Source organism: Macaca fascicularis, chromosome 12, assembly GCF_037993035.2.
Source record: "Macaca fascicularis isolate 582-1 chromosome 12, T2T-MFA8v1.1".
Classification (NCBI taxonomy): Eukaryota; Metazoa; Chordata; class Mammalia; order Primates; family Cercopithecidae; genus Macaca; species Macaca fascicularis.
The window spans coordinates 122,661,624-122,786,162 of record NC_088386.1 but is presented as its reverse complement, the minus strand read 5'-3'; the positions used below and the strand labels follow the sequence as shown (position 1 = coordinate 122,786,162).

Here is a 124,539-nt window from a genome sequence, read left to right as displayed (position 1 = left end):
TCGCGCCCCTGCACTCCAGCCTAGGCGACAGAGTGAGACTCCGTCTCAAAAAAAAAAAAAAAAAAAAAAAAATCTTACTAACAATTTGCTGTTAGCTAGGGTAAAGATGCTCTTTTTCCAAGAAGGAATCCGAATATCCAAATACAGGTGGTTTAGTGTTGCTCTTTGTTTATTGGAAGTTGTAGCAGCTGTGTTTAGATAGTCTGCTAAAACAAAAACTGCCTAAACCAGAAGAGTTTATCTTTTGCCATTGTGTATTAAAACTCTTAATAGGAATGTTTATTTTGGAGTTTGAAATTTAAGTGAAAATGTGGCTCATGTATAGATGTGGGTTTACATATGACTTTCAAGTGACAAAGAAAATTCTTAGCAAATTGTATGTGTTCCTTAAGACTTGTAAGTTACCCGTTTCCTAGAAAAACAATATACTCCTCCAAAAGCTCAGCTGACAATGAGAAACTGCATTTCTGGAAATGAAAAGTCAAATGAATGCGGGGAAAAGTAAATTGCCTATAGAGGTATTTTCTCTATTTCCCTAGAGGGCGAAATGTGTAATTTCTCAAAAGGAAGAAGTCCTCATTTATCCTTCTGATCCACTATCATATGAATCCATTCAATTACTATTAATCCTATCTTCTGTTCTCCATCACTCTATACACCTTTCTATAATTGCATCATTTTCTTGTCCTTATAATACATCAAATGCAGAGGTGATTTTAAGGGAGCCACAAATCAAGAAGTCTCAATTCAAAAATTTCATTAAAATGTAGCAATATATAGGAACTAAGAATATTCTTAGGTAATTATGTTCTGTTTCAAATATCAGTGAAAATTGTCATAGACATTTAAGAGGTAAAAGACATTTAACAGGTAGAAAAAAATACCTACCTTTTTTAAAACGACCTTCTCTTTTGCCCTACGTGATTTGTTGAGCAGACTGGGTTTTTTAAACGTTTTTATTGAAATGAGCATGTTGTAACATGCTCATATCCCATTTAAATTGACAAACCACTTGGATAATAATTGTATATCTTAAATATTAACATATGAAGCAATCAGCAGCAGCATCCTTTCACTGAGCAAGGCTTAAAAATACCAAAGAATCAATGCCAGAATAAATTCTTTAACTTAAAATATATGTAATCACTACATTACCATGTAAAACAATGATTTCTAAATGCTGAAAAGTATGTATCTTAATGATGAGACAAGGCAACACTGTGCACATTGTGCATAATATGTGAGACATTGAATGGTATAAAATAAATTTTAACTTTTATCTAAGGCTTACAGGAAAAGCAGCAATACCTATGATTAAGCCACCGGACTTAAATGAGTGTTTCTAAGATGTGGTACTTGCACATAAGCAGAGGAGTGGTGGTAACAACCCTTGTACAGTTCATAAATCCTGGATTGGAACTGGCAGGAAGGTGGACAAGTGTCATTCTCAGATTTCAGAACCCAGCCTGAAAGTGAGACAACGTCAGGCAACAATACCATGCAACAAATACACAACTGGATCATCTTTTTAAAGGGAGAAGCTTGTTTAGGTTTCTAATTGCTTTTAATGAACCGAGTATTGATTACTGTCTTACCCAAAACTCTACCAAAATATGTGTAAAGCTGATCAAAGAATTTATAGCTTTCTTGTTATAGAAAGGCTTGCAAATTAAAATAATTCAGATCTCAATTTAAGAACTGTAAAAGTGAGAAACTGGTTCATGTACCATAATGATAATAATACCAATGATACTTAACAGTAGACTATGCAGACACGAACCATAAGAGATTTGTAGTGGCTATACTAATATCAGATGAAATAGACTTTAAGAAAGAAATATTTTTTTCTTTTTTTTTTTTTTTTTTTTTGAAGTGCAATGGCATAATCTCGGCTCACTTCAACCTCCACCTCCCGGGTTCAAGCAATTCTCCTGCCTCAGCTTCCCGAGTAGCTGGGATTACAGGTGCCCGCCACCACGCCTGGCTAATTTTTGTATTTTTTTTAGTAGAGATGGGGTTTCGCCATATTGGCCAGCCCAGTCTGAAACTCCTGACCTCATGTGATCCACCCTTCTTGGCCTTCCAAATGGGATTACAGGCCAGCGTGCCTGGCCAACAAGAGATATTTCTAGAGACAGAAATTCCATACTGATAAGAGGGTCAATACATTGGGAAGATATAACAGTTATAAATGTATATGCAGCCAGTAACAGAACCCTAAATTCATGAAGCAAAAATGATTGAATCGAATAGAGAAATATACAAACAACAGTAATTTTATATTTCAGTACCCTACTCCCAATAACATATAGAACAACCAGGCAGAAAATCACTAAGTATGTAGAAGCCTTGAACAGGACTCTCAACCTAACTGATATGTATAGAACACTGTACTTAATGACAGCAGAATTGATGTTCTTTTTAAAAAGTATACTGCGCCAGGCGCGGTGGCTCACGCCTGTAATCCCAGCACTTTGGGAGGCCGAGGTGGGCAGATCACAAGGTCAGGAGATGGAGCCCATCCTGGCTAACATGGTGAAACCCCCGTCTCTACTAAAAAATACAGAAAAATTAGTCGGGCATGTCTGTACTAAAAAATACAAAAAAATTAGCCGGGTGTGGTGGCAGGTGCCTGTAATCACAGCTACTCAGGAGGCTGAGGCAGGAGAATGGTGTGAACCTGGGAGGCAGAGCTTGCAGTGAGCCGAGATTGCGCCACTGCACTCCAGCCAGGGCAACAGACAGAGACTCCATCTAAAAAAAAAAAAAAAAAAAAAAAAAAAAGTATACTCTCCAGAATAGCCCTGTGGTCGGCCATAAATAAGTCTCAGTAAATTTAAAAGAATTGGGATCATACAAAGTATATTCTTTAGTTACAGTGGAATTAAATTAGGGATTAACAATAGAAAGAAATTTGGAAAATCCCCAAATATTTGGAAATTAGGTTACTCATGGGCCAAGGAAGAAGTACTAAAGGAAGTTAGAAAGTATTTTGAAATGAATGAAAGTGAAAACATATTGAAGTCATGCACTGCAGCTAAAACAGTGATCAAAAGGGTATTTAGTCCTTTAAACACCAAGAAAAAGAGTCTCAAATCTACACTTCCACCTTGAAAACTAGAAAGGCGGAATGTAAACCTTTAGCAAAGGGAGGAAATAATTATATTGCAAATCAATGAAGTAAGTAACAAAAATAGAGAAAATGAAAATCAAAAGTTTGTTTTTTGGAAAAAAACAGTAAAATTAATGAGCCAATATTAAACTGGCCAAAAAATTAAAAAGACCAAAATTAGGAATCAAAGCAGGTACGTCACTACCAACCCAAATTAAAAGGATTGTAAGAGACTGTAAATAACCTTGTGCCAATAAATTAGACAATGCAGATGAACTGGACAAATTCCTAGACAGACACAAATTGCCAAAACTGACTCAATAGAAAATCCAAAAAGACTTCATTTTATATGGTTGTCGTTAAAAAAAAAAAAAGTATTACAAACTAGGTGGCTTAAGACAACAGAAATTTATTACCTCACAGTTCTAGAGACATGAAGCTCAAGATCAAAGTGTTGGCAGGGCTGTGCTCCCTCTGAAACCTAGAGGAGAGAATTCTTGTCTCTTTCCCACTGCTGGTGTTTTCAGCAACCCTTGGCCTTTCTTGGTGCTCCTTGGCTTTGTAGCTGCAGCACTTCAGTCTCTGCCTCCATCTCCACATGTGCTGTTCCCTCAACGTGCCTGTCTCCTAGAGGCTGAAGTGCCCAGCCTACTCCAGTGTGACCTCATCTTTACGAATTACATCTGCAATGACCCTCTTTTGAAATAACATATTCTAAGGTACTGGGGGTTAGGACTTCAACACATCTTTTTGGATGACACAGTTCAAGCCATAACAGACATGTAACAAGTACAGAAAGGTAATACTTTCCACAAAGAAAATCTTCCCACAAAGAGAAGCCCAGGTCTAGATGGATTAACTGATGTCAATCCATCAAATATTTAAGGAAGAAATGATACCATCATACACAAACTGTTTCTGAAAATAGAACAGTTCTCCACTTATTCTGCAAGGATGTTATTACCCCGATACCAAATTCAGACAAAGATACTACAAGATCAGCATCCTTTGTGAACATACAAAAATTCCCAATAAAGTATTAGCAAACCAAATATGGCAATACGTATGAAGGATAGATCATATACCATGAATGCAAGTTTGACTTTACATCAAAAAAGGCCAGGTGCAGTGGCTTACATCCATAATCCCAGCACTTTGGGAGGCCAAGGTGGGAGAGTCCTTGAGCCCAGGAATTTGAGACCATCTTGGGTAAGATGGTGAGATTCTGTCTATACAAAAAATTAAATTAGCCAGGCACAGTGGCACACACCTATAGTCCCAGCTACTCAGGAGGCTGAGGTGGGGGATCACTTGAGCTCAGTAGTTCAAGGAGCAGCGAGCTGTGATTGTGCCACTGCAGTCCAGCCTGAGTAAGGAAGATCCCATCTCTTTAAAAATAAAAATTCATATCTGGACACTGTGGTATGCACCTGTAGGTTCAGCTACTTAGGATGCTGAAGCAGGAGAATCACATGAGCCCAAGAATTTGAGGCTCTAGTGGGCTATGATTGCATCTTTGAGTAGCCACTGCACTCCAGATTGGGCAAAATAGCAAGACCTTCTTAGCAAAAAATTAATATAAAACGCTATAGTAATAGGCTAGAGAACAAAAACCACATGATCATCTTAATCAGTTTGAGCTGCTATAACAAACATTCCATAAATTGAGTGACTTGTAAACAACAGAAATCTATGTCTCAGTTCTGGAGGCTGGAAAGTTGACAAACGAAGCATCATGGGCAGTTTGTGTCTGATGAGTGCCCGCTTCCTCATAGACAGCGCCCTCTTGCCCTCTCGCTGTGTCCTTACATGCTGGAAAGGAGAACTAGCTCTCTGGGGTCTCTTATAAGGGCACAGTCTCATTCATGAGAGTTTTGTCCTTATGACCTAATCCCCTTCCAAAGGCTCCACATCCTAATAACATCACCTTGGAGATTAGAATTTGAACATACAAATTTTGGGGCAACACAAACATTCAGACCACAGCATCATCTCCATAGATGTAGAAAAGCACTGTTCTAAATCCAACACGTATTTATGATAAAAGCTCTCCAGGATGTAGGCATGACAGGGTACTCCCTCAATCTAGTAATAATACAGGGCATCTATAAAAAAAAACTGCAGTCAATATCATACATAACGTAAAACACCAAAAGCTTTCCCCCTGAGATTAGAAACAAGACAAAAATGTCTGCTCTCACCACTTCTACTGAACATTGTACTGGAGGTTTCAGCTAGTGTAATAAAGGGAACGAAAGAAAAAGCATCAAATTGAATAGGAAAAAGTGAAACTCTTCATTCACAGATACCTGATCTTATATGTAGAAGATCTTAAGGAAAATACACACACACACACACAGATAAAAACTAAAATTAATAAGTTTAACAGTCTCAGGATACAAAATTTTTTTAAAAAACATATTTATGTATACTACAAATTTGCAGTCTGCAAATAAAACTGAGAAACCAATTTCATTCCAGGTAGCATCAAAAGAATAAAATACTTAGGAATATTCAAAACAAATGTAATAAAAGAAGTGTAAGGCTTGTACACTGAAAAATACTTAACAGGGCTGAGATAAATTGACATGTCACCTTCATGGAATGGAAGCCTCAATATTGTTAAAATGACACTCTTTCTTAAATTAACGTATAAATTCAATACACAATCCCTCTCAAAGTTTCAGCAGGCTATTTTGGGGTACAGACTTGATAAGCTGATCCCTATAATCTAGAATAAAAGACCTAGAATAGCCAAAACAATTTTGAAAAAGAATAAACTTGGAGGAATTATACTACTTAATTTCAAAGTGTATTATAAAGTTATAGTAATCATGACAGTGTGCTATTGGTGTAAGAATAGGCATAGAGATCAACAGAACAGAACTGAAATGACACCCTATGTGGTCAGTTGATTTTCAACAAAATTGCTAAAGCAATTTAATGGGGAAAGGATAGTCTTTTCAACAAAGAATGGCTGGCAGTGTTGGATGTCTTTTTGAAAAAAAACCTATGAACTTGTGCCCACACAATACCCAAAAATTAACTCCAAATGGATCATAGGCCTAAATGTAACAGCTAAAACTCTAGAATTTCTAGAAGAAATCACAAAAGAAAATCTGTGTCATCTTAGATTAGGCAAATACTTCTATGTATGATAGGAAAAGTGCAATCCACAAAAGAAAAAAAAATTGATAAATTGGACCTTCTCAAAGTTAAAAAGTATTTAAAAGACATTATTTAGAAAATGAAAATCACATTAGAGATTGGAAGAAAATATTTGCAAATATCTAATAGAGGATTTTCCTCTGGAATATTTAAAGTACTCTTACCAATCAAGTAGAAAACAATTCAGTTAAAAAGTGGGCAAAAGATTTGAATATATTCTTTACCAAAGAAGATATATGAGTTATAAACATGTGAAAATATTCTCAACATCATTAGTCATTAGGAAAATGCAAATTAAAGCCACAATGAGAAACCACTCCACATTCCCTTAAGTTACTGTAATAAAAAAGATGGAATTATGGCAAGAATGTGGAGAAACTGTGATACTCATACACTGCTGATGGGATTATAAAGTGGTGTGGCCACTTTGAAAAATAGTTATGCAGTTTTTTGGAAGGTTAAACATACATTTACTATACAACACAACAGTTTCACTCTTAGAAATCTACCCAAGAGAAATGAAACATATGTCCACAAAAGACTTGCATGCTAATTTTATGACAGCATTATTCATAATAGACAAAACTATAAACAATCCAAATGCTTAACAACTGTTAATGATTAAGCAACGAAAAACAAACTACTGATTCATCCTATAACACGGATGAGCCTCAAAAACATTATGTTAGTGGAGAGAAATCAAACCCAAAGTCTACATATAGTGTGATTCCATTTATATGAAATGTTAGGACAAGACAAATCTACAGAAACGGAAAACAGATCTTTGCTCCCAGGAGTGGGAGCAGGTTAGCTGTAAATGAGCATGAGAAAACTTTTTGGAATGATGGAAGTGTTCTAAAACTGGATGGTGATGATGGTTGCCTATAAATGTATTAACACTATAAATTTATTAAAAATCACAAACTATACACAAATAATGCATGAATTTTTTGCTATGTAAATTCCACCTTAACAAAGCTATTTAAAGAAGATAACCAGTCTGTACACGTATGGTCACTTAGGTCCAAGGCCTGGTAAAGACTGACCATGGAAGTTCTACCCAGGCCCTACCCATCCACATGCTATGCTCAAGAAATTATTCTTGTGATGAAGGATAACCATCACAAGTGGATCTCATACTCTAAGAGCTTCTAGCCTTGTAAAGAAACCAAGGGATCTACATTACTATCAATGAAACCAGATAGAAAGAGCTATCTGCTTTAAGTGAAGTTGAAATTAACTTGGGAGTTTATGGGATGAAGACATTGACTAGAGCTGGAGAGATGGCAGAATACTTTGTAGAATTGGCATTTCAATACTTAATGTTTAAATGGGTGGGATTGGACTTACTGAGTTAAATGGAAGAGCATTCCAGGCCAAATCAAAACAAAACAAAACAAAAAGGTGACGGGCAAACAATATTTTGAGGAATCATTATGGTAATGTATGTTTTACGTAGTATTTTAGCAGGGTATCATTTTGATCAATAGTAAGGAATAAGAGGGATAAGTATGCTATCATGTGCAATATTCTTGGTGCGTGAGCATTCCTATGTGGACATTGGACTACATGGAGTAGATAATTTATTTGGGATAATGGAAAGGTTATCTGTAGATTATGGATATGAAATATGGAGAATATTAAATCTTACTTTTAAAAACACCATTAGGCTGAGCGCAGTGGCTCATGCCTGTCATCTCAGCACTTTGGGAGGCCAAGGCAGGTGGATCATTTTGAGCTCAGGAGTTTGAGACCAGCCTGGAAAATATGGCAAAACCCAGTCTCTACAAAAAAAAAAAATACAAAAATTAACCTGGCATGGTAGTATACGCCTGTGGTCTCAGCTACTCGAGAGGCTGAGGTGGGGGAATTTCTTGAGCCCAGGAGGTTGAGGCCACAGTGAGCCATGATCACTCCACTGCACTCCATCCTGGGTAATAGTGGCACTTTCTCAGGAAATCATAATAAAAAAAATTAAAAATGCAATCTATTAACGTGTCTTAGAAATTCTTACAATGATCTTTTATTTGAGTCTTTATACAAAATTCGTGCTTTAGAACTCAAATGGTTTTTCATTGGTGTAAAAGAAGAATGTACAATTAAGAATCTATCAGGCCAGGCGCAGTGGCTCACGCCTGTAATCCCAGCACTTTGGGAGGCTGAGGCAGGCAGATCATGAGGTCAGGAGATTGAGATCATCCTGGCTAACACAGTGAAACCCCCATCTCTACTCAAAGTGCAAAAAATTAGCTGGGTGTGGTGGCACCCGCCTGGAGTCCCAACTACTTGGGAGGCTGAGGCAGAAGAATTGCTTGAACCCAGGAGGTGGAGGTTGCAGTGAGCCGAGATTGTGCCAGTGCACTCCAGCCTGGGCAACAGAGCGAGACTCTGTCTAAAAAAAAAAACTATCATGATTGTTCTATAGCCAGGAGAATCCTGTCAGTAATAAGTTGTTACCAAAACTACAAATAGGAGCAATGCATTTGCAAGTAGACATGCCAAGGTTAATTATCCTGACATATTTATGGCCATTATTATAATTGCATATCAATTTTCACTAATCAACTCTCAGTTAATCTAATGGAACTCAGAAGAGCTGAGATAACAATAAAATAATTGGTGTTACACTGCAAGTGTTTTAATACTTACAATGTTAATGCTTAAACTCCTGCCTCTAGATCAGCCATTCCCTGATTTCCAATCTCACCATAAATAGATAATTTTATTTCCTATTTTGGCATGTTAAACCAATAAAACCTCATTCTGTACTCATGCTTCATCTACATGTTTTCCTAAGAAATAGATAAATAAGCCAGATCTCCTTGATTTTGTTACAACTCATTATTATTTTAGATTTTAAAATTTTATCACTCCTCTAACATCCTGTAAGAGTTCACTGTTAACCAGCAGTGTGACCCCTACTAGCTAAAAAAGATAATCCATTTAGAGCTTTTATCAAAGTGCCTGGCACACAATAAACTCTCCGTGCCCAATAACTCTTATTTTAGCTAATAATATTAGTTACCATTTTTGAGTGTCTGCTGCATGTGAGGCACTTCGTCTCCATTTTACAAATGAGGAGACAGAGCATCAGAAAGTCTAAGTAATTTGCCAAAGCTCAGGTAGCTAGTGGGCAAAGGGATTAATGATTCCATTACAATACATTATTTCTACTTCTGAATATTAAATGTCTAGTACTGGGTGTCATTGAATGCATCATTGGTCCATATAAAAGCCAATTTTGTTTTTACTCATGCATGTTTGCATTAAGTTTCCATTGTTTTATTAATTATCTAAACTATCAAAATGAAAATAACCATTTGCTATCTATTTCAGAATTATTTTGAATGATGTGTTTCTTTCCAATTTTCTACGTTTTTCTATTTTAAGGAGTACTTATCTATTGAGTGTTTTAGATAAATCTTAATCTTAGTTTGACTCATTATGAGTATTTTCTAAAAATTAAATTTGGTTACAGCTGTCCAATTGTCACAGGATATGGTCCTGTGGTCACAGGGTAATAGTAGAATATTGTTTGAGAGTTCTTGTTTCCTTCAAATAATAAATCTTAAATAAGCAGTTTATTTTAATAAACATTCCTTTAAATTTTTTTTACATCTGCAACTGCCACTTCTGTTTTTTTAATCAACTAAAATTCTGATGCTTCCACGATTATAATGAAAACTTTCTCCACAGCTTCCAAATCACATTCTCTGTGTGCCATTGGAGACCTCATAGGAGACTTTCTAAACCACCCCTCCTAAATTCTGGCAAAATATTTCATGAATACTGTGTATATGTGCTTGATGAAAAACTAATGTAGATAATGAACTTTTAGAAAAGGAGAAGCTATGAATGTTCTGTTAGGAAATAAATGTCCAAAAAGGAACTTGCATCAAAACGTGGGAAATCAGTCTGTGATAATAACAGTAGCAGATGACTCTTAGGCATTTTGGCTTAGCTTTCCAGTCTGCTTGTAGTCTGAAAGTGATTTTAGGACCTCCTTTGTGCATATGTTTACACATCCATAACCTCATAAACACAGCTGTATCTCTGCCACTGCTTACTAATGATTAAAAAATCCCTTCAAAAAGGCCTTTACATCCACAATTAGGCATATCATGTATACAAGGAAGGATGAATTTCAGTTAAAGGTCAATCTGTTCAGCCCTGGATGGTGACCAGAGGGAGCGGGAGACAGAAGATCTTGAGTGAAGGGAGCCTGGGACAAAAGACACAGTTGAAAAATTTGCAGAAGTATTGCTAAGATTCTAGCCAAATTACTACCATAGGGCTTAGAAAATAGAAGCCATGGAGTGAAGCAAGGAGTAGGGGCAATTTTTGACATCCCGTACAATCACAGATAGCTCCACTTTACATAATTTAGATTTCTTCCTTTTCTGTTTTAATTTAACATGCCTGACTTAACTCAATCCTTTCTTTTCCAGGGAATTTGTTCTTTGAGAGCTAATTAAGTAAAGGCTGTCTCTTATCTGAGAATGTTAAATATATATAAGTGGAAAAGATTTTTTACAATTTCATTTATTTTTCTTGTTTTGAGGATGCGAATCTTTAAGTGGATGTCCAATCATACGAGTTTTAATGCTGCCGATTGTTTCTTCAAATTTACTTAGAAATAAATGCAGATGTATAGAAAAGTTGCAAAAATCGTACAGAGAATTCCTGTGTATTCTTCAAATGTCCTAAATGTTAACATTTGCTATATCATATTCTCTCTCATATACATGTATATATAGTGTATATAAAATGTTTATGTAGTTTATATGTATATAGTGTGTGTGTGTGTGTATATATATATATAGAGAGAGAGAGAGGAAAAAGTGTGTGTGTAGGTATATCAATTATAATTCTGTTAAGTATTACTGTGGTTTGTATGTGTTCCCCAAAGGTCATGTGTTGGAGCCTTAATCCCCAGTGCAACAGTGTTGGGAGGTGGGGCCTACTGGGCTGTGATTTAATCATGAGGGGCTGTCTGCTTTCATGAATAGATTAATGTTGTTATTGTGGGAATGGGTTTGTTATAGAATCAAGCTCAGCCCCATCTTGCCGTCTCTTGCCCGTGTGATGCCTTCCACGATTTATGATCCAGCACGAAGGCTCTCAGAAGATTTAGCCCCTTGATCTTGGACTTCCCAGCCTCCAGAACCTTGAGTCAAATAAATGTCAGTTCATTATAAATTACCCAAATACCTGTTGATCATAAATTACCTAGTATGTGGTATTCTGTTATAGCAGCATAAATTGGACTCAGATAGATACATCTATCCACATTTTTTTTCTGAATCCTTTTCATGCACATTGCAGATAAGATGCCCCTTTGCTGCAGCAGGCGTTTCGTTATGAAAACAAGGACTTCTTTTAAGAAACATATATTATTCATAAATTTCCAGGGTAAGTCTAGTGCACCATTTTACCCATTTTAAGTTGGCAGTATTCAAGTGCCATGGGACTCAGTTATGAGGAAATGCTGACAGCTACTCGACTATACATCCAAATATAAAGCAGAATACAAACTAGATTTTTAAGAAACAGAATGCAGATGGACTGTGTCTTAATCCCTTTGGACTTCTATAACAAAATGCATTAGACTAGGTGGTTTATAAACAACAGAAATTGATTGCTCATGGTACTGACAGATTTGGTACCTGGCGAGGGCTCTCTGCAGTATAGATGATGACTTCTTCCTGCATCCTCATGTAGCAGAAGGGCAAAAAGGGGCAAACATGCTCCCTCAGGGCTCTTTTATTTTGAGACGGAATCTCGCTGTCACCCAGGCTGGAGTGCAGTGGTGCAGTCTTCTTGGCTCACTGCAACCTCTGCCTCCTAGGTTCTAGCGATTCTCCTGCCTCAGCCTTCTGAGTAGCTGGGACAACAGGTGCACACCACCACGCCCAGCTAATTTTTATATTTTTAGTAGATACGGCATTTTGCCATGTTGACCAGGCTGATCTCCAACTCTTGACCTCAAGTGATCTACCCGCCCCAACCTCCCAAAATGCTGGAATTATAGATGTGAGCCACTGCGCCTGGCCCCTTAGGCCTCTTTAAAAGGGCACTAAACTCATTCACAAGTCTCCATCCTCATGTCTTAGTAACCTCCCTAAGGTCTCATCTCTTAAAAACAACACACTGGGGATTAAATTTCAACATATGAATTTTGGAGGGACACCACAAACATTGTCACTCTTTGAATTGAACTGCCAACATGACTCAAACATTTCTTTCTTTCTTTTTTTTTTGAGACAAAGTCTTACTCTGCCACCCAAGTTGGAGTGCAGTGGCACGATCTCAGCTCACTGCAACCTCAGTCCCCCAGGTTCAAGCGATTCTTGTGCCTCAGCCTCCTGAGTAGCTAGGATTATAGGCGCCCACCACCACACCCGGCTAATTTTTGTATTTTTAGTAGAGACAGGGTTTTACCATGTTGGCCAGGCTGGTCTCAAACTCCTGACCTCAGGTGATCCACCCGCCTTGGCCTCCCAAAGTGCTGGGATTACAGGCGTAACCCACCGTGCCCAGCCACATTTCTTTCTTAATGTATGCAAAAGAGCAGGCATCCCAACAAAATTAAATTCATTTGACTAAATAATAGCCCAGAGCTTTAAAATTAATTGCTTGAATGAATATAATATTCATCCAAAAGAAACAAGCTATTACAGAGTGGGACCAGAAGAGTCGGGGAGGTATATGTCTAACAGGCTATGGTAAAAATTGTTACATAAAGCTATAAAGCTATTTGCGGGCCTAACAGAAGTTTTTTTTTTTTCTTTTTTTTCCTAATGCCTTTGACTTACAATGAGAAAAAAAGCATAGAAAATTGGAAAGTTCACAGAATATGATTTTCAGCTCTACCACTAGCTATGTGGCCTTGAGTAGGTCATTCAGACCCCCTGAAACTTAGTTTTCTCAACTGTAAGATGACATAATAACATGAAAATTTTTTTAAGAAGGATCTCTTCCAGATTATTTTAAGATTCTAAGATCTAGAGTAAAAAGTAAATGGCATATTAGAAAAAAATCAAAGATGACAAAAATATTAAAATATTACTAGAAGTAAGAGTTGCTGAGCCAAAGAAAAGGTAAAATTTTGAGATACAGTAAGAATCACCATAATTTTTCATATTTAAAACATTCATATACATTTTGTTAAAAGTTTTATAGTATAGAAAATGAGAGAAATGAAATATAGGCCTTTGCTATATTTTGGAATGAAGAAACAGAACCAAGAAATAGTCAGTAGCTAAATACAACTCACAATTACTTAATAAATATATCTCATGTTATGATGTTTATAAGAGGTAATGACAGCTCTGAACAAATAAAACTCCTAAATTATAGAATAATAAATAATTATTAAAATAAAAAAACTAGAGCAAAACTTAAACACATTTCCAGCTGTTGAGAGCCAGTAAGTCATGGGGCGTGGGGGCAGGGGAGAAAAAAATACAACAAAGTCAATGACTGTGGACACTAACTCAAGCAAAAAACAAATTAGTTATTTTTAATTTAATATGACAAATATTAAAAGTTCATCCACTGCTAAACACACACACACACACACACACACACACACACATACACACACACACACAGAGTACCCGTCACTATTGCATTTAGAAGTAGCTTGAAATCAGATAAACCCAAGCTTCAGTCCTAGCTCTAGCCTAAGGACTGGATGGTATGACCAACTTCTGAAATGGGGCAATAGCTCTTCTCTTTGTGGCTTTTTGTTAGGATTAATTAAGGTGAATAAAGCATATAGATCAGTGACTGGAACACAGTAGGGGGCTCAAAAAATGTTAACTATAATATCAACCTTGTATCATTCACACTCAATTTTCTGCTTTGGGTGGAAAAAAGGAAGAGCCTGAGTGGCAGACATAGGAGAGGATGGGGGTACCAGAAGCCTGGAGGAACAGAGGGAAGGTCTGACTGATGCCAGGGATGCTGTTTGCTCACCTTCCTGGTCCAGTTACAGGCCCCTTTTCTTCATCATTATTCTTTGACACACCAGCTAACTTTCTGGCAACCCCTTTTTGATCGGTGTTAATGGCTTTTCTGATACTACTTTCAAAAGTAAAAATCAATTTTTAAATTTTTTTAGTGACAGGGTCTTGTTCTGTCTCTCAGGTTGGAGTGCAGTGATGCCAGCTCCTGGACTCAAGTAATCCTACCCCCTGAGTAGCTGGGACTACAGGTGCAAGCCACCATGGCCAGCTAATTATTTTTTCTTTTTTTTCTTTTTTGTCTTTTGTCTTTTTTTTTTTTTTTTGTGGAGATGGAGTCTCGCTGTGTTGCCCAAGCTGGTCTTGAACTCCTGGCCTCAAGAGATCCTCCCGCCTTGGCCTCCCAAAGTGTTGGGATTACAGGCATGAGCCACTGCACCTGGCCAGTAAAAGTTAATTTTTAAAAGAAAGTTACTTCTCTGTAGAATTCTTTGGAGTTTTTACCTGAGAAATATAAGACTGAGCAAGATGGAGTCTTAGGTAGGAGTTATAACTGGCTATCAGCCTAAACAATGTTGTCATGGAAAATAAATTCACTTACCTTTCCTTTTGTGGGTGAATAAAGCGGCTTAAAAGAAAAGTCAAAAAAAGGGTTTATGACTTCCTTTTTAAAGCACTTTTCTTAGGTCCTGTGGAAATACTGTTTGGTCAGTACAGAAAGAAATTCATTGTCACTAATTAAAATAAGGGCTATCATTTATTGAGTGTGTGCCATGTACTTTATTCATCAAACTACTTGTGTCCTTTTAATGAGTATATGAGGTAGGATTATTATCTCATTTTACAGAAACAAAGTAACTAGTTCAAATTCACAGTGCCAAAACGGGAGAGACTTGAAACCCAAACTTAAATTACCATGAATTCACCCACAGATTTTTAGCTGCCCTAGCTAAAAGAGAGACTTGAATTTCAGCCAAAAAAAAAAAAAAAAAAAAAAAAAAAAAGCAAACAAACAAACAAAAACAATATGTAGTTTTCACATTTAAACCTGAACTTAATATTTTACCAACAGGTTTTTATCTTGGATTTTCTTGAGACATGTTTTTAGTGCACATAATCAAGGGAGTGAAAGTAATGAGGGGAAAGGCTTATTTTGCAATGCCATGTCATATTTGATCTAGGAAAAAAGATAGCATGTTCACTTTTCAAGGTTCTACTGAGAAATAAAGTGAAATATTTTAAAGTATATTTTTTATGAAGTAGAAAAAACATAGAGAATGTTGACCATTGAATATTCTTGGGCTGTTAAGCACCTGGGATTGATTTCAGATGAAATTTTTTTGAGACTTTTTTAAAAAGAGCAGTTTTAGGTTCACAGCAAAATTAAACAGAAAGTACAGAGATTTCCCATACACCCCCTGCATAGCCTCCTACATTATGAGCCTTCCCATCAGAGGGTATATTTGTTACCATTGATGAACCTACATTGACACATCAGAATTACACAAGGATGAGTTTTTTAGAGTGGTTTTTAAAGTGGTTAAATTTTTGTAAACGACTGTAAACAGCTATGTTTTCTATAAAACAACAGCCTCTTAAGCAGTATCTTTCCTTTTGCTGTAGAAAATAAAATATGTACATCAATTAGACATGGAAATTGTGTAGTCTCCTAGAAAGACTTGAGTTAGATTGGACTTTCTTTTGATTAATGAGCATTCTTTAAATGAATTAGCCCAGATTCTGCCCAGGAGCATAGTATGTGGATCCCAGGGGAATGCACCAGAATAAGTCTGAATGTGGAATATCTGTCTTCATCATCAAATACTGTTCAAAAGCAATTGGTTTTGAAGTACCCTTAAGACAGGGGTCATAAACTCAAGTGCCTAGAGAATATAGGCAGGTGATATAAATGAGTCAAGTGGGCCAGATGGAAGAGAGCATCTGAAGCACCGTGGTGACAAATGGCGCCTGACATTTGGCCATGGTGTCAGGGAAATGATCTGGAGTCATGGGACTATGGAAAACTACCCATTGAAAGGGGCAGCTGTTTTTCAATTCTAGCTGACTGAGGTCTTGTAGAAATCAGGGCTCAGTACTCTCAGGTCATCTGTTTTTATTTGTTTGTTTGTTTGTTTTTTGAGATGGATTCTCACTCTTGTTGCCCAGGCTGGAGTGCGATGGTGCGATCCGGTCTCACTGCAAGCTCCACCTCCCGGGTTCAAGCAATTCTCCTGCCTCAGCCTCCTGAGTAGCTGGGATTACAGGTGCCCACCACCACGCCTGGCTAACTTTTGTATTTTCAGTAGAGATGGGGTTTCATCATGTTGGCCAGGCTGGTTTCAAACTCCTGACCTTCTGATCTGCCTGCTTCAGCCTCCCAAAGTGCTGGGATTACAGGCGTGAGCCATTGCACCTGGCCAGGTCATCTGATTTTTAAAGAGAAACTAGAATTTCAGATTTTGGTGTATCATCTTCTAATGTTTAATGTTGGCAAATAATTTAAAAAATACTTGACCGGGCGCGGTGGCTCATGCCTGTAATCCCAGCACTTTGGGAGGCCAAGGCAGGAGGATCATGAAGTCAGGAGATAGAGACCACCCTGGCTAACACGGTGAAACCCCGTCTCTACTAAAAATACAAAAAATTAGCAGGGCCTGGTGGCGGGCGCCTGTAGTCCCAGTTGCTCAGGAGGCTGAGGCAGGAGAATGGCGTGAACCCGGGAGGCGGAGCTTGCAGTGAGCAGAGACTGTGCTACTGCACTCCAGCCTGGGCAACAAAGCAAGACTCCATCTCAAAAAATAAATAAATAAATAAATACTGTTTGGACCACTTAAAAGACTATTCATGGACTAACCACATCTGGCCAGAAGTTTGCAACTCCTGATTCAAACAAGTAATAGGAGAAAGAATCCCCTCCAAATTATCATATCATTCTGAATCCTTATACCTCTAAACTAGCTTCTGTATAACCTTAACAATTAAGTTAGACTTTACCAATACAAACAGGAAAGACCTAGGGATCTATGTGAAACCATAAAGGGTATCTCTCAACATGTGAACTGTAAACCACTGACTGCGGAATTCACTGAAGAGCTTGTTAAAAAGGTGCATGCTGGATTTTTTATTTATTTGGTCTCATGTGGATCCTAGGAATTTAACTTTGTGTGAGCACCCCAATCCCCAAATGATTCACATATAAACATGAGTGGAGTTTCTCCCTTTGAGAATATACTGGTTACAATGTCATTTAACTGCCAGCCTTAACTGCTGTTGTCTTCCCTATTCTTCCATGCAGAGACAGCTCCATTTAAACAGGGCAAATTTGGGATCCTTTGGATCCCTGCTTGGTTGGGTGATTCGGAACTCATCTGTGCATTTGGGTTGTTCAATTACATAGTTTCAGGTTGATACTTCATGATGACAAATGTCTACCTCATTAGCTACCAGTTTATGGTTGCTCTTCATTTAGCTAATGCCTTAGTGGGTTATTTCCTCTTGGTTCCCTGCTGAGTATCAGTGTAATGTACCTGATCGGTGCCCAGTAATTTTTGATTGACTACTATAAGGCATTAATTAGAACACCATCAACTAGGCCTACCAGATCAACTGTCTGTGACTGAGCTGAACAATCATTTACTGTAACACTCTAGGCATTTTAGTTAAGCCAATAACTGGACCAATTTTTAGCTCTCAGAAAAGTTATTTGCTGACATTGACCAATGAACTCATCCCCAAAGAATTAGTATAACTTCTGACTTTGCCTGCTCTTAAACACAAGGAATAAACATATTACTAGTAGTATATAGCTCATTATGCACTCCTACATGGGACAAAAATAGTATAATGAAGGTGGTATAGATGATGTCACACCACTTCAGACACTGGAAGCATTAGCCGTAGAAAATGCCAATAGACTGGTGTGTTCAAGAACTATGCATTTTCGTATGTTTAAGGAAAACCACCATTTAAATGTAAATTGTTATTTTACTTCAGTGAGAAATGAACTAAACTGCAAGTTGTCCCTCAGAAAAAGGTATTAGACGTGTGTGTGTGTGTGTGTGTGTGTGTGTGTGTGTGTGTGTGTGTGTGGTTTTTTTGAGATGGAGTCTTGTGCTGTCACCCAGGCTGGTGCAGTAGTGCGATTTTGGCCCACTGCAACCTTCGCCTCCTGGACTCAAACGATTCTCCTGCCTCAGCCTCCCAAGTACTGGAATTACAGGTGCCTGCCACCACGCCCAGCTAATTTTTGTATTTTTAGTAGAGATAGGGTTTTACCATGTTGGTCAGACTGGTCTCAAACACCTAACCTCAAATGATCCACCCACCTCAGCCTTCCAAAGTGCTGGGATAGTAGGCGTGAGCCACTGTGCCTGGCCTAGACCTGTGTTTTATATTTTCTTTGTATAACCTGTAAACAACAGAGTCTTGGATATGGGGCAGTTTAAGAGATTATTCATTTCTTAACTTTGACCATAAGTAGGCTGTTTCTTAAACCATTCCAGGGATCCTTAGACAGAAGAAATTTATGACCTTCAAAGTAACCTTCTCCAGAAAATAAACTGATAATTTATTGCATAGCTTATTGGTTTTTTTTTCACCATTCCCATACCATTCTTGTTAATGCAACCAGGTTTGCAGTTCAGAATATTCAGATATGCTCTTGGTTTCTGGACACGGTGATGAGTCTTGAATTCCCCCTAGCAGAGGTGAAGTAACATTAAATTTGTCACTGCCTAGCCTAAGTCAGCACGATGCCACTGTATAATATCCTTAGAAATACTAAGTTAAGAAGTTCATGGGGAAAGAAGGTGAAAAGAACATCAGCTCCTGACATCAAACTGGTGCTACATGTGATGACCTTAGTCACAGGCTTTGTAGCCTGCAAGTCAACCTAATGTTGAACCCAGCTTCTAGCTGAAGGCAGCGTCACCTACACACTAATAGACATGCTATCAGCATCATGTCACAAACTAGAGACAGAGCAGGGGGCAATTCATAAGAAAACCTAAAGTTATAAATAGATTCTGTTATGTTCTACTCTTCCACCCCACCTTTACTTTAATGTCTAAAGAATCCATGAATATGTTGTAACAGAGAGAGAAAATTTAACCTTTAGTAGCAAGTCCTAAAAATCGTACTTTGAAGAACTGGAAAATTTCATCTTCCATTTGTTGAGGAACTGGAATTTTAAAACTTTAGTTTAGCTAGAAACAAATATAGTGGCCACTCTTCAAATAACATTTTTTTTTTTTCTCCAAAGTACACACTTACCAGAAATAGCTTAAGATAGAATTAATGGACTGGAATAGAGATGGCAAGTTCTAATCTTTACTTTTGCCTCCTCTTATGTGAGTTAAGTTCAGTCTTTAGAAATCAATCAACTTTGATATGCTTCAATTAATACAATATAAAACTGTCTAAAATACTTTTATATTACCTAGAGGAATTAAGAAGTAAAATATTCAATGTATTTTTACAGTTTGGATGAAATATATAATAACTTTATTATCTTACATGCTAATCTTTATTTTAGAAAAGAGAATCTGCAAACTACATAAAAAGTGGGATTCCAGAAGGAAGATTCTAGGAAAGTATTCATGACAAAATATTATAAGAGAAAAATAATATCAGCTGTACTTATTACAGAAATTAACTTGTCATGTCATTAGTGGTAAGAAATTAAGATGACCAATGCTCTCAAAGTTACCAACAATTAGAGTTCAAGAATAAGGAGCATGGAAAGAAAAAAATTACTTAGATTAGCTTTTGGTAAAGAAAGGAAAATAAATTCAGGCCATTTATAGTTGGAAAGTGATCAGAAGTGTGCACTTTAAAAGAATGGTGTTGGAAGGAGCATCCACCATGGGATAGAAACAGTCTGAAAATTCTTGCTGAGTGGCCAGATTGCAGGCAGCTCCATCTCCAAACACTGAGCAGCTTCTGTAGCTGGTCATACAGGCAACCCAGTAGGTCAAGGTGCCCATATTTCGCCACTTGCTGGGCGCCTCCATGGCCCTGGGCTCCTCTTCCGTGCTGTAATCTAGTGTGTGCAGCACCTGTCTTGGCCACCTGCATCACCAATGTGGACTTGCAGGGTTAAGGAACTGACGTAAACATGCTGACTTCTGGCTAAAGATTTTTCTGTGAGTAATTAACTTATTGGGGAAGGAGATGGGGAGAGTGGTTAGATGTCTCACTAGCCTACCAGTTGCTCAGGATTAAAATCCCAGTCATCTTTGACTTTTCTCTTGCCATTGTCCCAAATATCCAATTTGTTTCAACAGCCCATTGCTTCCTCCTCTGATTTTTTTCTGCACCTGCTTTCTCCTCTTTATTTCCACCACCACAAGACTAACTGAGCCCCTCATGCTCTCCATCTCCTTTGGTCTATTGAAACAGACTCCTAACTAACCTACCTTTGCTCAAGATTTCCATTTTACTCTATACGTCAGTTCTGCTTATGTTACTTCTGTTGATCATACCAAAGGCTCCTCATTACTGACAAACTAAGTCAAAACTTTTGATCTGTATTCAAAGTCATTCATGTGGGCCCTCAAAGTTATTTAATCCCATTCTATTCTTTAATTGAATACCAAGTGCCTGCTATATCCCAAGTGTGGTACTAGATGCTCTGAATGCTTCTCAAGGGAAGAGGACACTTTCCTTTCCCTCTAAAAGCTCAAACTCTCTTCTTGGAATGACTTTTGTGATGGTTACAGGATGCTGAATGCTTCAAATGCGTGATCCCTCTTATAGACAAGACATCATGTTCACTTTACTCCATTTCGCATGGAACGCCATCTTTCCTTCATGACTTTTCTCCATTGTTCATACAGTCCCACTCATGGACTGCTTTCTTCACCCCCTTTATTGAACTCATATTTATCACTGTCCCAAAGACAGCAGGCAACAAATCAGACACATTACATACTCTGAGAGAACAAATAAACAAAGTATATCTGGTGATATTGTAATATTTAAGAAAAATAAAATAGGTTAAGGAAGAGTCAAACTGGCCAACTCTTGCCCCTTCTTTACATATGAAATTTCTGTAACGATTTTGTAATCCCCACCACTATATGCTAAGCCTTGTTGTGCAAAGGAGTCAGGTATTAAAGTCTGGGGGACATGAGGAGTGGTGTGACTAATCCCATTTAAAATACATGGTTGAGAACAACAACAACAAGGAGGAGGACAGCTGATATTTACTGAGCACTGATAGCACAAGTATCATCTGTTTAAAACTCCACAATAATTCAATGTGAAACTATTACTATTCCTATAGTATTGATACTTGAAGCATGAAAGGCACTAAGTTGTCTGCTTTTACAATGATGTCAAGTGGCAGAGCTGAGTGAAGGAAGGCAGTCCAGACTTAAGCCTAATCTAAGTGGCATTCTATTAAATGACTGGTGATATTGTGTAGAGTACCCCTGGCAAAAGATGGTAAAAGTGAATGCTGGATGGACACCCTACAAATCTGCATGACAATAGCCTATCTGCCTCCAATCTCCTTTCTTGTAATTCCATCCCTCAAAACTATAAGAGTGATCTAACATGAAAGCCCAACTGTGTGGCATTGTCCTGATTCCGTGGCTCCCACTGCTGGAGAGAGAAACCACTGTTATATACTTGCTCTCTGATGAAATATATGAGGTGGTGTTTACCTTGACAGTCAATTTAAGAAAATCACTACACCTAATCTAAGTACCTGGTACAAAAGGAAAAGTTTTTCTTGTGTGTGTGGTTTGTATTGCTAGCCACTATTCAGTCTTTATTGGATATCACCAATAGACTGCCTGCAAGGAAATCTAGTTTTTACATGGAAATTCTTCCTTATGGATATTATAGCAAACTCACTTTAGCACAGATATGCAAAAGGGAGAACAGTTAAACACAAGGGCTTTGGAGCCAGAGGATGGACTCATGGCATCATTACCCTTTAAGCTTCATCAGCCTCATCTGCAATTTGAGGAGAACTCCTCCCTCCTAGAGTTGCTCCAAGGATTGAATGAGATAATATATGTAGAGGGCTTAAAATAGTACCTACCTAGAAATTCCTAAGCAAGTGATATTTATGCATACACCTCTAAGGTTTTTATTGTTCTATATTTTAATCACATTTAGTTACAGCTTAACCCAAGTAGAATACACGGATGTGTTTAACAAAACAAAACAAGCAATATGGGAGAATTTTTTAAATGAGTCCCCTCCCAGAAAAAAGCTATTGCAAAGATATCTTGTTTGCCATTCTAGAACTTTTCCTGTGTATATAAAAGCATATGTGTGCTTTCCAAAATAGAAAAAAAAGAAAAAAGAGAACATCTATGATACATTTCTGTACCTTATTCTTTTTTCCCCCCATGGGGATTGTTCCATAATGGGACATATAGATCTACTAAATTCTCTTCCACGGCTATGCAGTATTTCTCTTTTTTTTTTTTTTTTTTTTTTGAGACAGATTCTTGCTCTGTCACCCAGGCTGGAGTGCAGTGGCGCAATCTCGGCTCACTGCAAGCTCTGCCTCCCAGGTTCACACCATTCTCCTGCCTCAGCCTTCTGAGTAGCTGGGACTACAGGCACCCGCCACCTCGCCCGGCTAGTTTTTTGTATTTTTTAGTAGAGACGGGGTTTCACCGTGTTAGCCAGGATGGTCGATCTCCTGACCTCGTGATCCGCCCGTCTCGGCCTCCCAAAGTGCTGGGATTACAGGCTTGAGCCACCGCGCCTGGCCGGCTATGCAGTATTTCAATATGTAAAAGTAGCATTAATCATTTAGCAAGTTCTCTATTGATGGACACATGTTGTTTTGACATTTTCTATGAGAAAATAACATTTCAATGAATACGTTTTTATGATTACTACTGTAGAATTTACTTCTAGAGGTGGAATTGTTAGGTCAAATGCTATCAGCATTCAAAATTTTTATAGTTCTTGTTCAACTGCCCTCAGAAGAAGCTGAAATAATTTATACTCCTACCCCATTGCCATATAGAGAAGCTGTATAAACTTTTTAGAAACCATTTCATTTTTCAAAGTCAGTTTTCTCACTGCCCCAGGAAATCCCAAGCTATGTTCCCGTCTCCTTGCCTGTAATCTTGTACTCCTAGCCTAGAATTCCCCTTCTCAATGGAATCTACCTGCATTAGTAGGACTCATTCAGTTGCAAGTGACAAAACTCAAATGAAACTAGCTCGAGGAAATTTAAAAGGTGGATGTTGGGGGATAATTCTTGAGAGGATCCTGGGTAGTTGACAGAATTGACAGATGAGCTGCAGGTTCTGGGACAGTCCTGGAGACTTTGGGGACTGGAGCCTGCACACTCCTCTTCTCATCCATTCTAAACCCTGCTGTCTCTGTATGACTTAATTCTCTTCTGTGGTGAATTGGTGCACCCCATAACTGTCAAAACTGTAAAACTTTACATAAATGGTAGCAATCAATAAATGCAAACTTCAAAAGACATTTGGCACTGGTGGCTTATGGCTACTCCTACTTTCAGGGTCCTCTTATCTTTCATTAGATAGAATTCAGTGGAGAAGTTTAGAAAGCACTGGCCAAATGTCCAGAAAAGTCATTCTCCTCAAATTTCAAGGAGCCAGAATTCACTGTTACTCCTTACAATAATGTCTTTTATTTTTTATTTTTATTTTTTTTTCATGATTAGATGCAATATTTTTATTTTAAAAATCAGTTTATGCTTTGAGGATTCTAAAGATGCAAATATTAATACTTTAGTTAACTTTATTGATCTTCTCATTTTAAAAGCAGTGCAAGAACCCTTAGAAAAGTAATAACAAAACATTACATAAAAGTAATTGTAAAAGTCTATTAAAATTTCAGAATGGAAGCATTTCTTTCATAGGTTTAAAACTAGGATTCTGATCAAGAGATGAGACTTATCTTTTCTTGCACTGCTTTTAAAACAGTAATGTCTTTTAAATAAAAATTGTCCAGCAACAATTCCAGGATCGGCCGGGCGTGGTGGCTCACGCCTGTAATCCCAGCACATTGGGAGACTGAGGCAGGTGGATCACTGGAGGTCAGGGATTCGAGACCAGCCTGGCCAACATGGCAAAACCCTGTCTCTACTAAAAATACAAAAAATTAGCTGGGCATGGTGGTGCACACCTATAATCGCAGCTACTCAGGAGGCTGAAGCGTGAGAATCGCTTGGACCCGGGAGGCGGAGGTTGCAGTGAGCCGAGATGGTGCTACTGCACTCCAGCCTGGGTGACAGAACGAGACACCCTCTCAAAAAAATAAAAACAATTTCAGGATCATCTCTTTCCCCACCTGCATGACTAAAATGCTTTGGTAGTTCCCCTTCCTTGCGCTCTCCGTGGTCCTGAACCATCTTGAGCTCTGTTTTAGAGTCCCTCGAAATGTAATAGGAGGGGAAACAGGGAATAGAAAAAATGAGGCTATTCGGGGAGAAAAGAAATGGCTTTTATTTTGGCAATTTTTAAATACTTTCAGTTATCAACAAATAAACCACAACCAACCACGGACAGAATGAAAGAGAGCAAGCAATTTTGTGGAAAACGTTAATCTGAGCAAATATCCACATGCACAAGCAAGGTCACCTGGGGGAGTGGGGCGAGTCACCATGTGGCAAAGGTGAGATGAGTCCTCTGCCATTCTCAGTTGACCTATAATAAATTGTACACAGATTAGTTTTACTTTTGCTTTTATATCATGATGGAAAAACTGCAAAATGAAAACAACAGTAACATTAGTTTTACAACTCCCAGGGATGTGTTTAAGTATACAGCTGGCCCTTGAACAGCAGGGGTTTGAATGGCATGGGTCCATTTATCCACGATTTTCTTCTGCCTCTGCCACCACTGAGACAGCAAGACCAAACCCTCTTCTTCTCCCCCCTCCTCAGCCTACTCAATCTGAGGATGATGAGGATGAAGATCTTTAGGACGCTCCACTTTCACTTAAGGAGTAGTAAATATATTTTTTTCCTTATGATTCTCTTAACATTCACTTTTTGTGTGTGTGTGTGTGAGACGGAGTCTTGCTCTTTTGCCCAGGCTGGAGTGAAGTGGTGTGATCTCGGCTCACTGCAACTTCCGTCCCCCCGGGTTCAAGCGATTCTCCTGCCTCAGCCTCACAAGTACCTGAGATTATAGGCGCCTGCCACCACACCCAGCTAATTTTTGTATTTTTAGTAGAGACGGGGTTTCGTCATGTTGGCCAGGCTGATCTCGAACTCCTGACCTCAGGTGATCCATTCACCTTGGCCTTCCAAAGTGCTAGGATTACAGGCATGAGCCACCGTGCCCAGTCAACATTCACTTTTCTCTAGTTTATTTTATTTTAAAAATACAGTATAAAATGCAGATACAAAATATGTGCTAATCAACTGCACTATCAGTAAAGTTTCTGGTCAATGGTAGGCTATTAGAAGTTAAGTTTTTGGAGAGTCTAAAGTTATATGCAGATTTTCAACTTTGTGGAGTTGCCACTCCTAATGCCTGCATTGTTCAAGAATCAACTATATTTTGTAGTTCTATAGAGATTCCAAGAGTTATGTTATGGTTTTTACACCTTGGTAAATTGTGTGTCCTGCCAATGACATGGTGATTTTATGTTACATTATTATTATATTGTTGGGTATTTATGTATTTTACATAAGATTTTATTTCACATTTTCCAACTTAAAACTAGGTGTTGGTATTGGTATTTGTCTTTTGCACTAAATTACCTTACATTAATCTTTTAAAATAATTTTTAAAAAGATGAAAGCTATTATTTGTTATTTTGTAAGTTTTAAATCAGTAAAGACTAATAAATCCAGAAGTATATTCCTAGATATAAACTTTAGTCTAAAAGATTTTAAAATATTTGGTTTAAAAATTAGGACATATCTTGGTAATTTTTCCTATTAATATGAATATCTCTCTCTCCCTCTCTCAAAATCTTAAGAATGTTTAGAAGTCCAATCTTAGAGACAAGAAGACTAAATTGCATAGTGAGACTAAATATAGCATCCACTGTACTTTAGTATCTCTATCCTCACAGGAATTTTTCAAGTTAAAGTTATTTAGGAAATATGAAGTACGTTGCCATAATTATTCCTACAAACTCTACTAACCTACTGTACACATCTGAGTATGTTGAACTTTTGTGATTCTACTAAAGAATTCAGTCAGATCATAAACATTGTGTGCATCTGCGATCAATGTTAATATCTTACACATAACACAAACATGATGCTAGATCTTATGTCAATTCCAAGTCTTCTTCTGACTTGATCAGCAGCAGCAATTGACTCAGTTGTTCACTCTCTTTTTCCTGATACAGTGTCTTCCTTTTGCCTAAAAGAGAGCAACTTTACGGTTGTTCTTCTGTCTCCCTTGCTGGCATCTTTGTCCTATTCTTTTCTCTATCTACTTTCTCTCTTGATGATTTTATCCAGTATTATGGGCTTTAAATCCCACTCATAGGCTGACAACCTTTACATTTATACTTTGAGCCCAGACTCATCTTTTCAACTCTAGTCTCATGTATACAAATGCCTACTTGATATCTCCACTTGGAGGATCAATAAGCACCTGAAACTCAACATGTCTAGAATCAAACTCCTGATCTTCCCCCATCTTCCCCATTCCTGTTCAGTCACAGTCTTTCAATCTGTGGTAGTTTAAAACAATGACTACAAGTGTTTTTTTTTGTTGTTGTTTGTTTGTTTGTTTGTTTTTGACACTACTTCCATCAAGAACTGTGGTCTAGGTTTCTTGCCCTTTTATCTGGGTGGGCTCATGTCTACTTTGATCAAGAGGATACATACAGTAGAAATGAAGCTCTGACTTCTGAGATAAGATCACAAAAGGCTACACAACTTCTCTCTGATTCTCTTGGAACACCTCCTCTCTAGAAGCTCCCTCTTGGCATGTTAACTCTTGAGATGGTCTCTCTTCAGACGCTCACCTTTGAAATCCAGCCTCCACTCTGTGAAAAGTCCAAGTCACATGGAGAGACCAGATGTAAGTACTCTAGTTGATGTAGCCTTCAGTCATTCTAACCCAGGTGCCAAATACATTAGTGAACAATGTTTCAAATGATTCCAGGCTCCTGCCTTTCAGGTCAAATAGTTCCACAATCATCTGAGCCATCCCAACCGGCACACAGACAAGCCATCCACACAGTGCCCTGTCTGAATTCCCGGCCCATAGAATCCTAGAGTATAATAAAAGAGTTGATGTTTCATAATTATTTCTTTTTTTTTTTGAGACGGAGTCTCACTCCGTCACCCAGGCTGGAGTGCAGTGGCGCAGTCTCGCCTCACTGCAAGCTCCGCCTCCCGGGTTCACGCCATTCTCCTGCCTCAGCCTCCCGAGTAGCTGGGACTACAGGCGCCCGCCGCCTCACCCGGCTAATTTTTTTGGTATTTTTAGTAGAGACGGGGTTTCACCGTGTTAGCTGGGATGGTCTCGATCTCCTGACCTTGTGATCCGCCCGCCTCGGCCTCCCAAAGTGCTGGGATTACAGGCATGAGCCACCACGCCCGACCTCATAATTATTTCTTTAGAGCAGTTTCTTAACCCAGCCATAGAAAACTGATACACTGTCTCAGTTGATGGGGATTTTATCTTTTCAGTTGTACAAGTAAAAAACATCTTGGAGTCATTCTACACTCTTTTTCTTCCATGTCACATCCAAACCACCTGCAAATCCTGCTGATGCTGCCCTCAAAATATATTCAGAACTTTATTACTTCTCACCATCTTTACTAATGACCATAATCTCTTGACCATATTTCTGCAGTAGCCTTTTATGAGGTCTGCTTCTGCCATTATCCCTGTCCTCCTCCCAACAGTCTATTCCAACAGAGCTTCCAGAGTGTCTTTTTTTTTTTTTTTTTTTTTTGACGGAGTCTCGCTGTTACCCAGGCTAGAGTGCAGTGGCGCGATCTCAGCTCACTGCAATTTCTGCCTGTCTGGTTCATGCGATTCTACTGACTCAGACCCCCGGAGTAGCTGGGACTACAGGTGCCTGCCACCATGCCTGCCTCGGCTTCCCAAAGTGCTGGGATTACAGGCCTGAGCCATGGAGCCGGGCCCAGAGTGTCTTTAAAATATGTCAAATTACATTACTGCTCTATTATACACCCTCCGGTGGTTTCCACTCACAGAGTAAAAACCAAAGTCCTTACAAAGGCCTACATGATCCCTTATGATTGTGTCCACTGTTATCTCACTAAGCGTGCTTCCTCCTATTCTCCCCTTCCTCACTCTGCTCCTACTGCACTTACCTCCTCACTCTCCTAGAATGTGCCACATGCCCTCCAGTCAGGAGCTCTTTGCATTGGCCATTTCCTCTGCATGGAACATTTCTTCATCATAGTAAATATTTGTTGAATGAATTAAGGGGAATTAGCCCTTAAAATTTTAATTTCCTAGGAATCAAAGATATTTGGTAAATTAAGAAATACAAAATAGGAACATTTTATCTAGTTTTTATGAAACTAATGTTATTAATAAAACTAATAATTTAAATTCCTAGTAAGCATTTTTTGAAAATTTGTCTTCTTTATAAAACAGCTATTTTCTCCTTTAACCCCAGTCCAAAACTGATGCAAATATAAAATACAAATTTACAAGAATATATTTTAAATATATTTATAATCTCTAACTTCTTTTCCTCCAATACTTTATATAGCAAACAACATTAGCTCAATTATTACAATGAAAATAATATTAGGAAGTGAGGATACATGTCTATTTTTAAAAACAGTAACTCAATCACATTCAATGTTCTTAATTTGCCTTTTGCCTGTCTTTAGATTTCCACTGTATGAAAACTGTAAGTGCATCAGATCCTATTGCTTAAAAGGAACAGACTGGTGCCCAACCACTTAAGAAAAAAAGCAGTAAAAAAACATTCTTGGTTACTACCAAAAATAATGTTAAGTAAACTTGAATCCATTGGAAGCATTGTGAATTTCCTCCTTAGGTGTTCTATGGGTGGTGCAGCCAAGGATCTAGAGATGATCATTGTTCTGTTGTTTTTGAATTCAGAAATATTCAGATAGAAAGTTGGTGTTTTCAAACCGTAGGTCATGACACCTTAGTGTGCTGGGAAATGAATTTAGTGGGTCTTAGAAAGCATTAAAAGAAAAAGAGAAAGTGTGAGATTGAGAGAAAGAGAGAGAAAAAGAAAGGGTAAAAAGATCTGAGTGCATTGCAGGTAGTAAGGCTAAGTTGTATTTAGTCATGAGTGAGTCTGACTGTGTGTGTATGCACTGATGTACAATGTGTTTCTAAATGTATCTTTACTGCAGGTCATGGTCAAAAGTTTTAAAGTCACTGCAGTAAAATATTTCAGAAAAACTATTGACCAAAGTTGTGACAGTTGCTGGAGGTCAATATTGCATACATTTCCTAATATCTTCATTTGTAATCTAGGATTTTAGAGATAGGCCAATCAGTGGGTTTCAAATCTTAGCATACATAAAACTCATGGAGGTGGAATGGGAAATGGTCACACACATGTAGGTCACACATTGACCTACAGAGGATCTGATTTAGAAGCGTCAGAGGTGGGATGCAGGAAGCTTTGATCTGAACAATTCCACAGGCGATTCTGATATAGGTAACCCTCTGCCCACTTGTAGAGTCAGACCAGACAACACCACAGGTAGTGATGTAATTACAAATCTCTTAAGTTCAAATTAACTTGTATCTTCCCAATCCACACAAAGCTAATGTCCTTAAGCTTCTAGTTAGTTTTTTTTTTTTCCTTTCTTAAAATGAAGAACCTTGGACTGATGAGACCCAGTAAAAAGAAGAAGGAGGAGGAGGAGGGGGAGGAGGAGGAGGAGGAGGAGGGGGCAGAGGAGAAAGAGAGAGATGGTCCTTAACCTTGCAGTTAAGGAGAGGATGTGGGAAGAATGAAAGGAACATGGTGACCCAGCAATTCTTTGTTAGTGAAACCAACTAGTTCTACCACCAGACCCTGCCAAGTGAATAGAGAGCATGGGACATCCATCATTACTGAGAAAAAGAGATGATTATTCGCCTTGCAATTGAGGAGGGGATGTGAGAAGAATGAGGGGGCCATGGTGACCCAGCAATTCTTTGTTAGTATGACCACAGTAAAACCAACTAGCTCTACCTCTAGATCCTGCCCACTGAATAGAAGGCACGAGACATTCTTCATTACTGAAATTCACATTAAAAAATAAACAAATGAAGTTGAGGGATTACTGTGAAGACATTTTTGGGCTATCAAATTTTAGACTTTAAATATAAATTTAAATTTAGAAAGTTTAGAGGGCACTGCACCAAAAAGACAAATTTAAGATAAAGAAGGGGGCAAAACCAGCAAAAGGTGTTATAAAGTCTGCAAATCTTTCTAAGCATGTGCTTCTCTAGATATAACACTTGGCTCTTCAAATATAAGAAACAGTGGCTGGGCATCGTGGCTCGCACCTGTAATCCCAGCACTTTGGGAGGCCGAGACGGGTGGGTTGCCTGAGGTCAGGAGTTCAAGACTAGCCAGGCCAACATGGTGAAACCGCGTATCTACTAAACATACAAAATTTAGCTGGGTGTGGTGGCGCATGCCTGTAATCCCAGCTACTCAGGAGACTGAGGCAGGAGAATTGCCTCAACCTGGGAGGCGGAGGTTGCAGTGAGCTGAGATCGCGCCACTGAACCCCAGCCTGGGTAACAGAGTGAGACGTGAGACTCTGCCGAAAGAAAGAAAGAGAGAGAGAGAGAGAGAGAGAGAGAGAGAGAGAGAGAGAGAGAAAGCAAGCAAGCGAGCTGGAGGTTCTTTCTCTGGATTAAATGACCAAAAACACTACTGGCATTGTCTAAGATAACAAATTGACTGGCAGACCCCTGATTCTTATCAAACAAGACTGTAAAAGAAAATGAGAATATACTAGTTAAGGAAATCAAGAAAATTAAAAAAGGAAAAGCTAGTCGTCTTTTTATTCATATTTAGAGACAAAGTCTCACTCTGTCAACCAGGCTAGAGTGCAGTGGCATGATCATAGCTCACAGCAACCTTGAACTCCTGGACTCAAGGTTCTTTCTGCCTCTGCCTCCCAAATTGCTGGGATGACAAGCATGAGCTACTATGCCTGGACCAGGACCAAGTTTTTTAGACAAATATCACTTATGGATTCTCCCCACCGCCCCCAAAATCACCAATTAATCACTAGAATTTCTGAAGTGAAAGAATTAAACAGTGGCATGGAGTTTTCACCTCCCTCCTTTCCTCCAACCCCATCCATCTGTTTATTTCATCCTTTATTTGCTCCCCAAACAGCAAATGTTTTGAAATCATCTGTTGAGGGCATTACTGTCTTTCCGAAATCCCATGTTAGTTCTTGGTGCATTTATTTCCCCTCAGTTCTCTAGAATAGATGAGGGATGAAATCAAGATGAGAGCAGAACTGGATTCTCACTAGCTGATTGCCAGTAATTGATTTTCTTCAAAGGAAAATCAATTCATATTGGGAGATTCATGCAGGTTTGGGTCATTGCCTGCTCTACCCAGTTGTAGTAAACAGTTCACAGGTGAAGATCTTTGTTGACTGGTTAAGGCTGTGCATTTGCCAATTCTGGAAGTATATAATTACAATTTTTTTTGTATTTAAGCCAATGATTCTTAAATTTTAATGTAAATAATAATCTCTTGTAATGCTGCTTAAACTGTGAATGCAGGGGGGCCCATATATCGCTAAGAAATTTTGGTTCAGTAGGACTGGGATGAGGTAAGAAATCTCCATTTTTAATTACACCTTGGAAAACACTAACACAACTGTTTGATAATAACTCTTCATGCTTACCAGAAAGATTTGATGCCTGTTACTGAAAAGAGAGAAGCCCAAACACAATGATGCCTCAGTTAAGTAGAATTTTTCTTGCTATTGTTCTCTTTATACATGTATATAATACTAAAGTATGAGTGCCTTGGTTGCATATCACAGCACCAAATTATTGTGTCTTTCAATTAAGCATCAGTCGTTAGAACTATGCTACTTACCCAGCAGAATCAGCACCACCTAGAGTATGTTAAAAATGCAATGCTTCAGCCTGCCCTTGACCTTCTGCATTTAACCAGACCCTGCATTTTAACAAGATCCTAGGGTTTGAGAAACCCTGATCTAGCCGATTTACAAGCCAAGTGTGACTTTTCAGCTCACTTTCAATTGGCCTATTTTATATTTTTTAAATAAAACAGATGAAAGATTTTAATTACATGAGAAAACAAAGTTTTTAAGGGAAGAGGCACCTTTCAGACTCCCAAATTGTACTGTCTGTGACTAATAATGTTTATGTCAGAAGGCAATTTGTTGTTACGTGATCTCATTTGCCCTGTGCCTATTTTTTCCACAAAAGACAGCATAGTGCTCTGTGCTTGTGTTCATCTGCCATTTTCAATGTAAGTTTCCTGTGGGCAGCATGTCTTTGATATCTAAATCCTCAGTGTCCAGCCTAGTGCCTAACGCAAGTAGGTGTTCCAAAATACTTGAGTGGGATAAAAAGTGCCAAGTATCTGAGTTATAGCCCATTTCAAGTTCAAGCTTAAGGCTCCTCTCTTCTGTAAAAATTTAGTTAGTTATTTCTTCCATCATGAAAGTAAATACCAATTGTTTGTTATTCGACATCTCTCTCTCTCTCTCTCTCATACACACACACATTTTAGTCACCAATTATTATTTTGTACTCTTTTATTACTCCATCAAAGCTGTAAGAAGCTGTCTTTTTATGTATTTCATATTGCCTTGCAGAGTAGGCATTCAAGTGCTTGTTACTATTGAGCCATCTTAAAATAAAAATACATCTTAAAGTGAGAAAATCCACATTCAGTTGTCCTTCAAGCCCTGTTCTAAATTGCCAAAATTAATTCTAAGAGATGCCGGTATTTAAACAGCTCTTCCAGTTATGACCCATACATCTTAAGGAAAACATATGTTTTGATACAAGCAGTGTTTTATAATTTTGAAATGTTTAGTTTTACATCTACCCAACTCAAGCCCTTTACAGATATATGTAATAATCTATAAATTTTGCATTATTTTCCTGGTAGTATCATACATAAACCAATAATTCAATTTTAAAGCTAGTTGTAGAGGTATTGCCCCAAAGTGCATCCATAGCATGTAAACTCTTAACTCCTTTAATTAGTATTGTATTAGTGACATCAACATAGCTGTTGCAATGTTGTGATGAATCACTATTTTAGCCCTCTTTTAAAATGCACCTTAGCGTATTACGCAAATCGGCTCTAACTCTCCTATAGATGGCAGCATCGAGCAACAGATTTTGGTAACAGCTTGTTCTTCTGTTCCGTGAATTTTCAGTGAGGAGTAAATTTTCCATACAGTGTATTTCATTACAATACACCAAAAGACTAATTTAGCTTAGGTGACAGAATAATATTCATACCTGCTCAGCATTACTTCAGTGAGTTCCCATAAACGCGTCTTTTTCTATTCTACATATTACATGAACCAAATGTAAATGCATTTCCAGTTAGCCCATTAATTTAAAAAAATGTAGAGAACAATTGAATTTACTGTAGTATAATTATAACAAATGTTAACCACCTTTAAATTGGTAGTAAAACATCAGCAAGTAGAAAAATGTCACTAATATCCTATGATCAGTGACTATCTTCCATAGGAAACCCATGGGTCTGAACATAATTTGTCACAGCAGTGCGGTTTATTTCATAATTTTATCGAATATTTAGCAACTGAAATTGTGTTTTTTAAAGCAGAAATGCTTTAACACTGAGAGATATATTTTTAAAACGGTTTATTATCATAATTAGCTTTTTATGATCAAAATCCTTCCTATGAAGATAATTGTAAAATACATGCAAATAAATTTTCCAACCCTCCCCTCCTTCTAGAAAAGAGTATTTTTCCCCCCATAGAGGTACAGTACCTTTATTTAGCTTTTTTTTGGTGGGGAAGGGGGGAGGTTGGAGGGATGAAGGTAGGGACCGGGCCATTTGAAAAGTAAATGTGTATGGATTTGATTTGTTGTCTTACAAAACGTTAAATACTCCACTACCCCCATCGCAGCGCTAAACATCAAACCTGTAAAAAGCCCTTTGGCCTTATCTGGATTACATTTTTACTAGTAAACAACCCTTTTATCATCTCTCTTTTTTCTTGTCTAGGGTAAAACCAGGCACACAGTTACACTTTTCCACCAACTTCAGGCGTCTCTATTCTTCACCTCCCTGCCCCACCCTCCATAAGGCACTCTATACCCCCAGAATTTCGGTCACTGTGAGTGCCGCCTCGCTTCCATTTCCAAATATCTGCTATTAATAGCCTTGCTATAGTGGGCACGTGTGCCCACATCACCAAGCTGTCAGAGGAAAAGGAGGGAGGGCTTTCAATTCAACATGTGTACTCAAATTATAGATTAACCAGGTTTAGATGAGGCTGCAGAACGACCGGGAACAGGAAGGAGAGAGGAGAAACGGGAGGCTCCCAGGCTTGGGTAGGGAGGAGCCCCTCTGCAGATGCCCAATCCCCCTAATTTACGTATCGCACGCCTCTGAATGGCGCTCATGGTTCTTTTTCTCCTTCATCATCATCATCTTCTTCTTTTTCTTTTTCTTTTTTTACTACGCTTTGCAACCTACCTTGGTACCCTCAACCCTTCTCCCCCACCTTCCCTCTGCAGTGCAAGGCTTGAAAAACAGGCCATCCCACCAATCAGCAGGCCGCCCAGGGAAACTCGCCCCGCCCCTCAGCCCGCATTGGGCCGAGGCGCGCTCCCCCGCGGCCCGGAGGGTCCGGGCCACTGAGCATGCCCAGCGCCTGGACTGCAGAGTGCCCCGCCAACATCCCGCAGTGCTTGGAAGCCCCAGGCCGAGGAGGGTCTCGTAGTAGTAAATGGGCGGCAACCCCAAACGGGCCGGGCATCAAAATGAGACAGCATTAAACCGAGTGACATCTGTGTGGGTCCTTAGTGCCAGGCGAGCAAGCAGGGACAAACTGCTTGTTTATAGGTCAGCTTAAAAAATAAAAAAACTTTGGGGAACATTTGCTTGTGGGGAGACTGATACCGCAAGGTGACCCTGAAAGGGGCGCTTCAAGGAGACCCAGGCTGCTGATCTGGTCCATTCATGAAGTACCCATTTTCCTGTACAGTTGAGCTGGCACCATCCTTGTTTTCTCCCTATTATCCTTGTGGTCAAGGTTAAAAATTTATAGGGTGGTTCAATGGGTGTGGGAGCTGTGTGTGAAAAAAACATTTCAGCCAATATTTGCACAGTAGGGTTTTGGCCTTATGAACCCTCTGAAGGTCCCTAACAGCTTTTTAAAGTCACGGATAGACTTCGGAATATGATAAGGGACCTCTCATTTCCCCTCCCCCATGCCCTCAGCCTTATGTGTGAATCCCCCCTCACTCGGATGGGCAAGGGGAGCAGGAGAAACGGTGATATTTACATTTTCTCCCTAATTGATCAGCAGCTAATCCCACAGCGCCGGATGTGAGACACTTCCTGGGGATCCCTGTTCTCCTTTTGCAGTGACCATAACTGCTCCGAGTCACTGCCCTTCGGCGTCCCTCTGTGCCTTCCAGGTACCTCACGGCAGCAAATCTGGGGATCCCAAGGTGGAGGGCTGGCCCAGAAGTCCTTTAGAAAACCTTACAAAAATACAGATCCCTCACCATGGCCTATCGCCCTGAAGCCGAAATGTAGCTTTTAAATTTCCTGGGAGAAAAAGCCTTGACTAGAAACCTCCCTCCCGTGGTTAAGTCTTACCTGCTAGGTAAGAGGCAGCCCAGCTCCCGCGCCCCCGCCTTCCCCCGGTCTCCCACTCGGGGCTCTGTAGCCGCAGTGCCCCCCCCGTCGCCCCCCACCCTCACTCCTGCGTCTTCTCGAGCTCGCCCCCTCCCGTTTTCCCAGACTCCCCTCGTGCGTTCGGGTAGCCACCCAAACACCCCCGCCCGCGCCCACCGCGGGGATTCCTGCGGGCCGGGGGCGCCCTGGGTGGCGCGCGGTGAGGGAGGCGCTGCGCCTGGGCTGGCGGCCGCGCAGGGGCGCTGTCCTAGCGCTGCGCCGGGGCTCGGCGCGGGCGCCGCTGCAGTACGGCCGGGGGGCGGAGAGGGGCGGGCGCGGGGCGGGCTCGGCCCGGAATGTAGAGACCCGGGCGGGAGCCTCCCGGCGGCGGCGGCTGCCCGGCTGCCGAGCGCGGAGGCTCCGTCACGTGTTTTTCTCCTCCGAGTGAGACGGCGGCGCGGTCGGAGGGGGCCCGCGCGCAGAGCCAGACGCCGCCGCTTGTTTTGGTTGGGGCTCTCGGCAACTCTCCGAGGAGGAGGAGGAGGAGGGAGGAGGGGGGAAGTAACTGCAGCGGCAGCGCCTCCCTAGGAACAGGCGTCTTCCCCGAACCCTTCACAAACCTCCCCCATCGCCTCTCGCCCTTGTCCCCTCCCCTCCTCCCCTGCCGACTGGAGCGAGGGGCAGGGATGAGCCTGTCCCTCCGGTCGGTCCCCAGCTGCACTGGCTGCCCGGTAGCGTTTCGCATGGAAAAGCCACTTTCTCCGCCCGCCGAGATGGGCCCGAATGGGGGCTGCAGAGGACGCGCCCGCGGGCGGCGGCAGCAGCAGCAGCAGCAGCAACAGCCGCAGCGCCGCGGTCTCTGCGATTGAGCTGGTATTTGGGCGGCTGGTGGCGGCTGGGACGGTTGGGGGGTGGGAGGAGGCGAAGGAGGAGGGAGAACCCCGTGCAACGTTGGGACTTGGCAACCCGCCTCCCCCTGCCCAAGGATATTTAATTTGCCTCGGGAATCGCTACTTCCAGAGGGGAACTCAGGAGGGAAGGCGCGCGCGCGCGCTCCTGGAGGGGCACCGCAGGGACCCCCGACTGTCGCCTCCCCGCGCCGGACTCCAGCTGGGGCGACGAGAGATGCATCTTCGCTCCTTCCTGGTGGCGGTGGCGACTGAGAGGAGACTTGGCTCTCGGAGGATCGGGGCTGTCCTCACCCCGGACGCACTGCCTCCCCGCCGGGCGTGAAGCGCCCGAAAACTCCGGTCGGGCTCTCTCCTTGGCTCAGCAGCTGCGTCCTCCTTCAGCAGCCCCTCCCTGGCGCGGGGGGCGGCGTGGATTTCGGAGTTGGGGTTTCTGCTGCCTCCAGCCCTGTTTGCATGTGCGGGGCCGCAGCGAGGAGCCTCCGCCCCCCACCCGGTTGTTTTTCGGCGCCTCCCTCTGCTCAGTGGCGGTGGCGGCGGCAGCAGCATGGCGAGCCCTCCGGAGAGCGATGGCTTCTCGGACGTGCGCAAGGTGGGCTACCTGCGCAAACCCAAGAGCATGCACAAACGCTTCTTCGTACTGCGCGCGGCCAGCGAGGCTGGGGGCCCGGCGCGCCTCGAGTACTACGAGAACGAGAAGAAGTGGCGGCACAAGTCGAGCGCCCCCAAACGCTCGATCCCCCTTGAGAGCTGCTTCAACATCAACAAGCGGGCTGACTCCAAGAACAAGCACCTGGTGGCTCTCTACACCCGGGACGAGCACTTTGCCATCGCGGCGGACAGCGAGGCGGAGCAAGACAGCTGGTACCAGGCTCTCCTACAGCTGCACAACCGTGCCAAGGGCCACCACGACGGAGCTGCGGCCCTCGGGGCGGGAGGTGGCGGGGGCAGCTGCAGTGGCAGCTCCGGCGTTGGTGAGGCTGGGGAGGACTTGAGCTACGGTGACGTGCCCCCAGGTCCCGCGTTCAAAGAGGTCTGGCAGGTGATCCTGAAGCCCAAGGGCCTGGGTCAGACAAAGAACCTGATTGGTATCTACCGCCTCTGTCTGACCAGCAAGACCATCAGCTTCGTGAAGCTGAACTCGGAGGCAGCCGCCGTGGTGCTGCAGCTGATGAACATCAGGCGCTGCGGCCACTCGGAGAACTTCTTCTTCATCGAGGTGGGCCGTTCTGCCGTGACGGGGCCCGGGGAGTTCTGGATGCAGGTGGATGACTCCGTGGTGGCCCAGAACATGCACGAGACCATCCTGGAGGCCATGCGGGCTATGAGCGATGAGTTCCGCCCTCGCAGCAAGAGTCAGTCCTCGTCCAACTGCTCCAACCCCATCAGCGTCCCCCTGCGCCGGCACCATCTCAACAACCCCCCGCCCAGCCAGGTGGGGCTGACCCGACGATCTCGCACTGAGAGCATCACTGCCACCTCCCCGGCCAGCATGGTGGGCGGGAAACCAGGCTCCTTCCGCGTCCGCGCCTCCAGTGACGGCGAAGGCACCATGTCCCGCCCAGCCTCGGTGGATGGCAGCCCTGTGAGTCCGAGCACCAACAGAACCCACGCCCACCGGCATCGGGGCAGCGCCCGGCTGCACCCCCCGCTCAACCACAGCCGCTCCATCCCCATGCCAGCTTCCCGCTGCTCGCCTTCGGCCACCAGCCCCGTCAGTCTGTCGTCCAGCAGCACCAGCGGCCATGGCTCCACCTCGGATTGTCTCTTCCCACGGCGATCTAGTGCTTCGGTGTCTGGTTCTCCCAGCGATGGCGGTTTCATCTCCTCAGATGAGTATGGCTCCAGTCCCTGCGATTTCCGGAGTTCCTTCCGCAGTGTCACTCCGGATTCCCTGGGCCACACCCCACCAGCCCGCGGTGAGGAGGAGCTAAGCAACTATATCTGCATGGGCGGCAAGGGGCCCTCCACCCTGACCGCCCCCAACGGTCACTACATTTTGTCTCGGGGTGGCAATGGCCACCGCTACACCCCAGGAACAGGCTTGGGCACGAGTCCAGCCTTGGCTGGGGATGAAGCATCCAGTGCTGCGGATCTGGATAATCGCTTCCGAAAGAGAACTCACTCTGCAGGCACATCCCCTACCATTACCCACCAGAAGACCCCGTCCCAGTCCTCAGTGGCTTCCATTGAGGAGTATACAGAGATGATGCCTGCCTACCCACCAGGAGGTGGCAGTGGAGGCCGACTGCCGGGACACAGGCACTCTGCCTTCGTGCCCACCCACTCCTACCCAGAGGAGGGTCTGGAAATGCACCCCTTGGAGCGTCGGGGGGGACACCACCGCCCAGACAGCTCTACCCTCCACACTGATGATGGCTACATGCCCATGTCCCCAGGGGTGGCCCCAGTGCCCAGCAGCCGAAAGGGCAGTGGAGACTATATGCCCATGAGCCCCAAGAGTGTGTCTGCCCCACAGCAGATCATCAATCCCATCAGACGCCATCCCCAGAGAGTGGACCCCAATGGCTACATGATGATGTCCCCCAGCGGTGGCTGCTCTCCTGACATTGGAGGTGGCCCCAGCAGCAGCAGCAGCAGTGCCGTCCCTTCTGGGAGCAGCTATGGAAAGCTGTGGACAAACGGGGTAGGGGGCCACCACTCTCATGTCTTGCCTCACCCCAAACCCCCAGTGGAGAGCAGCGGTGGCAAGCTCTTACCTTGCACAGGTGACTACATGAACATGTCACCAGTGGGGGACTCCAACACCAGCAGCCCCTCTGACTGCTACTATGGCCCTGAGGACCCCCAGCACAAGCCAGTCCTCTCGTACTACTCATTGCCAAGATCCTTTAAGCACACCCAGCGCCCCGGGGAGCCGGAGGAGGGTGCCCGGCATCAGCACCTCCGCCTTTCTGCTAGCTCTGGTCGCCTTCTCTATGCTGCAACAGCGGATGATTCTTCCTCCTCCACCAGCAGCGACAGCCTGGGTGGGGGATACTGTGGGGCTAGGCTGGAGCCCAGCCTTCCACATCCCCACCATCAGGTTCTGCAGCCCCATCTGCCTCGAAAGGTGGACACAGCTGCTCAGACCAATAGCCGCCTGGCCCGGCCTACGAGGCTGTCCCTGGGGGATCCCAAGGCCAGCACCTTACCTCGGGCCCGAGAGCAGCAGCAGCAGCAGCAGCAGCAGCAGCAGCAACAGCAGCAACAGCAGCCCCTGCTGCACCCTCCGGAGCCCAAGAGCCCAGGGGAATATGTGAATATTGAATTTGGGAGTGATCAGCCTGGCTACTTGTCTGGCCCGGTGGCTTCCCGTAGCTCACCTTCTGTCAGGTGTCCATCCCAGCTCCAGCCAGCTCCCAGAGAGGAAGAGACTGGCACTGAGGAGTACATGAAGATGGACCTGGGGCCGGGCCGGAGGGCAGCCTGGCAGGAGAGCACTGGGGTCGAGATGGGCAGACTGGGCCCCGCACCTCCCGGGGCTGCTAGCATTTGCAGGCCTACCCGGGCAGTGCCCAGCAGCCGGGGTGACTATATGACCATGCAGATGAGTTGTCCCCGCCAGAGCTATGTGGACACCTCGCCAATTGCCCCTGTAAGCTATGCTGACATGCGGACAGGCATTGCTGCAGAGGAGGTGAGCCTGCCCAGGGCCACCATGGCTGCTGCCTCCTCATCCTCAGCAGCCTCTGCTTCCCCCACTGGGCCTCAAGGGGCAGCAGAGCTGGCTGCCCACTCATCCCTGCTGGGGGGCCCACAAGGACCTGGGGGCATGAGCGCCTTCACCCGGGTGAACCTCAGTCCTAACCGCAACCAGAGTGCCAAAGTGATCCGTGCAGACCCACAAGGGTGCCGGAGGAGGCATAGCTCCGAGACCTTCTCCTCAACACCCAGTGCCACCCGGGTGGGCAACACAGTGCCCTTTGGAGCCGGGGCAGCAATAGGGGGTGGTGGCGGTAGCAGCAGCAGCAGCGAGGATGTGAAACGTCACAGCTCTGCTTCCTTTGAGAATGTGTGGCTGAGGCCTGGGGAACTTGGGGGAGCCCCCAAGGAGCCAGCCCAACTGTGTGGGGCTGCTGGGGGTTTGGAGAATGGTCTTAACTACATAGATCTGGATTTGGTCAAGGACTTCAAACAGCGCCCTCAGGAGTGCAGCCCTCAACCGCAGCCTCCCCCACCCCCACCCCCTCATCAACCCCTGGGTAGCAGTGAGAGCAGCTCCACCCGCCGCCGCTCAAGTGAGGATTTAAGCGCCTATGCCAGCATCAGTTTCCAGAAGCAGCCAGAGGACCTTCAGTAGCTCAACTGGACATCACAGCAGGTGCGTTTCATGGTGACAAAGTCAGAAGACAAAACTGTTTTTAACCTTGTGCTTCAATTCTGTTCTTCGCCTCTGCCCCTTCCTGTTCTTTCCCACTGCTTCCTCAGGGAGAATGCGCTTACATTCTCAGGGTACACAAGATGCTCACCCCACACTGACATCTGGCAGAGAGTCAAACAAACATGTAGGAGCAGCCACAGGAGGGCTTTTTCGTTTGAGAATTTCCAAGTGAAGGAGTTACTGCCATATTTTTAAAACGTATATCCTATGCCAGTTCTGAGGTTTGTAAAGTTCCTACATAAGAAGCTTGATTGGTTTGTTGAAGTTTTCTTTTCACTATATATTTAAGTCAGCCCCTACAGGGACCGTTCTACAGAAAATATTTATTAACACAGGGACTAAACCCTTCCTTTAAGATAGTTTCTGGGAGCCCTTAAGGGTGATCTTATCGAGTTGTTCTCTGTCCTTTCGTTCTGTGATTTCATAATACCAAGGCAACATAAACAGTAGCGGGAAACATTGATTTCTATTCATCCTGCCCTAAAAAGATAAGGAGTAAGAGCTTTTTAGAAATACATATTTAGAGAGAAGTACCTATCTATTTTTATGATCTCTCAAAGTAATTATGGGTTACATTGTCCTTTTGTTCCTGTACCAGGATTTGTGAAATATTATTCACACACCAACCCACCATCCCACGGGCCTGGCCTCTCTCATACAGGATATGCAGGAAACTCTGTATGTGTCTGGGACCCATGATTAAGAGTTATGGGAGTTCATCCTAGGATGTCTGCCTTACAGTTACCTCTTCTTGCACTGAGACATTACAGATATCATTTGGGGGCTACTATACATCTTCTGTAAAATAGCTTTTATTTGTTGAGAAGAATGCATACTAAGGAACATGCCTTAATATGTTTTGTTTTGTTTTGCATTGAATAGAAGGGCTAAACTGTATACCCTCCACTTTTAGGGTATTTGTTGTGTTCCTTTAAGTTCAAGAGTAGACACTGCAGTAAATGCTGAAAGTTGGCTTTAGGTCTTCTGTGGCTAATGCCGTATTGAAAATGAAAAACATTTGTAATAGGAAATTAGCCTGCCCTTCGTTCTGTTGATCCTGTTTTCTGGTGGTCATGATTGTGGGTAGAAGAGAGGAGTACAGTTTGCAAATAATGTGATGAGTTGGCAATACAGAAGTTTCCAGCATTTGGAAACATTTTACTCTGACAAACTGATTATCTTGTGAATTTTATCTATGCTCCACAGAATAAGCTTTTCAAAGCATTGATTTTTCTTAATTTGTGTCAATTCATAAGAAATTAATCTGTGCCCTGGTTTCCTATTGATAGGTATTTGTTTATCATGTGTTCGTAGTCTTCTTAATTCTGTTTCCAATATTCGATCCATATCATTCTCTATTTTGTAGAAGAAGAAAAAGGTATATGAACACTGAAATGAAGATTTTAGGTGATATGTTATAAAAAGCATTTATTTGATAAGCATTTATTTCAACATTTATTTTCATCATTCACTAGAAGATTTAATTGTGTATGTCAACGTCAACAGTACAAATCTTGTTGTATCAAATGATGTTTTTGGGAGTCAGAATCCCTCAACACTTTAAGCATTTGTATTATAAAGTGCCTCATTGGTAAAATAATGAGAATTTGAAGGAAACAAGCCCAGCAGAACTAAAATTTTGGTTTTAAAGGAGATGAAGAAAGTTTTTCTTACTTGTCATCTTAATTTTTTTAGGTTTCTTTTTATAGAGTAGAATAAATAATGTTTGCTCTGAAGAAAATTGATGTCCAACTAGAATTTTCATTTTTAAAAAGGGCTTTAAAATAAAATTCTCCTGTGTTGGATGCATTTAAAAAAAAACAAAACTCTACAACCTTCTATCCTTAACCTTCTTTGGGAAAATAAAATATTCTGGAATAATCATATAATCCTATTTCTAATAATTCTGGAGTAACAATAGACCATGCTTTGCACCGTACCAGGAAAATTCTACAATGCATATTTGAGATGTTTGTGTTGGTGTTTAAAGTGAGGCACCAAATGCTACCTGGCACATTTACATCCTGATTTCTGCTTGCTTGCCTGTGCCCTGTTGAGTCCAAAGATGTTATTCCATAGTTATCTGAAACAGACAGAAGTCAGACCTGTGAGTGGCAAACGGCTTCTGCTCCGAATGAGTATGTGTGTGCAAACATTATTTTCCTCACTTCCTCAGCAATTGCTGTCTTTGCTCTTTTTCCTCATTTCTCAGGTAAAACCTGAGACTCGGTGAAAGGAATAGAGGTGTGATGAGGGGTGTGCGCTGTTGAAACATCTCGGCTTGTTTAAAATTTTTCATTGTGTTAGAGGACAACACTTGTGAAGCACTGAGCTCAGGAGTTCGACTTGTTGGAAGCCTTTCTGCTTTACCTGTAGTCCAGTTACCTTTTCTGCCTGCCCTTTCTCTTGCATCGCCTCTTAGTTCTGGCCTGCTCGTTTTCTAGTACTATCCCCTGCCATCCCTTTGTTTCCACCTCTTATTTCATGTTCCTGACAATGTCCTTTTTTTCTTTTGCTCCTTTTCAGAATTTCGCAGTACTTGTGGCCCCCTCTCTGCAGAGAGTAAATTGAGAGCCCAAGAAGCAGGGCAAAAAGAGCCTCTCAGACTCGGTCATAGCAGCCCCGCCACCTTTACCCGGCATCAAATTTGTCTTTTAGTTTTGAAACTGCAGCTGACAAAGACACAGACCCCAGCCATGCCTTTTGGGTTCAGTTTTTTGTTTTTGTCATTCTTTGTTATGCCCTCCCCCTTTAAAAGACCAAAAAAAAAAAAAAAAAAAAAAAAGAAAAAGAAAAAAAAAAAAACAGAAAAAGACTCTTTCCATTTCTTTTTCATTCTGTTTCCTTTTATGTGATGTCAAGGATTCCGTACCTCCAAGGTTGCCTCCCCTCCCTCCCTTTTCCCCAGCCGTGTGGCCTTTTTGGCTGGCGCAAACCCTCTCAGCCCTGGCACTTTCCCTTTTCCGGGTCACCTCCGCTTCCTGCATTCCTTCTCCTCCCTCCTCCGAGCCCCCTTTCGCCCGGGGTGGGGGAACCTGCAGCCAGGCCGCCCTCGGGTCTCCCGCCCCCGCCCGTCTCGGGTCATCCCGGGCGGCCGGGCCCGTTCCCGGGCCGCGTGGTCGGCGCTGGCTGGCGAGGCCCCGCCCTCGGGCACAGCCGCGCGGCTCCGGGTCCCGGGCGGGCGGGGGGGCTGGGCGCTGATTGGCCCCCACCACAGCCAATCAGCTTGTGAAACGGCTGAGCCGCGGCGGGCGCGGGGCGGGGCTTTCCGCAGGTCCCCAGGAGGTGGTAGCGGGCGGGCGGCCCTGGGCTGCTTTCTACCACCCCGCCTGACACCTCTTTCCCACTGGTGCCCGCAGGCCGAACCACAGGCCCCCTCCGTACCGCGCCCGCCGACTGAGGACATTGTGCCCTCAGCCGTATTCTTGCATTTGGACCAGAATCCTAAGAACGAAAAAGTCCAACCAGCCCACGGACGGGGGCCGGAAACACACACTTCCTCTTATTTTTAATTGAGAAAAATCCAGGCCGTAACCATGTGACGAGCCCCATTTTGTTTCCCTCCTCTCTTTACTACGGTTTACTACGAGGCCACGTTCCTTCGTCTTCCTGTTTCGAGATCCGCGAGCAGGAAGGGAGCCCCGCACGTGGCTGCGGGCCTGCGGGCCGGGTGGGGTTGGTCCGCGATTCCTGCCCGCCCCCCGCCACCAAGGGAGGGAGAGAGACCTGCGAGTGCTGCGGCTGCCGTCGTTTTTGGTCACTGGGGGAGGGGAAGTTCCTTTGGCTTGAAAGTGCCCTAGGCTCCATAGGCTTTACTGCAAAGCACCTGAGCTAGGTAAGAGCTGGGAAAACGCGTCCTCCTGGGCTGTGAGGGAGCTCACAGAGAAATGAAAGACGGGACTGCGGCTTGCAGATCCTGAGAACTCGGTGTGACAAGGGTTTGGGTAGTGTGTTCCTTCAAGGCTTAGAGGAAATGCTGTCGCGTTCTCAGACACAGATTCATTTTTCCATCATTGACAGTCCCAGTGACAGCCCGTCAATTTAGGCTAGGCACATCGATTTTGAAAGCTTGCTAGAGTTGTGTTGTGCACCCTCCAGTAACCAAAATTATGTGAGATATATTACTACATGGGATGGAAAATGTGTTGCGATTTGGCCTTTCTAAAATAAGGAAAATAAGAAAGAGAAGTGCTGTGGGCGTATTTTCTCCTCCTTCCCTCTCAAATAAGCATTTCTCACCAGCCAGCATCCCTCTTGCATCACTGAATCATCAGATCTCAGGGCAGCGCTTTTTCTGAGGGGCCAAGTGAAACATCACAGGTGGAAACGTACCAAGCAGGTGCAAATGCTATGCCCCAAAACTGCTACTGAGCAGTGGGAGAGAGTTTCTCTGTTATTCCAGAAAAGTTTGAGCATCTAATAATTTGCTTAACTTTTGCAATTGTTTAGGTAGCCTTTTATATTTAAAAAAATCCATAAAATGTTGCATATATTGTAGTCATTTCTCTTAGTTTACCCTCAATAAATACTATCTCCAGCATTGCCTTACAAGAAGAGACTTGGGATCCAAAGGGCATGCCACTTTTTTTTTTTTTTTTAGATCAGAATTCCAGGAATATAGCTTTGTGCTATCTTAAATGATGCAATGGAAAAAGCAGTTCTTGGGAGCCAGAGATCTTGGGCTCCAACACAGCCTGTGCCCTTCACCAGCTGAGTGACCTTGGGCAAGTCACTTAATTTCTCTGGACCTATTTCTTCATCAGTAACTTGAGGATTTTGTTCTCAATTATTCTAACCTCCTTTGCAGCTCTAAACATAGGAATGTTGTGGAGAAAATGACTGATACTCTTTAATGGGTCATTTGCAATGAGGATTCTGAAGAAGAAGTTGTTGACAGGGTCATCATAAAGCATTAGAATAGCCTGTTCTGTCCATTTCTAACCTTTGGATCAGACATTCTTTACGGCCAGACCAGGGCCTGGAAGGAAAACATCGTTTGATTCGGGCCTGACATTAACCTTTCTTGCTTCAAAGGGGCGTTTTCAAGTTTTAACAGACCCCAAGACAAACCCTCCTGACTAACCAGCCTAAGTTTTTGGAACCATCTCTAGAGTGGATTATGCTCCTCTTCCTTCCACCTTTTTAAAAATAAAATGTGTGTGGGAAGGCAAGGCACCTGCTAGCTCCTACATCCTAAGGTCAGCTCTCAGAAACATCCCACCCCTCCCCACAGTATAGATTAAGCTTTAACCAGTGCACACTGCGGAAATTAACACATGCATCCTGTTGGAAATCACCTCTTTTCCAGGGGTGGTGTGTTTGTGGATAATGTTTCGCATTTGTGCCATCAGTGTTCTTCAGTGAGATAACCATTTAAGTGAATGGAAAGGAAATTTGAGAAGCCAATTGGGGACTATAGGAGGTCTTCCAAAATTTTTTGTTTAGCTTTATTTTTCTCGCTTAGGTGTATGAAACAACTCAATATTTCTCTTGCTGGCAAAATTAGTGTTGTCCAGATTTTTTTTGTGCTTTAAGATTTTTGATTAGTTGAGCCAACACTGCTCTTCCAACCCTGTGTTATCTTGGCTGTTGAGTTGCCAGTATATTCAGTATATTCAGAAGCTCCTGCCTTTTTTGTCCCTCCATGTGGATTTCACAAGTCATTAAAATAGTCTGTTGCCTCTTAAGAAACTCCATGGACTTATTCTCTTCCAATCCTCTCACTATAATCAGATATGTCTTAGTTGAATAGTATATAAATCGTTCCTTTTATTTTGATGGGTTGCTAATTTAGTATATTGGAACATTTCATGGTTTTAAGGTTTTGTTTTGTTTTAAAGAAAGCCATTTCCTCAATTATTTCCTCATGTTACAAAGTTACTGGAAATTGTATTCAAGGAAAATAGCTTCTTGTGAATCATGCTTGAAGCCAGTTTCACACTAAAGATCCTGTAACTTTTTTTCATACTAGTATTTTTTTGTATGTAAAATAATAGATCCTGCCTCTACCACATTTATAATTATGTAACTGATTTATTCTTTTGTTACCTTATTAGTCCATAACTATGCAGCAGACTTTGAAAGTTCTTTTTAAAATGTTGTTGAAACATGTTCAGAAAGTATAATCATATTGAATTTTAACTTAAAATTACATTTAAATATTAGTATGATATAATTGTATACTAATTTCATAGTATGACGTAGTTACTAAAATTTATTGTAAAGCTTTTTAAGATGATAGATTAGTAAGTATCATCTATTTGCTTCTATTTTCGTCTTACACCTTGGAAATGGTAGTATCTCTCCCATTCTTAATTCACTGAAAAAGGGAGAAGATGGATTAGATAAGTATAAGGTACTGTCATGTGTGATAAAAGGAACACTTTTCATTTTAATAGTAGTCTTGCAGCAGGCTCTGCTATAATCTATTTGTTGAAATAAATTTGGTTGGATAAATGTTATTTGTGCTTATTCAGTGAGTCAGTGATCTTCAAATAATAGAGCTTTGAAAAAGATGTGTTTATGTTGAAAAGGCTTTTTGACCCTTTTTCTGTATTTTCCATTGATAATGGCAGTAGAGTTGAACACATAGGTCAGACTGTGATTCTAGTTGCAGTTATCTTAAAGCAGAATGGAGATTTTGTGGTTTTATTACTCTACCAGGAATGTTTTATTGAGTAAGCTGAGTTGGATTGCATTCATTGTATTCCTTTTACCATCCGAAGTTTTTTAAATATTGAATATTACGTATGTATCCTTGCACTCCGCTTTTATTGTTGACCAAAGAATACTTTGATAGGTGTTCTCTGATCCTCCCTGACATATTTAGGTCATGTTGCTGAACAGTATCATTTAATCTTGAGAAGTTTTCTCACGTTTGTTGAAATGATCAAAGAGACTTTTTTTTTTTTTCCAAATATATGTAATGTGGCAAACAAATTATGTTTTGCACAGAAAGTCATGATTTTACTTTTAGGAAGGATATGATCTAAGTGAGCTAGCAAAATATTAAAAGCCATTTATAAACATTTAGCAGTTAGTTAAAGGCCACTGGAATATTCAGTAATTGCTCTGTAGTCAACTATAATTTATCTAATCTTCTTCAATCGTCATGTCCCTATTCACTTCAAAATTATTTGGAGGGCTCTATGGATATGAAAAATAATTATATTTACCCTTGAGTTTTAGGGGTTGTGGGAACAATCAGAAGATCGGAAGATCTTTAATTGCCTTTAATACTATTCAAGCCCATCACCCATTTCTCAAGCCTAACATAAATTATCTGCTTTTGGTCAAATAGGCCCTAAGCCATTTTTTGTTGTTTTTCCCCTCTCCTGCCTTTTACTCAGTAAGCACTATTGAGCAGAGCACCTATCATGTTCCATGTAGTACACCTTTTAGTGAAAGGGGATGAAGGTAGATTCATGGAAATGGAGGGAAAAAATGGTACTGAGAGGAGATCACCAAAGTAGTTACCAAATTTCTTTGACAGAAGTTATCCGGGAGAAACAAATCAAGATTCAGATTGTGTAGTTCACAAAAGTTGGCATTTTTCATAAACCTAATGGGCAAAAGTGCCCATCTACCTTAAAGGTTTGTGTTTTTCTAAATCTTTCTAACCATGGCTTCCTGTCTGACAATACCATCAGCATACTAAATAATCAGGAAGGCTGTTGAAACTCTCATTTGGAAGAATGGCCCGTTTTTGGATATTAAACTTGCAAATGCAATATTGACAAAAAGCAGGAAAAAGATATCTTGGCTTTGGATCTTTAGTCCCAGTGAAAGTAGCCAGAAGAAGAGGCATCCAGCTGTTAAATGAAGAGGGGTTGAATGTGGACTTGTTATGGGCGGCCAGTGTTAGGAAACGTGGGGTGAAAGTGGGGGCTACAAAAGAAATTTTAAAGTCTTTTCTTGCTATCTTAGCTTTGTTATTCCAGGACTTCTTTCTTTTTTTTTCCTTTGGGTGGGTGGTTTTTATTTTTAATAAAGAAAGGCTCCAACACTTTTAACTGTGGTTCCTTGCTTGCTTCTGGCTGGAAGTATAATCACTTTTGAGATTTCTCTCCCTCTGTTTTGATGATATGCAGTCATATTTATTTTTAAGTTTGTGGTAGTCTCTTACAGAAACATTTTTAAAAAGCTTCTTTTAAGACTACCAAGTTTTATAATAGCTTGCTGGGTCTCTTCACACTATTTTTTCTCTATATTTTTGTATAGGTGATACATGTACATGCTATAAGTTTCAAGTGGTTTTTTTTCTTTTTTAACGTAGAGAGTGAAACATAGAACTTCCTCCCACCTTTGTCCCCAGTTTCTCATAGGCCGCCATCACTGCTGGGTTTTGTTTATCTTTCCAGAGATAGACTGCTTATAAATTTTGAAGCTTTGTAACAGAAAGTTGGTTAAATGCCCAACTGCTCCAAGTCTTCTATGGAAGAATATGCTCAGATCCCAAATTTCAGCACTTAAAGGGGCACAGCAGATAATACACCTCGTACAACAGACTTACTTGTTTTTTGTTTGTTTGTTTGTTATTCTTAAAGGGAAAAAAAGGACACACTACTTTCCATGTCTCTTTTCAATCCTCAGGTTCAAAAATTTCTAGAGATTAATCAGTCTATCATAACAGTGAAAGGGGAAAATATAGGTTAAAAAATGATCTGGTGGCTGGGCGCGGTGGCTCACGCCTGTAATCCCAGCACTTTGGGAGGCCGAGACGGGCGGATCACGAGGTCAGGAGATCGAGACCATCCTGACTAACACGGTGAAACCCCGTCTCTACTAAAAATACAAAAATTAGCCGGGCGCAGTAGCGGGCGCCTGTAGTCCCACCTACACGGGAGGCTGAGGCAGGAGAATGGCGTGAACCCGGGAAGCGGAGCTTGCAGTGAGTGGAGATCGGGCCACTGTACTCCAGCCTGGGCGACAGAGCAAGACAACGTCTCAAAAAAAAAAAAAAAAAGAAAAAAAGATCTGGTTTTTCAAGTTGGAAATGTGCAAATTAAGACACGTGTCTTATTTATTTGTTTATTTTTGTTTGCTTTTTGAGATGGAGTCTCACTCTGTCACTCAGGCTGGAGTGCAGTGACACAATCTTGGCTCACTGTAACCTTCGCCTCCCAGGTTCAAGCCATTCTCTAGCATCAGCCTCCTGAGTCGCTGGGATTACAGGCATGCGCCACCACACCTGGCTAATTTTTGTATTTTTAGTAGAGACGGGGTTTCACCATGTTGGCCAAGCTGGTCTTGAACTCCTGACCTCAAGTGATCTACCCACCTTGGCCTCCCAAAGTGCCGGGATTATAGGTGTAGGCCACCACACCTGGCCAGAAAAGTTTTAAGTTTTTAAACATCACCAATTTAAATCTTTATTACTTTATTTTCTTTTCCTGTTCACTTTCATGGTACTTAGGCATTCATTCCCCCAAGACTGAGTGAATAACTAGTTCTTAATAATAGTGTAATGGGATTAAGTATTAAGGTTAAGGATCTTTTTGAAGACTTTCTGGATACCAATGTCTCATATTTTTCAGTGCTCAAAAGAATTAATGCTTTTTATTGGAATAGTCTTTCAACATTTCAAATTCTGGGAGCAATTTATTTTATACATAGGACTACATACAACTAATTAATGAAATTTATTTATACTAGCAATGTCCTCTCACTTATTTTCTCCAAAGTTATTAATACTGGACAGGAATGGAATTTAGAGAATCTACCCTGTCTCCTAAGGAAGGTGTGTATTGCTGATATAATTTCTATTTTGAAGCAAAGAGGAGCTTCTGTAATGGTCAAAAACGTTATGACTGATACCCTGCTATTCTTGCTAATTGTGGTCCAGGAAGACAATGAATAGAATGGGGTAGCTCTTGTTACAAAATAGAAACTTTCGAGAATGTGGTAACAGATAACATTTGAATTAGAGTCTGGGCACGGTGGCTCACGCCTATAATGCCAGCACTTTGGGAGGCCGAGGTGGGTGGATCACCTGAGGTTAGGAGTTGGAGACCAGCCTGACCATCATGGTGAAACCCCGTCTCTACTAAAAATACAAAAATTAGCTGCACGTGCTGGCAGGTGCCTGTAATCCCAGCTACTCGGGAGACTGAGGCAGGAGAATCACTTGAACCTGAGAGACAGAGAGCCGAGATCACACCACCGCGCTCTAGACTAAAAGACAAGAGCAATACTCAATCTAAAAAAAAAAAAAATGAATTAGAATTGAATTAGAATCGTCAGCGTTTGATCGTGTTTTTGGTGACTTACCAATAAGAGTATACTAACAGCAGTAGTATTAGTTTTCTTCCAGATTAAAGTAAGGAGGAATGAAATTCCTCAATATGAAGGAAAGTTTTAAAAAGCTGTTAAAAGAATTTTGTGTCTAGTTTCTCAGGAGTATATATCATTTAGCTTTCAATATGTAACAAACCACAACCAAATAAAGTGCTTTAAAACATTAGTCATTCACTAGGTCACAATTCTGTGTGTTGGTAATTTAGGCTGAGTTGAGCGGGGCAGTTCTTCTGCTTGTCTCATCAGGCTAAACGCATGTGGTTCAGTCAGTTGGAGGACTGACTGGCTGGTTGTCTAGGATTCTCTTCCTAACATATCTAGTGGATGATAATGGCTGTCAGTTGGTGCTTGCTATTGACTGGTCCACGTGTCCGCAGCAGCCTGACCCAGTCCTCATGTGGTATTGAACCGGTTCCCAGCATCAAGGGCAGGGAAGCAATGAATGCATAAGTACTTTTCAAGCTTCTGCTTACATCACATTTGCTACTATCCCATTGCCTAAAGCAAGTCACATAGCCACATCCAGTATCAAGGGGATAAAATAGATACTATTAGAAAATCCGTATTTTCTGACTTACTATGATACCATAGTATACTAAATGCAGTTATTTTGTTGTCATTAGTCAATGTTTATCAACTGCATTTGAACATTTAGAATCAAATTATTCTTAGATGTTTATAGTGAACAGTTCTACTTTTGGGTGAAATATCAGCGATTTCCTTCATACTAATTTTTTTGGAAAACATGAACACTTATGTTCCCTTAGATAAATATTCATTGAGTTTATTCTGTGAGCCGGGCAGTGGAGACTGAAATAGATGTGTCCCTGCCTTTGTGGCACTTTATGGGGGCAAAGAATAGACAAGTAAATAAATAAATATGCTACTGCAAAATGTGGCATGAGGAAGAGGAAGGGCAGAGTGTTATGAAGTAGAATAATGGGCACTACTGTAAATGTAGGGGCAGGAAATGATTTCAGAAAATACTTAATGTACTTCTGTTATTCAGGTTTGTAAAGGAGAAACACATATTTTTATATTACATGCTCTGTGGGCCAAGTGCAGATTCAGGTCTTGATGGCATCTTTTTAAGAGTTAGATCTCCTTAAGAATACCTCTTATTAGATGAGTGAAGGCTGAAAGCTCACCTCTAAGTAAAACATTGAAAAATGACTATTGAGGTTTCTAGTAGTAGACGCGGTTGTCTCTATTTTTAGTGCCATTGGTGGCTGGTGAAAATATACTATTTGTTCCAGATGTCTAACATGAGCTAGGTTAGAGGATTATACTTTTGTTTCGTTTTGTTTTGTTTTAGGACAGAGTCTCACTATGTTGCCCAGGCTGGAGTGCAGTGGTGCGATCTTGGCTCGCTGTAGCCTCCGCCTCCTGGGTTCCAGCGATTCTCCTACCTCAGCACCTGAGTAGATGGGGTTACAGGGGTGCGCCACCACACCAGGCTAATTTTTGTATTTTTAGTAGAGACAGGGTTTCACCATGTTGGCCAGGCTGGCCATGTACTCCTGACCTCAAGTGATCTGCCCACCTTGGCCTCCCAAAATGCTGGAGTTACAGGCATGAGCCACAGCACCCAACCAAGGATTACACTTTGTAACAGTCCTCAGGTGGCTCACATAGGACTTGAAAACGAATATGGTACTGGAAGGGAACCCAGAGCCAGGGGATATCTTCCCACTGTCCCTTCACCAATGGCTGACTGCTTGTTCCCACTTATACAACAAGCTGAGCCACATGAGAACTGGTGCAGGGCGCTGGACATTTTGTGGGGAGAGGTGGATAGCAAGGGCCTAAATGGAGTCAGAGACTTTGAAATGGTTTGAAAGGGCTTTTGCTGCCTGAGCAAAAATCTAGATTTGGGTAACACAGAGTTGCTGATTATTGGAAGGCAAATGCAAATGGTTTGCCGTATCCCACTCAAAGCAAAGGCAGTACTTTAGTTAACTCTTCACCCAGCTCTCCCATCAGCTACTATTTACATTTCTCTTTTACCAGAATCTCAAATACCTTAAATGTTCCTGAGGTTACAGAACAAAACAAAACAAGACACTGTATAAAATATGTCATGGAGGGGAGCCAAGAGGGAGAAACTGAAAGTTTAATGTGGTGGTATTTATATTGTTATCTTGGCAGCTCCAGTCCACCCCACTAACCCACCCCTTACTAGCTCCCTCTGCCCCGCTTCCCAATTCCAGCATACTCTTTGAACCACAGCTAAACAATAACTTCCTTTCAAAGCGAATCCCATTCCTTCTGGTTAGGTTAAGGAATATTAATATTACATTTTTAAAAGAATGAGTAATAAATTAATTTCTAAAAATATTTTATTTCCACTTGTAGAGTACCCTGGAAGTTACCAAGAGTATAATTAAAACTACCTTTTTCCCAAACGTGTGTATGTGTGCGTGCGTGCGTGTGTGTGTGTGTGTGTGTGTGTGTGTGTGTATTGAGGGGTGAGGAGGAGGACTAGGGAGTGGAAACTGCAGTCCAATAAAAAAGGTTACATTCCTAAAACTTGGTCTTTAAAAATATTTTGCAGCCTGAGCCTTTAGTCCCCCACAAGTCCCTACAAAGGCCGACCTTCAGAAAGTGTGCAGGCTTGTTGTTTTCTTGGGCCTTTGAACTGGGTGAAAAATGTGTCTCAAGATGGGGAAATGAATGGCTGGTGCTTTAGCCTCCAGCTTGAAGCTCGCTGGAGGAATGTTATTGTGTCTTCAAAGCCTGCTTCCCACCACGCCGTATTAGTTAGATGGGCTCATGGAAAACGTCTTTGCATTATCAAGTACACAACAAAAACCCATACCACCCAATTCGATCTAATTCACTGGCTCCTTTTAGGTGGATTTTTAATTAATGTGTCTCTTCTCTATGAATAGAGCCTCATTCCACGGCTCCCTCCCTAGCCTGACTCGTAGGATTTACTGTTACTCACCAGTTTAGGAAACTTCAGCATTTTTCTTTTCTTTTCCTTTTTTGTGGATGGGAAATACTATTTTAAAAAATAGTGGCGGAAGGTATTTAGGAACAACTCTCTTAGCTAAGAAGAGTTCTGAATGGATTTCCAGCAAAAGTAAGTAAAATTGCATTTGCAATGTAAAATCAGTGCGTTTAAATGCATTGACCAAAGAAAATGCCGAAATCTTTTATTAGCTGGGGTCAAGTGTACCTACCACCCTACCTCTCTTTTTAGTTCAGAAAATTGACCCCTTCCTGAAGGATGATGGAAGTGGTAACACCACCTGTCTTTGCTCCAGTTACTGGTTTTATGGCACTCCTTCCTACTAAAAATTGTGAGCTATTTGAGAGTAGGCTCACTCTTCATTTCATGACTCCATTATCCAAGTTGGTGCTCACAAAACACTTGACACATGGAAAACGTATTTATCAACAGTTCAGGGAAGAGTCTTGGATCAAGGGAGAGGGTGACTTTAGAAAAGTTTCAAACAAGAACAATAATGTGGATATTTTTTGAGTACCTCAAACCGTTCCATTTGTCAAATATTTTAAAAATTCAGATTTAACAATATCAGATATATTAAAAACAGTCAATCAAAATTACAAGAGTTTTTGTAATGTGGTATCTGGATATAAAAACTTGGATAAAATTAATTGCAACTTTCTATGTATCTTAAATCTTGGACACTTCCTTCGTTCCCCCAAACCATTCCTTTGAAGATTGACAGGAACTTTGCTTTGTTTTGACAAGATTTATTTTTGTGCTTCCAACAGTAGCTCATCAGCTTTTATTCTACTAATATAGTTCTTCTGATGTTAATTGTAGCTTACTGATCTAGGTCATAGTGTAGCATCTTCACTGAGGTTTCAGATATCAAAAGCAATGAGAAAATTATTTGAAAAATAGCATTATATCACAGCTACCTCTAATTTTATTTTATTTTATTTATTTATTTGAGATGGAATCTCGCACTATTGCCTGGGCTAGAGTACAGTGGCGCGATCTCAGCTCACTGCAACCTCCGCTTCCCGGGTTCAAGTGATTCTCCTGCCTCAGCCTCCCGAGTAGCTGGGATTATAGGCGCCTGGCACCACGCCCAGCTAATTTTTTGTATTTTTAGTAGAGACAGGGTTTCACCATGTTGGCCAGGCTGTTCTCAAACTTCTGACTTCATGATTCACCTGCCTTAGCCTCCCAAAGTGCTGAGATTACAGGCATGAGCCACTACGCCCAGCCGCTACCTCTATTTTTAAACAGAGGCCAGTTAGAAAGTTTATGATTCATAGATTTCCCTCTTGATGTGTCCCATTGCTCCTCCTTTTTCTTCCTCTTGGGAATATTGTTGCTAATTAGTCCCTCTACTAAAATATGGATAAGGTTTAGGAAAAGGAATTATATTTAAATGAGTCCATTTTGCCAGTGTAGCCCTTGGTAGCTCCTCTGCTAAAATGTTACCTTGGTCTGGAAAATTGAACCTAATTGCTTTGAGACTTTTCCCCTGCATTCCCTGACTTTTGTTTCCACACTTCATTGAGGCTGAACTGGTGTGATGACCAAAATAATGGAATGTGTATTCTAAACTGGTGTGCCAGCTATTGTAGCAATTGTTTTTAACTATTGTTGGACATTTGAAGTATTGAGCTAAAACTTAGGATCCAAGCACTTTTATAATACTTATAGCTGAACATTTGCCACGTTTGGGTATGAAACCCACACCTCCACAAGATCTGTAATATAAATTAGTTCTGTTTTATTTTAAATAAGACTTCAATTTTATTGGCTCTTCACAGTAATTTAACATTTTTGCTGCTTTCTAAAACTTGAAGATGTGTGTTCTTATAGGTATGTGTCTGGTATTGAGCTAGGCTCTTTCTCTTTTCACCAGCGTGGCTGAATAGATTTGAATGCTCAGTGGAATGAGTCTGGCATTTGGTAGATACTGTTTGTTGTATGTAAGTAATGAATGAATGTTGGACCATAGGGTTTTAAAGCACAATATGGGAAATATACCAGCACCTCATTTGTCTGTAAATCAGAATCATACTCTATTCAGGAAAACAAAGTTTTTATTAACTACATTACTACTGCTAACACTTGGTGGGTATTGAATATTTTCTTAGATTTTTCCATTCATTGCAGAAGTAAGCTGTTGTAATTGATGAACCTGAAATTTAACAGAAATCATAACCGGTCGTGAAGATCTTGGTGGGGAGTCGCTGAAGACTCAAATGTTTGTAGACCTGTCATGAGAGAGCATTCTGGTTAAGTAGTACAATAAGGAGTTAGTGAATTTCTACTGAGTTCCAGGCGTACTCCTAAGTTCTTGAATTACAACTGTGAAGAAAACAGACAAAAATTCAAGCTTTCTTAGAACTTCCTTTCTTGAGGGCCATGTGAGCGAGAAAGCTGTAGAGGACCAACTTCCCTAGGGCACATTTTTGTGATGTAATAGGGCAAATTATAAAAGAGAAGGAAGCAAGAGTTGAAGTTGATGTATATGTGCTTCATAGAGAGAGTCTTACATGAAAGTCAAGATCTGGAACAGGTGACATTGCGAGAAGGATGTTAGGAGTATGTGGTACATCTGGGAAGCCCTAGAGAAGACTGAAGGTGGCCACTAGTGTGGCCATCTATGTGTACTAGGCATTGGGTGTTGGAGGGAGCAGGGGTGTCATGAATCATAGCTTATGTTGCAGCATTGAATGGTAGTAATTTTCACTGGGTATTATTAAGAGTTTTCTTTTTAAGACTAGTGTGCAAAAGTGGTAATGTGTATACTCTAATCTTTCTTTTTCCAAAAGTGTTTTTTGAAAATTCTGTTAGAAAAGTATTTAATGTTTGGGAGGAAAGACTTACCTTGAAACTACTTTTATATAAAAGTTTACTTTGGTATTGCTGTGTATTTTACAAGTAAGGATCTTCAGGCATATTCCTGTTAAATCCATACATCACAAGAAGAAATCCCACAATTTTGAGGTTGCTTTTTCTAGTGGATAACAGCTTTTATGGTGAGGAAATTCCTTTATCTCTAACTTAAATCCTTCATTTACATGTGAGAGAATTTCCCTCATTCTGATTTTAGTAGTGGTGACAAGTGGCCCTTTTTTAAAAAAATGAGGCTATAAATTATATTTTTATCAGAAGATTTAAATTATAGAAATATACTGTAAAGTACTATTAAGTTCTAAAAACAAATTTAAAATAAAACACGATGACCATATGTAGATATGCAGAAGAATAAGTGGAAAAATCATAACCTTGGTACTGCATAATCAGTTTGCTAAAAGAGGAAATAAGATAGGAAATGAATTTTCTAAGAAATTCTTAGAAAATATTTATAAATAGAAAGTATTTTATAATTGATCAGGCAATTCTAATTAAACTGACTATGACTTTTCTGGGTTTCAAATATAACATATATTTATTTGCTGAAATAGGGTCAGTGTATTAGTCCATTTTCATGCTGCTGATAAAGACATACCCGAGACTGGGCAATTTACATACTAAAGAGGTTTAATTGGACTTACAGTTCCACCTGGCTGGGAAGACCTCACAATCATGGCGGAAGGTAGAGAGGAGCAAGTCACATCTTATGTGGATGGAAGCAGGTAAAAAGAGAGCTTGTGCAGAGAAACCCCTGTTTCTAAAACTATCAGATCTCATGAGACTCATTCACTATCATGAGAACAGCACAGGAAAGACCCGCCCAATGATTCAGTCATCTCCCACCAGGTCCCTCCCACAACACATGGGAATTATGGGAACTACAAGATGATATTTGGGTGGGGACACAGAGCCAAACCATATCAGCCAGTTTCCTCTGAAAGAAATTTTGCGTCATCCAACTATTCTCTGAAGAACAATAATTCATCAAATACAGTTTACAATTTGGGGTTCTCTAAGTGGTCAGGAACTTTAAATACATTTGAAAATCCCTTGGAAAACAAAATACTTGAATATTTATATAGTCACCTAAGCTTGTTTTATCTAATATTGTTTTCATTTTTGACTCAATAACATTTTTAAAATACACTTTTTAATTTCAGGACAGTTATAGATTTACAGAATGATCGTAAAGGCAGAACAGAGATTTACTATGTACTTCACACCTAGTTTCTGCCTTTATTAACATCTTGCATTAGTATTATACAACTATGTGACACATCATTATTAACTGAAGTCCATACTTTATTTAGAGTTCCTCAGTTTTCCCCTAATGTCCTTATTTTTCTGTTCTGTGGTCTCATCCAGGATACCACATGGCATTTAGTCATTACATTATGTGTCTCCTTAGGCACCTCTTGACTGTGTCAGTTTCCCAGATTTTTCTTGTTTTTTATGACCTTGACAGTTTTGAGGAGTAGAATGTCCCTCAATTGGGATTTGTCTGATGTTTTTCTCATGATTAGACTGGGTAATGTGTTTTGGGGACGAAGACCACAAAGATGAAGTGCCATTTCATCACCGATGAAGTGTACCTGTTATCAACAGGATTTCTTAAGGCTGATGTTGACCTTGATAACTTGGCTGAAGGAGCGTTTTTCAGGTTTTTCTACTATAAAGTTAGCCTTTCCCCCCCTGTCCATATTGTGCTCTTTGGCAGAAAGTCACTATATACAACCCACAATTAAGGAGAGGGCAGTTATCTACCCCCCCTGCCACACACACACACACACACGATTTTTCTGCACAGGAGATTTGTTTATTTATTTAGTCAATTATATTAGTATGGACTCATGGCTGTTTATTTTATACTTCAAGTTATAATCCAGTAACACTTTATTTTGTTGCTCAAATTGTCCCAGCTTTAGCCCTTTCAGTTGGCACCTGTGTCCCTTTGACATACTCCCATCATTGTGGGTTCTTGCTTTTGTATTATTTTTTAGCATTCCCTTACTTTTTGACACTCCAATGTGCTACAGGATCACCTTGTTTATTTCCTGCCCCAGTTCTAAAAATCATCCATTTCTCTAAGGAGCTGCTTCCTTTTATTGGAGAACATACAGTCTGCCCTCTGTAACCTTGGGTTCTGCATTCGCAGATTTCAAGCACAAATCAAGACTATTCAAGAAAAAAAAAGGATAGTTGCATCTTTACTAAACATATACAGACTTTCTCCTTGTCATTATTCCCTAAACAATACAGCGTAACACTTATACGTAGCAGCTACATTGTATTGTGTATCATAAGTAATCTAGAGATGATTTAAAGTATACTGGAGGATGTGCATAGGTTATATGCAAACACTACACCATTTTATACAAGGGACTTTAGCATCCATGGATTTTGGGAGGCACAGGAATCCTGAAAGCAATCCCCCACAGAAAATGGAGGGACAATTATATTGGAAACTAAGATCTGGGACCTAGCAGTGTTTGTCACTACTGAGATGTCATTTCTTTTTTGTCTTCTCAGCTGACAGAGCAAGGAAATATATGTGTGTACTAACCCATACATATACACATATCTGTACATATTTCTATATGTAACCATCTGTATCTGTACTAAGCTAAACATGAGTTCACATTGCTGTCTCTAACTCCAGTCCATTTCCACATGGACCATTCTCGCCTCCTTATCTGTCACCTCCCATCCCAACAGTGTGAAGTCTGGCTGCTACTATCCTTGATCCATTTAATTGTTCAATTTCACTACATATGTATACATAGCAGTTCAGGATTGTTAACTCTAGCCCCATGGGAAACAACTTTATCAACTAGAGTACAATGCTTCTGTCAAGTTTCTTTTGCCTTTAGTCTTATAGGTTCTCCTCATTTCCAGAGTTACTTAGGTCAGCACCTTATTCTACCACTTTTACTGAAGTCTTTTCATGAATTTGTAACACATTTAGATTATTTTGTCACATTCTACATTCCATCCTGTGATCAGTGACTTCCTAGGTGTATTTTTTTTTTTTATTTACATACATTAAAGTTTACTGTTTGTGCTATAAATTCTGTGGGTTTTGACAAATGCTTACTTGTATTCACCATTACAGGATCATGCAGAATAGTATCAAGGCCCTAAAAATGCTCTGTACTTCACTTATTCAACCCTTCCTCTCTCTCCCCAACCCCTGGCAATCTCTGATCTGTTTATTGTCTCTATAGTTTTGCCTTTTCCAGAATGTCATAAAATTGGAATCATTATAGTATGTATTTTTATCAGGCTGGCTTCATTTACTTAGCAATATGCAGTTAAGATTCATCCACATCTTTTGTGGCTTGATAGCTCATTTCTTTTTATTGCTGGTTAATATTCTTGTATGGATGAAACATAGTTTATTTACCTAGACCACCGACCTTTTATGGAATGTTTCTCTACATGTGTTTGAAGACATTTGTGAAGTCAGGTCTCAGTTTTCCTTTAATGCTAATCATTTTTAGGTTTTACTCATCATTCTTATTTTTCAAATCTTCAATTAATTTTGTGGCTCTTTCCCAAACCTTGAATTTTTTTTTGTTTGCTTGGTTTTTTTTACATCATTTTCCTCCCCCAAATTGTCCAACATTCTGTAGTACAGTGTTTCAAACCAACCCCAGACTGGACATAGTTAGACATTTGCTTCCTGATTTCCCCATGTTCTCTCCATTTTAATTTGCCCCATGTTAGTGTTTTACTTTTTCAATGACAGAACTTTGTAGATTATGTACCACCTTGGAGCCACTATGATCATCAGAGCCTTTTTAAGCTCTCTTCCTTGAAGGATAGTTATTTGCATTTTAAAAAGCAGATTTATTTGAACCCGTCTACCAGTAGTCTTTTTTAAAACGTATTTTGTGATTTTAATTCAGTATAGACATTTATAACGTTTTTATTCTTTCTTACTATAATGGACTCTCAAGTCTCAGGAAATCAAGTTAATGAAGTTCATTGAAGCTTGGCTGTTGTGCTTTCTGGACATCCAGTGGGAATCTGGAACTGCCTGGACTGCCTGGTCTGAGCATCCCTGTCTGGATTTGTAGTGTAGGAACAGGGCTTTCTCTGTTGGACCACAGGGAATTACCTCTGGGATCATAAGGAGGGCCGCTCTGCCATGCCTCACTGTCTATCACCTTTATGTGAAAAAAGGCAGCTACTATCCAATTAGCTAAAAGGGCTTGAGGATCATATTTATACAGTCTTTCAACACTCAACAAATATTTTTGAACCTTTACTATGTACAGCATGGAATCAACTTTAAGACTACTCTCCTGGAGTGGCTACAGTTAACCAAGGCAAAACCCCTTCTCTGCCTTCCTGGGATAGATGTGTTGGGGAGGGGCTGCTGGGTAAAGGCAGGGGGTGTGTGGGAAGGAGGTCACAAAAGCACACATGTTTTGTTTAAGGACCGAGATGCAAAAGAAAATAAAATCCTAGGTATGCTCCATAGTCCCATTCTTTTTTTTTTTTAACTTGCAAGCTAACAGATTATACAGTCCCGTTCTATACAATCTTTTCTTTATTTCTTTTAAAAACAGAGACATTGATTTTTCTTTCTCTCTTACCGAAATTGTCTCAGCTTATTGTATAATTCTGGCAGTAGAATTCCTGACATGCTAGATCATACAGATTACAGTGAGGCTTCTTTTATACTAGTGTGTATGTATGTGTTTTCTCCATATATTTAGAGTTACATGTATAATATTTCAAACACATTCCCTTATAATCAGTTTTGCTGCTCTGTACTCTTTGACCTTGAAGGATCCCAGAAAAGTTGTTTCAAATAGAGAACCCAGCTGTTTCTATATATACATCCTAGTCACCAAAATGAATCTTTGCAAAAAAGTTGGGTTTTTAATTGTTTAAATATTAACTAACCGAAAACAAACCTTATGTTCCTTTATAAACTGATAGTGAAAAACAGGAATATATATCTGCTAATGGCCTTTGTTTCAAAGTTTCCAGAAATAGTCCAGCTAGAGTTACATAGGTCATTAGCTACAGACGGTATTCGCCTCAGAAGGTTCTGTGGCTGTTTGATTTTGCATGTTTCATGTTGTCACCAAAGCCTAAAAGGAATTGGTATTACTGGATTGTATTTGCATTTTAGAGTGTGACCAGTTCTCTGGAGTACATATGCTGGGCTATTTATGAAACAACTTCAGCTGACAGCTGAAGATCAGAAGATGCTATTTTGGGAAGTGTCCTAAATGTGAGGTTCTGTGGTGAAAAAAAATTTAGTGTCTTACAGATAAGATACTTAAAACAGGAAGCAGTGGTAACTTATTGCTTCCTGTGTAAATATCCTTATCAGTGTGATAAGCTTTAGGTTTCAGTTCTGCTTTCCTGATCCCAAGATTTATTTTCCTGTAATCATCTTCTATAAGAGGGCTTAGAATTAAAAAAAAAAAAAAAATGTCCATGTAGGGGGAAGAGAAATAATTTACCAGCATCATTTTTCCTGTCTTGATAAGGTCCTTTCATTTCCTACCACTCATAGTATTTGCTTGGCTAAGAGACAAATTATACGCTACCGTTCACTCATTCATTAGCTATATCTATTGTGTGTGGATAGTATTGATTTTGTATTTGTTTTAGTGCAAGACTAGGTTGACTATTGTAAGTGAAAGATCAAATGAAAGTATAGAACCATTATGGACAAGAAAAGAGATGTGAATTTTATTCCCGATTCTGCCACCTCCTGGGAACTGTCATTCTTTGACCTGATTTTCTGGTTCACAAAATTGGAGATAGTAATATTGCCCCAGTCTGTCTTATATTGTTGCTTTGTGGATCAAATGAAATAATACATGAAAGTAAATTTGTAAACTATGAATTCCTCTCGTACATAGAGTTTGTCATGGTTTGAGTTATATCCCACCAACGCCCCTTTCACCCTTAGAACATAGGGGTGGTTTTGGTTTTTGTCCTTCCTTATTAAAAATATTTTTCGAACTCAGTCAGCTTCTTAGATTTCTTGGCTGTAAGAGTATATCATGATTGAGTGCCTGAAAAGATACACCAATGTTGACTCTCTTGTTCAGATATTTATTTTACGAAGTATGAGTATGGTGTACTGTTAAATTCTAGGAAACTGGGTTGCATTTATTAGTTTGGCATAGAAAAAGCAAAGTTCTACTCGTGGGCTAAATTCTGTTATAAGCTGTAAGTATAAATCGGGATTAAAGGCTGAAATATATTTATTAAACTTTAAAGGGAGCTAGGTACATGCATTTTATAGTTTCTGTGGATTTAATTATATATTAAAAATTGAAAATAAAAGTATGACTGGGGAGTGCTGAATGCTTTCTTCTGTAGAATTCTTGTCCCTGCTCTTGAGTCTCAGGACTCTTTGACAGAGAGATCCAGTGCTATGTGCTGTGCTGGGCAGAAGGCATGAGCATCTTAAAGAGATGGGTTTATATATGTATATAAACATATATAGATGTTTAAATATACATATATAATATATATATTCGAGACATATATACAACAATTTACATAATCCATGCTGTAAGGAAAGCAAAATAACGAAACTACTAAAATTCTAACTCCTGGCCTCTGGGTAATTATAAATCAGTAACTAACTGTGGTTCATGGCTCTCTATAAAACTGTCCTGTGAATTTCACCCCTCCTCCAACCTACTCCTTTGTTCCTCTCATTTTTTATTTTCCTTTTCCTTGAGTGGTGGGGTCGAATGCTCTAAAGTAATTCTGGAACACAAATGAGCCTACTGAGCCACCGGACGGCCAACTAATACCATGTGCTTTGGGCACAGGAAAGGGGCCCCAGCTATAAACTCCTCAGCAGCCATGCCATGCCCCATCACCATCATCCTTCCTCAACACCTTCTGACCTTGATAAACACAGGCAGGACCAAGAATGAGCTCATATTTACATACACCACTCTCTCCCATAAAAATAGGGTAACCTTTAAAATCATAAACAACACAGCCCACACTACCAACGTTCTTCCGTCACTGACAGTGACAGGATCTAGCTAGTTCTCACTCTCACTCTAGTTATATATATATAACTTTAAAGAGGGAGGGTCTCACTCTGATGCCCAGGCTGGAGTGCTGTGGCGTGATAATAGCTTACCCCAAACTCTTGCTCAAGAGATCCTCCCACCTCAGACTTCTAAAGAGTCTTGAGTTTGTTGAGAAAAATATTCAAGTTAAAAGTATCCCTAAAGATAATAAAGCTCAGAATGTTCTTTCTACAGACAAATAGACTCAGTACCAGAGAGTGTAAGTAACTTGGTCAAGATGATACAGCTGTTACATGGTAGAGTTAGCAAAAACAAAAACAAAAACAGTATTTTTTTGATATTCTATTTTGATATTCTATTTCCAGGTTAATGTTTTCTCCCATGCTATACTATATCAGGTTGTGCATGTGTAAAATGCTTTGTCTGTTTTATATCTATATATACAACATGTTGTACATATATGTTGCATATTCACATATATATGTGTCCAAAGACTGTATGTTATAGATGTCATTGTTCATTCATTTGATCCTCAAATATTTGTAAAGCCATTCACTATTTTGGGTGCTGGGAATAGGGCTAGGAATAAGACTTAGTTTCCATGCTTCTAGAGCTTATATTCTAGTGGGAGAAATAGGCACTACACAGATCAAGTTAATTCAGATAGTGGTAAGTACTCTTTGGAAAAATCAGGCAGGGTAGAGGAGTTTATGAACAATGTATCATCCTAAATTTGTCAAAGAAGCTAAGTGGACCACACCCATATTCAGTTTTATTGTTTTTGAAGTTTCTTTTGAAAAATTCTACTAGGCAAGATGCCATTCAGAGATTCATACATATGTCTGAGGGGAAAAATTATAATTTATTAGAATAATTAAAGGCTTTAAAAGGTAGCTTGTTAAATGAAGTTTTCTCTTTCATATGTAGAGTGTTTGATTTTTAGTCCTGCTTGAAAATACTTTCTGAACACTGGTAATCAATTGCCTCTATCTATGACATAGTCAACCCTAGTCATAAAGTTTTCAAAATGCATTCATGACTGCTAGGACTTTATTAGTGCTCTTTTTTTTCAACCTCTTGTTTCCTTTCTGGGAGAGGAGTAGGTTTCCTAGTGCCTCCACTGCTTACCAGACAGGAGAGCAGTGAAACTTGGAGGCTACATTTTATAAGACTTGAAGGGTCATACCTTATATGGCAGTAAGGCGATCAATGGCTGATATGTCTCAACTAAGACGAATGTATATTTGTGATCAGTGAGTGGCCCGATACATTCAGAAAAGTTGGAAGACTCCATTCCATGGGCTTATGACTAATTTTTATATGTACCTGTTTTTCTGGAGTCATAAATAGAAAGTTTTCTAGAGATAATGACAAGAGTAGTCCTTCCCCATTATCTGCCTCATTCCTACTAAAACAATAGCTTTGTTAAACAACTTTGAGGTATAATGATGAGTTGGTAAGTTGTTGCTTTTCAAGTGAAAGTTAAGTTTCTAAGCCTCCCATGAAATGCGTAGGAAGCATAAAACGACATCTGCATGTCTACATCTTCCATCCATGTCTGGTTGGCTGGAAGGACAGCCTCGAAATGGCTCTGTGGTTCTGTGGGGTGCTGCAGGGGCCTGCATTGCCTTGGTCTAGTCTTCTATAGACCTAATTGCTTCTTGAAGACACTCCGGGCAGTCTTGCAGCAGCTTCCATTTCCTTGTCGGTCACTGATTATTTGAACCTGGACTGTCCTGAGTTCAATGTCCATGTGTGCTGCACTGCCAGTGACCATCTTTGGCAGGGCAAGGCTGGTGGCCTTAGTTGTCTTCAGTTTCATCATCTGTTCTTAACTCTTTTTTGACTCTGCTTAGCGGATTTTCATCTTTGCCTGTATTCCATGCTTTTAAGAATATATTTATGGTCACAGAGTGATTTGGTTATAGTGGGAGTATGGAATTAGGAGAATCCTATTACTAGTTTCTAGGTTCTGATTGTCTCTTCAGTTGCATAAACAATATTGCAATATATTGAATATAGTTAAATAAAACATATTGAACATGAGTTGCTATTTTGCAAACAAGTATTATGACATTGTTGTTAGAGAATGGGTCACCGAAGGCACCATCTCTCTTGTCTCAGTGAGCTCTGGTTACTTTAAAGAAGGATCCGCCGGGTACAGTGGCTCACACCTGTAATCCCAGCACTTTGGGATGGCGAGGTGGGAGGATCACAAGGTCAGGAGTTCGAGACCAGCCTGACCAACATGGTGAAACCCCGTTTCTACTAAAAATACAAAAATTAGCCAGGCGTGGTGGCACGTGCCCGTAGTCCCTGCTACTCCAGAGGCTGAGGCAGGAGAATTGCTTGAGCCCAGGAGGTGGAGGTTGCAGTGAGCTGAGAATGTGCCACTGCTTTCCAGCTTTGGGTGACAGAGAGAGACTCTATCTCAAAAAAAAAAAAAAAAGAAAAAAGAAAAAAAAAGATGAAGATGTTGGAGAACTTCTGATGGCATTCAGATTGATTTAGTAACAGCCGGAACCTAGTTTCAAATGGATTTTAAGGTCAGCAGGTACAGAGGAGAGCTCAGGGTGGTTTTACCAAGCCGCTGGTGGTACAATATTTAGCTCACAAACATTCAAATTTTTGATTAGCCCTTTGGCTTTGGTTTGGTTTATTTTAGTCTTATTGATTATTATTTACTTATTATTTTTGTTTAATATTTCATTACTTTATAACATATATTTGTATCAATGCAATGAGTATATGTCCATTCATTTATTCCAAACATCATTCCTTGTTGAGATTTGCTGTGTGCCCAGACACATTTTTGGAAAACAGAGACTATACGGTGAATCAGACAGACAGTAGGTTTCTGTGTTCGTGGAGTTTATATTATTCCAAGGGAAGAAACAAATGATGACCAATGAAACAGTGTAAAGGGATAGAGAAGAATGGGTAGGGTGGGCCATTTTTGATAGGGGTAGCCAGAAAGGAGGCAGTGACTGAGCAAACACCCTTAGTGAGGTGAGGGAGAGACTTATGGGGTGAGGCTGTGTGCTGGTGAAGAGTGTCCCAGTAGAAGCAGCAGATGCAGAATCCTATGCTGGGAACGATCCTATGTTCCGGTGCATCTGGAGCAGCAGGGATGGGGTAGAAGGTGAGATTAGGATAGTAGGCTAGGGTCTCTCAGGGCTTCATAGGCCATGGGAAGTTGCTTGAATTTCATTCAAAATATGATGAAAGCCCAGGAATGTCAGCGTGTGTGCCTGGACCACTCACCATGCTATTAAGTTCTATTCTAGAGGGACATGGACTTCTTCTGTGTGACCTGTTACTCCTCATGCCTTTCAGTTTGATAGTGCCAACAGCTGAGACCTCTTAGATATGAACTAAAGCCACCTCTACCCTAGATTTTCATACATTCATTACCAGCATCACCCAGACATATTTTAGGGGTGGCTCCAAAGGGTTTTCTTTTTAGTCTTGCCACAGCGCCAGGCTGCACTAGCTTCTGAGATACCCTTTAGTCAAACCAGGCCCTTTGCATATTGCCACCAGAGTTGATTCCTAGTTCCAGGCCTGTCTGGATGCTTGGCCACCCAGGTTATGATCATTGATGCATTCCTTGCAAGACATGTGTGCTCTGGTTTCTTTAAAGCAGGATCTCAATTCTATAAAGAATGGCTAAGGGCCCTTTTTTGGGGGGTGGGGTGTAAGGTGCTCATTTTAAGCCTCCACCAAACATTCCAGCTATCAAGAATTTATCCCAGTTCTTATGTATCTTGAGTTGGCCTTTTTTTATTTTGGAAACCATGTCACCTGACATGACCCGTTCTCTCATTGGCCCTTATTATGACTTGCGTTTATTTCAGCACTCTTTTTATCTTAAGTGGTTTTTAGGTTATGTGATCCAAATTTAGCCTTGCTGATAACACTTGGCTGCCATTTGACTGGCACTGTGTAGAAGTCTGTATGTTTTAGGAAGCAGAGTATTAGTTCATTTTAATCCTTTAATCTTCCTGTAGGCTAGATACTGTTCTGCTCTAACACTTACATATCAGGCCTTTTTTTGGTGACATTCAAAACCTGTAGTAGAAACATTTGGCACTAATCAGGTAAATGTGAGTTAGCTTTGACCTTCATTGCCTTTTTTTTTTTTTTTTAGTTGATTTTACTGACTTCCTGGAAAATTATGTTGGCTGAGTAAACTTTTAATGATGTTTTTTATTATGCCATTTGCTTTTAGGTGTTAATTCTGTGACCATTCTTGTTTTGAGCTGCTCTAGACAGCTGGCTCTATGGTTTCATGAAGGCACGCTAGTGGGTTGATGAAACCAAATCCTACCATATGGATGGTGGCAAGAGAGTGATCTTCATTATTTGAGTTCCTGCAATTATAAGGGTTTAGTAGGGAAGTAGAAGATATAAAAATATTCACAAATGAACTAAGCACTTCTAAACTCTCCCCTTGCTTATTATCTCTTTATATTTAATACCAGTGATCCTTCGTCCAATTTTATTCAGTGTGGAAATATACTGTTTGTGAAAGATGCAACATTTCATAAAGTCAATGAAAGTAATGCTGGAGGATTGCTGGGTTTCACAAGTAGTCAATGACCAGTAAAGATCTAGCAGAATTAGATGTGTCAACTGTTGAAGAAACAAATAAAAGATAATGACTACTTTAGTACTTCTAAAATGCATGATAAAAATCGTATAGGATTGGCTGGGCACGGTGGCTCACGCCTGTAAGGCGTGGGAGGCCAAGACAAGTGGATCACTTGAAGCCAGGAGTTCAAGACCCACCTGAACAACATGGCAAAACCCCATCTCTACTAAAAATACAAAAATTAGCTGGGGTTGGTGGCACATGCCTATAATCACAGGAGGCTGAGGCACAAGAATTGCTTGAACCTTGGAGGCAGAGGTTGCAGTGAGCCGAGATCGTGCCATCGCACTCCAGCTTGGGCAACAGAGTGAGACCCTATCTCAAAAGAAATAATAATAAAAAAATTATGGGATTAAGAGAAGGCCTTGGGAAAATTGATAAAACCTTTGAATAGTTCTACAGAAATGATTCTTTTTATGATTGTTCCATGAAGACCAAGCAAGAAGTCCAAGTTGAAACATGAAGGGAAAGTAATCCAAAAACATGAACACTTGATCAAACTTTGTTCATTATAAGAATTTTCTAGTAGATTCAATTAAAACATTCTTTGTTAAACATGAGGTAAGATAGTTTTTTCATATATTTCAGTTTTATTCCCTAATGTAAAATTTCAGTTAAATCCATTTACAATAAAAATTAGGTCCATGTTTTCAACAGATTTACTTTTTAAAGTGGCTTCTCTTTGGTTCCGATTATGTTCAGCCGATGAAGACATCCTGCGTAGTTCTTTTATGGAAGTGGCAGAGGAGAAATGTGGGAAGGCCTTTGCTGTTCCTCCCCAATTTTTGCGAAGTAGGAACTGGAGTTTTCTCATTGCTCCAAAGCTGTGAGGCCAGCTGTTGAGTAGGCAGGTGGAAGAGCTCCATGGATACTTTACTCTTGTGAGTCTAGGAAAGGCCGTTAGTGCTCATGGGGTTGTTTTAGAGAACTCAGAGAGCAGTGTTAGTCAACTTTGTAGGAAACCCAAATAAGTTGGCAGTTCCCCACAGGGCGCAATGAAAAGTCTTCCTGACCCTTATGTGGACCAGTCCTGGGGTAGGATGCACAGAGTACCCTTCAAAGAAGCTTATATGACAACAATAGTGATTCAGTAAGAGTTTTTGCTACCTTTTAGTCAATAAAAATTTAAAGGCATTATCTTTTGTCTCATTTCCATTTAAGCTCAACTGTGTATTTCCCGAGGGAGGTAAGTCTTAGCAGATTTTTTTCTAAGGAAAGAATATGAATTGGTGATCTGGGCATAGTGGCACATGCCTATAGCCCCAACTACTCGTAAGGCTAAGACCAGAGGATTGGTTGAGCCCAGGAGTTTGAGTCAACCTGGGCAACATAGCAAGACCCCATCTCAAATGAATGAATGAATGAATGAGTAATATTTATAAAAAGAATATGAATTGGTGAAGCTATAGGGTAAGCTTGGGAAAGCTAAATATGTAATTCAAAAGAAGTGACATAGAAGTATAAGTAGATTTTCTTGACTTTGAGGAAAATTAACAAGAAACAAAGTTTGTGCGATAGACTTCTAAGTACACAATTGACGGCATTTCTGTAACCACTGCTTAGATATACATGTGCACTATTGTCTTTAAGGAGTAGTTGATTAGTGTCTTATGGTACATCTTGTAGAACAACAAGCTAGGCAGCTGGTCCATTTCTGATCTGCTCGCATATAGATGAGCAATTAAACCTTGATGACGGCAACCCAAGAGGTGAATTGCACGAGGATTCACAGAGGTTATGGTATGGTGCACCATCACTGTGATCTGCTTTCACTCCCTTTTCTAGAACTGGTAATGTCACTCTCTTTAATTCTCTCTCCTTATTCCGGTCTTCATTGAGACTGATGACGTATGTTTCAGGCTTTGAGATACTTTTTCTGATAATTTTAAAAGTCTCTCTGTAGGTAAATAGATTTTCTTTCTTTGAAACAGGGTCTTGTTCTATTGCCCAGGCTGGAATGTGGTAAAGTGATCATGGCTTCCTGCAGCCTCGCACTCCTCGACTTGAGCGATCCTCCTGCCTCATCCTCCCATGTAGCTGGGACTACGATGAGCACCATCATGTTCAGCTAACTTTTTATATTTTTTTGGAGAAGGGGTCTTGTCATGTTGCCCAGGCTGGTCTCAAACTTCTGGCCTCCAGCGATTCTCCCACCTTGGCCTCCCAAAGTACTGGGATTACAGATATGAGCCACTGTTCCTGGCCAAAAAGCTATATTTTTAGCTCTGATTCTTGCCACATTCCATCAGTGATCCTTCGATGTTTCTAAAGCAACGTATCCCTTAGCAGTACAGTAAAAGCAAAAGGAAAATATTACTTAGGAAATCTGGTATGGGGAGTAATCACAAAACCTACTTTCGGACTGAATGGAAATGATTCTTGGAGTGTGTTCTACTGAAGTTTATCCGTGCTCCATTTTTCATCATTTGGCATGAACTACAGAGTTGTGTATAGGGATTTTCATTTTATTTGGATTTGAAGTTCATTTACTATACAACAGTCACACAAATGAGTTTGGAAGCTCTGATTACTAAGTGATTGGCCCAAAAATTATCATAGGATAGATTAATACCCTGAGATTCATTGTAGTTTTCCACAATGAAGAAAAGAGTAGCTTGGGTATTGCTAAAGAGAAATTTGATTCGAAAGTCAGTTTTTGTTTGTTTGAATGGGAGACTTATGTAGGGTCTTTTTTTTAATGGCAGTTAAAGTTGATTTGGAATTACTGGGAGGATAGTGAATAATTCCAGATGAAATAAAACTTGACTAGTATCACAGAAACCAAGAGAGAAAGGCCAGAAAATGTGGATACCTGGGCCATTGGCGATGGGATGCACTCACCATGATCTAATATTTTGGAGTGTAGGTGCTAGTCAAGGAGAGAACTAATTCTGTGTCTGTGTTGCTTTTGGAAAGCAGATGGCATCTTTTTAAAAATATCCTTGAAATTCAAGCTCCCTGGATTGCTCGTTTCATTTTCATGTTGGCATTCAAAGGGGGTAACCACCAGGATCTGAGATGTGGCATGAATGGCAGTTTTTGTGGATTTCGTTGTAGTATTTTTGTCATAAATGTGGACAGTAGTCTTCCAAGAGAGCCTTAATGCAGGACTCTGAGAATCTTGTGTAATTCAAGACTGTAGAAACCACAACATGGTATAAAAAGAAAAACCCCAAAAATGTAGTAATTTGAATAAAAAGAAACCTAAAATAGGATGGTATGAGAAGTGTTTAGGGAATGGTGAATTAAAACTAAGATGACCCTCCAGCAGTACAAGGCCTTCAGCAATGCATTCTCTTCAGTTTCTTTTTTCCTGAAACCAACCATCTTCCCTTTCTTGCCTTTGGAGGTACTATCTCATCATTTTTCCCCCTTTATCTTTCTATTCAGAAAGTTACTGTACATTCTTTGTTGTAAAAGCGTTTAAAGGAAGATGATGATATAAATGTTCCCAAATGAGTTTTCCCTTCTGGATGATCACAAGAGTATGATACCATTTTGTAAGAATAACAAATACACGCCCGTTAACGCTCTGGCAGACCACTTGTTAGCTAATATTTGTACCTGATTCCTTCCATTGGAAGGTGTTTTATATTTGTAGGCATGTCACTTTGAGCTGATTTTTGTGCTTATGATCAGCCCTTTTTGGATTTTTATTCCTGATTTACAATGAAATCTGTATTCGGCTGGTGCAAAAGTAATTACAGGTTTTGTCATTTTAAAAGTAACGACAAAAACTGCAATTACGTTTGCACCAACCTATAGTTCTACTGACTTTACAGTAGACCAGGAGCCAGCAAACTAGGGCCAAATCCAGCTGCCACCTGTTTCTGTAAAACTCATTGGAACAACCATTTATGTATTGTCTGGCTGCTTTTGAGTTACAATGGCAGAGTTGAGTTGTTACCATAGAGACTATACATGGTCCACAAAGCCCAAGATATTTGCAATCTGACCCTATCAGAAAGTTTGCCGACGCTTCACTGGTTAAAACTTTTCGTGCAATGAGTAAATTATACAGATGCTTCACTAGTGTTACCTGTGAATAGGTAAAGCTTATGTTTAGATAAAGATTTGCTCTTTTTTTTTTTTTTTTTTGCGTTATTATGTTCTGATGGCATTTTAGATAGTAATATCTCAGGAGGAATGAGCTATCTGTCTATTAATTATCAGTGCAATAAGATATCAATGGTAACTTCCCAAAGAATTCTGGCCAGAGATTCCAAGTGAGGATGCCACCCTTGAATGGCGATAGAGCATATTTACAGTCACTAAGGGCAAGGTTTTGAGTAACTAAATTAATAAACCAAACTCACATCTCCATTTTTCTGGAAAATAATGATTGCCAGTTGTTGGAACACAATGAACCTTAGGGTGCCTAGTGCTTCTGTAATGAGCAAGGGCTGTGTTGTTGCAGGACAACAGCTCAGCTTCTGTGCTGCCATTTTAGTTCTCTCTGACTTGCTTTTTGGACAAGCAGAATGCAGTGCCCGTGTAATCCAGTAACCAGGGGTCTTGGCTAAAGTAATGAAATACTTTAATTTTTCTGTAGTTTATGATGGAACGTAATGCCACCTGGCAACCTTCGTTATTCATGTCTGTACTTATGGCTCTGTCATGATTTCCAAACTGCATTCATCAAACAGTCATTTAAGTTTCAAGATTGACAATTGGTAGCTTAATTATGTTATGGAACTCTTCCAAAGTTTTGGATTTGGGGAATTTCGGGTTTATTGAGGTACCTATAAAATTGTAGTGCTGTTCAAATTTTAGTATCTGAATCATCTACAACTTAGGATTCTTTGTGGGAAGAGAAAAGGTCTTTGGAACCTCAACTAGCTTTTATTTGATTTAAAGTTTGATAAGAAACAAAGCTGTCACTATAAGTAACAGTTGACCAGAATGGAGAAGGGGGCCAGAAAGAAATAGAGGAATATAGCAAAATAGGAAAGTATCAGAGATACAATGGATCATTTTTTTTCCCCCTGGGATAGAGATCTTGGAAGTTGGTATAGAATGACAATAAAACCGGCAGTCACCTGGGCTGTGTACGGCACAATTCCATGGAATTGTTTTCACACCCAGAATGGTGTCAATAGTGCCCCCTGTAGTTGTCCTCTCAAAATCTCTGTTACAGCAGCCAAATGTATTACCAAAATGCATTCCAAAGCAATTATGTTGTTGTTTTAGAGAGCTGAATTTTATTGGTCTGCTCTGCTCGTTAAAAACCGAGAGTTAAGAATTGGAGTTGTCTATATAGTCATATTCCTGCCCACAGCTATTTAGGTGGTGTAGCTCGATATAGAACCCAACTTGATTTCTAAGTTTAGCTTCACATCATGAGCTGGCAGTGAACCCTACAAGTGTTGGTTTTCATGGAAGCAGCATAGAAAACCTCAGCAATTCCTGCATCTCTGCTGAAATGCACATATGTGAATCTGCTGCTCTGAGGAGGACAAAGGTCTAGGGTTAGGTTTCACAATGATTCTTTCACAAGATTGACCTTAGCATTCTGCCTATTTGGTTCCAAGTCTTCTGGTGACAGGCAAAGACAGCACTTTGGACTTCAGACAGCTTGTGGTGGCAAGTTTTCAAGCTTTTTTCTTGCAATATCTTTTCTACAAGGAATTGTTTGGGGTCTAATAAAAGTACGTAATTCAATTTTTTAAAAAAGCAAATCATATCCTTCCTAGCATCATCTGAAAATGGATAGAAGAGGGTGCTCGAGGGATTAAACATTTAGCCTTGCATATGCATGCATGCAAGTGGTTGCCCTCATATGTGCCCAGATTTCTACCAGCTGTGCACTTGTTCATCTTTTGCAGAGGGGGGTGGGGTTGAGGGTTTTCCTCTGATGCAGAGACATTCCAGATGGACAAGAGTGTAAATGCCAGGTTGCATTTTTAGGGGCTTACTAATGGAGCCACAGCAGATTAAGAGGGTAAAAAAAAAGTATGACTGCATGTATTTGTAGGGAAGTGTGGACCGGACACTGTTGGATTTGCTATCTGTGAGATCCTCTTGTATTGGCATTTTATAAAGTAATTGGGTATTTTCAACTCTCTCCGAGGAGTAAGAAGGAGATTCTTAATGCCGGCTTTTGTCAAAATAATGTTTCAAGGGACGTTTTAGTAAAGCCACTTATTGAATTGTAATTTTAAAATTAAGTTTTAATCTTGCAATAAGACAAAAAAACAAACAATGAAAAAAATTTAATTTGTGCACATAAATTAAATGACTCATTTGGATGGTGGACTTATTCTGTAAGCATTATTCTTTTTTTTTTTTTTTTTTCTGAGACAGGGTCTCAGCCTGGCGTGCAGTAACACAATCATGGTTTACTGTAGCCTCAACCTCCTGGGCTTAAGTGATCCTCCAGTCCCAGTCCCCCAAGTAGCTGGGACTACAGGCATGCACCACCACACCTGGCTGTTTTGTACTTTAAAAAATAGAGATGGGGTTTCGCCATGTTGGCCAGGCTGGTCTCAAACGCCTGAGCTCAAGCGATCTGCCTGCCTCGGACTCCCAAAATGTTGGGATTACAGGTGTGAGCCACAGCACCCAGCACATAACTCTTCTTTCTCAGCTAAGCCTATGTACAAGTTCCAACAGAGTGCTAGGAGACAAAATGTTTCAGTGCATTTTCATGGCTTTGCTTTTCACGGCATATTTGCATTTTATTGTGACTTCTGATTCTCTTGTGTTTTCTCAGCTATAAAGAAACTACATAGTTTTAAATTATATCAGAAAAGGGTGTTTATTTGTCCTTGCATGAATTTTGAAAAAGTTTCTATGGTTGACCATTCATTTAAAAAATACATCTGAAAATGTATATCTGCTTTAATCGTAAAAGCTTTTCTCTGCTCACATGATCTTCATTCAGCTTTAGTGAGAAAATAAATTTGGGCACATACCAACTTTTACTATACGATAGGAAGTGCTACAGAATTGTGGAATGTGACTTGCTTCAGCAGCTGTTTGGTGGCTAATGGTTCAGAGCATTTGTCAGCTGCCATGGTTCTGCCATGGTTCATTGGGGCTGTGTCAAAATCCTTGAAAACTTCAGGCTCAAGAACCCAGAACTTATTTGTCCCTTTATTAAGTGCTGGTACTATATTTAGAAGTTTATTTGCTGCAAACCTCTGTGAACGTTTTCTCTAGACTAAATGTTTTCCTTTGTAGAAAGAATTTTTCAATTTTCTAGCATAGCATTATAAAAATCTAGCAACCATATCTCACATTTATATAAGTAAGCATTTGAAATTGTCTTTCAAAGCCACATGGGTGCCTAGTGAATATGACTTGCTAGTTGTGACTTTTATTTGTGTTTTGAGCCTTGTGTAATCCCTTGCACCAGCCCCGGACACAGGCAGTTTTGGATATTAGAGCTGACTTTTTCATTATCACCCATTGGGCCTCTTTGAGTCATACTCTGGACACAAATAGAAGTGAATGTATGATTACACAACCACTTATTCCACAGTTACTGGGCAAAATAATTTGTAATGTGCAATGAGCATCTTTGCTAAAGGAATTTACAAGAAGATCTTGAAAGATAATCCCCGTATCTGTCTGTAGAGCATCATCACAAATTTCACTTCTTTGGACATTTTAGGAAGGGTAGATGGGGTGTGTGTCCTGTCTGGCTAATTTGGAGGTTATTTCCATTTGCATCCAATCATTTAACCTCATCCCTTCACTGACACCTGTTTTTAAAACTCCCCGCAAACATGATGGCTTTTATGTTTCATTTCCACATTTCTAGCAGTATATACTTTAGGCACATAGAGATACCTTAGAAAATATTGTGTGTCATCACAGCCTCTTGGAAACCAAGAAGGGGATCAAAGTCATTGATTCATTGTAATTATTTCTGTATTATATTGAAGTTTAACCCTCTAATAAGAGGAGAATTTCCACCCAAGTCTAAATATTTATATGTAGGCATTCAAATTTTGCATATTCCTGATATTCAACTGTATATTGGGAAAGTATTTAGGCTAAAAGGTAATATAACATTCTGCCTAATGTTTTAGAAAATAAAGGTATTTGGTTTTCATTTATGGTGTTTTTATGATTTTAGACATACTCATCACATGTTGGGTCATGGTGGTGATCATGGTGGTCGACTAATGATATAGCTGGTATTCTAGAAATGTAAAATATTATTTTTGTCTCATTCTTCAAGTATTATTTAAAATTGTTTGTGTGATAATAATTTATATAACAGTAATCTACCAACATCATGAAGTAAAAATACAACGACCTTCGTACATGAGTCCTGAAATGTGAAGAATCGTTTTCTGAATTCAAATGGAATCTGTGAATAATTAGGGGAAGAAGTTCTCTCTCCACTTTTCAATCCATTTTTTTCTCTCTCTGCCTTTCTCATTTTCTTTTCCTTCAAAATCAGAGAAGCAAAGAATTCTTTTGACATATAAATGTTTTGGCAAATTGTAAATTATTGATATGTTAGTATCTTTCTTATTGACGACAAACCATATTAGAAATTTAGGGCTAAAAACACAAATATGATATTCTTAAATAAAACATTTTGTTGTTAATTTTTAAATCTTTTCTATTCTAAAACGTATTCTTTTGCTTATGCCTATATATCTTTTGTCTAATATTTTATCAGAATGCTTTGTGAATAGCAAAGGTCAAGGGAAAAGGCTTTTTGAGGGAAAATTTTAATGCACTATTTCTCAAAATGTATTTTAAAGATGTTAGAGTAGTTAGTACAGACATCAAATGAAAACTGCGTATTTTCTGATTATAAGTGTAGGAAACACATGGTTAAACAAAATGTCAAAGCTCTAATATGAGATGAGAGATGTCAGGACAGAGATATGTCCTAAATGTCTTTGGACACAAGACACTTATTTCTTTCCTTGGCTCACTGCAACCTCCACCTTTCGGGTTCAAGCGATTCTCCTGCCTCAGCCTCCTGAGTAGCTGGGACTACAGGCACACCCCACCATGCCTCGCTAATTTTTGTATTTTTTAGTAGAGACTGGTTTTTGCCATGTTGGCCAGGCTGGTCTCGAACTCCTCACCTCAGGTGATCTGCCCACCTCAGCCTCCCAAAGTGCCGGGATCACAGCCGTGAGCCACTGTGCCACGGCCTCACAAGACTGTGTTTCTCATGGAGCTCATGTTCTGTAGAACATGTTTAGGAGCTGCTGGCCTACTGAATGTTCAGGACCAGGGCTCCAGGAGCGTTCAAACCATACCATCCTCTAGTAGTGAAAGCTTCTTGCTCTGTATATGATAGGTACCTTCAGATGTTGTATGACTTGCAGTTGTTGTCATAAATTATTAATTGCAGTAGTTTATAAATAGTAAAGTATATCTGTGCTTCTTACGCACGCACTTTGTCATTGGAAGCAAGCACACAAGCAGTTAGGCCTGTCTTTGGCTACATACGGCCTGTTAGGGAAAGCAGCCATTGTATTTATTTATTTATTTATTTATTTATGAGACGGAGTCTCACTCTGTCACCCAGGCTGGAGTGCAGTGGCGTGATCTCGGCTCACTGCAGCCTTCACCTCCCAGGTTCACGTGATTCTCCTGCCTCAGCCTCCTGAGTAGCTGGGACCACAGGCGCGCGCCATCACACCCAGTTAATTTTTGTATTTTTAGTAGAGACAGGGTTTCATCATGTTGGCCAGGATGGTCTCTATATCTTGACCTCGTGATCCACCCACCTCGTCCTCCCAGAGTTCTGGGATTACAGGCGTGAGCCACCGCTGCCCGCCCAAGCCATTGTATTTTAAAGGAGACAATTCTGTTCTTGCTTATAACCTATCCCAGTTGAGGATTGAATCCCTGAGCCTTAGATCATGTTGCTATTGTTCTGCATCAATAAGCATATTATAGTTGATCAATAAGTCATCTGATTTAAAAAACCATGTGTCCTACTTGTCTTCTATTGGGAAAATATGTTTGTTTGTTTTCTTTTTTTCATTCTCATTAAACCTTGGGCATGTATTAACACCAGAGCCAATTCTTTGGGTATCAAGACTTTGACTTGTAGTGGCAGGGCTCGTGATTACCTATAATCCTCGGAGATTTTTGAGAGATGGTGATTCACTGACTCAGGATGTTTCACCACCTTCAAAGGAGCATATATGTTTTGATTCAGTGAGGTCAGCGATTCCAGATTTTAGCAACAGAACTTCCTCAGTCAGATGAGTTGGTGATTCACCTTGGGTTGTACCTTAGACATGTGGGTATAAGATAAATGTTTCCTTAATGATAATTCAGGGCACCCAAATCTTGTATCTGCCTGAACTTATTAGCCTTCTTACCATTGATACTAATTTGCTGCTTCTGATGGAAGTTGGCCTCTATTATGTTAAAACTTACATCCTTCTCAGGATGAAGTATTTCCCTTTATAAGGATGATTGAAAGTGAGTGCAGAAAGTCTGTGAATGGGCATTGTGTTTTGAAAACTTTCTGCCAACTGCTTATCTCTTGAATATGTTACAAACTAGAATTTTAAAGACGTGGCTCATCCTTGCTTCTCTCCCACATACATGTATGTTTTTGGGAGGAGGAGCTCCATGCTCTTAAGCTTAGCTTTCTGTTGGGTTAGCATTTTAATGCTTGAAGGCAGTAATTTTTAAAATGGTTATTGGTATGGGGCCACCCAGTTTTTGAAGACTGAGTGTCAGTCATGAGCTGAGCAGTATTTGTGGGTGGCACTAGTTGAAAGGGGAAAGCTACTGAGGGAAAGGAATAAAAAGTTGTGGGGAGGGGAAGGAGGGGATGAAGAAACAGAGGTCCCCCAATAATTGAACCTAGTTTCATCCAGCTTCAGAGCATCCAAGTTTAACTTGAAAAAGCTTTTTGGATTATTTTGATTTGTTAAACCAGTTGTATTCTATGCTCTATAATAAGGAACATATATATTTTAGATTTTTGTGTAGACAGATAATTAACACACTTAATTATAGCTCTCAGTTTGAGCCATTCAGATGAGTAGCTGCCAACTAGAATGATGTGCATAAACTTAGCTCTGTTTATATGTAAACTGTACAATATTTTAACGTTAACGTCATTGTTTTCCCCTTCTCAAAGTACAGCATGTTTTGATCTACAGAGGGAATATTTTTAAAAAGTGGATGTCTAAGAATGTAAACACTGGGAGGCGAGATGCAGCTGTTTATGATTTAGTTTTTAATCTTCTGTTCTTTCGTGGCTTCTAATGTCAAAGGACTTTTATTTACCTATTATAGCATATGGCTTATGACTTTGTAAGTATGCCTTTTCTGGTTTTTATTTTAGCTTTCTAAAAAAGGACGGAAGGACTGAAGGAAAGTTGTTGAATAAAAATATCCCCATGCCTACCAGGTCATGCAGTGTGGCAGGAGAGCTAAAAGGGTTTCTATTTTATGGGATCAATAAATGTCAGGCCTCACACTTTACCTTTTGGCTGTTTGTGTTTGTCAAAATCTATTAGTCACACCCAGTTTGTTGTGTCTACCACTGTCTAGATTCTTCTGGAAATGAGATTTCATATTTAGTGTTTTTATAGGAGGACATATAATAAGAGATAAAAACGTGCTTTTATAATGACAATCTCTTTTGCAAGCTGTTTTCTAGAAGTGAAGGTATTTCTGATATCCAAGTACCTATTAAGTGAAATGTTGTTTTAACTGATTTAGTTTAGATTTAACAGAATGGCATTTCAGTATGTAATTTCTCATTACCTTTGTAAACACAAAGCTTACCCTGTTTCCTTTTATAAACATAACTTTGTATATTCCAGTGGACTCTATTTAGATGAAAGGTTTGACAGCACTTCCACCCATGCTTTTTATAGCATTGTCTATAAATTTTTGGTTCATAGCATGAATTTTGAATCCTAATTGCCCTTTTACTAGTTTGAGATCTTGAGGAATTTATTTATTCATCTTTTCTAAACCTCAGTTTTCTTGTGTTTAAAACAGGAATGATAATGCAGTCACAGGATCATGGCTGGAATGAAATGAAATAATGCATATTAACACTGTTCACATACTGCCTGACACGTAATAAATGATGGCTATATTGTTTTTGGCGATTCTAAATTACTGTGTATGTGTTTGTGGGTTGGGTTAGTTTACATACCCCACCCCACTCCAGGAACGGTTTACTAAAATATGCTGGGAGGGAGGAGGATACTAGTGTAATTTGAGAACAGTTATCATCAATATTAAAATTGCTTTATTTTCTTGGTAGAGAGATTTAATTTGTAGCATTAAAAGATAGGCTGAGGGCCAAGGATGGTGGCTCGTGCCTGTAATCTTGGCACTTTGGGAAGAGGATCACTTGAGCCCAGGAGTTTGGAACCAGCCTAGGCAACGTGCTGAGACTCTATCTCTACAAAAAAATATAAATAGGCAGGCATGGTGGCATGTGCTTGTAGTCCCAGCTACTCAGGAGGCCGAGGTGGGAGGACTGCTTGAGCCCAGGAAGTTTAGGCTGCAGTGAGCCATGATCACACCACTGCATTCCAGCCTGGGTGACAGAGCAAGACCCTGTCTTAATCAATCAGTCAATCAATCAATCAATCCGTGCTGAGTTTTAAAAAACATATTATCAAAAGAAAATAACACTTTCAAAAGGTTAACAAACCCCTTTAAACACTGCCAACCATGAGGATCTCGTCACAAAGACTTCGGAGTCCATTATTTTTGATTTGGCTGAAATTACTTATCCTTAATCAAGTCATATGAATCTTAGACTATATATATCAGTACCTATGATTTTCTTATAGATCCTTTCTTGGTATACACATTTATTAATTGAGTACCAGTTATATATAAAACACTGTAATGGATCAGGTAGAAAGTTAGAGATAAGAAACTTCTTAAACAGTTTAGTAAAGGATTGTAATCAAATGTAAGTGTATTCACAGTCTCAGAAAATTACATTTCATGGCTTTTTTGGAATATGGTATGATTCTACTCTGCCTAGACACAGTTTTACCTTTCAGCTAATGAAGTGTAATAATGCAGGTTACAAAAGTTCAGGGTGCTTCTGAATTGCCCTTTTAGTTAAGGACAATCCATTTTAAATAATGAGTCAATGATTAAAATTATAAGTTTAAAGCAAAATAGGAAGTACCTTTATACCCAGTGATAAACAGTGGTAATTTGGTAATATTCCTTATTGAAGGCCTGTGATATCACATGATTCATGTAATTGTCTGGGTTTTCATGGCATGATTTTTTGAGGTTCTTTTCTCTGCAAACAGATAGAACTGCAAAGAAGCAGAGCTTCAGTGTCAAGTCCCTTCGATCCCTTTTCAGTTCCTCTTTCTGCCACCCCCTCAGGGCCATTTTGGTTTCTGCTGACTTCTTGCTACTAGATAGAATGAATTGATGGTCCTGTCATTTCTTAGTTGCTAGGATCTGTGCCACGTGCTTTATCGTCGCCATCTCATTTAATCCTCACAACAACACAGTGAGTTAGGTAATTTTATCACTGTTTTACCATGAAACCACAGCTCAGTGAGGCTGATCAAGTGCCCGAGGTCCCACGTCAGTAAGTGGAGCTGGGGTCTTCCTGCTGTCCAGTGGTCACATGGGTCCAGCAGTGAGTACCTTACAGGTAGGATTATATACTGGATACCGTTTTAAAGGTTATATGTTACATTCTCATTGTATCCCATATCCCTTGGTAAAATGTATTCTCACTCTGTTCAACTGGTTAGGAAGACAACTCGTGTGAATTACATGATATGTGAATTGCACTGCCCAGAAGTGGTTTGGAAATTAGCTCTTGGGAAGTGTCTCTGGCCACCTCATCATTTCCTAAAGGCTTTGGTAGCCTATGCTTGCAGACCAGTGGTAAAGCTTCACCTTGGGGTTAGAGACCAGAGTGAGGCCTGGTGAATGAAATTGCCATGTAATAATTAAGGCCTGTTGACTGCCATAAAACTTCATTGACTGGAAAAGAGAATCTTGTAGCTGACTTCCTAATAAGTAGGGCTGACATGTGTGCTGTTGATTCAGGGCCTGTTTGCCTTCCTATAGAAATCAGGGACCAGTTTGCTACTGTCTGCTGGCCTCAGTGGAAGTTATTAGCACACACAAACCATCCTTTCTTTTTTATTTTTTAGTCTTTTCTAAATTTTGGTACCTTTGAGTCATTATGCCTCTGTGCTCCCCCTGATAATACAAAATGTGCTGCTTCGGGATCTTTCTCTGCAAGCATCTACAGTTCTGGGAATGAGCTACCTGCACAAGGAGTCCTCCTTGTTCTTAAGAAAGATTCTGAGGCTGAATTAATACTCAGCAGAAAATGGGAGCTAGCATGTCTTAGTATCAGTACTTTTGATATTTCAAAGTTGAAGGTGTCATAGACCATGAGAGTCATTTACCTGTTATGTCCGTTCTACTCATTTATTTGGGATGAGATCGGAGTTGGCAGGTTGGTGGCTTTTTATACCTGCAACCTTCTCAAGTAGTAAAGATGTGGAGTTGGGAACTAGCCTCCAATTTGTGCCTTGTGGTTTATTTGGTAAAACATGGCTGTAGCGCAGGGCGATGTATTTCACTGAGTTTGGGGAATGCCTGGTTCTTTTTGGTTCTGTCACTTTTGAGCTAACGTACATGGCCCTACCTCAGTTCCTCCTAACTGAGCCTCTCCGGTGTCAGAGTCACCCGCATTCATTTTGTAAAGAGATAGAAATGTATTGGGTCACAGTTTCGATCCCTCTTCCTTCCCCCGTGCATCTGCCTCTGTCTGTCACTCGGCCTTCCTTTCTCTTTAGCCTGAACACTAAGAAGGGTTTTTAAACAAAATACCCGTGTGGAGTCTTTTAAGGGATTCTAACTACTGTAGTTTCCCCCAATGTCCTCTTTGCAGTCATCCAAATCTGTATTGTTCAAGAGCCCTGGGGGCAGAAGTTTCTCATTCTTCTCTAGTTAACGCTTACAAAACCTTATCCACCTGGAAAATGTCCTTCATGTTTTAATTCAAAACTTTTTCTGCAGTCGAAGCCCATTCACCCCATAGACATGGCTTGTAGTGTAGCCTCCTTATTGGCCCTCAACTAAGCCCTCTTCGTATTCGTTTGCAGTAATTAAATAGTAGGTTTCCTGCTTCCTTTTTGGTTCTTTACTCCTTTGCCACTCAGAGTGTGGTCCTCAGACCCCCAGCATTGGGGTTACTTGTAAGCTGGTTAGAAAGGCAGAGTCAGATCCCACCCCAAATGTAATGAAGCAGAATCTGCACTTTCACAAAACCCCCAGGAGATCCTACGCACATTTAAGTTAGAGAAGTGCTACTTTATTCCATATCCTTATAATCTGGATATTTTCTCTGTGCTTTTCTTTGGTATGGCTTAACAGTGGACACTAAAGCTAGACATGCTCCTATATTGATGACTTGGACATTACCAAGTATAGTGGAAATGTTTTACCTAGTATTTATGTGCTTCAACTTCCTGTTAATTTAATACCCATGATATTAAAACATTTTGAACTAAATTTGATGTGTATTCTTCCTTTACAATACATTTGTAGTCACTGACGACAGTTTTGGGTCTTTTTTACTGCTATATGTTTACCCCCTTCACCCGTGGAAGTCCCTATTTTTTAATTTAGTGATTTGGCATTTAAGAATCTTCTTTGGCACTTATATTGAATATCACCTTGTTTTCTGTGTTTTGTTAGGATCTTTCTGTTTCTCTAAATAGTTATACTGTTAAGATTTCACTGATTTGGGAGTGAGGAGACCCCTTAGTCTCACCCCAGTGCTACTACTAACAAGTTGCACGAACTCAGACAACTTATTTAATGATTCTTTTTTTTTTTTTTTGAGACGGAGTTTCACTCTTGTTGCCCAGGCTGGAGTGCAATGGCGGGATCTTGGCTCACTGCAACCTCCGCCTCCTGGGTTCAAGTGATTCTTCTGCCTTAGCCTCCAAGTAGCTTGGATTATAGGCATGCACCACCACACCCGGCTAATTTTGTATTTTTCATAGAAACAGGATTTCACCATGTTGATCAGGCTGGTCTTGAACTCCTGACCGCAAGTGATCCACCCGCCTCAGTCTTCAAAGTTCTGAGATTACAGGCGTGAGCCATGATGCCTGGTCACTCATTTAATGATTCTAAGTCAACAATACCATACAACCAAGGAAACCCTCATAATACCAGGCCTGGGACTTTTTGATTGCTCTGTCCATATTAATTAATGAGCTTTTTATGGGGTAACTTGGTTATGTGGTGGATACTGCCTGTAGAAATGAGAATAGGGCATTTAAAGCAAACACTGGAATAACTCATCCAGGTGCATCTCTTGGTTAGTCATCAGTCCATCTTCCTTCCCACTTTTATAGAACTCTCAGGTGGCAAAAATGGACTAAGTTGAATTTTTGTTCAGTTTTCACTTTATTTCTTGGATCTATCTCTGGAAAAAATGCAAGTAAACCACTAAATTGTCGAAGGCGGAGGAAAGAGGCCACCATGGGGAAGGGTCCCAGCTTATTGACTTATGGCGAATGGTTCTCAAGTCAACTTCCTATTGACTTTTTCTAACTATGCATTAGAGAGTTGGGAAATTGGCAAGGACTTAGCAATCCTCCCATCTCTACTCAAGAGTCCCTGGGAAGGTCCTTGTTTCTACTAGAAATTCCCACAAAGAGAATGCCAGAAGAAATGATGTGGGGCAAGTCAGTGGCTGTGTTTAGGGGCCCTGGTGAGTATTGCTGATGGTTGGGAGTGAAGAGAATTCAGGAAGGAAGAAAACTGTCTCTAAAGGGGTAAGACTTTCCAAGGACATTTGTCTGGCCACAACTCTTCCTTATAGTGTTACAGAAGGAAAGCGTGGAGAAACCAAATGAACAGGTAGGCCGTGGCCAGCTTGTGACATATAATAATTTTATGGGGAAAAAAAGCTTCAGGCAGTTTTTGAGGAGAATAAGCAGATTTCACCATAATGCTGTTAATTAAGTGATAATTATAGCCTGTTGATATTTGATAGTAAGGTGAAATTGTGTGGCTCCCTTTTATTTTGAAAGCATTTTGTCAGCGTCTCAGGCTATGGTCTAGAAAGAATAGAAGCTGTTGTTTTCTTGGTGTACTCTGGGACCTGCAGCATCTCCTGTTGCTGTATTTAAGGAGGATCTGTTCTTCTTACCACTGCCTTAGGGTTCAATCTGAAAACCCTGGTATTTAACCACCTGGAAATCAACTTGTTCTGTTCATTGTCTAATTTTTAGAATCTGGAACCCTGTGTGCTCACAGATAATGGTATATATGCCCTGCGTATCCCCCCTTTGCTGTTTTTTGTCAATATTAAATTTGGGGAAAGCAGACCTAAAAGCGTCTTCCTGAGAAGACATTTTAAACCACAGAAACAGCAACTACAATTTATATCTCAGTCTTGCATTTGACTATTGGGTTTTGTGTGTGTGTGTGTGTGTGTGTGTTTTGTTTTTTGATCATAAATTATCTTCCGAGGTGTGGATATTTATCTTATAAAGTAGAGAAAACCTCTATGAAACAGTGTTCTGATTTACGAACAGCCTCTTAGAGAATAAAGTTAGTGGGTTTATTTTTTAAAGTCTATAAATTCTGGAACAGAGGGAATCTAATATTTAAGGTTTTGCTGGTTTTTTTTGTTTGTTTTTGTTGTTGTTGTTTTTGAGACAGAGTCTTGCTCTGTTTCCCAGGCTAGAGTTCAGTGGCTAGATCTCAGCTTGCTGCAACCTCCACCTCCTGGGTTCCAGTGATTCTTGCGCCTCCTGAGTAGCTGGGATTACAAATGTGCACCACCACGCCTGGCAAAGTTTTGTATTTTTAATAGATACGGGGTTTCATCATTTGGCCAAGCTGGTCTTGAACACCTAAGGCCTCATGTGATCTGCCCTCCTTGGTCTCTCAAAGTGCTGGTATTACAGGTGTAAGCCACCACGCCCGGCCCTTGAGGATTTTTTGTTTTGTTTTGTTTTGTTTTTTGACGCTCAGAGGTTTCAGGGCAATGAGCGTGATGAATGGGTCGTGTAAGTAATATGTGTCTCCTTGTTCACTGCAGCCTTATCTCATTATCTCCCTGAACTTTGCAAATGATTGTGAAACCAGGTATTGTCTCCATTTTGTTAAACTGTTAATTTGTTGCAGTAGGCTGTCCACCGTGTTGTAATGTGTCTAGTAGTATTCCAGGCCCTTACCCATTAGAAGCCAGCAGCATCTCTCCCCTGCCACCCCATCCTGGTTGTGACAACTAGAAATAGCTGCAGACATTGCCACATGTTCCCTGTGGGGCAAAGTATTATCACCCACACAAATTGAGAACCACTGCCACCCTAGAGATTTAATGAAATGCTTGGAGAGTAGAGGGTGTCTGTAAAGAGAAGTCGGTTGAGCCTCACGAGCGTGTTTCTGCCAAAGGCCAGATGGATGACTTCTGTCTGGCCCTTCCATGGGCCTGAAGGTTACCCCATTTATCTCCCTTGGGACTGCAGTCCTCTCAGAATCTCTGTCTTAGTTTGGGCTGTTATTACAAAATTGAGTTGATGGTGGCTTAAACAACACATATTTATTTCTCACAGTTCTGGAGGTGGGGGAGTCCAAGAATGAGGCACCACAGACCCTGGTTTGGTGTGCCCTCTTCCTGGTTTGTGATGGCCGTCTCCTCATTGTAGCCTCTTGTGATAGAGAGCAGAAAGCAAGCTCTCATGTTTCATCATAAGGGCACTTATCCCACCCATGAGGGCTCCACCCTCATGACTTAATTACCTGCCAAAGGCCCCACCTCCTAATGACCAGCATGTTGAGGGTTAGGATCTCAACATATAAATTGCAAGGAAAGGCATGTTTCAGTCCATAACAGTCACTATAAATATTTCTTAATGACGGTTCCTTAGCTAAAAGTTGTCACCACCTGTTTATTAAGAATGGGGCACAACAGTCCACGGGGAGCTGCTTTTAGCTCAGCCAGAGAGGCAGCTCAACACTGCAATAATGTGATATGCAATTTCATTTAAGAATGCTGTTACGGGCTGGGCACGGTAGCTCACACCGGCAATCCCAGCACTTTGGGAGGCGGAGGCGGGTGGATCACCGGAGGTCAGGAGTTTGAGACCAACCTACCCAACATGGTGAAACCTCATCTCTACTAAAAGTACAAAAATTAGCCAGACATGGGGGTGCGCACCTGTACTCCCAGCTACTCAGGAGGCTGAGGCAGGAGAATCGCTGCAACCTGGGAGGCAGAGGTTGCAGTAAGCTGAGATCACGCCACTGCACTCCAGCCTGGGTGACAGAGCAAGACTCTGTCTCAAAAAAGAAAAAAAAAAAGAATGCTGTTAGGGAACTTTTAAGCAAGAGGCTTTTTCCACATTAAAAAGAAAGAGGCTGAAATGTCAGATAATGGAGAAAATAGAGAGGGGCAGGAACGAAGTGGAAGTAAGACTTGAAAGATGAAAGCAAAGGCCCAGGAGCTTTGGGGTCAGGAGGTGAAAGGTCGGCCCCTCTTTGTCAACTGGAAAAATTTTGCCTCTTTACACAAGGCAGTAAAGAAGTGTTTGCAGTCAGTTAGAAATTTGCACCATTGTCTGCCTCAGTGACCTTAGAGCTGCAAGCAGCGGATGCATTATCAATTATTTTAGATTATCTTTCTGAGATTTTCCCCCTCCTCTTCCAGCTGCCAGCGATTAGATGTGCATCTGGCAGCAATTTCAGTTTTTCGTCAAGTTACTCAGGCAGCAATGACTGGCTAGATCACACTCCTGTTCAGTTCCTTCAGATGAGAGATTGGGGAAAAGAATTCGGAAACAAAAGCCACCCAATTCCCTGCCCCCACCCCCAACAATTATAAACATGCTTTAGAACCTAGAAATAATGCCTAAGAATCTCACTGAACACCGATTTAAGCATATTCATGTGATTTCTTTGTACATTTTTAGAAGTCTTTCATTAGCAGACTAAGAAAGAGTAGGGGTCTTCAAGCTTCTGATTTTTTTCAAGCAATAAAAGTGGCCTTTCTGATATTTCTGTAGACAGCATTCATTTGAGATCTTCCCCGTTGTAGGTGACTGCTATTGTCTCGATACTGAATTTGTACTCTTGCCTGTGTAGGTAGACAGGTCCTTGTATAACACTGTATTACAAATCATATCTTTAGCCTTACTACTACTGTGACTTTGACTTTTTCTTTTTGTTCTGGCATTTTCCCATTCCTCCTTTCTGAAATAACTTTGTCCTCTCTTCGCAAGTTGCATCCTAATTTTGGCTTCAGATTCAGTCCTTGCCTAGCATTTGGTTGGTGGAGTCATCCATGCTTGCTAGTTCCACCACAGTGTTTTTGGCTGGTGTGTTTTCAGGTATCAGGAAAAGATGTGGGATCCAAGGGTTTCTAGTTCTTCATAACAGTGGTTACACTAAGAGCTAATGATTGAAGGCTTATTATGTGTCAGGCACAATGATAAGAAAATGTCATGTATTATCTCATTTAATCTCAATGATAACCCTGTGAAATGGGCAATGCTCTCCAGTGTTAGAGATGAAAACATCTGGGATTTTGGAGGGTGAGCAACTTGCCTGAAATCACAGAGAAAAGAACAATGAGAGATGGGATAATGGAACTTGTCTTAGTTTCCTTTCAAATTTTAATTCAGAAATAAGGTTTGACTTAAACAAAATTATCAGTCTTTAAAAAGCATGACAGCCATGTAATAGCTCCGTCTTCATTCTGAAAATAACCTTTTTTGGGGTTGAATTCCCTGAAGTACATTTTTTAATTCAAAATCGCATGCAGGTTACTCACTTGTCACTCAGAAAGAGGCAACTCCGGGGAAACACACATTTATTGCATTATTGCTTTACTGTAAGCAACAGTTCATAGCTTTCTCTTGAATTCATCAGGCTAATTAATATGGTTCCTGCCTATGTATGGCCTTCCGAAATCTAAGATGAATGGTATGCTTTTCCTTGCTCCTTTTACATTGACTTTTGTTTAAGAATTACTATCATAGCCCAGAAATCTTTAGGACTTGCATTTCCATAACAAATATTCTTCAGGTAAAGCAAATGAGAATTGTGGGTCAAATACATTTGAAATATGCTGCCATATACTTGTATTATAATCAGTTTCAATTGGTTTCAGAGAGGGAGTGCTTCTTCAAGAGTTAGACCACTTTGTTTCTTTTTTTTTAAAGAACAGTTCACTTCAAAGAATCCCAGATCAAATTCTTCTCAACATTTTCCCCCTGATATTTTCCTCAAAGCAAAAAGGAAAACAACGGCTAAACCTTTTTTGCTTCTGTAAGATGATGGCTTCCTGGAGAGGTTCCTTAGATCAGGGGTCTCCAACCTTTTTGGCACCAGGGACAGGTTTCATGGAAGACAGTTTTTCCATGGCTGGGGGTGGGGGGATGAGTGGTTTCATCAGGCATTCTTTTCTCATAAGGAGCATATGCAACCTAGATCCCTTGCATACATGGTTCATGATAGGGGTCACACTCCTGTGAGAATCTAATGCCGCTGCTGATCTGACAGGAAGCAGCGTTCAGGTGGTTATGCTCATCCACCATTCACCTCTTGCTGTGGAGCCTGGTTCCTACCAGGCCATGGATCTCTACTGGTCCACAGCCTGGGAACTGAGGACCCCTGCCTTAGATGTATGTTGTAGGGAAAACCTACTGAGCTTGAGCCTGCCCCTATTAGGAACTAGTGGGAGTGGCATTGTCCTGTGTTAGGCCTGTTTAGGAATCAGAAAAACCTATGGGAAGATCATGGCGCCACAGCTGAGGTACCTCATGCTTGTTTTGGAAGATGCTTGGTCAATTCAGTAGATTTTTCTTACATGACCAAGTTCTTCCATAAAGTCAACCACAACCCATACTATCGGGGACTCCAGCTAAAACTTGCGGTGAGTAGGAAATAGATTAAACACAGGTTTTCCCACTTCTCTAGCTGCCAAAAGCGATGTCAGTGGTGTTAATGATTCTTACCTCAGTTCGCTGCAGACCAGGGATGTCTATGCGAATGCTTGTTCCGTGCCTGATTCCTGGGCTGTTACGGAAAAACTGATGATGGTTGAGAAACAATTGGGTAGTCAGACAGTTACTCAAATGTAAAATCAGACGCTTGCTTTCTTGAAGCAAATGGACTCCAGGGAGAGGGCAAAGAATGAGATACCTATTAGTTCTTAACAAAAAGTAAAGGCAGTGAAAATAGGGTCTGCCTGATTCCCTTTTGTCTAATTATAGAAACAGCATTGCACACAATTTTCACCATCCATACACTAAATGAAGTTGTGATTGTAATGTAAGTCTACTGGTTTGTATCAAAGCCAGACCTATAAAACCTGTATCCTGTAATCTGACGATTACAAACAAAACCCAAAACCCAAAAGTGATGTGAAATTACAATAGAAACCTCAGAACTGAAATGCAGTTTCTGTGAGTGAAAAGACACTGCGGAAATAGTGCTCATGAAAGCAGAAGGAAGACATTAGTATGACATTCTCACTTGGTAGGGACTGTTCTGCCATATTACCTTCATGTCTTTTCGTAACAGGTTTATTTTGGTTGAACTCTGTTAAAATTAAAGCTTCCTGACTGGGCGCGGTGGCCCACACCTGTAATCCCAGCACTTTGAGAGGCCAAGGTGGGTGGATCACCTGAGGTTGGGAGTTCGAGACCAGCCTGGCCAACATGGTGAAACCCGTCTTTACTAAAGATACCAAAATTAGCCACGTGTGGTGGTGTGCACCTGTAATCCCAGCTACTCAGGAGGCTGAGGCAGGAGAATTGCTTGAACCCAGGAGGGGGAGGTTGCAGTGAGCCGAGATAGCACCATTGCACTCCTGCCTGGGTGACAGAGTGAGACTCTGTCTCAAAAAAAAAAAAAAAAAAAAAAAATTAAATCTTCTTGCCTGAGAGTACATGTGGTCTGACTGGAAATGAAGAGGGATTTTTTGTTTTTTGTTTTTTTTCCTGAGTCCTTTTACCTTGAATCTGTCATGTACATAGGACAAAGTATAGTATTGGTAAAAGGGAGATTGGAAACATTTTGATTTACATTTGAGGGGAGGAGCTGTTATGGTCTTAACCTCATTTTCTTTATCAGCATGCTTCCTGTTAATAAAAAGAATGGGAAATAACGGAAGTGGATATTCTTTGGCTTAAAAGATGTATTAGTATTTATTCAGATGTCCTTAATATATCATTGACAGACTACTTTTAATTACTGAGAATTAAATGTTGTTTTAGTCTGTCTTCTCCACAAATTCCTAACCATCCTGAAAAGTTTCCAGAATCTCCTTCTGCCTTTGGTAGCTGGGGAAGGAGAAATTCACGGGACTGACAGAATTCAGCCCGGTAGCCTCAGCCAGAGCTGACAGACTTGATGGTCGCCTTTTGGTCTTTTTTTTTTTTTTGTAATGCGTGTGCCTTTCTTCATTGGTGGTCTCCTGAAGTCACCAGCCCTGCCAGAAGCTCTTTCACTGGGACAAAAGGGGAACTGGAGCGAGATGGCCTCTCACATGTTGGCAACTCTCCCTGAATTTTCTTCCTTGGCAACCCTGCACACTGGAAGGTCTGGCCAGCAACCTTGCTATTTTCACCAGCCCTCTCCCATGTGACTTGCACCAGGCAAAAGTGCTATTTAAGCAGCTCCATTAAAGCACTGACTTGGCTGGTTGGCTTAGCCTTTGCCATTTAAGACCACAAAACCAAGTCTTTCCAGCTCAATCCTGGCCTATTTTAAAAGAAGTTGGTTTCCTTTCTTTAACTAAAATGGCTTTCTCCTTTCAACATCCAAGTAGCAAACATGTTGGTCTTACCTCTAACTTTAGCTCAATCTTCACTTGATGTGTGTGAGTATGATCTGAAGGCTTTAGAGTTGAGAACTGAGAATTCACTGGTTAGTTTTCTCCTTTTCCAAGCTTCAGCTTGCCCCCATACCTCCCAGCTGTCCCTTGTAAAGAACAGAGAGATTATCCCATGTCCCAGACTTTAGAGGCTCTCTGGATTTAGCTCTTCTTTTTTGTGTCAGCAATATGACCATAGCTAATAGCGCTGGACCAGGAGAATGCAGCTTACTCCTATGCTACTAACTCAAATGTTAGAACCAAGGCTTTAAGCTGGGAAATTCCTTTAATAAGTGTTTCACAGTCTGTCCATAGGTCAGTGGTTGTTTCTATTCATCTGAGATTTTATAGTGGGATTTTATCGAGGTATGAATTTGAATGAGGAACACCCATCTATTACCAGAACTATAAAGGTATTTGAGACTGCTGATAATATGTGTGTGTGTGTGTGTTTGTGTGTGTGTGTGTGTGTGTGTGTGTGTGTGTTTACTGGGCTCATTTGCCAGATTCAGGTATGCTGAATGTGTGTGTTATAAGGTGCTTTATTAATAAGCATTCTAGAAGACATGATTTGCTTCCAGTTAGTGATACTGTGAATTAAGTGTATTGGCAGTGAGGTAACTGAAGAAGTGAATTGTGGTAGGAGGGAAGGGTATGCAGTTTAATGTAATTGTGTGAAATAAGAAATCAACAGACGGGGGAAGACGGAATAGAGAGAGGTCACAGGCATCACTGTCAGAATCTTGCAAGGTACAGAGCTACCCACTGACCCCTCTGCTCTCATGAAGGGAATCTTTTCTAACCTGAGAGGAATCCTTCTGCTCTCCTGGCTCTTCCAAATATTTTGCCTGTGCCATTCCCTTAAATACTGAGGCTTTTGGAAACTAAAGCCATGGAGCCAGAAGATTTTTCTACTTTCAAATTCCTACTCTCCCCATATTGTACAATGCATTGGGATGATGGGGAAGGGATGGAATACCAGGAGGCTTTAAAAAGTTGGATAACATTTCAAAAAAATTTCTCATCGTGGATTTTTAAGAATGGGAAAGATCGAAGTATGATTAAAACAGTATTTTCCTCTCCTACTTAGACTTTTTTGGGGGACATTAAATGTAGCATATTAAAAGTTCAAATCCTTTAAGTGGATTGTAGAATTACAACCACAGCTGAGTAGTGGTTTTCCTGGTGGCGGGGAATATAAGTCATGTTTATTCCTTCTTTACATCTTCCTGTATTTTATACATTTTCTGTATTATATTCAAGATACATTTTTAAAAAAACACAGCTGTTTGTGTTAACTGAAAGCGAAATATGCTGTTTTGATTCATTTCTTTAAGTGCAGGAATTTAATTTATATGAATTTTCTACTTCCGTCTACAATATAAGATTTCAAACAATGACCTCTATTGAAAAAAAAGTCATCACTACAGTCATTTTTTTAAAGCACAGTTGGATAAGGAAGAGTTACTTTCTAACAACTTTAGTATATGACAGTAGCCAAGAAACTTAAAATATTTTACTCTTATTTCCCTAGTAAAAGTAGAAATGACTAGCAATGCTCCAACTAGGTTTTTATTACTATATTGCACTTGATTTAACATATTGGCAAGAAGTTTCAAAACATATGAATACAGGATAAAAACATTTGTCAATTGTTTTGACCAAGAACGCATTGCCGAAAGTGTACAGACCTTTCCATCATACTTATACCCTCGTGCTGTTTCCAGCTGCTTTCCCAGTAAAACGATCAGTAAGCTGAGACAATGGAAAAGGAAGCAAAGCCTCTATTTGTTTTTCAGCTATTGTAGGCATAGTTTAAGTCGGTAGACCCCAGAAGATGTAAATTCCTACTAGACGCAATAATGCAATAATCCATAGGTCTCAAGTCGCATTGCTTAAGTGTTGACTTATTTGATAATGCTTTAAAAATTACATTTTTCATTACTGGCAACAGGATTAGGTGGGTTTTATCTTACGAGAATAGACACGCAGAGGGGCATAGTAGATACTGATGTGGTGATGAAATTTTGTCAAAATGTAATTTCCTGCTACTAAATCTCATGACAGGTGCATTGTATTTCTGCCTTCAGAAGTTATTCCCCAATGATGTAACCAGAGAGAATGTATTGTAGGAACATCACCACTTGATATTTGCAGTGTCTTCTGTTAAGGAAATGTTTTGCCTTTTTTTTTTTTCCAGTTTCTGTGTGTTAGAAATGAATTTTTGCATTTGTAAAACTTTGTAGCAATATTTGCTACCTCTGGTCAGTCAATTGTCTCCCTTCAGTCAATGCAAGTGGTGTATATATAAAGTGTATTAAACATGTATGGCTATGCGGGCCTTTTCCCTGCTTATTCCAGTCTTTATCATTGTATTTATGCTTACTGCATTGAATGACGGACTGCAATACCCTAGTATGGGCATTGCTGTTTTTCTTTTTTAAAAATATATTAAGTTACGCAAATGTTTGCCTTTTTTGAGTGAGTTGCTTTATTCAAGTTCAGCCTTGCTTGATTGTGAGTGTGTGGAGCTAGGGAGATACAGACAGATGAACTTTAGTCTCATTAAGCTTGTGTTGAGGTCTGTCTCTAAAGTGAGGAGACTTCCTTACCAACAAACTCATCAGAGCAAGTGTTGTATACAACTCTGCTTTTGGAACTTCAGTCTCGGAGCTCTTTGGCTTTAGATAATACCTCACTGGGAACTATTACCCAGCTTAGTCAGCCCCATTATTCACCATATTTGGCTCTTGAAGCTTTTTGGCCGTCTCCAAAGATCAAACATGTTCTCAGAGGGCTAAGACTGGCTACTATAGAGACTATTCAAAAGAATATGCCCAAGGCTGAGCAGGCATTCCAAAAATGCTGCAAACAATGGCTGCATGACTGGAATAAGTACGCAGCCCCCAAGGTGGCTGTTGTGAGGACAGTTCTCACTGAAGGATGTCCATGTAGCTAAACTTTATGTGCATACACAGATACACATGTCCTGTACAAAGACAAACAGGTGTGAACTTCAGACTTTCCCTTTATGTTTGTCCAGGTCTCTACTGCCTGTTCCCATTGCCACCCCCTCGTCAGCATTGCCTCACACTGTTTACCACTTACTTTCACTTTTTCATAGTCTCTGATGTTGAATGCCACCAACGGGCAGCACTTGTGGCTGAGACAAGTGTTGATTAGGACTTCAGATAAGGGACTTTGAAAAGTAGTGTGCTAAGTAAGACTTTGGAAGGAAGGTATCAGTGGACCTGATATGTCCTTTTATTCCCTGCCCTTTGAACATACTTGTGGATAATGACAGGGATCATTTCCAAGTGGCCCAAAGCAATAGATTTCAGCACCCAGTGAAGCCACATTTTTTTCCCTCTCCTCAAAGGGCCCCGGGTTTCTGTCCTTATGCATCCATGCAGGTTGGTACATGTGATGATAAAAGAGGGTACAGTGTGTTCCTGTACAAAGCTGTTCACCCACCCCTCCTGGAGAAGAGCCAGATAGGAAATGAAAAACATACCATATGCCCTTTGCTTTTCCCCCATTTTATATTCAGCAGTTTGATTGTTTGTCACAAGTCCTTTAATAAAGTATGGCCTTCCTGCCTAATTAGAGGCCCAGAGCTGTGAAGCTCTGTTAAGCGCTAATCTAGAAATTCTAGTGGGAACATTCCTATATGCATTCAGGAGAAGCTTGACAGTAAGTAAGAGATCTGGAGCTTGTTGTGGTGAGTTTCCTAGCATACCAATGGCTTGTGAAGGGATGGGCTTTCCTTTCATTTGTAGACACCACACAGAGTAAATCCTGTTTCTCTGGCAATTAAAGGGGCAAACTTGGAATGCTTTCATTTTTTGTTTGTTTTTACATTGGGATCGTCATGCCAAGTCTTCATTAGTCAGTTAAAAAAATAGTTTGTTTACCTGTCTTTTAGAGGCAGAGTTAATATTTAAAAATAAACAGAAATCTCCTAAAACTAGAGTCCTCATTTGGTAAACTTTGACTTATCAGAAAACCATTGCATAATGAATGGTGACTGATCCCAGCCATGATCATTCCCTTCAAGAGGAGACAGAGGAAAAAAGATACTAGGTTGGTCCAAAAGTAATTGTGGGTTTTGTAATTTCATTTATGACAAAAACCACAAATACTTTTGCACCAACCTAATATATTGGTCCACACTTATGTTTTGTGTATTTTGGAAGTTGTCACTATCCTTGTAGGTGATGTGGATTATTACTGCTACATCTTGACCATATGTCAGTGTAGCATGTCCTTGTTGTCTCTATAATTAGATAAAGACCTCTTAGCTTGTCATTCAAGGTTCTTCACCATCTACCTCAACCTACATTCGTAGACTTAATTCCTTCTATCCCTCCTTAGATATCTTGGGGTCCAGAGAAGCCACTTCCTCTACTTGAGCCTGCTTACGGCTGCGATCTCACCCCGTAGGACCTTGTCATATGTTCTCAATGGGAAGTGTCCTTTTCCTTTTCATGTATTTTACTCCTATTTATTAAGTGCCACTATGTGGCAAGCCTTGTGTTACGTTCTGGGACTGCAACACTGAAGCAACATAGACACAATCCCTGTTTCTACCTCCCCAAATTATTATTTTTCTTCCAAAACCAAGCCAGGTGTGTCAGTGAGGTGCTTCCCTTACACCCCCAGCTGGGAGGATTCTTTCCGTCCTCCACGTGTCTAGAGCTATTGCCCCCATGCGTGTATCATAGCATGTACTGATGTCTACTTCACATACTTCACTTGCCTTCCTTTCTAGAATTACTAAAAGGCAGAGTTTCCGACAGAATTCAACTCTCTACAATTCCTAGTATTTAGTGCAACCATGTACTCATTCAACAAGTATTTCTTATTTACTCTCTGCTAAATACCCTTTGGTGCACTCTATAGATACTGATATTTATAGATAAGTTTTGAATGCATGAAAAATAAGGGCCTCTAAAAGACTATGTAATGTAATCCTTGCGTAAAAGATGCTCTATGAGGTTGAAAAAGAGTCTTCACTCTGAAGGGGAATCATGGATAGTGCCCCTTTAAAATTTACCTTCTTGACTTGCAAAGAAGAAATGCTGTGCTTCTGCCTAAATAACTTATTTCTATTAGACGTAAATCTGAATCCTTTTGTTTTCTTATTTAATGATTAAGTAGGTCTGTTTTGCTTAGGTCTCCCTTTGCATCTAAAATTCTCATGTCAAACAATGTTTGTGCACATTAAAAATTGATTTCCGATTCTGTCATGTGAAGCTCTGCAACTCTGCAGCTGACTTTTAACCAGAGGGAGATGGAACACAGACTGACTACAACCCGCTCATACTGGATGGTCATTTTACATAGCAACTATAATGTATGTTTTTGCTTCCATCACAACACCAAAGAATTTTCTGTTTTTCCTTTGTTAAACCTCTGAAACATCCAGCTCATGTTGATTGGTTTACAGATTCCACATTGATGACTTTTAGTTAGTGATTTCTTTAGACTCTTGCATTTTGAAATAAATAAAAAGATAATACAGTTTGTTGATTGTATTTAGGTGGACAGTACTATTTGTTCCTGTAATTTCAGTTTATATGACACTGCTCCTTGTAAAAGAAAGGTTCTGAAATAGTGATTGTGCAGTTTGAGATGCCTGTGGTGATGAATTCTTTCATTTTTCTTTTCAGAATGAAGACCTAAATGACCTCAGCAAATCCTCCTCTAACTCATGGGTACCCAGACTCTAAATATTTCATGATTCACAACTAGGACCTCATATCTTCCTCATCAGTAGATGGTACGATGCATCCATTTCAGTTTGTTTACTTTATCCAATCCTCAGGATTTTATTGACTGAACTGCACGTTCTATATTGTGCCAAGCAAAAAAAAAAAAAAAAAAAAAAAAAAAGAAAAGAAAAGAAAAAAAAAAGCACTGTGACACCAGAACAAGGAGTCTGCATAAACTTCATCTTCAACCTTAAGGACTTAGCTGGCTACAGTGAGCTGATGTGCCCACCACCGTGTCATGAGAGAATGGGTTTACTGTCAATGCATTTACAAGATCCATTTCATCTGCTGCTGAAACTGTGTATGACAAAGCATCATTGTAAATTATTTCATACAAAACTATTCACGTTGGGTGGAGAGAGTATTAAATATTTAACATAGGTTTTGATTTATATGTGTAATTTTTTTAATGAAAATGTAACTTCTCTTACAGCACATCTTTTTTTTGGATGTGGGACGGAGATATACAATGTTCTGTTGTAAAGAGTGGAGCAAATGCTTAAAACAAGGCTTAAAAGAGTAGAATAGGGTATGATCCTTGTTTTTAAGATTGTAATTCAGAAAAAATAATATAAGAATCATAGTGCCATAGATGGTCCTCAATTGTATAGTTATATTTGCTGATACTATCTCTTGTAATATAAATCTGATGTTGAGCTGAGTTCCTTATAAGAAGTACTCTTAATTTTGTATTTTTTCCTATAAGACAATAGGCCATGTTAATTAAACTGAAGAAGGATATATTTGACTGGGTGTTTTTAAGTGTCAGCTTAAAATTGGCAATTGAATGGAAGCAAAATTATAAGAAGAGGAAATCAAAGTCTTCCATTGTATATATTGTAAAGAGAAGGAGATGGGTGATTCCTTCAAATCGAAAACTGTCTTTGGAATGAACAATGTGGGTGTTTGTAAATTCTGGAAATGTCTTTCTATTCATAATAAACTAGATACTGTTGATCTTTTCTTCTCTTCCTCCCCCCACCACTTCTGTAAGTTTCTGCTCTATTCCCACCATTTTTTTTCTGTGCACACATGATATATTTCATTTCCTGCATTGTCTTGAGAAAGATGATAAGACAAGTGAGGTCTTGCTAACCAGAAATTAAAATTCCAGAAAGTGTTTTGCATTATGACCAGGGCTACGTGTCACTTTCCCTAAGATCCTTACCTTATCTCGTATTTTTTGAGAACTTCCAGTGTTACATTATTTAACTGAATGTAATTGGCCCATTTGCCTTGGTGGGTGCTGGCCTATTAGTGATTAGTTAACAAAACACAGTATACAGAGAGCACATAAAAGCTTAATGATCTGCTACTGAAACATCTAGCCAGCAGTGAAAATGTTAATTCTTTTCTTGTTTGGAAAGTATGCACGTCTTGGAATTTTTTCCATGTGAAAAAGAAATGGCAATGAATGCATTTAAAGATATTGCCGACAGATTTTTAAATCTTTTTTACCAGGAAACTTCCGAAAGGTTAAATGAATTAATGCACATATCAGGCTCCTTCTGAGTCTGTGGGAGCCTCTATCTCTCTCTCAGGAATTCCCAGCCCTACTGTTGGAAGGAGCAACATTTTATTTCTCTGAACGCCTAAGCTCCCTGGGTGGGAGTGGGGACTACAAAGTAGGTGCCAGGGTTGGAGGGCATTGTGGTGGCTGCTGCCTCCTGATGAACTGTTTGGGGACCCCAGCTCTACTCAAAAGGGAGCAGAGATAAATGGAACCCCTCACACTGCTGAGGCCCGTGTTACTGTTCATTCAACCAGATGGCATGTACCTCACAGACTGTTGTGCAATGTTCATTGTTGCAGATTTTAATCATTTGCATGCTCATCAATTTCTAAGATAAATAGGGTCTAGAGTTATAAGAATCCATTGTTTTCAAGGAACTTGCAGAATTACATCATTTCCTATTAGTAGAGAGGACTACCCATTTTGAAAATCTGATATGAAAGTTGTTTTTCACTTTTGTAAAAAAGACTTTCTTAGTCAAACTAACTTTTCATATTTTCAAGCATTCTGATTCATACTCTTGCTAGTGGAAGAAGAGAGCAAGCTGCCCTGCTCTTTTCCTTTGAGGACTGAAATAGTTAAAGAGAAATCAATGAACAAAGTCACTCCCAACCATTTTTTCTGTAAAGCTGGTTATTATTTCTCAAGGAACCTACACTTTGAATATGTGTTACCGAGATACCTCTGCATGTGGAATTATCAACATGTTTTGGATGAGAGCAGAAATGAACAGACTGGAAAAATCTATCTCTTGGTTTCTATTTCTCTGACTTTTTGAGTCAAATAGCATAAAGGTAGAAATTCTTACTTAAGCTGCTTCTAGTGGTGCCTGAGCTGGTTTTGATGGTGGCATCAAACTACCAATTTAAAACTGGAAGTTGCTGGTACTCAAACCAAAAATTCATGCTCTGGCAACACGAAGGGTTTCCTTTGAGCAACATCAGCTGCTAAGTCCTTGCGTTCAGTTCCCATTGAGGAGAGTTGGCTTTTATCCATTTCAAAGGATTTGTACGCCAGCCAAGGGCTTTCATTATTGAGGCTTCTAGTGGCCTCTGGTTAACCTAGAAGTTAGTGGATTTTTCCTCCTGACACCAACCTCTCACAGCGTTCTTCCTTAGAGACTTAGGCAGAGTTTTAAAATCCTCTTTTGTGAAAAGAACAAATATGTTTCATGACTTTGATGATATCTTCATTCTGGGCAAAAGAATGGCCCTAGAACCAGCTAGAAGTGAAGAGAATCCATTAATGATCAACCACCTGAGTCAATAATGACAAATCAGTACTGATGTTACATTTGTGGCTATTTCTTGCTGACTTTCAAAGGTCAAGGACTCTCTTGACTAATCTAGTGACTGCAAAAATGGATCTACTAAAAATCATCTAGCCAGAAGTAGAGATTTTTAACCTTTCCTTCTCTGGCTTTTGTCTTCTAGCGATCATTTAAATTTGAGACATTGGAAGTATTAAGAAACAATTTTTCTGTATGGTAAGAAACAGTATTTTACAATACTGAAGCCCTGTTTTATTCAGTCTTGCATCCTGAATGCAATATACCACAAACTCGGAAACTTTAATTTTATTTACTGCAGGTGGTTAAAAAAAGGGCGGCGGCGGGGGGAAGGGTTTCACCATCCACTGACAATGAGAGCCATGAAAAATAGTATCCATGGGCAGTCTTCCAACTGCTGGTGACAGTGATCCTATATTTGGTCTCATGCTGCTTTTGCAGAGCGCTCTGTAGGTCAGTCCATCACACAAGGAGGCCCTGAATCCAGACACTGTGAATCAAGACCTTGACTGGTGAGAGACAGGACCCTTTTGGTAGGAATAGGAAGGAGAATGGGTGGAAGCCAATATGAAATTTCTTCTTTGCAATGACTTGACATGGGAGTTAATGTTCCTAGGATACCATGAATGATGAATGTTGGAGGTAATGTTGTGTGTGTGTGTGTGTGTGTGTATGTGACGTGTGTGTGGGGTGTGTGTGTATATATAGATATATATACACACACACTAGATATATAGATGTATATGTATATGTATATATACATCTATATATGTATATATATGTATAGGCTTGTGAGAAACTTGAGAGGAAGAAGCATGCTCTTCTAGGAATGTGAGGAAATACGACCTTGCCAAGACTAAAACACCTCCAGAATGTGAGCTCAGTTATGGATAACAAAAACAGCCTCATAGTCAGTAGAACACCGAGGATAAACACTGGTGCCGTGGGTCATTTCCGAGGCAGCGCCACAGAAGATCTTCGTAGTCCTTCCATAGTTCTGTAAGTCTGTCTTCTAAGTACGGGTAGAGAAAGTGTAGCCTGTTGTGTGTCTCCCACTGCTTGTAAACAGAGCATCACATTAAGTGCAGGGAGGAGGTGGAATGATATTGGAGGTGCTTAACCCTCCTTGAGAAATTTATTATGAATAAAGAGCTTATAATTAGCTAATATGATTAGGAAACACATGACTTACGTGGAGAGTTATCTTTCTTTTCTAGTTAGTGAATGACTTGCGATTTGTGATGGATACACCAAAAAGATCTGGTGTTTTAGACTTCTGCCATTCACCTGGCATTTAAATCTCTCTTTGCTTATGCTGTTAACCAGTATGCCATAGGATAGGACAAATTCAGTAAACAGGAAAACTTGTCCATATTTGCATAGACATTTGTAGGTTTTTTGTTTGTTTTTTTTTTTTCTTTTTAGAACTTCGCCATTGGCTTAAGAATGTAGTTCCCAAAACAATTTTTTCTTGCAAAGTACTTTCCTTACACCTCTGGGCTACAGGGTGGGCCAAATTAAACACATATGTATTTTCATTTAATGTATGTGTAGTTTGGTTTATCTTCTTAAGATAGTGGTGCTGTCCCCGGTGCTACTTCATCTGTGTACACAAAGACCAATGCATGGTCTGTATTGCTACCAAAACATTTACTGTATATATGTGTATAACATGTATTATGTATATATGTAATGGGTACCAGGCCAGGTATATATTTTTTATTTAGAAGTGTTTCACTTTTCCAAGTTTTCTTTATAGTGTTATGCTTATTTTCAATTTTTTTTCCTGATTCTGTCTGGTACTTAGAATTGTAGTGTCTTCATCATCAATTAAAGAAAACTGTCTAAATGAATTCATGGATGTAAATGTTAGTGGTCCTTAATGTCTTTGATTGCTGGACGTGAAACAAACTGCCAATTAAATGTTGCTGGGCTGGGACATTTGATTGGGTAAGAGCAGTGTATGCTATTTAACATACTTTCCTAAATGATTTTGGAGCAGATACATGGGCCTCACCCTACCACTCTTCAGTTGGCTTTCGATTGGCCAAGTGTATAAAGAAAAAACCTCAGTCAAGATTTTAAGCTGCTTTTGATGGTGTGCTGGCAAAGGGACGGGGGAGAGGGGAGTAAAAATCCATCCTCGCGGTGGAAAGGTTTCTGTTCCCTTGATATGCATACTTGAACCTTTAGTGTGCACATAGATCTCTTAAAGAGTTTGTTCGGCCGGGTGCAGTGGCTCACGCCTGTAATCCCAGAACTTTGGGAGACCAAGGCGGGTGGATCATGAGGTCAGGAGTTCAAGACAAGCCTAGCCAAGATGGTGAAACCCTGTCTCTACTAAAAATACAAAAAAGTTACCTCAGCGTGGTGGCAGGCGCCTGTAATCCCAGCTACTTGGGATGGTGAGGCAGAGAATTGCTTGAACCTGGGAGGCAGAGGTTACAGTGAGCCGAGATCACACCACTGCACTCCAGCCTGGGTGAAAGAGCGAGACTCCATCTCGGAAAAAACAACAACAACAACAACAACAAAAAACACAAAAATAACCAATGCAGATCGCCATCTCAGGTCCTGGGGCCAGGCCTGAGATCCTGCACTTCTACCCAGCTCCCAGAAGAGGCCAGTCCTGCTAGTTCTGATGACACTGAGTACTGAGGCAAAGCAGCTGGTGTTTCTCAGGCCTGGCTGCATATTAGCATGATCTGAGTGGCTTTAGAAAACACATCCATGGCCAGTCCAACTCAGGAGATGCATACTGACTGAATTGGTCGGAGGTGGGGCCTGGACATCCATTATCACTGTTGTTGCTGCTGCTGTTTTTCATGCTTCCCAGCAGATCCTAGCAAGTGGTCAGTGCTAAGAACCAGTGCTGGAAAGAGTTACCCAAACTTGTCAGATTACAATAGAGCAGCTATTAGAGATCCTGATTCCCTGGAGTGGTCTAGGCATGTGTACTTTTAAGCAGGTGACTTCCGCTTGGAAAGTTTGGGAAATCCTGATTTCTGTACAACTGGAGCTTAGTGGGTCCTTTCACCACTAGAAAGGATAATAACACCTATAATTTTTGAAAATAATAAATCATGTTGCCAATATCGAAGCAGTCAAGCCCTCCCCTGCTTCTCTGAGCTATCTTGCTTAAACAACTTAAAATAGAAGATGATTGATGTGTCCTATGTTGTAGGGCAAATTCACTTTAATGGACACTTTAGTATTTAAGGCTGGGCATGGTGGTTCACACCTATAATCTCAGGAGGTTCACACCCATAATCTGGGAGGCTGAGACAGGAGGATCACTTGAGGCTAGAAGTTCAGGACCAGCCTGCAGAAAAATGTGAGACCCTATCAGTAAAAACAATTAAAAAATTTATCCAGATGTGGTGTGCACCTGCAGTCCCAGATACTTGGGAGGCTGAGGTGGAAAGGTTGCTTGAGCCTCTGAGGTTGAGGCTGCAGCAAACTATGATTACACTACCACACTCCAACCTGGGCCACAGAGCAAGACCCCATCTCAAAAAAATTTTAATTAAAAAAATGTAATAATATTACAAAAATTTTTATGAGCATGATGCTCCACTGAGAGTATAAAGATTGACTTTTCCACCCTTATTTGGTGCACCAGGCTAGAGGGATTTTCCTTCTGTCTGCCAGTGTAAGTGATATTTTTATTGTGAGGAAGCAGCACACAACATGATCTAGTAAATACTTAGAAGTCATTATTTGATCTTCACTTTATATTATCTTCCTCCATTTATACTTAAACACTGATTTTTCCCTCCCAGTGATATTGCAAAGCAAACATCACTCTAATCCCTATTGAAATTATATGTAAACATCACTAATTAGTATTAATTTGAGGGAAGTCTAGTTGGAAAGAATTAATAGTGCAATTTATAGCATAATTGTCTTATTACCTTTATATACATACAGAAACAAAATAGCAAGTAAAACGTCAGTGAAAGGCCTTCGAGAATTAATGGTCAAGGAAAATTTGTAATTACTTCACTGATCCTATTACAAACAATGGCAACGTTCATTCTGCATTCATTGTAGGCTAGCCACTAGAATTTATATCAATTACTTTATTTTCCCAGCAACCCAGAGGTAGATAAGGAGTAAGTCTGTGGTCACAGGATGCTAAGGGGAGGAACTGCTTTCCACACTGAGGACTTCTTTTTTTGTTTTTTTTTCTAGACGTAGTCTCACTCTGTCGCCCAGGCTGGAGTGCAGTGATGGGATCTCAGCTTACTGCAACCTCTGCCTCCTGGGTTCAAGAGATTCTCCTGCCTCGGTCTCCCAAGTAGCTGGGATTATAGGTGCATGCCAACATGCCAGCTAATTTTCATATTTTTAATAGAGACAGGGTTTCACCGTGTTGGCCAGGCTGGTTTTCAACTCCTGACCTTAAGTAGTCCACTCAAGGACAGGACCCCAGCCTCCCAAAGTGGTGGGATTACAGGCGTGAGCCACTGTGCTTGGCCTGACGACTTCTTGATGGTTTATATTCTCACTGCAAATCTCTGGTTTCCAAGTACTTAAAAAATAATTTTCCATTAATTAAAAACATTGTTACTCCAGCTGCCTTGTGTAGCAAATTCGCTGAGCAAACATCATCTCACATGAGCCTGAAAGTAAAGCTCTGTCCAACTGATAACTTTCACCCTACAAGGTAACAGGGGCTCATTCTATTTATTCCCATTCTTTGTCTTGGTGTCTAGCTTAGATCATTTGTGTCAAAAGTCATTTTCTGGTTCCCTGTTGATTTTCCCAAAAAGTGCACCTCTTTTCAGCAACAGGATTGAAATATCTGGCTTTATTTTAGGAACACACGGGACTGTAGGTTAAATGTGAAAGCCACATGAAATCCTAACAGCTGTGGTTTTAGACATTAGGTTTTATGTATTACTTCCCGTAAACCCTTTTAAATGAGAACTTCTACTATTATCTGTTAGGGATATCAGTGATTAGAAAAATGGCCAAGATTGGCAATGGGAAAAATGGGAGGCATATGCTTGAGTATCATCTGAATTGGAGAATGAGTCCTCACCTGAAGCGAATGAGTGATTGAAGCTCTTCTCTGATATACACTCAGTGTTTTTCAGAGCTTCAGCTGCACACCACCTGCATCAGAGTTTCAACAGGGCATAAAACAATACCTTTAACAAGGGCTACAGGAAACTATATCAATAAATGGTTCCCCAAACACACACACACACACACACACACCCCCTTCTCCCTTCTCTCTGGGGTCGTTCTACACCTGACCTTGGAGAAACACATTATTGGAGTTCATTAGGCAATATCCTATCTGCTTCCATTTCTATGTTAGTTGCCCCAAATCTCAAGGACTAAAGTCCCATAATTGTAAATGTGAGAGAAGAAATGATACAGCTGGAGTTCCTCATTGCTCCTGAAAAGCAAACAACTCATAAAGAAAAAATTAGCAAAATTTGTCTAAACTTATGTAGGAAGTAGCATGAAAATAAGGGTATTAGGCAAATTTTTATATATACAGGATCACACAGAATTTTCCTAATACTATAAAATAAGCATATATATATATGCATATATATATGTAAATAGAAGGCTCTGTTCCAAAATATTAAGAAGTGGTATGTCTGATGGCATTGTGGATAATTTTTCTTTTCTATTTTTCTGTAAATGTTTATAATAATCATATCTCTTTATCAGGAGAAAGAAAACAATTAAATATTATTTAAAAATACAAAGGCGGTTGGAAGAGAATCTTAGTGAATCCCCACATTGAATCTTGCTACTCTACAGTCTATAAATCAAAGATCAATTCCCTGTTAGGACCCTGAGGCCAAATCCAGCCTGCTGCCTGTTTTTGTAAATAAAGTTTTATTGAAACATAAGTGCACTCATTCATTTACATATTGCCCGTGGCACTACGACAGCAGAACTGAGTGGTTGCAACAAAGACTGAATGGCCTGAAAAGTAAAATACTCTTTGGCCCTTCACAGAAAATGTTTGCTGGCCCCTGCCATAGATGTTAGCAAGATAGAAGTGGGATCTGAGGCAAACTCCCTTGCCCTGGGCTTCTGAAATTCTCCTGGACCTGCTGAAAAAGCTATCCTGGAAGATGCTGGAGCTTTGTTGCTGCAATTACAAGTGCTTTTGGACAGAGTTCATGATCCCCTCTGACTCCTTATGCAATTCATTGCTGAAGTGCTAAAAGGACTTCTTAAAAGTGTTTATCTACAAACACCAGAGCATTTACAGCTGGGCAAGTAAATACAGTTGAGCTGAATTAGAGGAGAGCTAGGATGATACTTTTTTGTTGATGCCTCAATTTTTCTAGATAAAAAGCAAAAGAGGCAGCAATCAGTTAGAGCGGTGCTTTTCAAATAGACATTGGGTTTCCTCAAGGGTCCACAGGAAGTTCAGAGCCAATTGCGGCACCCAGAGTGACAGGACCTCACCCCATAGGAGGGACAATAAACAGGCAGGTCTTTTCCATTCTCTTTTTCTAACTTAGGGGATCAGCTGCAGTGCTGAGAATAGAGATGAGTTCCAGGAACATGAATTCTGTCCAGGAAGACAGTGCACGGTAACCTATCAGAGGAGGATAAAATATTTGGGGATTACCGGGTTAAAAAAAAAGAACCATTGTTCTAAACTGAGTCATAGATAAACTAGGAAGGCATTTCCTTGGCATTTTGATCATAAAATCCCAATATTCATTCATCACACCCTAAGGTCTAGAAGGGGACTTGTCCAAGGCCACCCAGTTGGAAAGTGGGATTCCAACTTAGTTTCATTAATAATCCGAACACATGGAAACTGAAAAAGAAATCCATGTCCTTTAAAATCCTGACATACCTTTACGTCACTTGGTTGACAAAAAACGCCATGGAGAATCTCTTGGTTTTCAGTTTTGATGCTCCAGACACAAGTCGTGCCCCTCCCCAGGTCCCGCTCTTCAGTCCAACTTCCTTCTCCAGCACTTCTGAAGGCTTCTGGTTGAGTCAGGATGGAAGCGCTCCTTGGCTGTCTCTTATTAACCTCTTAACACACACCTCTTAATTAAAAGTTTTTTCCTACCCTAATGGGTACACGCTGCTTCTCATTTGCTTTTCACAAAAAACGGAAGCCAAATACACACACACACACACACACACACACACACTCCCTCACCCCACCCACCCACACATACAGCCAGCCACACACAAACACATTCCACCCATACACACACACCAACAAACACACCCCATTCATATACACGCACAATTCAAGGAGGAAATGTTAATGATTTGTCTAAAAGGGGCACTTTTGTGTGTGTGTGTTTTGTTTTTTGTTTTTTGTTTTTTGTTTTTTTTTACATCAGCAGGGTGTTTCTGGTTTAAATTCAAACGTTTCATTTAATTATACATCCTCCTCTCCTCTCCACCACACACGAACTATTCCAGTTAGGAGAGTCCCATCCCCCATATGTGAAAAAAAAAGATGTAGAGTCGTGAGTCTGGTTTACTTCATCTGTTGAAAAATAAAGTAAGTTTGGCTGAGCTAAACAAACTTCTTCCTGAATAGAGTAACCCTCCCATTTCTGTTTGCCGAAATGTTTGACAGATGGAAATCTGACGGGGAGCATTTCTTTTAATGACCGTGTGAAAACTTCAGATCTTAGTTTTGTCTTGCCACTAACTAACTGTGACTTCAAGGAAAGCGCTTCTCTGGCTCTCCAGCTCTTTGTTTATAAAATAGGAGGGATATCTGATCTCAACCTGGGGTTCAGAATTTTCTCAACGCTCTCTAATCGAATGCAGTGTTTTTTGTGGGTGTGGCTGTGTCCATTTTTGCTTCCTGGGGAAAAGGGATTGTGACTTCCAGTGAATTCACCAAGGATGCTGTGATTGCAGAGAAATGGTTATGCTTGTAAAAGCATAACATTTCATGATTTAAACTTTCAGCTACGCTGAGGGGTCAGCTGAGACAGCAAGTGAAGAAAGAAGTCATCCTCCTTAGGACAGCAGGCTGTGAGCCAGCATCCCTTCCAACTCCACAGTCAACAGCACCTTACAGGGACAGGCAGAGGGAGGCCACAGGCTCAAGCAGGAGACGTGTTAGTTTAGCCGTTTCTTTAGGTTGTTGATATTAGCTCCTCAGACATGTTTATTAGAGAAAAAAGGCTGTGATTGGGTTTTGTACTTTGTAGTTGCAATAAAATTCTGTGTTTGAGTTTAAAAGAATCATGATTTTTGTGATTCCCTAGCAAATTTTATAGAATTAGGAACTGCCCTAGCACACCCTATTCTTTCTCCCCTCATTGCTACACCTTGGCTGAGAGTGGGTACTCCCCCTTACCAAATGCTTTCATGGGACCCAGAGTCTTTCTGGAATGGAAAATACTTGTCTGATAAGCTTATTATTTTCCCCAGAGGTGTATGAAATTCATGTATTAGCTCCTAGGTATTTGCCTCAAAAAGAAAACCTACCCTGAGGTAAGAAAGAGGACACTTTAGCAAAGAGGGACTGATTGCTAATGGTGGCATTTTAGGTATCAGTGTGGGGACATATTTTAGGGGGAGAATTGAGACACATCTAGCATGTTATAGACAGTGAGCCTTGCAAACTGTGATGAGGAAGTGGTCCTTTTCCCTTCCATGTCATTAAAAACAAACAAACAACGACAACAACAGAACTGTACTTTGAGCCCAGTTCAGTGGCCACATCTGTAATCCCAACATTTTGGGACGCCAAAGTGGGAGGATTGCTTCAGCCCAGGAGTTCGAGACCAGCTTGGGTCACATAGTGAGAGTCCACCTCTACAAAAAGTAAAAAAAGGTAGCCGTGTGTGGTAGTGTGTGCCTGTGGTCCCAGCTACCTGGGAGGCTGAGGTGGGAGGATCACTTGAACCTGGGAGGTCAAAACTGCAGTGAGCTATGATTGCTCCAACCTGGGTGACAGAGTGAGACCCTTGTTTCAAAAATAAATAAATAAATAAATAAATAAATAACTTTATTTACAAATGATACAGAACTTGCATGTTTGCTAAATGAAAAAACCTCCTTTCTAAATTTTTGGAGTAATTTTAATTCTGGATAAATTCACCACAGATATACTTTTCCTCTCTTTTGTTTTTGGAGACCGGGGGTCCCTGCTTGACTGGTGCTCTCAAGTCCTGTCTGAGTTCAACACCCTTTTTCTCACATCTCTGAAGTCATCTTCTATAGACGACCCCCGATGCCACCAGTATATCAAGCTGGCTCTGACGTAGCCCAACATGAACCTTGCTTAATTATGTTGGCAGAAAAAGAACTGAAACAGGAAAAGAACTAAAGAATTTCCTTCTGGCTGACAAACAACTCCTTGTTGCTACTAATGGGAAATCTATTTTTACTCTTCCGTACCCCAGCGATGGAGTTGATCTTCATGACACAAAGAAACCCTCAGCCAAAAATTTTTAAAGTACAGGCTGGGTGTGGTGGCTCATGCCTGTAATCCCAGCACTTTGGGAGGCCGAGGCGGGTGTATCACTTGAGATCAGGACTTCGAGACCAGCCTGATCAACATGGTGAAACTCCATCTCTACTAAAAAAATACAAAATTAGCCAGGCATGGTGGGGGTTGCCTGTAATCCCAGCTACTTAGGGGGCTGAGGCAGGAGAATCGCTTGAACCCAGACGATGGAGGTTGCAGTGAGCTGAGATCGCGCCATTGCACTCCAGCCTGGGTGACAGAGTGAGACTCTGTCTCTGGAAAAAAAAAAAAAAAAAAAGTACATTACTCGTCGGAGATTATGAGCTCAAAATATCTTCTCTAAGAACCCACACTATAGCATGTCAGGTAAGAAGCCTGCGCACCGTGTGCTTGTTCCATAAAAATGTTGAACCCCCAATGAAGCCATAATCAACCATTAAAGATTTTCACCAGTGATGACCATGCCATTGAAATCTGCCATTTAAATTTTTTTATCAGTTATGGAGAGATGAGTTTATATTTTCAAAATGGGCTTTGGCATTGAAATGAGGCAGCCCTAGGCCAACCTGGAAATTCCACTAACTCACGAAGAAGCCATGGGAAAATTGCTTAATTTCTCCATGCCATAGTTTTACCATCTGCAACGTGGGGGTGATGATACTTTGCAGAGGTCTGGGAAGTTATTAAAGGCACCCCGCCGTAGGCAAAGCATTTTGAAAATGCTTCATCCATAGCTGGCCCTGAGTACTTTGTAGACATTACGTAATAATTTTAATTCTCAACAGCTTTACAACTTTTGGACAAAATCTCTTCCTTCATTCCAGTTTGCTCTACCTTTTTGTAACTGTGAAGTTTAAAAGGCCTTAGACAGGAGGAGAAATTCCTTGTTTGTAGTCCTTATCCTATCTTTGTGGTTAAAAAAAAAAAAAAATGTTCAGGGAAAGTTCAGGATGAAGTCAAGATGGGATTTTTGTGATCATGGCACTACTTTTCAGAACTGCACTCATACAGTTTCTGAGCACCAGACTGGCCCTGATGAGGAAACGAAGTCAGGAATAAGGAGCAAGCCAGCTAGTTCTGGCTTTAATTCTAACTACTGTACTGCTTCCTCCAGACAGGAGTTGCGACCGGAAACTCCCATCAATCCAGGCTCGCTAACCTTTCAGGTGCATTCATGTATGGTTCCAGACTCTCTCACTCTCACACTTCTTGCTCATTTCAGTGCTACTCTTCTGTTCTGAACCAGAAGTGTTCTTTTGGAGATGCTGGTCCATTAGAAAATACCTCATACACCATTTTGCCACTGGGGTTGGCCAGGTTTGAGTTCAGTTCTTTTTATATTTCGGATCAAAATGTAAGAAGAAAAATATTTAAGAAGAGCCTGTTGTTTCTCCTTCATTTGTGCATTGGATTCCCCTCACAACAGTGCCTTTAAAAAAGGGAGATCGGCAGGGAGGGTGTCCTGAGAAACCCTGCCAATCCCGGCTCTGTTACCCAGATGAAGGGAGTGTCCTGAGCGTGAGAAAGGAGCCGAGAGCCTTGAGCAGGGCTGCACTGAGCAGGCCTTGCCCTCTGCCTCTTCCTCCTATCTTGTTTCTTACCTTCCCCTACCGTCTTTCATTTCTGTCTCCCTCCATTTTTAGGCGGGGCCAACCTTTCACAGCAGTATTTTTAGTTTTCGTATGGGAACATCAACTTGTTTCTCTCCTTGCTTCTTTTTCCCTTTACCAAGGATGCGTGAGATTTTCCTGCTTGTGTGTTCAAGGGCGTTGGGAACATTGTGTGCTTATATTTAACCCCTTACATTTCCCCGAGGTGCTTTGTTCATTGCACATGAACTTTTAATTCTTTCCAGGCTGTGTGTTTTGTCCAGACTGCAGCTTTCTGGGGCTTGGCCTGCCTCCGTGTTTTGTGGAAGCTTATTGCTTCACAGTGAGACCATCTGACAGTTGTTATCTGCGACCTGAGAGACAGAACTGCCAGCGATGAGTGCCAGAGGCCGTGATGAGTTGTTTCTCTGCAAGACCTCCCAGTTCCCCAGTCCCCCACCGCCATCTGGGACCACCCGAGGAAAGAGACCAGTGTGACACCAAATGTTCACGGGAGGATGGAAAATGTCCCCACCCACCAAGGCCAGCCTCAGTCTGGACTTGAGTCCCTGACAGTGGGGAGAACCATCAGATTCATCTGCGTGGATGTCTGTCTGCTGTGATATTCCCTACCTCCCTCCTTCCTTGCTCCCTCCAGCTCTCCTTCCTTCTCTGTCTTCTTTTCAGACTTCCTTCCCTCTCTCCACCTCTACCTCTTGCAAAAATCTTTAAGCTGGCTGCTGGGTAGCATCTCTCCAGGAGGTAGGTATGATTCTGAGTATGACCCAGTGAACCATGCTTCAAGGAGATTTCCAGTCACACTGCGGATAAAATCCATGCTCTTTATCAGGGCCAACTGGGTCCTGCAGGGTCTGGCCCTGCCTATATCTCTGTATCCCACACAGCACGTTTTCCTTTGCTTACTCTGCTGTCCGCTCATTACCCACTCAGAGGCTTCCCATTTGCTGTGCTGCCCCCACCTCTGGGATGCTCTGGCTTTAGAATTTCTCATAGGTAGGTGCTTCCCTTTTATCCTTGTCTCAGCCCAAATACTCCCTTCCTAGGGGCCTTCCCTTATCTCCCCCAGTCTCTCTCACTCTCTGTTGCATATCATGTTTTCTTTTCTTCACAGGATATCTTTATCTGAAATGATCTCTGCACTTATTTGTCTGCCTGTTTATTTGCTGCCTTTACCCCTAAAACTGTCTTTTTTTTTTTCCATGTAGTCAACCAGTGCCTGTGACACATAGTTTGTCCTCAATAAATACCTGTTGAATGAATGGATAAACAAATACATTAGCAGGGGGCATAAGAAATAACAAGAATAACATCACTAGTAATGATAGCAATAAAAATGATTGAGTTTTTTCTTTTTCTGGTTTGCCAAGCACTGTCCTCAAAACAATTATGAGAGAGAGGATAATTTTACATTTTGCCAAAACAAAAAATGGAGGCTCCCAAGAGTTGGTATTTTCCTAAGGCCACCCACTTAGTGAGGGATGGAGTTGGGATCTGTCCTCAGACAGGTCTGACTCTAAAGCCAGCAGACTTTCTTCCCTCTTGACCATGACATGTACCACACATAAACAACTATAATATAAGACAGAGTAAGTCTCATGGGAGGTACAGATAAAACGTCATGGGAATTCAAAGGAGGAAGAAATGGTCTCTGGACAAGGGTTCGTGACAAGGTGATTTTCTTTTTCTGAACTATGGTGAGGGGATCTGGACTGTTGGAAGGAGAACGTGAAATCCCAATGCATGTTGATAGAAAAGGCCAGAAGGCTCTCATGTTGTATGTGTCTGTGCATTATAGTAGAGGATGGTACAGTAGAGAGAAAGACAAAGTGAATTTAAATTCTATTCAAAAGTAGTAGTTGTAGTAGGAAGTATTTTCTTATTGTGTACAGTCCTAACTTGGATTCTTATTTAAAGACAAAAGTGCACATCTGTATCTGTTAGGGTAAGAGCTTCATATACACATCTACAATCTCACATTTCTGTTCAAGCAACCTTATTATTAATATACAAAAATGCATTTTCCCATTGAGTCACATTTTAATTTCAGATATAATCTAAATGTTCCTAAGCCTGTCTAGACTGGGGGCTCCCATTGACCACTTAAATCCAAGTTTTAGTGATTCAATGTCCCTACCTACGCAAATCAATCAGACTTATACCCCCCTTTCTTTCTTTCTTTTTTTTTTCTTGGACACAGAGTTTCTCTTTGTCACCCAGACTGGAGTGCAGTGGGGCAATCTCCTAAGATTCCTTGAGGTCAGGTGTTCAAGACCAGCCTGGCCAACATGGTGAAACCCCATCTCTACTAATAATACAAAAATTAACTGGGCATGGAAATTATCTCCTTTCCTAAGATTTTTATCTTAGGAAAACAAGGAAGGTTTGCCACTGTAAACTTTTTCAATGTAATTTGTTACATTAATAGACTAAAGAAGAAAAATCAGGTGTTTGTCTCAAGAGATGCACATGAAACTTCCTGTATGTGTTAATACCCATTTACTATGTGATATGGTTTGGCTCTGTGTCCCCACCAAAATCTCATGGAGAATTATAATCCCCACATGTTGGGGGAGAGACCTGGTGGGAGGGGATTAGATCGTGGGGACAGTTTCCTCCATGCTGTTCTCATAATAGTGAGGAAGCTCTCACAAAGTCTTGGTGGTTTAAAACTGGCAGATTCCCCTGTGCACTCTGTCTCCTGCCACTTTGTGAAGAAGGAGCCTCCTTCCCTTTCACCTTCTGCCATGATTGTAAGTTTCTTGTGTCTTCCTAGCCATGTGGAACTGTGAGTCAATTAAACCTCTTTTGTTTATAAATTACCCAGTCTCAGGTATTCTTTATAGCAGTGTGAAAACGGACTGAAACACTCTGAAAAGAGTAGTAGTCCTACAGGTTTAGAGTTTCTTTAAATTGAAATTCTTACCAATGCCTTAAGGACCAAAAACACAAAACAAAATCAAGGTGTATACAGTGGAAAAAAAGAGATAAAATTGTTATTGTTTGTTGATGGTATGATCACAAATCTGAAAAAATTAAAAATTGGAAAAATTTTCAGAACAAATAAGAGAGTTAAATAAGACTGCTGGATGCAAAATCATTCTCTAAAAAATCAATAGCATTTCACAACAATATCCAACTAGAAAATGTAATTAAAAAAACCCACCCCATTCACAATGAGAACAAAAGTATAAAGTTTCTAGGAGCTAGCTTAACCAAAAATTCACAAGATCTTTATGGAGAAAATATTAATACAAGACATGAAAGATATTAAGAAAAGTGGAGAAATACCTATGCTCTTGGTTGTGACAAATTTCCCTACAATTGCATGGCAAACCTAATCAAGAGTACATTTTTATTTTTATTTTATTTTATTCTATTATATTTTATTTTATTTTTTTGAGATAGGGTCTCACTCTGTCACCCAGGCTGGAGTGTAGTGGCGTGATCTTGGCTCACTGCACTCTCCACCTCCTGGATTCAAGTGATTCTTCTGCCTCAGCCTCCCAAGTAGCTGGGACTACAAGCACACACAACCATGCCCAGCTAAGTTTTGTATTTTTAGTAGAGACGGGGATTCACCATGTTGGCCAGGCTGGTCTTGAACTCCTGATGTCAAGTAATCTGCCTGCTTTGACCTCCCAAAGTGCTGAGATTACAGGCATACACCACTACGCCTCGCCATACATTTATATTTTTAAAGGGAAGCTTAATAAACTTATCCTTAAATGTACATGGAGGAATAAAAGTCTATAAATTATTAAGTCAGTTTAAGAAAGGGGACTAGAAGTAAGACTTGTCCTATAAAGTACTATGACATACTACATAGGCAGTAATAAAAAAGAAATATTTATACCAATTATACCAATAGAACAATGACACGAATAAAGAACTCAAGGCTGAAGCCTTGAATGTACGGTCCTTAATAAATTATACTTAAAGCTAAAGCTCCTGTATTAGTCAGAGTCCTCTAGAGAAACAGAACCAACAGAATGTGTGTTTATATAGAAAGAGATTTATTTTAAGGAACTGGCTCATGAGATTATGAAGGTTGGTAAATCTAAAATCTGCAGGATGGGACTGCAGGCTGAGGACTCACAGAAGAGTCACCAATATTGCAGCTCACGTCCAAAGTTCATCTGTTGCAGAATTCTCTCTTGCTTATGGGAGGTGGTCCTTTTGCTCTGTGCAGACCTTCAGCTGATTGGATAAGGCCTACCTACATTACGAAGGGCAACCTGCTTTAATCAAGGCCACCAATTTAAATGTTAATCTAATTCAAAACACCGCCACAGAAGTATCCAGAATAATGTTTGATCACATATTTGGAATCAATGGCCCAGCCAAGTTGACATGTAAATTTAACCTAATATTATAACTACATATCCAGTTAAGGTGGTAGTAAGAAAACTTGGAGAAAAATACAACTGGGTCCTTCCCTGATATCTCAAATAAAGGGGGATTCTAAATAGATTTAGTTAGAAAATTAAATCTAAGAAAAAACTCTTAACAGAAAAAATACAGAAAAATACCTTTGTTACCTAGAGCAGGGAAAGATTTTTAAAATAAAACTTCAAAAACAAGATCATAAACTAAAAACAAAAAAATTCTGAGAAATTTGATTAAATCAAAATTAAGGATTCCTGTTCAGCAAATATCATTATGACTAAAGTGGAAAGAATAATGACAGAATGAGAGAATATCTTTGCAATGTCTAAAGCTAAAGATTAATGCCTGGATTAATCAAGAAACCCTTGAAAATAAAAAGAAAAATACAATAAGTTCATTAGAAAAGCGGGCAAAGGATATGAAAAGATATAATACCTATGAGGATGCCCCCAAAACTAACCAGTAGCTGAAGAAAATTCACAATTAAATAACAGTGGTACATCAGTGTGCCCCTACTGGACTGACAATAATTAGAAAACTAAATAATCGGTGGACTTGGGGGAATAAAAATCCTTACGTACTGCTGGTGGGAGTGTAGATCGGTCAGATCTTCTGGAGAACAAGTTGGCACTACTTGTTCAGATTAAATAGACACATAGGCTATAATCTAGCAATTCTACCAAATGAATTCTCACATATGTTCCTTAGGAGCCATGGACAGGGGGTCAGATTAAATAGACACATAGGCTATGATCCAGCAGTTCCACCGGATAAAGCCTCACATGGGTTCCTAAGGAGGCATGCGCAGTGGTATTAACTGCATAGCCACTGGTGGCAAGAAGGTCACCCATCACAGGAAGAATAGTGATGTCACATCAAGTGGATCCACTCCTTGGAGTTGACTGCACCAATCAGAAGCTATGGATTAGATATTCACAAAGTGACATGGATGCATCTTAAACCATAGTGCTTGAGGGAAAAGATAACAAATAGAATGAGATTTATAACAGCGTCATTTGTGTAAATAAAAGAATGCATGCACTTTGCAGGTTACAGAGATTTAAAAAAAAATATATACATCACACATATTAGAATGGTTGCCTATATAAGAGAGAAAGAGAATGAAAGGGAAAAGAGGGTGAAAAAAATACGTGTTTTTAAAAGTAAAAACATGGGCCTTGTGAAATGAATAGTAATGCTGTGTCATGAGTTAAGGGGCATGTATGACAAACCCAACCTTCTGTACCCGAGGCTTAAAAAACAAAACTAAACTAAAATGAAAACAGGCCCAATTCTATAAACAAAATACAAGTTTGTGAAAATGAAACCTTGGAAAGCCCCTGGCCCTGGATTCATAAAGTTATCCCAAACCCTCACAGAGCAGATAACTCCAGTGTCACTCAGGTTGTGTCACGGCAGAATAAGGGAACGCTCCTAAATGCTTTTTAATGAGGCCAGGATGATACTGGCCTCAAAACCTGACAGAGCAGAAAGAGAGTGCCATAAACAATATTACATGGCTATCAGTGCAAAAATCCTATATAAAATACTGGCAAATAGGCTCCAGTAACACATAAAAGAATAATTCGCCATGATCAAGTGGGGTTTATTTTAGAAACATAAGCATAATTTAAAATCCAGAAGTTTAACATAATTTAGCAACCCAGTGGCTGAAACCATGAAGGTCATTTGTCTCAACATATGCAGAAAATATTTTTGATAATATTCAACATACATTTTTTAAATGAAAAAGATCCTTTAGTAAAAGAGAAATAGGAGCTTACCTCAACACACACACACACACACACACACACCATACACATCCCATACACACACCACCAAACCCACACCCCCACATACACACCATGCACACACCACACAACACACACACACCCCACATACACACACCACACACGTGCACACACACCATATACACACATCACACACATACCACACACACCACCACATACACACTCCCATAACTCACCCTCCCACACCCATACACACCACACCCACACACACATAGCACCACACACAAGCCACCCCCCCCACACCCACACACCACCACACACACATCCCACATACACACAATGCACCAACACAGACACCACACATACCACCACACACACACGACACACACACCACCACATACACCCACAACCCACTTGCCCTACAACCACACACACCACACTCACACCACCACATACCACACACACATCACATACACACACCACACATCCCACATATATGTACCACACACCACCACACACACACCATGCACACACATAACCCACTCCTTCCTACCCACACACACCACACATACCACCACACACCACACACACACAGCTCACATACACACACCACACATCACCACACACCACCGCACACATGCCATACACACACATAACCCACTCCTTCCATACCCACACACACCAGACACACCACCACACACAACACACACACACTCCACATACACACCACCACACACCACCACACACACAGCTCACATACACACACCACACATCACCACACGCCACCGCACACACGCCATACACACACATAACCCACTCCTCTCATACCCACACACACCACACACACCACCACATACCACACACACAGAGCTCACATACACACACCACACATCACCACACACCACGGCACACACGCCATACACACACATAACCCACTCCTCTCATACCCACACACACCACACACACCACCACACACCACACACACACACACCTCACATACACACACCACACACCACACACACACACTCCACCACATAAATACACACACCACATACACCCCCCCCCCCACACACACACACATATCACACATCCATACCACACATGCCATCATTATGCCTAGTGGAAAAACACTGGAAGAATTCCAGTAAAGATGAAAAGATATCATTAAATGTTATGTATAAGATTATAACATACATAACAACTATATTACGAGAATCAATAGCCTTTTTATAGATATTCGAAACCAGTATGAAAGTATAATGATAGAAAAGATACCATTTAAAATAGCTTCTAAAAAGATAAACTATCTATGTGTAAATTTAACAAGTAATATGCAAGCCAAATGTGAGAAAAACTTATAAATTCTGAGGAAGAAAACATAAGACTGAAATATATAAAAAGACATGCCACAATTTGGGTCTGGAAGGTACAACCTCATAACCGTGTCAATCCTCCTTAAATTAACCTGTGCATTTAACATTGTCCCAGTGAAAATACCAATTGTTTTGTTTTCCTATGTAGGAATATTTTTTTTCTAACATTTACATGGAAAATTATGCAAGTAAAAATAGCCAGAGAATTTCTGTCAGGGATGAATAATGGGGGAAGGGCTAACTATAAAAAACTAAAATACACTTATGTAAATTTTGTTTACGAATGAAGGGGCATTTCAAATCCATGGGGAATATATGGTTTACTCTATAAATGATTTTTCACCTATCAGATTAGCAAAAATTTCAAAAGTTAAAAACACAGTGGGTTGGCAACCCTTCCCTGCTGAAGAAAGTGTAAATTGGTACTGTATGAAAAGCAGTTTGGCATTAGGTATCAAAATTACAAACCCACATACCTTTGATTCCACAATCCTGTCTCATGAATTTTATGCAGTAAATGCATTAGCCAATGGGAGTACACACACGATTCTTTACTGCAGCATTGCATGTAATAAAGAAAGACTGGAAACCAGTCTAGTCATCAGTGGGACTAGTTATATAAATGATGATACGTACACACAATGAAATGTTACATACACACAATGAAATGTTATATCCCTATAAGGATAAGAATGAGGAAAATCTTTGTTATTGATGTGGAAAGATCTCCAAGGTGCATCATTTGAAAAAAGCAGGGTGCAGAAGACAGTGTGTTGTATATCATCAGTGTGTAGAAAAGGAGACAAAAGAGATCCATTGTGTTGCCTTGCACATATAAATTTATAAACAGTGTCCAGAAGGATAGTAAGAAAGTGAAATCACAGCTACTGGTGCCTACACGTTTTAGGAGTCACCGAGAGATTTGCAACTGGGGTGAATGAAGGTTTTTTACAGTATACCCTTTTGTACACTTTCTTGTTTGAGTCACATTGATGTATCACCTGTTCAAAAAATCAAATAGATAACTTAAAAAGGAAGTTAAAAATTCTGTGCTAATATGATTATATGTATTCTCACTCTAAGTGACAATCTTTAAAATGTTCTTTTCTGGTACAGTTTGCATTCAATTGAAAATAAATGAATGGTCACCATCATTTTGAAATTGTAACCATAGGACCTTTTGTCTGGAGTTGATTTTAATGATCATCTGATGAAATCCCAAGTAAGTGGTTTGTCTTGCCTATTGTCAGAGTCGGGCTAGAATTCAGGTGTCTTGCTTTTTCCTACTGATTCACTGAATTTATAGGGTTCGTTTTCTGCATTTTGGCTCCCTCATTTTTACTAAGGTGGTTCTTCCTCGGTGTTCATGGTGTAATAACTACTCCATCTGTCTCCCAAGCTTTTTCCCTGTGTGTAAAATTAGATCTCCAAATTTCATGACAAAAGGCTGGAATGACAATCCAATTTACCTGCATACAGAAACGTTTTGCTTGGGGTCTTATCCTGAAATTATGTATCGTATAATAACTCCAAGGAATTGGAATTTAACTGCTGAAGCCAAGAATTTTTGGCAATTTGGAAGCCCTGTGCAAGCATTCTGTTGTTTAAAATAATAATAATTAATAAAGCTAACATTTATTGGGCTCTCTCTATAAGCAGGGGATTGAGCTAAGTGCTCTACATGCATTAACTCATTTAATCTTCACAGCAGTCTTACAAGACAGACTACCATAAATCTATTCTACAGAGGAAGAGCCTGAGGCTTACAGAAGGTAACTTGTGCAAGTTCAGAACTGGACGGTGGTGGAACAGACTTGCAGACACAGAAAGCCTGACCCCAGAAGCACATTTTTCATTATTTTTCAGTTGTCTCTATCATAAGATTTTTTTCTTACATCTCTGAACACTGCTTTTCCTTTCCCGCTTCTCCTCTCACACCTACTGAATTAGAAAGTTCTTCTTTGTGCTTTCATGAATTTCTGAATGCAGTGAGCTCTGCTGGCAGCTTACCAACAGTTCTCTTCCTTGACACTTTATCTAAGACTTCACTTAAGAAGGATTCAGAATGCTGCAAGGATATTTCTCTTTGCCAAATACCCAAATTTTAGCAAAAACAATTCTGTGTAAAAATGTTTTTGTTAACACATGCTTAATGTAGGTTATAGTCATAAGACTAATATGTTCATTTGTATGGATATTTTTCTTTAGAGAAATTAGTTATTAAGTATTGGAGTAAACTCAAATGCATTAAAAGTCACACATTATGACTTTTAAAAGAAATATCACTTGTGTTACTTTCAAGTAAAAATAGTAAGTCAAATACAGGCAATACTTTGTTGCCTTATAAGGACCTTAGGTTATCTCTTTCAATACATAGGATGATTTGTAACATACATACAAATAATATTTTAATTTTAGTAACTAATAGCTATTTAAGGTGTTTAAATACTTTTCTTTAGTGGCATATTTTTGCCACCTTTTATTTATAAAAATATAATTTATGTCCTTATGGAACAGGATGCTGACCTGGAATTTTTAATGCAGTGTCAAGATAAAATAAATGCTCACACTGTGTACAAATGTCACTCAAAATTGACCAAAATACCTTATTTTAACAGCAAGAATGATAAAGCTCTTAAAATAAGACATAGGTATAAATCTTTATGACCTTATATTAGGCAATGATTTCTTACATATGACACCTAAAGCACAAACAAAGAAAAAATAGATAAATTAGACAACATCAAAATTTAACACCTTTGTGCTTCAAAGAATACTACCAATAAAGTGAAAAAACAACCTACAGTAAAAGATAAAAGATTTGTAAATCATATATTTGATTAATCTAGTGTTCAGAATGCATAAAGAACATTCGAGTCAACCATAAAAAGACAAATTACCCAATTAAAAAATAGCCGAGAATTTGATTAGACATTTCTCCAAAGAAGATACCTGAATGGCCAACAAGGATATGAAAAGATGCTCAACATAGTCATCAGAGAAATGCCAATTAAAATCACAAGATTCCACATCATACCCATGACAATGCCTATAATAAAAAAGACATTGATTTTGTATCCTGAGACTTTGCTGAAGTTGCTTATTAGCTTAAGGAGATTTTGGGCTGAGACAATGGGGTTTTCTAAATATACAATCATGTCATCTGCAAACTAGGGACAATTTGACTTCTTCTTTTACTAACTGAATACCCTTTATTTCTTTCTCTTGCCCGATTGCCCTAGCCAGAACTTCCAACACTATGTTGAATAGGAGTGGTGAGAGAGGGCATCCCTGTCTTGTGCCAGTTTTCAAAGGGAATGCTTCCAGTTTTTGCCCATTCAGAATGATATTGGTGGCTGTGAGTTTGTCATAAATAGCTCTTATTATTTTGAGATACATTCCATCAATACCGAATTTATTGACAGTTTTTAGCATGAAGGGCTGTTGAATTTTGTCAAAGGCCTTTTCTGTGTCTATTGAGATAATCATGTGGTTTTTGTCTTTGGTTCTGTTTATATGCTGGATTACATTTATTGATTTGCATATGCTGAACCAGCCTTGCATCCCAGGGATGAAGCCCACTTGATCAATCAATGTGCAAAAATCACAAGCATTCTTATACACCAGTAACAGACAGAGAGCCAAATCATGAATGAACTCCCATTCACAATAGCTTCAAAGAGAATAAAATACCTAGGAAGCCAACTTACAAGGGATGTAAAGGACCTCTTCTAGGAGAACTACAAACCACTACTCAGTGAAATACAAGAGGACACAAACAAATGGAAGAACATACCATGCTCATGGATAGGAAGAATCAATATTGTGAAAATGGCTATACTACCCAAGGTAATTTATAGATTCAATGCCATGCCCATTAAGCTACCAATGACTTTCTTCACAGAATTGTAAAAAAACTGCTTTAAAGTTCATATGGAACCAAAAAAGACCCCACATTGCCAAGACAATTCTAAGCAAAAAGAACAAAGCTGGAGGCATCACGCTACCTGACTTCAAACTATACTACCAGGCTACAGTAACCAAAACAGCATGGTACTGGTACCAAAACAGAGATATAGACCAATGGAACAGAACAGAGTCCTCAGAAATAATACCACACATCTACAGCCATCTGATCTTTGACAAACCTGACAAAAACAAGAAATGGGGAAAGGATTCCCTATTTAATAAATGGTGCTGGGAAATCGGCTAGTCATAAGTAGAAAGCTGAAACTGGATCCTTTCCTTACTCCTTATACGAAAATTAATTCAAGATGGATTAGAGACTTAAATGTTATACCTAAAACCATAAAAACCCTAGAAGAAAACCTAGGTAATACCACTCAGGACATAGGCATGGGCAAGGACTTCATGTCTAAAATACCAAAAGCAACAGCAACAAAAGTCAAAATTGACAAATGGGATCTAAT

General features: G+C 40.3%; 2 protein-coding genes across 3 annotated transcripts; one reads left to right on the top strand and one right to left on the bottom strand.

The window, feature by feature from the left end:
• Positions 1–24,674: 24,674 nt before the first annotated feature.
• LOC141408130 (uncharacterized) lies at positions 24,675–37,487 on the bottom strand. The gene is made up of 5 exons (XM_074008567.1): positions 37,277–37,487; positions 36,013–37,200; positions 28,514–28,657; positions 27,050–27,210; positions 24,675–24,899 (listed from the first exon to the last, which is right to left on the bottom strand). Exons 1-2 carry the CDS (start codon positions 37,485–37,487, stop codon positions 36,299–36,301), a joined length of 1,113 nt encoding a protein of 370 aa, XP_073864668.1. The 3' UTR covers positions 24,675–24,899; positions 27,050–27,210; positions 28,514–28,657; positions 36,013–36,298.
• On the top strand, positions 37,049–99,703 carry IRS1 (insulin receptor substrate 1). 2 transcript variants are annotated; one of them, XM_005574453.5, is made up of 2 exons: positions 37,049–41,262; positions 98,645–99,703. In XM_005574453.5, the coding sequence occupies exon 1, from the start codon at positions 37,486–37,488 to the stop codon at positions 41,239–41,241; it is 3,756 nt and encodes a 1,251-aa protein (XP_005574510.3). In that variant the 5' UTR covers positions 37,049–37,485; the 3' UTR covers positions 41,242–41,262; positions 98,645–99,703. The 2 variants fall into 2 exon arrangements, with proteins under 2 accessions (XP_005574510.3, XP_073866443.1); XM_074010342.1 differs by lacking the exon at positions 98,645–99,703 and adding an exon at positions 43,849–44,135.
• The last annotated feature ends 24,836 nt before the right edge of the window (positions 99,704–124,539 follow it).

Excerpts from the sequence above, each read along its gene's own strand:
- IRS1 (XM_005574453.5), top strand. The coding sequence starts at position 37,486 with ATGGCGAGCCCTCCGGAGAGCGATGGCTTCTCGGACGTGCGCAAGGTG.
- LOC141408130 (XM_074008567.1), bottom strand. The coding sequence starts at position 37,487 with ATGCTGCTGCCGCCGCCACCGCCACTGAGCAGAGGGAGGCGCCGAAAA. Across the intron at positions 37,201-37,276 it reads AAGGAGAGAGCCCGACCGGA|TCTCCTCTCAGTCGCCACCG; the intron begins GTTTTCGGGCGC and ends CCGAGAGCCAAG.